The sequence below is a fragment of the Cryptomeria japonica genome, chromosome 6 (genome assembly GCF_030272615.1).
Source record: "Cryptomeria japonica chromosome 6, Sugi_1.0, whole genome shotgun sequence".
In the NCBI taxonomy this organism is placed as follows: Eukaryota; Viridiplantae; Streptophyta; class Pinopsida; order Cupressales; family Cupressaceae; genus Cryptomeria; species Cryptomeria japonica.
Genome location: NC_081410.1, coordinates 319514230 through 319658408, shown reverse-complemented (window position 1 = coordinate 319658408; position 144179 = coordinate 319514230). Strand labels below are relative to the sequence as shown.

Genomic DNA, 144179 nt, shown 5'->3' with positions numbered 1-144179 from the left:
ATTCTGAGAAGATGGACATTTTTGTCAATAACCCGGTCCCTGAATTGAAATACATTATCTAAATGCAAGTATACCCTTCATTCAACAAAATGGTAGATGGTGCCCTCAGAATGGAAGATGTGCTTATAAAGAAAGCAGATATATCATTTTGGAAAGAAACACAACAAGTCTCTAGTTCCAAAGAAAACAACAAATACTAGAAATATGGCAAAGATAACAACATAAATGTTGTTAATGATGGAGTGGTGGATAATATTAAACCAAAATAAAAACCCACCATATTTAATCTAGCTAGTGGCACACAAGCCCTCAAAGTAGCAGAAACTACAGTGGAAAACCCTCTGAAGAAATCAAAAGAGTGGTTTAAAGAGAAACCTTGACTTTCAAAGCCTAAACGCAATTTCACTCCTTTGGAAGAATCTAATGAATCAGCTCTTAAAACTTTATTGGCGAATAATCTGATCACATTGCCAGACAACTCTAGACCATATGATCCAGAAGTTAAACCCAAATGGTGGAGGGAAAATGAATACTATGAATATCATCGAAACAAAGGTCATATAACAAACAACTGCATGAAACTCAAACATGAGATTCAAGACCTCATCGATGCTAGAAAAATTGCTATTAGAAATCACACGACTAATGTTGATCAAAAAGATTTTAACGATCCCTTACCTGCTTATGAACAAGGTGATTCCTTAAAATCCAAGGGAGGTGCCAAAGTCAATTACACATAATGTGATCAACAAGATTGAATCTTCCTAATCTAAGTATTGCAACGTGATCATAATCAAAGATAAACAACATAAAATGCAAACTACAAATGTTGTAACTTGCGCTCAAAAGAAGGTTACTCTAAAAGGGGCTAGTTCCTCAACTCCTGATCAAACAATATCAAACCTACCGACTTCTTCAAACAGACAATCAAATATGATCATGACTAAATCTAAGCAATTGGCTTCATCATCCTCTCCTGGTTACAGCATTGTCAAAAAATTAAAATGAACCACCGCTCAAATCTCCATAATTGAACTGCTTAAGATCTCTTCTGCTCATAGAGAGATCTTGGACAAAGCTTTGCTTACTACTAATGTCCCCAAATATTTAGATGTAGATCGGTTTCCATCTATGGTGGGTCACCTGACTTCGCCTCATTACCTTACTTCTCTGAAGAAGATGACAGTTCACTGAATCATTCGCATAACTAGCCATTACACATTGAAACTATGATCCATAAACACCAAGTCAAACATGTTTTGATAGATGGTGGCGTTGGGTTGAATATATGTACCTACAGTTTACTGACACAGTTGGGATTTTCTGAACATGTCATTGATCCAACAAAGAAAATAACAATCAAAGCTTATGATGAAGAAGAAAGAACTTCTAAGGGTCTGGTAGTATTACCGATCAGGGTAGGACCTATGGAAAGAGATGTTATTTTCCAGGTGCTTGACCTTCCTCTTTCATACAACATCTTGTTGGGTAGGCCATGGATTCACGAAATGCAAGCAATACATCTACCTATCATCAATGCTTTAAATTTCCTTATAATAGAGTTGAAGTCAGTATTCCTGCTGATACAAGTTACACCTGTAGTGCATTAAAACAGTGTACTGATACCTTTGTTCCTCATAACAGAGCAGCCTCTGCAGCTGAAAGTTTAGAAACTTTAATAAAAGACTTAGAAAAGAAATTTAAAATCACAGATACTGGCATGGATGGATACAAGAAAGAACCTATACTTTGATTAATGTCTCTTCCTCCATCACCAAATAGTCTGGAAAACCATCAAAGGCTATGAAGCCACAAACTTCAACTCCAAATGTCATTTATGATGGTATTTTTGTATAGTCCTCTACTTCCCTTGCAGATGAAATAGAAGAGGAGGTTGTTCTCAAATGGCTTTTCAAAGAAGATAGTGAAAACAAAGAAGTACAACACTGTGAGATTTCCCATGAACAATATGGTCCAGGCTATAAGATGATTCAACACATGGGATATTTAGGTAGCAGTCCTCTGGGAAAGCGTCGAGAAGGTATTGTTGAACCTATTCAACTACAAACTAAGTCTACAAATGATAAAGTTGGACTTGGATACCATTTAGAGGAGTCATTAGATCAGAAACCTACTTATCATCATCAGTTTAAGTGGAGGAAAAAGATACTACCTTCAACATCATAAGAAATAAATACTTAGCAAACTCAGGAAGAGTATGAAAAAGAACAAGAAGAATTGGCAATCAAGAGAGAAGGAGCACCTTGTAATCAATTTTCATATGTATCAGTAGTGACACTGCAAGGAGTAGAAATCCTAGAAGATATGAGAGAAGAAATGGAAAGAATTAAAGAGTTGTTTGCACCACTGAACATTTTGGTCACATACACAGGAGGAATGCAAATAGATAATTCAGAAACTGACTCAAATGAGTATGAATGGGGTCCAGAACCTTTATCAAATGCATCTACTAAAAAAACTCCTGAAGAACCTAGTGATATCATAGATGAAGCACAAGAGATAGTGTGCTTAAAACTACAAAAGGAAATAGAGGAAATCAGACTAATAGACAAGAAGACTATGAACAACAGTTGAAAGAAGAAAGAGGACAAGAAAATTCTTCACCTACTATATCTCCCTCTAATGAGATAGTGACAATCAGGTATGGAACTACAAATGAAGAATTAGAGGCTATAGAAGTAGGGCCAGTCATTAGTCCAGAGGAAGCTAAATGGAAAAGAAGACAGAGACTAATAGAGTCATTAAGGTTATGTCAACAGGTATGTCTGTAGACACCTAAAATTAATATTTAATTAATTTAAGCCTGTCAATATTATTAATTGACTTAATTGTGTTGTCCTTATTCTTCTCAGTGTTAATTAAATATGATTTAATAAATCCTATCACTATTGTCCAATAATTAATTTATCAAATAAATTAATTATTCCCCTATTCTTCTAAAGTCCCCTCCAATGATTATTTCCTCTAAACCCACTCAGTTAATTAATTTTAATTAATTAACCTATTCATGTGATTCCTACAAATCACTTTTCCTAATCCCATTAGCCTAATTAATCCTTCTATAATCTCTCATAATCATGATTATCATTATCCCTCAATTTGTAATTCCCAGGCATGTCACATCAACATTGAGTCTCTCAAAGAAATTCAAATTTATTTGAATCCTTCAATGCATCCTTATTTTGGAATTTTTAATTCCTCATGTTTGAAATTCAAATTTTTCCCCCCTATTCCCAAGGAATATTATATTCTTGTTTATTTTCCCAAGGCACCCTTGATCCATGCCTTCTATGTCAACTCAATCTCAGCCCTCCATAAGGAAATCAATCTTGGCCCTTCCTTGGCCTTCTCCAATCTATAAGTTGGATGATCATTTCCTCACAAAGGCTCTTCCATTATTCTATCCTTATGCTGTCAAATTCTCCTCCTATCACATTCTCTTCATAATCCTCTATCAAATCCATCCATCCTTAATCTTTCAATCCAAACCCAATCCATCAATATATCTTGTTGAGCATAAATGATATCAATCTACATCCAAATCAATCAAAGGAGCACATCAAGTGGAGCATCATCAAGGGGCGCCTTCACTTCATCAAGCTCAATCTGGAGGAGATGATAGCTTACAAGGTATAAAATGGTTTTGTTTTCATTTTGAATGTTTCTTTAGATTTTTAACCATCTAGTCTCACCTTGCATGATTTTATCCTCTTCAATGTCAACTACAAGTGATCATTGAACCAAATCACCAAGGAACTTGCAGCATCAAAGATGTAGATATTGATACTATGCATGCTTTCACTAAACCACTTGAAGAAGAGTCAAAGGCTTCATCTTCTAACTCTGATCACTCTGAAATAAGATCTATTTATGACATTACCTATTCAACATCAAACTATGACTACTTCGTCATGAATGTCGAAACTTTATCTGTTGAACTTGTTACTGTCGAACCACGATATGTAGTCCAGACCGAAGTAGAAGATAGTGCTAGTGGTAGGTCTGTTGGGTTAGGTTCCCTAAATACCAATAGAAACTTTGATAATCATGTTCTAACTCTTCCTGGTCTCGAGACGCTTATGCAAGGTAGTCTTCTAGAACTTGACTTGTCGGTCTGAAGTTGTGATGACAATACCGTGAATTCCCTTGAACTTGTTAAATATTTATCCCTGGTACATCCTGAGCTTATTGACTATACTCTCCAAGGTCAACATTTGAATATACCTACCTTTTCCAATGACTATACATTAGCTTGGTATCTTAATGCAGTTGAACAAATGGACTCTTCCACCAGTGAACAAAGTGAGAACATGACACCAGCAGATGTCAAGTATCTTAGTCGCAAAAAAAACAAGAAAAAAAAAAAAAAAGTTCTGGCAAAAACCACATTGTGGCGGTGTCAGAATCAAAAATAGTAAAAATAAAGGATGTACCTAATAGTGAAAACCTCTCTGAGGCACCTGAAGGTGAGATAATTGACATTTTGCCTGATCACTTTCAAGATCAAACATTGGTGCTAATTGAACCTACACAGCCAATAAACATTGGTACAAAAGAAGCTCAACACACCATACATGTAGCTCAATCCTTGTCAACCGAAGAACTAAAAGAATTTGTTGATTTCTTCACAAAAAAGAAGATCAATTTTGCATGGACATATGATGATATGCTGGGTCTAGATCCTGACATCATAATGCGTCATCTTTCTATCACTCTTGGAGTTAGACCTGTTAAGCAAAAACTCTGAAAAATGCATCCTCATGTTGCATTACTTGTTAAGGCTAAGCTAGAAAAATTACTAAAAGTTGGATTCATCAAAGCAATTGATTATGCTGAATGAATATCTAATATTGTACTTGTTTCCAAACCTGACAAATCAATACGTGTTTCCATAGATTTCATAGATTTAAACAAAGATTGTCCAAAGGATGGTTTTCCACTGCCCAACATAGACATGATAGTAGACATGGCTGCTGGCTATGAAATGTACTCTTTAATGGATGGTTTTTCTAGATCCAATCAAATGAAAATTGTACCTAAGGATCAAGAGAAAACATCATTCACCTGTGCAAGGGGAACTTTCTACTGGAATGTAATGCCCTTCGGTTTAAATAATGCAGGCGCTACTCATCAAAGAGATGTAACAACAATTTTTCATGATATGATGCACAAAAACATGGAGGATTATGTTGATGATACTCTAGTTAAATTTATGAAAATATCAACACATCTATCATAACTAGGCCCAATATTAGATAGGATGGAAAAATTCAAACTCAGATTAAATCCCAAGAAATGTGCATTTGGGGTTACATCTGGTAAGCTCCTAGGATATATTGTTTCAGCAAAATGAATTGAAGTGGATCCAGAAAAAGTTAAGGCTATCATGGAAATGCCACCTCCAAAGAATGTCAGTCAAATGAGAAGTTTACAAGGGCGGTTCCAATCAATAAGACGCTTTATTTCTCAGCTACCATATAAGGCTCAACCATTCATAAAGGCATTATGGAAAGGAGTTACATACAACTGGGATAAAGATTGTGAACATCATCTAAAGGAAATCAAGGAATATCTTTCTAATCCACCTATATTGGTGCCACCAATTCAAGGCAAGCCCTTGATTCTCTACATATCAGCTACTGATACATCACTCAGGGCACTTTTGGCACAACGGGATGAGAATAAAAAGGAAAGAGCTATATATTATATCAACAGGACCTTAGTGTCCTATGACATGAACTATACTATCATAGAAAAAGCTTGTTTGGCATTATTCTTTGCATCATAGAAATTAAGACACTACATGCTAGCACATTCTATCAAGTTGGTGGCTAAGATTCATCTGCTCAAATCCCTTCTCAGCAAAGCAACGCTTACAGGGAGATTGGCTAAATGGGTCATGGTTCTTACAGAATTTGATATTGAATATATAGAACACAAAGCTATCAAAGGACAGGTCATTGCAGATCAACTTGTTGATGCTCCACTTGAAGACAATCAACCTTTGCACATAGAATTTCCAAATGAATCCATCATGTTCCTTACTCAGCGATCCTATAAAATGTTCTTTGATGGGTCTTTCACTCAACAAGGTTTTGGTGCTGGAATACTTTTTATCACTCCTCAAATATATTTAATCCCAAAGGCTTACAATATTATCTTTCCTTGCACAAACAATATTGCAGAATATGAAGCTTTGGTAAATGGAATCAAGCTAGCTATTGAATGGAAGGTTGTTGAGTTACACATCTATGGAGACTCTCAACTGATTATCAACAAAAAAAATGATATATATCAAACTCGGGATGAGAGATTGATGCCCTATAAAAGAATGGTTGATGACCTCAAGAAATACTTTACCTTTGTATCATTTCAGCAGATTCCTAGATTAGCAAACAGAGCAGCAGATGCTATGGCTACCTTGGTGTCTATACCACAACTACAAGAATCTAAGTTCCACTATGAATTCCTGGTGGAAGAGTTACATTATCCCGCATTTGATTCCCTTGACTCTCAGATGGTCTATTCTATTATTAGACATGATTCATCTCGCTATAGCCACATTTACTCTTACTTGTGTGACCAAATTATCCGTGCTTATCTTACTCGTAATGAGAAAAGAAACCTTATTCGACAATGCTTCACAGTATGTCATCATTGCTAACGATCTATTTAGGAGAGGTTTGGATAGTACTTTTCTTAGGTGTCTAGAAACTAAAGAGTCTCAACGTGCATTATCTAAAGTCCATGAAGGTATTTGCGGATCTCATTCAAACGATCTAACTTTAGCTTGAGAACTACTAAGGGTTGGCTACTATTGGCCAGATACGAAGAAATATGCTACAAAATTTTCTAAAACTTGTGAGAAGTGTCAGCTACATGGAAATCTCATATATGCTCTAGCAAGGGATCTAATACCTTTCATCACACATTGGCCTTTTCAACAATGGGCATTTGAACTCATTGGCCAAATCTATCTTGCATCATCTAATGGGCACAAGTTTATCATAATTGCTAGTGTGTACTTCACTAAGTGGGTTGAATCGGTTCCACTAATCAAAGCAACTGGTAAACAAGTGGCTTTGTTCATCCTTAAATATATCATTTGCAGGTATGGGATACCTTCTTCAATTATGACTGACAATGGAGGGCAGTTCAAAAACAAAGATCTAGATGAACTCTGTGAAAAGTTCAAAATAAAACAGCACTGGTCATCCATATACTACCCTCAAGGTAATGGAAAAATTGAAGCATCTAACAAAAATGTGTTGACTATCTTGCACAGAACGGTAAACAAATCTGGAAAGGATTGGCATCTGCAGCTCAATCCTGCACTATGGGCTTATAGAACAAGTATCAGAATGCCTACTGGGGCTACACATTTTTCTTTGGTGTATGGATCCGAAGCAATCTTGCCTATTGAGGTGGAAATACCTTCTTTGAGAGTTTCTTTGTAGGGTCTTGTTACTGATGAAGACTACATAATATCTAGATTGCAAGAACTCGAGTTGTTGGATGAACATTGGCAAGTGGCATTTGATCATCTAAGAGAATACCAAAAGAGAATTTCTAGAGGTTATAACAATAAATTTCAACAAAGAGAATTTCAGGTTAGTGACCTTGTTTTGAGAGAAAATCCTAAAAATCAACAGTTTCGAGACAATAAAGTGAAGTTTGAACACAACTGGTTGGGTCCCTACATTGTTACTGCAGTCTTTGGCTCTGGTGCCTATCAACTCTCAACATAGGAAGGAGAATAGCTCCATGAACTGATCAACACCATCCACTTGAAGAAATTCTTCACTTGGTATTCTCTGCTTCAACAAACTGTACAACTGAAAAAGTGATGAAAAAAAACCAAAATAAGAGGGAAAAAAAAAAAAAAGTGCCTTGGTGAAAACCTAGTAAACAGGCACCTTGGTAAAAAAAAGGGATCTTTGCCAAGCAGGTGAAAACCTGATAAATAGGCGCCTCTTGTACTCAAGCGCTCCATCTATCAATGCAAACTTGGCATTTCCCGTTTTCATTCCCATTTTCTTGCATCTTTTCTTTCACTTGTAAATATCTTTTAGTCACTTTTATGACATCTAGTTCTTTTGGAACCCTCATGGCTTGAAACCGATCAGTGTCCCAGTTTTAGGGTAATCGAGTGATAAATTTATGTATCCTAAGAAGTATCAACCGAGTCATCTTTCTATCGGTAGTATTAGGTCATCCGCTCTAAGTCAGTCACCTATCTCCAAACTACTGAAGAGTTTTATCACTGAATAAACAAGCAAAACAAGACTACTAAAAACAATCACTAAATTGTTTGAGATATGATTGAAATTTTCTTTGTGTGTTGTCTTTTACATTGGTTTCGATTATTATTCCCTCTAAGTAACTCGAGAAAGTCTATCTTGACTAAGAGGAGCAAGGATTAGGGGCATAATCTTTTCTTTGTTTTCTAGCTTGTAGGAATGATTCTGATGATTTGGAAACATCTAATCAGCTAGGTGTCTATGATAAATGCCTTCACATCAAGGTGAAACCACCACACATACCTCGACTCCGCTTATTTGTATGCTACAGGAAGGTTAGAGTTATTTCTTTGTCTGTTTTGAGGGAATTTCTTTAATGTGCAATCCAAATGCATGCATAATCTATCCAAGGATATGAACGATAAAAGGGTCATTGCGGACAAGATAATTAATATTGCATATGAAAAGAAAGGAACTCTATTTTGCCAGTTGTGTTTGTAAAATGCTCAGTGATGAAAATTAAGCATACCAAATCCAGTGACTAAGTTTAGGTTGCATTCATTCTAAATTTTATGCATTTTAAGTGATTTCGGCATGATAACAATGATCTCTTTATCTTTTAAATGAGAGTCTGAAGCAATCGTCATTTCTCAGCTAAGTAGTCTCTTTTTCATCATCGTTTCTACGATCGACTACTTGTGTATTGAGATGTTTGTTGCATACATGAGCATCTTATATAGATACATACATTTCATTATATCTTTATTTTCATTCATATTATTACATGAAAAATAAATATTTGCATTACTCGTTATTCATTTTCATCATTTATTGCATATGAAAAAAAACATCCATATTCATCTCCATTACATTCATCCATACTGAAAAGATATGCATACATATAGAATCATTCATATAGAAAGACATCTCATATTTAATCAACACAAGTACAATGAAATCAAATCAAGAGCTCATATATCTCGTCGTAATCTCAGTGTCTAAGAGTACAAATGATATCAACTGTCAAATACAATGTCTCACCGGAGCAAGAATCGTATAAGCTACAAAAATGGGGTATATAACAAAATCTAGGAGATATAACAAATCTAGCTCTCTACCTCTCCCTCATCGCTAGGTGGAGGAGGTGGTTCCTGCTGACCAACGTCCTGTCTGGGTGCCCTAGCTCCTTCAAATCGAGCCATATACTGAGAATATGGAATAACCTGTTGTGCTACTAGGACCACTACACTATAAGATGCAACGTAATAAGTTGCATGACTTGTCTGATGCAAAACCTCTCCCTCTGCTCTCACCTCTACAAGTTGTCGGTCTCACTCTGCAAGTTGCATCCATGCCATTGTCAATTGTGACTGCAAACCTATCAACTTCACCCTCAAAGACCATACTACGTCTGGTACTACCTTCTCTCTCCCAACAAACCCCCCTTCGCCTCCCTACTCATCTCTCCATTGCCTAACCTACCTAGGAGCCCCTCTCTCCTCCTCACCTCCAACCTCTGTTACCTTAGAACTTCCAGCCTCCACCCGAAAAGCTCCTAAGGATCCACCCTCCCCTCTCTGTCATTGTTGACCTCCCGCTGCTACTAGCACCAGGATCACCTCCTTTCCACCTAGGTACATCCGCTCTCTGTCCCTGTACCTTCCTTTTCCCTATACTTGACCTGGTACCTATGCTTGTGTTAGTGCATCATCCTCAACCTCCTCTATAAGAGGTGCATGCTCTTTGAGATCTATAAACTAAGGAAAAGGATGTCTCTGAAACTAATCTCTATACTGGGGTAATGCCCCTACATCTACTACATCCTCTAGATAATCCCATCTCTGTGGCTGTAAGCCCACTAACTCCTACATGCTCAGCGCATATGACAGTCTCAGTGCCCATCCTCGTCTCTCCTCCTCTCCATATCGAGCATAGGTTGTGAACTCCTGGGATATAATTTGTGGTCTCTCATACTGTCTCATCACCCTAGATACTACAAACCACTCAATAATAGACACCAATCTGCCAATGAGAGGTTGAGTCATAAACATGTCCTTCCTCTGCGCTCTCCAATCATCCCATAGCTCTAGGCCCCTATACGGCCTCCATACTACCGTGATCAATTCATCCAACTATCTCCTCCGAAAGTCAGTCTTGCCCAGGTGGGGCTGTGTAATATAACCTGAATAACAACATATAATAGGCTGGTGCACCTCCCATGAATCATCTATAATAGGTCTGCATACCAGGATATGCTCCCATGCCCATATCTGTAAAACTAAGACACCTGCTGCCATGCTCTTCCCCTCCTGATACACAATCTCATGCATCTCATGATACATATGAGCAAGTAAGCATGATCCCCACCCTAATCTCATTGGATGAGTCAATAACCTCTCAAGCATTCTGCCCCAACCACATAGAAATCCACCTTGTCCCCTATCAAGCATCACAAAACAACCGATCATACCAGCCAAAATGCAAGCCAGAGGGTACTGCGCACCATATCTTCTCATCAAATTATCCCACGTAATAGTGCAATCAATAATAGTCTCATCATGGAATATCTGTCTCAATGCCAAAATACCCAGTCGTGGAGTAGCATCATAATCCACCTTATCTCCAACAAACAGAATCCTCAAAATCTTGTATATATCCTCCAACGTGATGGTCATCTCTCCAACTGGTAAATGAAATGTGTTATGCTCCGAATGAAAACGTTCGACTAAAGCAGCCAACATATCGTGATTCACATGGATATCAGGCATCTGTAATAGGTATCTGAATCCACACAAACCAATATGACCTCTCTCTGCATCTGATAACTCATGAACCAACCTCATCGTTGATGGAAATGTACATCGAAACTGAATATCAGGAAACTGAATTTGCAAAATCAAACATACAAATCGTCAGTGTGTGACCCAATTTGTGCTAAGATTGTGATAAACATACTATAGAATCCAAATATACACCATTCAAAATCAAAAAATGTTGTTTACTCTCTCAAACTAATTGTTATTTTTTATACGAGTTTTCACAGACAAGCAGAAACTCGTACGAGCAAACATTACGAGTCGAACGACTAAACACTATCATACAACAAATAATAATATGTCGCACGACTTAGTATTTTTCCTTCCCCAATATAGTAATTTTTTTCTTTTGCTAATATCTCTTCCTAGCTTCTCATGAGACTTTTTTGCTTCTCATAGGTCGTCTGATCCATCCCTTCCTTCAATACTACCTCATTCAATTCCTCTAGATCTTCTTTGAATGTCCTTTTCAATTTGAAAATGTCTTTGAAGTGCTTTTTATTTCAATGCACGAGCTTCTACTTGACCAATTTAAGCTTAGTTGTAAAGAAACAAAACTTTGATTTGTCACATTCTTCTTCTATCCACCATGTCTCAATTAGATAAAAAAAGATGGATCCTTCATCCATATATTTTCAAATTTAAAGGGGCACCTCACTGGCTTTTTATCCCTTGAAATTTCTAGCTGAATAGGCTAATTATTGGATCCTAAACATGGAATGGTTATTCCTTCCAACCTAAAGGGAAAGGAAGCCCAGTCATCCCTAAAGAAAAACCTAGTACAGTTTCTCTACAATGTTATTGTTACCTATTTTCACCCTCAGGGTCAAAAATAGCATCCTTGTTATTTTAGTCAAATAATTTAGAAAGGATTTAAATAAGAGCCTTTGATTCAAATTGTTAAAATAAATAAAAGATAGTTTGTCTTTTATTTATTTGAAAAAAAAAGGGTTCTTAGAAAAGGAAAAGAATCTTCCAATGTCAAGAAGTCAAAAATTCAATTTTGGAGGGAATCAAATAAAGCCTTATTATGATTCTATTATACACGATTGAATCTTAACTCTACATGAGTTAGCTCATACTTAAAGATGAAAGAGTAAGTGCTATTTTAGCTTTGCCTTTACCTGCACATAAGAAGGGTCTTCAAAGTTTTATAGGTGGAATCAATTTTATAAGGAGATTCATCCCCAATATAGAAGTTCTTATGAAGCCTTTGACTAGCATGCTTAAAAAGAATATCACTTTAAGTTGGTCTAAAGAAGCTAAAAGTAATTTTGAAGAGATGAAGAGTGCCATAGCATCAGCTCCTACCTTGATAAATCCAGAATTTGCAAAATATTTTTTGTTATATGCTTTTGGTACTTTTGACACTATTTTAGCTATGTTGATACAACAGAATGATGAGGGATTGGAATAGCCAATATCTTTCTTTAGCCAAGGCCTAGAAGGGTATGAACAAAATTATTCTTTGTTGAGAAACATGCATTAGCAGTCATTAGGAGTCTAAATAAATTTAGACACATGATTTCAAATAACAAAATTCACCTAATGGTTGCAGCATCCTAGTATAAAAGAAATTTTGTTGAATAGAGATCTTAATGACAAAAGAGCTGGTTGGATCACGAAAGTGATGGAGTATGATGTTAATATCAAGGTGACCAAGCTGATTAGAGGTAAGGGACTATGTACAACTTGTTGGTCACACAGAAAACAACAAACAAGAAATGGAAGAAGTTGTCATAATACATGAAGATGAAGAACAAATTATTGTAGCATCACCTCCTACAAGTTGGGTGCATGAAATGATGAATTTTCTTCAAACTGGTGAGTGTCCTAAGGGTTTAAACAATGCTAAATGAAGGTACTTCAGACTTCAAGCTATCCTGTATGTCATTTTGGATGGAATTTTGTTTAGAAAATATTTTAATTGTGTATTCTTGAGATGCATAGATTTGTATCAGACTGATAGAATATTAGAAGAATTCCATGATGGACCAGCTGGTGGTCATTTTGCACCAAGGACTACAGCTCTAAAAATCATGAAAGTTGGGTACTTTTGGCCTAATTTACATAAAGATTCTTATGCTTGGGTAAAAAAGTGTAGAAAGTGTGCAATTTTTGCAGGCAAACAAAGATTAGCAGCTTACCCTTGCAACCTATTCAGGTGGAACAACCATTCATAAAGTGGGGCCTTGATTTTATTGGGGTCATCAATCCATCTTCAAGTTCAAGGCACAAATGGATTCTAACAGCCACTGATTACTTTACCAAGTGGACTGAAGGTGTGGCTTTGTAGGAGGCAAATGAAAATGCAGTCATAAGTTTCTATCAGGACTTGGTAGCAAGGTTTGGAGTTCCTAATTCTATTATCTCAGACAATGCATTAGCTTTTGTAGGTTTTAGAATAACTGAATGGGTTGTTAATAACAACATATTTTTAAATAATTCATCCAATTATTACCCTCAAGGTAATGGACAAGCTGAGTCCATTAACAAGAACTTGATTGGGATCATCAAGAGAATAGTGGAGGACAACCAGAGGACTTGGCACAATCAGCTAAAGCAAGCATTATGGGCTGATAGGATCACACCTAAGAGAGCTACAATCATTTCTCCCTATGTTCTTGTTTATGGTAAGGAAGCAAGGATTCCAATTTTAGTTGATTTACCAATGCTAAATCTGATTAAAGAGCTGGAAATGTTAGAAGGAGAACCCATGCAACTCAGATTTGCAGAACTTATGGAGTTGGAAGAGGTAAGAAAGAATGCATTGCAAACCATTGAAAATCACTAGACTCAAATTAGAAGAACATTTGACAAGGCGACAATCCTAAGAGTCTTCAATGAGGGTGATTTGATCCTTAAATGGGATGAGCTAAAGAGTAGGCCTAGAAAGCACACTAAGTTTGATCCTATGTGGAGTGGTCCTTACCTGATTGCAAAATGCAAGCCACACAATGCCTTTTAACTGTCCAACTTGGAGGAAGAAGAGCTTCCTATCCCAGTCAATGGGATACACCTCAAGTTTTGTTATTGAGGTGAATGTTTCATCTTGTACATATTAGAATAGATTTCAATTTTCAATAAGTGTTGATGCACCTTTCTTTTTTGAGTTTTTGTTTTCCTCTAAGTGCTTGTGCACATCTTTTAATTCAGTTGTTTCCTTTCCCTGAGTGTTGATGCATATTTTTCTAGCTAAAGAGGGGAAAAGCAAGCCAGGTGGACTCAGGTGGTTAGTGCACAAACAAAACACTAAAAGATATTAAAACATGAAACATGAATAAAACTACATAAAAACATGAAGATAATGCGTATACCTTGCAAACCTTTACATTCTCCCTCGGATTGAGCCTTCGGTGAAGTTGAATAGCGTCTCTCTTCAACTTGATTGGATGGGCTCCTTCTTGATGGATGTGGAATGCTCTCAAAATGCTCAACAAGGTAAGTGGATTTGATAGGATTGGATTTGAGTGATGGATTAAATATGGATGGATTTGGTAGAGGATTATAAAGAGAGGAGAAAAGAGCAGCATGACAATGCATGAGAAGTGGATAGGCTCCAATTTATAGATTGGAGAAGGCCAATGGAGGGCCAAGATTGATTTGGTTATGAAGGGTTGAGATTGATTTGACATAGAAGGCATGGATCAAGGGTGCTTTGGGAAAATAAATAGGAATATAAAATTCCTTGGGAAAAGGGGGGAGAAATTTGAATTTCAAATATGAGGAATTAAAAATTCCAAAATAAGGATGCATTGAGGGATTCAAAGAAATTTGAATTTCTTTGAGAGACTCAATGTTTATGTGACATGAGTGGGAATTAAAAAATTGAGGGATAATGATAATTATGATTATGATAGATTCTAGAAGGATTAATTAGGTTGAGTGGGATTAGGAAAAGTGATTTGTAGGAATCACATGACTAGGTTAATTAATTAGAATTAATTAACTGAGTGGGTTTAGAGGAAATAATTATTGGAGGGGACTTTAGAGGAATAGGGGAATAATTTATTTATTTGATAAATTAATATTTGGACAATAGTGGCAGCATTAATTAAATCAAATAAATTAATATTTGGACAATAGTGACAGGATTAATTAAATTAGATTTAATTGATTATGAGAGGAATAAGGATAACACAATTAAATTAATTAATTATGTTGATAGGCTTAAATTAATTAAATATTAATTTTAGGTGTCTACATTTTGCCCCTCTTTGATATAGCATCGTGAAATGATGTTATATCAAAGAAGAATAAAACATAGTGGAAGAGAAGGACAAGGACTAGTAGCATAATGCCTCAGTCATGAGATGAAGAAAATGATAAGGACTAGTAGCATGATGCCCCAATCATGAGATGAGGAATAATGAAAAGGAAGTAGTTGTATGCCCCATCGAGAGGACATGCGAGTTAGAAGACCACGGGTGTGCTCTCGAAAGGAATTAGAAGAATAAGTGATGAAAGGATGAAGATAATGAAAGAGGAAACTAAGATGGGTTGGAGTGTTGTGAATGAAATGAGACAAAGAAATGATAAATGGATTGGATTTCTTGTTGAGAAAGTATAAAGAGAAAACCTAGATTTGATATTGTCATGGGTAGTCTACACCACTTATTATAAGAAACATGATGATATGAAGATCCGAGGCATGGACTAACGCTCAGTCAAACAGGGATGCCTTGCACACAATCATGCAAGTGTTGATAAACACTAATGCAGGGTTGTCGATTCGAATAAGGAAGACCTTCAAACACACCATGCCATGAAAACTATGCTCCATTATACACCAGCCAAGACATACCAAGATATAGGATGATCAAGGCAGTCCTGAACAAGTATAGTCCAGAGACACAAGATGAAAACAAATCAAAAAGCTCAAGCATGAAAACAACATGCACATGACCAACTTACATCTCTTGCCAAGAGTAGGACATGGATTTGGATAAAAGTGTCGGACTAGGGAAGGAGACATCCCAATGGGCAGGTGATGGATTGATCGATGACAAAAGACAAGCTGGATGTGCAAGATCTGTACATGAGAGGATTGCCACTTGGATTTGATTAGCGTAGTATGGATGGGTGCTTAGATTAGGCACAAGTCAGTGCGAGCTCAGGTAGATGGGAAAAGGTTAGTTTGATGGATTGGATAAGATTGGAAGAAGGTTAAATGATTAGATAGGATGAGAAGGGGGATGGATGATTGAGTAGGATTGGATTGGGGATGGGATTAATGATTGAATTGGAAGAGGTGGAGAATATGATTGTATGAGATAGGATTGGATAGGATGAGGTGGATTGGTGGATAGGATTTGATTGAATGGAACTAATGACAAGGGAGAACCAATGGGTGGGTAAAATGATGGATGAATGGAAGAAGGGAGTTCTTGTTTAGATAGGAGACATATGGATGGAGTGGATGGATATGTATAGGATATGGAGGACTGGAGGATACCTGTGATGGAGACCCAAGGACTATGTTGCAAAGAAGTGCAATGCCCCACACTAGAGGTAGTGGAATTAAGGATGCAATGAGTGGTGGATAAAGATGTATGAGGTGGGAGGATAATGTGTAATGGATATGGATGGTAGAGGATTTAAGGCTTGTGTACTCCAAAGCATGCATGCATATACATTATTTTGCCTCTTATATGATCAAAATGAAAGATATGAATGAAGGATTTATTTTGATAGGATGAGGGATATGAGATGGAGAATATGGATAGGATAGTCAAGATCAAAGATAGGAAAGGAGAATGGACTTAGATATGATGTAGATGGATGGGAGGATTATGTGGATGAAGCTTTCCCCCAAGTGTAGAATGAAGAGGGGAAAAACCAACAAGGTGGATTGAGGTGGTTAGTATTCAAATGAAGCATTCAAACACATTAAAGACATGAAACATCAACAAACTATATGAAAAACCTAAACAAATTATACATTGCTATTTTTACCTCTCCCTCAGATTGAGCTTGATGAAGTGGATGATGAGGATGTGCCCTTGATGCTCCACTTGATGTGTTGCTTGCTCGATTTGGATGTGGATTGATCTCCTTTGCTCAACAAGAATAATAGATTGATATTTGGATTGGACTGTGATATATAGATGAGGATTTGGATTAGAAGAGGATTGGATAGAGGATCATGAAGACATTATGATGGCTATGAAGAAGATGATTTGGAACAAGGAGGAAAAGGGCAGCATGACAACGCATGAGAAGTGGATTATTTGTGAGGAGAATAGGCTCCAATTTATAGATTGGAGAAGGCCAATGGAGGGCCAAGATTGATTTGATTATGAAGGGTTGAGATTGATTTGAGATAGAAGGCATGGATCAAGGGTGCCTTGGGAAAAATAAAATAGGAATATAAAATTCCTTGGGAAAAGGGGGGAGAAATTTGAATTTCAAATATGAGGAATTAAAAATTCCAAAATAAGGATGCATTGAGGGATTCAAAGAAATTTTAATTTCTTTGAGAGACTCAATGTTGATGTGACATGAGTGGGAATTAAAAAATTGAGGGAATAATGATAAGAATGATTATGAGAGATTCTAGAAGGATCAATTAGCTTGAGTGGGATTAGGAAAAGTGATTTGCAGGAATCACATGACTAGGTTAATTAATTAGAATTAATCAACTAAGTGGGTTTAGAGGAAATAATTATTGGAGGGGACTTTAGAATAATAGGGGAATAATTTATTTATTTGATAAATTAATTATTGGACAATAGTGACAGGATTAATTAAATTAGATTTAATTGATTCTGAGAGGAATAAGGATAACACAATTAAATTAATTAATTATGTTGATAGGCTTAAATTAATTAAATATTAATTTTAGGTGTCTACACTAGCCTTGTTAGAAGGTTGTGTTGTTGTTGTTCAATATTTCTAACAGCTGACCTAAGGTTCGACAATGAGTTTTCCCAAAATAGTATGCTAACTCTAGGCCCAATGGATTTGAAGGCTAGTTGATCCAATGTGTTTAGCATGCAAATACCCCTGAGAGGTCGCCAAAATGTTACCTATTTTCACCCTCGAGGTCAAAAATAGAATCCTTGTTATTTTAGTCAAATAATTTAGAAAGGATTTAAATAAGAGCCTTTGATTCAAATTGTTAAAATAAATAAAAGATAGTTTGTCTTTTATTTTTTATTTTTTTAAAAAGGGGTTCTTAGAAAAGGAAAAGAATATTCCCATGTTAAGAAGTCAAAAATTTAGTTTTGGAGGGAATCAAATAAAGCCTTATTATCAGTCTATTATGCATGATTGAATCTTAACTCTACGTGAGTTAGCTCAAACTTAAAGATGAAAGGTTAGGTTATTGACCATAGCAAAGCCCTAGTTTCCACAGGTTGATTTGTTCATGCTATAATGGTGGCTAGAGCTATAATCAGTTTCCAATGAAAACTTTGAAAAATCTTCAAAATACTACACATTTTCTATGAGATCAAAGAGTCAGATACAGTTCCCATGTACAAAGAACACCATGTCTAAAGGAGGAAGCATAAGAAAGGATGCATAGAAGTCATAGCAAAATATAAAGATCAGCCACTTCTATCACCAAACATCAGTACAAAGAAGCAGAGATCCAAGATTTATGCATGAGGAAATCATGAGACTTTGCACAGTAGTGAGAAAGCAAGGAAATAAGGAGTATTTTTGAAGGACTCAAGAGGAGAGGTAGGGTCTCATCTAAACCCAATATCCTACAGTGCATATAAACAAATGCTTTGCATTCTTTTCACATTGTTTATCAAGGAGCATGTTATAATTATTAAGCAATACAAATACAGACCATTAGCATGCATCTGAAGGGTGTCTTTGTCCTATGTTTGAAGCAACATCATAGTGTAAGAGATTCTAATAAGAGAAAGCTTCATGCACACTATGAGCTTTCCCTTCAATCTTACACCTTTTCCTAAGTTCATTCATATGATGATATATTGCTAACTCAGTATTATTAGAAGAAATCCCTTTGAAGAGGCACAAGGGCTAGGCTTAAGATAGAGGATGATTTTCACTATTTTTATCAAGCTATTAGGCATGGATATACAACTTCGGTAAACACAAATGGAGTCTTAGGTCTACAAGAGACACAAAGCAGTCTAATAAGGGACAGATTGTAGAACTTCATTTTCAAAAGGGATCCCTATGGTTTGAGATAGAAAAAAATGTAATTGAGATAAAGTGTTCTTTTAGATCATTGTCAAGGACAATCCATATTCAAGGATTATAACAGTCATGGTTTGGTAGCACACAAAATTTACACCACTGTTGTGGTCAAGATTCTTCATCTCAAGCATATAGTAGAGTATATTGTCATGAGAGCAACCTTTTTGTGACAGAGATTCCAGATTTGATCATGACCATAGAGAAATCAATAAGGACATCAATGACAGTTCCTTTATAGGAATATAGTCCAATCACATCAAATAGAAGCCATATAGTCATAAAATCAAAGACATAGCCCGAGTAGAGACATTGTAGAAATTTACAGTCTGATGTCAAAGCCTGTCATCTCTTCAATGAAAACATGGTTAGCTGGAGAGTAGCAGTTTCAAGGATAGTATATGTGAAGAAACAACCCCAAATGAACAAAGAAAGTAGTCCTATGCTTAAATATTCTCGAGTTTGCAGTCAAAGATTAGTGATTGTCAGCATATGCAGGTAAATGATGAAAAGACAACCCTCATTCAAAATATTCATGTGCAACATAGAGCAGCATAGGAGCACACAATAAAAGACAATGTATGTCACGATCTAGTAGCTTTCTAAAGAATATGGCAGTCATATAGAAGGTTTAAGGCAAAAGAACTTTTTGATAGATCCATCAATATGAGTTGATGCAGTGCCAATAGAAAACACTTGTCAAGAGGCTAATAACAAAGATAAGATGTCATTTTAATGTCTTAAGATATCTTAAAACAAATGGAACCTATAAAGGTTTGATCTAATAGAATTGTCCATGTTCAATGATGCGAAGCAACAAATAGTGATGCTATGACACTCATTAACAATGTAAAAGATGTAGAGCCAAAGCCTTGAAAAGAACAGTGAAATATTTGTAGCATAGGGTTCAAGAAGTCATTATGAAAGCCATAAGACAATCTAAGGGGCATGATAGTCCTAATAAGACAATCATCAGAGCCATGGAGACAATTCATGAAAAGAGCTTCAAGGATAATGATGAGCCATGGGAGTACTACCTATCATGACAACAAAATGAGAATCACACAATCGTAGATTAAAAGGGCAGAGTTAAAGAATACTGTAATAACACATGAGAAAGATAATGAGCTGATTTTAAAGATACAAAGTTTGACAGTCCAAAAGGTAGCCACTGGGTCATTTCTTAGTCCCATCTTGTGCCTTGGAGCAAACTTAGGGGTCATGTAAGAAGACAATCATATGGTTCACTTTCAACATGAAAGAAAGCTAGCAGCATGTAAGACAGAGCAGTGATAGTCTAGCAGTCATGGTGACCACAATCACAAAGATCAAGGGCAAACAACACAAAGCTTTTATAGTCCTCTCCTAATTGTTCATAGTATTTTGATATTGGAGAATAAGGACAATATCTCTGTCAAGTTCAATCACGATGACAATAGTAGTCGCATTTTGAGTAAAAAATGCAGCCTATGAAACAAAGAGCGAAGAGCATCATATGAGGCTATGGGGCAAATAAGGACAATCACAAAAAAAAGAGCTTGGTATATATCAAAAGGTAATGATATAACCAAATAATAATGAAACTGAAATTAATACCAAGAAAGCCATTAATCATTGAGTATAAAAGTGATGAGACGATCATAAAATGAACAAAGATTTTGAACATTAGGGTAACAAAGACAACCTATATAGGAGACACTGTGAATATTGTGAGGCCCTACCCTGACCCATCCTAGTATTTCAGTGATTTTCATGTTGGAACTATTATGGATGCTCTATTTTATTTCATTATGGATGTAGGACTTTATATGATCACATGAATTTCATAACATTGATATATTGATGCTTCATTTCTATGCTTTGTGGATATAGAATTTTATATGATTCTAGAATAGGATAACATTGAGACATTGTATGTCATTATTTGATTTGCAGGACTTTATTATGATGCTACAAATATGGTTGCATATCTTATGAATGGATTTAATTATGAGGATTATGATGAATTGCTTATGTGAATTGCCTTGATATGTGGTAAATTGTATAGTATAATGTCAATTCTATGCAGAGTGATTGAATTGTATTCTTAATTATGTGGTTTAATATTATATGAGATTGTTGGAAAGTACTAATGTGTAATTGAGATGCGCAGGAAATTATCCATGTGACCATGGAAACATTATGGAGAATCAAGCCTAGTCCTATGTATGTTCGTAAAACCAAGGGTTGTCTATTTGGAGAGACAACACCCCGTATGTATCGTATTTTACAAATGTAATTGTTTGCATGTGTGTAAATTGTATTTATTAAATTGTTTAAATCATTCAAGGGACAATTGTCATGTGTGTAATTGTGATGTGGAATTATTTCTGTAGTGTCACTTGACACATATGTGGTATGTTGTGTTGGCAATTGTCATGTCACTTTTTGGAGGGATTTATTTTTGTTTAATTGTTATATCTCTTAATTATCCTTGAAGGTACCAAGAAATCTAGGATAGTGAGCCATAAGGAGGGTCAACTCAGAGTTGACCTGTAGGTTAACTTTAGGTGGACTTTCTAAGGGTTAAATCAACTCCTAGAGTCAGTTTTGAAGCATTTTTATTAGGCCTCATGGGGTACCTATGGGTGAAGGCCAAATTTGGCCATGTGTCTTTCCCCTAGGGCTTGTTTAACCACCCAAAAAAATGGTTTTCCCAAGATGGACGAATTCCATCTATAGGAGTGCCATCCTTGGTTAGAGAACCTTCTTGGTATGTCTCATTCCTCTTCCCCATTTCATTCCTCTTCTTGAGGTGCCTTGGTTAGGGAGTGTGTAAGACCTGGGGAAGACCAACCAATGGGAGTCCCTCACTCTATCCAAGAGGTTTGAAGGAGTGAGAGAAGCCTTCTTAGGATAGAGATTTAGGTTTAGTGAGCTAATCACCCACTCTCCATTTTTGGAGATCTTGCAAATTTGAAAAAAAAAAACATTTTGGAATAAGAATTCTTTGCTAAGTGTTGCAGAAAAGTTTTGTGGATTGGGCTACTCTTCTCCAACTATCCCTAGAAAACCCCTTGGCAGATTCAAGGTTGGTGCTTTTCTTACTTGTTGAAATGAAATCTGTTTATAGATATGCTTGAATGTAAATATTATAATTTTTCTTTGCATTGTATTTGTGAAAGTTTTTACGTGGTTCTTTCTTTTTCTTTGTTATGCATTTTATTATGCTTTAGGAGTATCCAAGGCCATCTTACCCTTGGGAGGGCAAAATGGTCTTGGGGGTGGAAGGAGTTTGATAGCCTTAGAGTGAGAGACTCTTATCATGAGAGTGATCTCAAGGGTTTGTCCATGTGACCCTTGCTGCATAGTTTTGTTTATGCATTCGGGGGTCATAAGGGGAGAAAAATGGCATGTTTGCCTTTGGGGGTCATAAGGATATGGGGGTTAAGAAGATTTTTGTTGTGTTATTGGATGTCATGAGTTGGCTGTGAGTTACTATCTAGCAAATCTCCTCAAAGGTACTTAGTCCACTTCCACCCTAGTAAAACATCACATGATGTGATGAAGTTTCAACTTGGGATGGGAATGTGTTTGTTGTGTTTGTCCCCTTGCTTGTTTGTGTTTGCTTGAGTGTAACCCGTCTAGGACTTGGTTCTCCAAGCTCGGGGGTGGCTTCTAGTAAGCCTAGGTTGGGAGGTGAGCACCCCATGGTCACAACCTTATGTTTTGTATGCAAGTTGCTTGGAAAGAGGAAAGAAAGCTAGGATGTTGCAGATTTGTTTTTAGTTGAATGAAGAAATAAGAATGTATTTGTTGTAATTATTTTAAAGAAAGAAATGTGTTATTTAGTTAAGTCCTCATTCATTAACAATGAGAGACTAATTGAGTATTTTACCCATTTGTAAAAGTTGACAACTTGTGTTCAAACCATTCATATAAGAAAACCATTTTTATTTAAATTCTGTAAAATATTATGCTGCTGTTATTCTTATTTAATTATGTCTTAAACTGAAATCTGTTGTTATTTATCTCTGCAATTTATATATAAAAAAAAAGATGCAGAAAAAGAAATGAAAATGTTTTAAGTATTTTCCTGCATATATTTAAATGTTGTTGTTTATTGTCATTTTATTTTACTTAGAACAAAAAAAGAAGAAGCTAAAGTAGAACCATGTAAATTTACTTTTCCTATGGATATCTAATTGAAGTTAAAAGTGCTCCTACAATCATATTTATTACTGTCATTTTTATTCATGTTTATTCATTGCAGAAAATTAATCTATAAACAAAATAGAAATAATAAATAGACCTATTTAAAGTTTTTAAAGCTTGTTGCTATCATTATTGAAAATGTATTGATGTTTAAAAAATAAATTAAAAAAATTGCAGATTTAGTCTTAGGCATGAGGATATAAGTTAATCTATTCATGTTAGATAAATCATTTCAAAAAAATTTATATAACTATATCAATCCTAAGGGTTGCCTGTACATTTCTAAACATTCCTGCATGTTAATGTCTAAATTTATTCTTTGGAAAAAAAAAGAAATCCTAACCCTAAGAGTTATATATATATATATATATATATATATATATATATATATATATATATATATATATATATATATATATATACATTTTAAATACTGTAAAAAAAAAATAAAACAAAAAAAAAAGGGGCATAGGGACGAACAACTGTGTTTACACACAGTGGACGACATGGGAGGTGCGACACAGTGGACGGCCTGGGCCGCCACTATGCTTACACCTAGTGGATGACATCGACCGCCACTATGTGTACGCACAGTGGACGGTACCGACCACCACTATGTGTACGCACAGTGGATGGCACCGCCCACCACTGTGTGTACGCACGGTGGCGTCCGAGGGAGCCCCTCATTGAGAACTCCCAACCTCCACTTGGCCTCCGCCCCTTCCTTCGGTTGCCGCCTTGCCTCAATTCAGTCGCCGCCTTATGGCCATCAAACCTGCGCAACACACACAGTTCACACACGCACACTCAAACTAAAATAAAATATAATAAACCCTAACCCATTTTGGGTTAGGGCAAAAACAAATAAAGAAAAGAAAGAAAAGAATGCTTGATATAAAAAAATGCAACCCTAACCCAATTTCAGGTTAGGGTTAGCATTTAAAATAATAGAGTGTAATAAAAATGCAACCCTAGCCCATATTCGGGTTAGGGTTTGCATGTAAAAATAATGGGAGGGAATTTGAAATAAGTTTTTAAATTACAACTTATAATTTAGGGTTATTAATAAGTTGCATTATAAAATTTAATGGGCATGGTTGGTTCTTTTAATTAAAGAAATTTACATATATAAATAGGTTTAAATATAAAGTTGTCACCCAAATTGTTTATATGTATATAATTTATATATATGCTATATTTTTACATATAGGTATATATACAATTAAATATACTTATTTGAGGTTAAGTTGAAAACCTATTTAATTTCATTTTATTAAATTTTCTATATTTATCACATCGCATTATTGACGTAATTTTATCAAGGAATTTTAACAAGGATATTTCTTAGATAATTTTTGTATTTAATTAAATATGGACGTCAAGTGGAAATTAATTTGGGGAGAATTTGTAAACGAGAATTTATTAATTAATTTAAACGAATTTTTAACCTATGAGGCCAATGTTGGCCAGATTATTTTATCATCAAAATTTGAAGGATATAGGGGGAAATTAAAATTGGCGATAGTATAAATTAGACTTATTGGCAAATAACATTATTAATTTTGAAACCTTATTGGCTAAATATAAATCAGGAATTTTGCATGCGCTTGATTAATTAAATTTTGGATTTAAGATATTTGCATCATTATTCTATTAGCCCTGAATAATTTAAATGCAATTTGGATATTTAATCTTCCCTCGACGTTAATTAGCGGCAATTTAATTAAGTTAATTAAGTTAACTCATTAAATTGCAAGGACCCTCTTAGGGAATAATTAGCCCTCATTTTTAATGTTGCCCTTTTTGAGTGAGTTAGCTAATCCAATGTTAATAAACAATTCCACTTACATCTTAGTTAAGACAAAACTCAATTGTTTTCTTTATAGTGTAGACTATTTTGAGAGTTTATGTGGTTCAAAAAAAAAAATTGTTGTTCTGTTTTTGCCCAAAAGTTTGGGCACGACAAATATGCATTATTATTTTCAAAGAAAATGATAATAACAGTCTTAGGCCTGCTTTTCTTCAATCCCCATTTTTAGAACACAATGCATGTAACACCAAAAGATCATAAGACAGTATAAGGGGTAGATGACAGTCTTTGAAGAATAGAGGGGATACATGGTCAAACATAGAGCAACATATAGTCTCACAGATGAAAAGCCAATAGTATGGAGCAGATTTGTGCTCTTGAGAATATAAAACCAAGTTAAAAATTAAGTATCAAAAGATAACAACACCAACATTTCATACACAGTAAAGATCACAGTAAGGAGCAAACAACTCAGTAACATTTGCAGCTCAAAAGGATGTAGTCATGGTATCCAAAAGATAGTTATCACAAACAATGTCAAGTGGTGGTCATGATATTAAGTCATAGTAGTGGTCATCATTACTCATAGCAGCCTCAATGCACAAAATGTAGGAAAAGGTCTCAGATAGAGGCTCAAGTGATTGTATTCATGATGCAAATTTGCTAAGAATGCCTTAAAAGCACTAATATCCAAGTATAGCAGACATCATCATCTAGAAGGTAAGATCTGAGAAAGATCAATACACAAAGGGTGAACTCACAAAGTTGGTTCCCACTTTTTGGTACATCCTGATTTTTGCTAAAATCATACATTTTAAAAAAAATATAATGATTTAAGCTTTAAGAGGTCCCATTTGAAGTAATTAATTGAAGAGAGTTAGATCAAAGTCTCTTAGATCAAAATTTCTTGGATAGAACCTCTCTACTTCTAAATCATACTTGCAATGGAGTCTCCTTTGCATCTATCAAATGCTGATAAAAAATCAATTTTACATTAGCTTTTGATGGGTCAAATGAATTCATTTCGAAGTTTTGTTTTCTTAAGTGTTTAGTCCTTATTATAAGCTTTCCAAATAGTATATTTTTAGTATATTTAATTTCATTAATATATTTTTATTTTATTTTTTATGAATGTAGGTTTTTCACCGAACATGAACTTCCTTGTTCAATGCATTGGGAAAAATAGTAAAATAATTCAAAAAAATTCTGAAAAATATCTATGCACTAGGTATTGATGTCTTCTTTCTAACAAAAAAAATAAAACTGAATTTTGATATATATAGAACAAGTTATGTGTTCAAACGTACAACTATATCTAAATTATAATTAGTCGGACTTCAAAACTTAATAAAATAAAAAATATTCAACATATCACTATCAAACCAACTGCATGCCCTGGGTATTGATGTTACAAACCAAATTTTAAAAGAGATAAGTTTTTATCATTTATAGAAAAAAATTTATACATTTCGGGATGCTCGTCACTCTTAAAAAATGTTGTTTGTTATAAAAACTACTTTTGAGGGAGATGAAAAAATCAATAAAATTTTATTCATAAAAAATTGAAAAAACTATATTTAGAATCTACGAAAAAGATGTTACAAATCACTAGTTTACATCGTCTTCAAATTATTAATGGTTTAAAAGTTATAGGTGTTGGAAAGTGAAGATTTTTTGCAAAATGTTCATCTGAGTGTCAAAGTTGGTCAAAAAGTGAGAACCAATATTGTGAGTTCACCCCAAAGCAATGATGACTTCAGAGCAGTCATATATAGCAAATGCATGCCACAATGACCCACAAAACAAGGATAGTAATGAAAGCATGATGCATACAATGTTTTGATGTTTTGACAGTCATTTGCTAAAGCTGGATACAAAAAAAGATAGACTTCCAGGAAATATCTGAGACAAAAGAACAGTGAATATCAACAAGGAAATCAACTCAATCCAATTCAATCCAATGCATCAGAGATCACAGAGCAATAATACAGTAGTATAAAGAAAAGATAAAAAGTCCATTACATTTTTACACCTGCAGACTTCTGGTTAAGATCCTAAAATATCAAGTTGACAAAAGTTGTGGACTCTTATCTACACAATATGAGCTAAATCCGACCTCATCTGCTTAGGAGATATCAAACAGCTCTTCAATCAATTAACCAAGCCTTTAATCATGCAATAAGTGGGCTTTCAGTTCGCACATCAGTTAACCCCAAAAATAAAGAATGATGAGGGAGTTTGTAGCAGTTCAAGCTCAGCTTAAGGCCTCATATGGGTTATACAACAATCAAGGAGCAATTTGAGGCCATCTACAACCATTTCAGTGTAGTTCCACCTCCTCTCTTGCATGCTTTCAGCTCAAATTCGACCAAAGAAGATATTTTATGTATAGTTGAAGGTGGAAGCAAGAAAAGAAGACTCCAAGTTAAAGCTAAGATCACTTTTGTAGCAACAATTCTTCTTTAATTTCTTCTAGACTTGTCTTCTATAAGGCTTTCTCTCCTCTCTTTTTCAAAGTTAGTTTTTTCTTCCTTGCATACACAACAAGAGATTGTGGCTCACATGTATTTTCATATACAAAATATTGTAGCAATAGATTTTATTATCATCAATAAAGATTATTGATTCCTTCATGGCATATTCTGATTTTGTTCATTGTCATTAAGTGATTTGATGAAAGTATTGTGGTTTTATTTTAAAAATCCTTTATTTTTGTCTCATGAATGCTTTGTCAAATAAGGAAATTTCATAGTTGAATTTGTTAGGATAACCGATGAACAACTGAGAGGGGCGGGGGGGGGGGGGGGGGTGGATCAGTTGTTGATAGATTATATTCAATTAATCCACTTAATAACCTTTAACCAGATCATATAAACATTAAGTATCAGAATAGTAGAAACAGATACCGAAAGCAATACAACTTAACAATAAAACAAATACTCAACACAATGCAACCATACCACATAACACCATGATTTGTACGTGGAAAACTTGGAAAGGGAAAAACCACAGTGGGAAGCCTACCCACAGTCAAATGATACTTCTGCATAAAGTATGTGATACAATGAGGGGCCTGCACATACAGGAGGGCACATTGCCTAGAGCATACTAGTCATTACAACAGAGTCTCACTGACTACAGAGAGGTTATAACCACCTCAAGATAAATGGACAACAATCCATAATAATGAACTGCCAGAGATAGCATCTACCATGCCTAATTATAGTCTCGGTTAAGCTCAATACCAGAGGCCTTTGACCTCTTCCTTAATCCCAATTTGATCACCTAAGATTGACCAAATCTCCTTCACATATGATATTACATTCCACGATCACGATGCATAATATACAATGAGATCTTACATCAATTTATACCAATCCTAAGGCCTAAACTAATTAGGTTGGCCACCTAAAATATTTTACAATAAGATCATTACATACATCCATATTACAATGATATGCCATGTCGGCTTAAGACCAAAACAACAATAACCAATCCATAAAGTATCTGGGTAATGTGTAGTGAACACGTTAACATGATACCGGTCCATAACCTAGATAGACACCAGACCTAATCTAGGTCCACCATGCCAAAGCGATGTCTTCACTCAGTTGAGGCACGATCAAAGAGCATCTTCAGCATCCTGAAATCCATCTAAAAGCCACACCAACACCACTTATGCATTCAGCCAAGATTTCTCAGTGAAAGCTCTGCCGGTTAAACCTTAAACCAATGTTGGTAAGGGTTTACAAGAGTGTGTGATAGCATCTGATTACCAAGTCAATACCAACTGACCAAAACATGCTCCATAAGCATGTAACACATAAAATCAATCATACTTCATTGATCCAAACATGCTGGAAGTGTCCAACATATAGTCTCTTCTGTCGGTAACACTAGATCTTCTACCGGTAACCAAAACCTATTTGCCGGTAACCAAAACCTGTCTGTTGGTAACCAACCATAACAACTAGTGCTGACATCAATGATAAAACATCAATGCAACACATAATCAATTCATCCATATTGCCAATAATCTCCCCCTTTGGCGTTGATGGCAACACTAGATGCGAAAAACATCTAAGTACCAAGAAATGCCAAACAAGTCTCCCCCTGTGGAAGACAACCAACAATCTCCTGAATATCAATAACTCTTCCCATGTGAATGATATCTCTGAATTTATTTTTCACATCACTATCTCTCCCCCTTTGACATCAATGTCAGGAATATGACAAAAATATCAAAGCAAGAATATAAACATCTGAATCTCAAAGTTGACTACTCCCCCTGAGTAGTAGCACCACTCATTAGAGTCGAAATGAATGATATCTCTGATAATGCATGCCATACTGATGACAAACTGCATCAATCAAGTCCTGTCAAAGGGGCAGAAACCCCTAACCTATCTCTCAAATACTCAAATGATTCCTTAGACAGTGGTTTAGTGAATATATCTACAATTTGTTCTTTAGTGTTCACATAAACCAATTTGACTTCCTTTCCTTCTACCTTGTCCTTCAGAAAGTTATACTTTATTGATATATGCTTAGTCTTAGAGGTGTTATATCGGATTCTTAGACATGTCAATAGCTGCAGAGTTATTATAGTAGATAACTACCGGTTCACTGTAATTTACCTTAATATCCTTCAACATTTGCTTCATCCACAAGACTTGAGTGCAATTAGTTGTTGCTGCAACATACCCAGCTTCTACAATAGATAAAGAAATGCATGACTATTTTTTGTTGATCCATGAAAACAATTTCTTTCCAAGAAAGAAAGCTCCACCAGAAGTGCTCTTCCTGTCATCTGAATCAGCTGCCCAATCTGAATCAGTATATGCACATAAAGTGAAATCATCATCTCTAGAATACCATAAGCCATATTTTGTTGTTCCTTGCAAATACTGGAATGTCCTCTTTACTGCACATTCATGATTTTCTTTAGGATTACTTTGATATCTTGAAACAATGCTTACTGCATTCATAATATCCAATCTAGTCTGAGTTAAATGTAACAAACCACCAATCATAGACTTGTACCTTGTCGAATTTACTGGTGTAGATGTATCCTTAATAGATAATTTTTCACTTGTCACCATAGGAGTACTTACCGGTTTGGAATTATCCATACCAAACTTTTTCAACCATTCCCTCGAATACTTAGTTTGATAGATAAAAATGCCTTTGTCAAATTTAAGTAATTTGCAAACCTAAGAAAAATCTCATCTCACCAATCATGGACATTTCAAATTCATTCTTCATATTATTAGAAAATTTCATGCACAATTTATCTTCTCCTCCAAAAATGATATCATCAACAAATACTTCAATAATCAGAATATCATCATCAATGATCTTATAATATAAATTACTATCAACACTGCCTTTAGTAAAACCAAGCTTCAAAAGATATTTATCCAACCTTGCATACGAAGCTCTAGGAGCTTGTTTCAATCCGTATAAAGCTTTCTTCAATTTACAAACCATATCTTTATCATTTGTTAGTGAAAATCCATCAGGTTGCTCAATGTATACTTCTTCCTCAAGTTCACCATTCAAAAATGCACATTTAACATCCATTTGAAAAACCTTATAGTTCTTATAAGTTGCATAGGCAAGAAATAGTCTAACAACTTCAATTCTAGCTACAGGTGTAAATGTCTCACCATAATAAATTCCTTCCATTTGAGAATATCCTTTACAAACCAATCTAGCCTTGTTTCTTACAACTTGACCATCCTCATTCAGTTTATTTCTATAAACCCATTTGGTTCCAATAACATTCTTATTTTTGGGAAGGGGAACTAAAGTCAAAGTCTCATTCTTCTCTATCTGATCTAATTCATCTTCCATAGCCTTTAACCAATGTTTATCTTTACAAGCTTCAATAACAGATGTCGGTTCAATTTGAGAAATAAGACATACCTCTTCATTTGCCAATCTTCTTCTTGACATAACTCCCTTGTTCCTATCTCCAATGATTTGATCTTCAGAATGATTTAATCTTACATACCTTGGTGTCTTCTGAACTTCAGGTTCACTGCTCTAATCATCAGTCACAGTTGAATTTTCTGATTGTACTGGTGTAACTATCTCACTTTCCTGTACCGGTTGAGGCATTGCTGGTTCAGTTATGATCATTTCCACTGTCGGTTCCCTATCATATGATATAGATTGATTTATGTATTGCTCATCCACTTTCACATTAGCGCTCTCCACAATTTTTTGCAATCTTTTGTTATAACATCTATATGCTTTGCTTTGAATTGAATAACCAAGAAATATCCCTTCATCACATCTAGGATCAAACTTCCCAATTGAATCATCCCTTTTGATATAACATTTACTTCCAAAAATTCTGAAATATTTAATAGTAAGTGTATGTCCAAACCATAATTCATAAGGGGTCTTACCGATTTCACCTTTGATGTGAACTCTATTGAATGTGTCGCCTGTTGTACTCACTGCTTCTCTCCAATAGATGTGAGGAAATTTGGCTTCCATCATCATAGATCCTATTGCATCCAAAATGGTTATGTTCTTTTTTTCCACTACTCCATTTTGTTGAGGAGTCCGAGGTGCAGATAATTGTCTCCTAATTCCATTTGTCTCACAAAAACTATTAAATTCATGAGAAGTGAACTCACCACCTTGATCAAATCTTAGACATTTGATTTTCAATCTAGTTTGTGTTTCAACCTTTGCTTTAAAGATCTTGAATTTCTCAAAGGCTTCAGACTTCTCCCTAAGAAAAGTCACCCACATCATTCTAGAATAGTCATCAATAATCAGCATGAAATACCTATCACCTTGAAAGCTTTTAGTCCTTGCTAGACCGCATAAGTCAGTGTGAATCAAATCAAGTACATCATTAGATTTATCATGTATGCTCTTAAAAGAAGTTCTAACTTGTTTTCCCAATTGACATTCCTTACATACCAGATTATGAGGCTTCATAATCTTAGGTATATCTCTAACTGCCTTAGTTGAACTGATATTAACAATACAATCAAAATTAACATGGCACAACCTTTTATGCCATAACCAACTCTCATCAATATGAGCAATCAAACATGTCTTATTACCAGTGTTCAAGTGAAAGATATTACCTCCAGTCTGAATACCGGTTGCAATCTCCAAACCAATCTTGTTAATGATTTTGTATTTTTTATCTTTAAACTGAAGTTGGAATCCCTTGTCCACCAATTGACCAACACTCAAAAGATTATTCTTTAAACCTTCTACATAATAGACAATATCAGTATTATGCTTGCCATCCAGAGAAATAATACCTCTACCTTTGATCATACATGCTTTGTCATCTCCAAATCTGACTTGACCACCATTGTATTCTTGCAGGGACAAAAAATTTCTTTTATCTCTAGTCATATGATGTGAGCATCCACTATCAATTACCCATTCATCCTTATCTTCAACTTTTGCTACCAGGGCCTTTTCTTCATTCATGATAGCCGGTTTCGGTTCATCTTCCTTTAAAGAATAGAACACCCATTCCTTTCCATTGCCGGATCCACTTGCAGAGTCTGTTGTCGGTTCATCCTTAGAGTCATCACTTACTCCTTCCTCATCTGCTATGTAGCATTGTTTACTTTTCTTGAATCTATATCTGTTCTGATTAGGCTTAAATGTTTTCTTAACTCTCTCTTCAAATCTTGCATTCCTTTCAGGACACCTAGATGCAAAATGACCAATCTTATTACATGCAAAACATTTAAAAGGTGATTTTCCTTCGTACTTCTTCCTGTCGGTCCTTTAGGTACTCTTCTAGCAAATAAGGCTTCAAGTTGCTCAAAATTTTCATCTTCTTTCCTCATATCTTCCAATTATTTTGCATATAAGGCTTTCCAATCACTTTTTCTAGTAGATGATGATGCATGAAAAGCAAGTTCAGACTTTACAACTCCAGAAGATCCAAATTCTTCAAGCTCAAAAGCAAATAATTTCCCAATCAGAATGTCTCTGTTAACTGAAGTGTTTTCCATTGTTCTCAACTCATTAATTGCAGTTGCTTTTATCTTGTAAGCCGGTGGAAGGGCTCTCAATACTTTGTAAACTATTTCATCTTCACTCAGAGATCCTCCACAACATTGAATTCCCATAACAATCTCATTTACTCTTTCTATAAACACAATAATTCTTTCATTATCTTCCATCTTCAAGTTTTCATATCTTACTCGGTAACCATCAAGTTTAGCATTTTTGACAGTAGGATCACCTTCATTCTGAGTTTGTAATTATTCTCACATAACCTTTTTCGATGATTTATCAGTCAATCCCATGATTCGTTGATCAGTAAGTGCACACAAGAGGGCTTCTCTAGCTCTGCAATCATTTTCAATATTCTTGTACAAGTCTGCAGGAGCAGGATTGCCAGATGTCGGATCATAAGGTGTGTATCCTTTCTCAGTGATCTCCCAAATATCCTTGCCAAGACATCTAAGATAAGTCTCCATTCAAATTTTCCATATCCCATAATTTGTTCCATCAAGCTTAGGGATTTCTCTTCTGAAAATAGTTGCCGGTGGATTAGAAGTGTTAGTTGCCATAGGAACTACCTCAAGCGGTTAAGCTTCTGCAAAAGAGGACCAAAGCTCTGATACCAATTGTTGGGATAAATGGTGAACATCTGAGAGGGGGGGGGGGGCTGAATTAGTTGTTGACAGATTATATCAATTAATCCACTTAATAACCTTTAATCAGATCATATAAACATTAAGTACTGGAATAGGAGAAATAAATACCGGTAAGCAATACAACTTAACAATAAAACAAATGATCAACACAATGCAACCATACCACATAACACCATGATTTATATGTGGAAAACCTAGAAAGGGAAAAACCATGGTGGGAAGCCTACCCACAGTCAGATGATACTTCTGCAGAAAGTATGTGATACAATGAGGGGTCTGCATATGCAGGAAGGCACATTGCCTAGAGCGTATTGCTCATTACAAAAGAGTCTCACTAACTACAAAGAGGTTATAACCACCTCAAGATAAATGGACAATAATCCAGAGTAATGAACTGCCAGAGATAGCATCTACCATGCCTGATTACAGTCTTGGTTAAGGTCAATACCGGAGACCTTTGACCTCTTCCTTAATCCCAATTCGATCACCTATGATCGACCAAATATCCTTCGCATATGATATTACATTCCACGACCACGATGCATAATCTACAATGAGATCTTACATCAATTTATACCCACCCTAAGGCCTAAACCAATTAGGTCGGCCACCTAAATTTTTTTACAATAAGATCATTACATACATCCATATTACAATGATATGCCATGTCGGCTTAAGACCAAAACAACAATAACCAATCCATAAATCATCTCGATAACATGTAGAGAACACATTAACATGATACCGGTCCATAACCTAGATAGGCACCAGACATAATCTGGGTCCACCACGCCTAATCTGGGTCCACCATGCCAAAGCAATGTCTTCACTCAGTTGAGGCATGATCAAAGAACATCTTCAACATCCTGAAATCCATCTAGAAGCCACACCAACACCACTTATGCATTCTGCCAATATTTCTCAGTGAAAGCTCTATCGGTTAAACCTTAAACCCATGCCGGTAAGGGTTTAAAAGAGTGTGTGATAGCATCCAATTACCAAGTCAATACCAACTAACCAAAACATGCTCTAGAAGCATGTAACACATAAAATCAATCATACTTCATTGATCCAAACATGTCGGAAGTGTCCAATAAATAGTCTCTTTTGTCGGTAACACTAGATCTTCTACCAATAACCAACCATAACAGCTAGTGTTAACATCAATGACAAAACATCAATGCAACACATAATCAATTCATCCATATTGCCAACAAAATTCAAGTTGTGAACTGTGTTTTATTAGATTTTCAGTAAGTTGTAGGCTATGAAAAATTATTTTCCTTCAACAACATTGAAAACTACAAACCTTCTCATAAAATATTTATGAATTTTATGATCTCAATCAAGTTGTGAATCACAATTTTATAGTCTTTTAAAGCTGATAGAAGTTTAGGACAACAAGTAATATCAAAACCATTAGTGCATCACCTCCTTATAGCAATAGATTTTTTTTATTTCCAAAAAGCTTTCTCCCTCTTTTCTCACTCAAGATTAGTTTTTCTAGGAGGTTTCACTAGGAGAACTAGCTCTCTCTGGAGGTTGATTTCCACCATAGGCAACCCACAGGCCTGGAAATCTTCCAATGTTTCACAAGATTGCTGAGCTTTCAGCTCAGCACAGTCGGGTGCAATCTTGGTGACAACAGTTACTAAAACGTAACTTTTTGTTGTTCCAAGTGTAAGACACATTTTGAAGCTCACATCTAGTAGATTATTCCTTGTTACCCAATCCATGAAGCCAATATATGATTGATTGAGTCTCTGAATGCCCTCCTTTTTTGTCTTTATGATGTAATACCACAGTAAAGTCTCCCCTTATGATGAAATTCATATGTTTATGAGCTTCAATAAAGCCTTCCACCTCAACCCATACCTCTTTCTTTTTGGAACAAGTTATTGGTCTATATATATTTATTAGAAGAAAGCATAGATTTGATAGGATGTTGTGCACCATACCGCCCATCCAATATTTTATTTTTATCAGTACCTCAAAATCTATTATGGTTAGATTCCATAGGGTAATAAAGCCTTCAGATGCCCTTCTAACTACACCCCCACTACATTCCAATACTTGATTTTCCTTGCAAACATCTCTATTTCTGTAATGGTCAATTTAGTTTCTTGAAGAAGCAAAATATCTACTCGTGAATGTCCTAACCTGTGCTTGACCAAGCATTACTTATTAGGGGCTTTAAGGGCCCTGACATTCCATGACATGAGCCTCATGGTCCCTAGGGAGAGGGAAGTCCTCTCCTTGATCTCAACATTATTGTAATTTTTAACAGATCCTCTGCTTCACCATCCAAACTTCTAATCTCTTGTAGTGATTTCCTTCCATTCTTTTTCTTGTGTACTTCTGCCATAGTTTGGTTTTGAGTTCTTTACCAGGGTTTATTTGATCCCTAGGTTCCCTTGTTCATGGTCTATCTCCCCTAATGTTTCATTGAGGCTTGTATCTCCAAATACCATTTCCTACTCTAACTCCTTGATTTCTCTTTCCTTTAGTGGTTCCTATGAAACTGCTTGTTTGCTGGGATCTAGTCCTCTATCTGCTCCATTATTTAGGCCCACATCCTCTTTTCATCATATTGTGATCCTAAGGATTTCACAAATTGTTTCTATTTTTGCTAGGTCTTCCTCCTGTATATCTACTTCAAGGGCGCTTCCTTTTTGCTATTCTCCTTTAGTGGATCAATGGGCTTTTCTAAATTAGGATTTGTTTCATCTGACTCTACCTAGTCCTTATTTATTTTCATTTGGCCTTATTGGCATGCTTCTTTACCTCTATCTATTATTGGTGTGATGGGGGTTTCCGCTTGAGTTGGGCTTTTTGGTGCACAATACATTTGATCTGATGAGTAGCTTTTTTTTCTCTTTTTGTTGAGATCCCTTGAACCTTCAATTGATGTGGGCATCTTTCCTTTGTTTGTCTTAGGCTCTCGATCTCCTTCTTGAGCCATAACCATTTTCTTATTATTTCCCTCTGCTTCTTTTGGTTCCTCTTAAGGGGACACTTTAACCTCCCCTTGCTTGGTCTTTGTCCCTTGGTCTGAGCTTTCAATTCCCATTCTATTTCTTAGGAGACATCGTCCTAGTTTTTTGCTCTTTACCCTACTCACCTTTTGGGTCCATCCCCCATAGACAATCAAGATCTCCATCTCATCCCACAATTACGCATCCATGTTTATCTTCAACAAAATGTTTATATTTGTTCCTAGTTTTCATTTAGAAAATCTTCTTCTACCCCTACAAACCCCTCCTAGGGCATCACCTATCCTGATTAGGGCTTCAAAATTCCAAAACTCTGCTAGAAGCCCAACAAGGTTGACCCAAGTCAAGATTTTTTTTATCTTATATTTTAATGCATTAGAATTGGGGATCCATTTTATGCAGAAGAAACTATTTCCTTCGAAAAAGAGGGGGTCTCCATGCAAAATTTCAGTTTTAAGATGTTCATTTATGCATTGGGCCAAGTAGAAGATGTTAAGGAGAGACCTTATACTTACCCTTCCTTTGAAGGTCTCTACCCACCATTTCATCACGTGATCACTCAAATCTCTTGCCTTGCACCATTTGATCAATAAAGCATGATCCTTGAATCGTTCTACCCATGGCTCAATGATTTTTGAAGGCAGGTTGAATATCTTACTATTTGGGGACTTCTGTTTATGCTGCCTTTTATTTTCCTTACATTGTCCATTCTTCTGTAACTCTGCTCCCCATTCCATCTACGTGCATTTAATGTCGTTGCCTTCAATTTCATCTAATCTTGTGATGGCTAATTGATGTCTTGATTTCCTCTCCATGTTACAAGTGGAACAAGATTTGCACCCATGGCAAATGATGGGATTACTATCTTGCTCCCCCATCCATCAATGTTTACATGCCCACCTGAAGTTTGCCTCAAAATCGTAGGAGCTTGCTTGTCTTGTTGATGTTGCCATTACTCACGGTTGTGCACCATGAGGTAGTATACAATATTGTATGTAATGTAAAAATCTAAAATCTAATATATAATATAAGATGTAAAATGTAACATTAAATGTCACACAAAAATGATCATAATAATGTTTGCTATTTTTATTGATCAATGATTACTTCAAGAAAAAGGGCAATAAATTTAAAACAAAAAATACTAAATATGAAATCTGAATTTTGATATAAAATATTAAATACAAATTTTTATATAACTTAAAAACATAAAACCCAATGTTAAATCTAGAATATAAAATTAAGACTTCAATTAAAATATAATATAATTCAAAATTGTATGGTATAATTAAAAAGAAGAAAATGTAAAATTTCAACAAGAATTTAATATAAATAAAAACAAGAACTTCACTCATTATTTTTTTAGTTAATTTTTTTAATTATTAAAATATAACATTATTGGCCTGCTAATGGGCTTTTGAGGGCTTATCCTCCTAGGGTTGGTGATAAAAGTCATGTGTGGATTCCGCCAGACAGGGGATGGATCAAGATCAACTTTGACAGGGCATCCAAGGGGAACCCCAGGATCTCCGGTGCAAGGGTCATAGCTCGAGATGAGAGAGGTAGTATTCTAGTACTTGGAGCAAAGAGATTGGTGGATGGAACTAATAATGAAGCTGAGTGTCAGGCGACAATTGAAGCAATTCTTATGGCGAAAAAATTGGAGGTGAAAAAACTACACCTTGAAGGGGACTCCCAGCTAGTGGTGACTGGCATTGCTAGGGGTAGGATGGCGGCTTGGCACTTGGATAAACATATCAGAAGAATGAATAACCTTCTGAATGGGTTCGAGGATTTTAAAGTATCGCATGTTCTAAGGGAAGTGAATGTTGAGGCCGATGTGCTCTTGAACGTAGGTGCAAATGGTCCCTTGGCTGAACATTTTAATTTCTTTAAAGACTTAAGGGATTTGGGTCCCTTATAATTTGGATGAAGGTGCTTTGAGTATGAAAGGGGAACCTGAGATGTTGTGATGAGCTATGCGTGAACCATTTTAGATATGCATGATTGAGGGGTGGGGATGGCTCATGTGGTTTGTGTTCATGGCAATGGCAACAAGTTGTGTAATGGCAACGAAGGTGCAATGATGACAGTGTATGGAACTTTGGATCGCTGGCGATGTGTGGTGTGAGGTGGTGCGTGCGATGAAATAAATGGGTGGGGTGGCTGCGGATGGTGTTATTTAGGTCCTCATTTTCATTTTGGTACTCCACAAAGGACTGCATTTACTCTTGCGAGCGCTGTGTTTTGGCTGTGTGATAGGGGAAGGATGAAAGCAAATTTTTCGCTGCTTACACTAGGCCAAATGCTTGCATTTTGAGGCACAATTTCAAGCAACTGCTTGAAGAATATTTTTAGGGTGGATGAGGAAGATTTCTGGAGGGTTGTTCGCCTGATGTTGGGGGAAGAATTTCTGGACACTGACTGCCGCCCACGAACAAATTTGGATGTTTCATCCCTGTTCGTGGCTCTGGCACTGATGGTGGGAAGTTCAAGGGAGGAGGTGTTGCGGGTGGCGTCTCTTGTGCTGATACCAAAATGGTCGAGCAACTTGGTGGAGGTGGTGGAACGCGCGAAGATTGGAGTGGGTTTAAGGATGGAGCAAGGGTCGTGGAGGCGCTTAGGCGGGCAAAATGATGCAATACAACCTCTAGTGGTGTGGTCAACCTCTTGCTCGGTGGAAACCCAGCTGGAGGATGCAAGGAATGGGTGGCGGGAACTGGTGGACTTTGTGCAGAAGATGGGACCAATGGAGCGAGCGAAACTGCATGGCAAGCAGACCCTGGTGAAGTCGTAGGCTCCGATTGGTAAGGATGGGCGGCCATTGGTGCATCACCAAATCCCGCGAAAGAAAGTGAAGATCGTGGATCGTAGCGTGTTGCGAGGTGGACGACCGGGAACCACGACAAGTGGTGGGATGGCGCTGCTCGACGCAGGCCCCAGTCTGGCCATCCCCAACTTCTCCAGGGAGGAGGCCCTTGGCTGGTTCCGGTAGGTTGGTTTCCTGTGTTGGTCGTCAAGTTTTTTGGGTGGGATGTCCTTGTTGTAAGGAATGTATCCTAAATGGTAGGCATAGTTGGTGTGGTTGCTGTCTCGGGGTTCATTTTGTTTTTGTAGGGGCGAGACCCCATGTAGTCTTTAGATAGTGGAACGCTGCAGAGTAGCTGAAGGCATGTACTTTTTCCTTTCAAGCAATATAAAACTTAAACCTGTTACTGAATAAAATATATATATATAATATTATTCAATTTAATTTAATAATTTTAATTTTAATACATGAGAGTTTTTGGTCAATGTACACCACTTTCTCAAAATTGACTTCATTATGTTGTAGTATTTTTATTTCCATTTCTATTCAATTAATGGTGGACTTACCAATTCATCTATCATTAACGAACTCTTTTACAGATCACTTTATTTGTTGGAGGTTGCAATGATTATACTAAATGTTAACCTTTGAGTTAGAAATTTTTAAGAAGAAAACTTAAATTTTTTTTTTATATAATACATAATTTAGAATATTGATAGAAAAAATTTATATTATTAAAAGTTGAAATATAATAAAAAGTTGCAAATCTATATTGTAAGACTTAGCTATTATTTTTTCCTTTATACTCATTCTATTATTGTAATACAAATTTTCTCTTACAACATTAGTTTATATAAAATATTACTTAATCTAATATTTGTGTCTTTTCAATTTTTTTCGATTTTTTTTTTTCACATGATAAAAAGGCATCCTCCATTAAATTAGTTATGTAGTCTTACATATACGATGTTTTGAAATTCTCATAGGATCGATTCTCTACTATTCAAAGAAACAAATGAAATATAATATAATGTAATTTTGCAGGAATATTCAAGCTCCCTAGACCATGGCTACATTAGTAATGGTAAATGCTATTAGACTTATGTATGATGGAAGTTTGAGCTTAGATCCTAACATCCAAACATGAGCTATCTCGATCTTTAGACATAAGCCTGAGTGGAATAATTGATATAGATATAGATGGAGTGCACAAAACATTTACAATTGGAACAATACTATACCTCCCAAAATATAAATAACACTCAAAATGCTATTTTGCAAGAATCAATACCAAATGATGACAATCTTCAAAAGGTAAATATAAAAAACAAAAAAGACATATCAATGATAAAAAAATCAAATCTATTCATTGTAATCTATTTTATAAATTAATTATTTTATTATATTATAAAAAAATACAATATATAATAAAGGATCTTAAAATACTTATGAAATCAACTTTAATGTTGATTTATACTTATGACATATTATAAATATTTTCACTATATTATTTAAGTATATTTGATATAACCATTACACTAGCTCTTATAATCTCAATAATTCTCTAACAAATAAGATTGCAAATTTAAGACTTTTTCTCCCTAAAGAATACAATGAGGAGTAGAACTTAAAAATTAATGAGACCAACCTAGGTAATTACAATACCAACCTAGGTAATTACAATAGAGTGGTAAGTTTCTTAGAAAAAGTTAAAGCTCCTCCACGAGACAATATTTTTAATTCCTATATGCGGCTCAATATGTTTGAAAATCTGATGTACTGTGTTTTTGATTCCGACTGCTAATTAATATATATTGTCACACTATTCTTTAAATCAAGCTGTAGGGTTTTGTTGTATTTTGTACTTCGGTCCGCTATTTGGGGGGAACAGATCTGCACGCAGGACGATCGGATTATTTCTCTTCGCTAAGAATTTCATCCATTTTGTAGAAATTGGTATATATATAATATCACAAAATCGTTAATCAATTCCTCATATCTTTGACGCGTTTAACTGAGCTCAGTTCAGGACAATTATGAATCTGGAACATCTTTGTTGTGTTTAATTGTATGTTGATCAGGTTTATGGGACGATGGACGTCGAGAAATCTTCCCTATGTAATTGTGTGGTGAATTTTTTATTGGAAGAGAATTATTTGCTGACTGCATTCGAATTGTTGCACGAGCTCCTGGAAGATGGTCGGGAGTCCCAAGCGATTAGGCTTAAGGATTTCTTTGCCGATACAAACAAGTTTCCCCCGGATCACATCTCTTCATTGCATAATTTGCGACGTATGTATTACCCATTTTCGGGTTGTCCTTTGTTTTCATTAAATTGGTTAAAGGGCTCTAGGAATGAATTTCCGCATCTGCGTTGCTTCGATCTACGAGTTTTGTTTCAATTTTCAATTTGTTCATAAAGATCATTAATGTAGGACCAGTTCCTCTGTCGGATCCAAAAAGAAGTTACATTCGAATGAGATACCTAGAGCCAAATCGGAGACCTATTGGAAAACAGTTTACTGCCACAGCTGCTAATGAGAAGTTCCGGGTCTCTCAAGGCGTCCACAATACCAGAAACAACAAAAGTACACATTAGCAACATTAGATTTTAACAATCCATTTATGCAGATTTTTCAAACTTTTCGCAAAAACTGTGTAGTAACTTTTGTATTACCCATTTTCGGGTTGTCCTTTGTTTTCATTAAATTGGTTAAAGGGCTCTAGGAATGAATTTCCGCATCTACGTTGCTTCGATCTACGAGTTTTGCTTCAATTTTCAAAATGTTGATAAAGATCATTAATGTAGGACCAGTTCCTCTGTCGGATCCAAAAAGAAGTTACATTCGAATGAGATACCTAGAGCCAAATCGGAGACCTATTGGAAAACAGGTTACTGCCACAGCTGCTAATGAGAAGTTCCGGGTCTCTCAAGGCGTCCACAATACCAGAAACAACAAAAGTACACATTAGTAACATTAGATTTTAACAATCCATTTATGCAGATTTTTCAAACTTTTCGCAAAAACTGTGTAATAACATTTGTATCAACGTTTCCTACCACACTCTACAATCCATTGTTATTTGGCTATGCTATCCTGATGAGGGATCACCAAGTTTAAATGTAAACGTTGACAGAATAAAACTGCAAAATTTTCTCCAGAAGCTTGCAAAACTACTCATTAATAATGATAGCCTTAAAACTGCTACTCATAAGAACATTGAAACCTAGAGATAATAAACCAAATCACACAACAACAGAATTAGTGCATTTGCGAAGGTAATGGAGGTTGACTTTAAACTAACGAGCTCCAGGGAAATTGCTAAAAGCAGAATCTTTAATTTATTTACCAAATACAGAGAAACTAAAAATGCATGACAATGCAGCAATAAGAAATCTCTGTAGGAAAAACACTTGTTGGTATCAATTGGAAATGGTTTATTGTAGAAATTCCCCCTTAACATGAATCGAAGGGTTCACAATCTCTTATTATATGGAGAATACATGTATCTTGAGTGTGCATTATGCTTTAGGATTTGGCTCCTTGCCTCTTTGCATGAAAAGATTTATTGGTAATTGAATTGTAATGAACTTTTGTTAAATAGCTTGGGCTAGTTGTTCTGCCAAATGTGTATTATAGCAAAAAAAATAGCAAACAGTGCCTTGCTATCAACAATTTATACAAAGTGGAAAGAATACAATGCAATATTTGTTTTTGTTGAACGGGGTAATTGCATTGTTTTTTCTGTTTAACAAATTATCTGAGGTACTGCGACGTGCTTTAGTCAAATTATCTCATCTTCTTATATTTTGCAGTTTTGGATCCACAAAGTTTGCTGGAGGAGAAGGAAGCAGCAGATGAAAAAGCTGCAATTACTCAATATGAACTGCGTTTAGCTCAAGAGGATATCATGAAACTGAAGATCGAGCTGGAGAAAAGGGTAGCAGCTTTCTCCACTGGAGATTTAGATGGTTAGGATTCTTAAACCGAGTATGGGTTTTAGTTAATAATATGTCATATTAAGCTATGTTTTAACTGTTCTGCACTAATCATTCACATTAAGTAATTGACCCTTGAAAACATGTATGTATCCAAAACTTTTTTTCTTATTTTTGGTAAAATCTAACAAGTTTTGAAGGGAAACATTATGGTTTGCAAAAGATGTGGTTGGTTTTATCCCTCAGACGTGTATATTATATTCCTTGGCCCTTTGCTGGTATTTCTGAACAGGAAAAATATTTTAGATACATTATTTTAGGCAGGTGGGACCACAAATCTATAGATAGTAAGATCATTGAGGAAAGTTTTGATAAAGGACACAGAAACCATCATGACAGAGAAAAAAGTGTAATAATCCCTATATTTATATGGTTATACCAACAACTGTATAAAAACTCTATGTATCGAGGATGTTGAATTTCACGAAGCCAAAATTTAAAATCATATGAGAAGCCCCTTGTAGAACTGCTATGTTTCTTCTACTTAAATAGAGTCTGCTGTAAGATATTTCTAAGGCATTATTGTGTATGTAAATTTAAATATCCAATTAGATGTCAGTGGCTGTTAAGTACAGAAGATGGCATTTATTTATAAACTGGCCATTGATTGGTCAAATGACGCATGCATTTATCTATCCATAGCAGTCTCTGTTGAAGATGGCAATTCTATAACGTTTCCGATTTGAGAGATTGATGCTGATAATTTATGGAACTTAAGAATTCCACAAGCATGCCGTGCTTGTTTAAAAGTAAAAATAAATTAAAGTACCTCTGATTATATATATGTTTTTGTAGCATACACCAGTCTCAGATGTTTTTTAAAATGGAGATGATTTGCTTGCATGATGATGCAGCCTTCTCAGATTTAAGGGGATGAAAACTTTTGAGATCTCTACCAAACTTGCAGGCTAATTAGTCTATAATAGATGGGTACCATTTGACATTCATCACAAATATTTAGTTGAGAAATAAGCTGATCCTGATTGATTGGCAATCTCGAGGACAAGGGAAAAGTTATGAGGCTAATGAAGGGTGCCTAGATTTGGAAGTAATCAAATTTTGTTATACTTTGTCAAACATCTTATTTCTAAATATCTTACAGGTACTTACGATATTCACTAATTACAAAAATGAAATCAATTTTTTTTCAGCTCTCCATTCCTTTAGAGAGTTTGCAATTTGCTCTGTCTAGGCCTACATTTTGTACAATCAGCCTTGGAAATGTTTCAGTAATTGTGTCATCGTTCCCAGCATATCCTCAACTTTAACTTCATTTGAACTGTTGTGAGCTTCTTTTTCCAAGGGTTGCGTCCTTTCATGATGCCTTAACAGTAAGTGTCAACTGCTCGATCGCACTCTCTATATTTACAATGCATTTCTTGTAAATATCGTACAAGATACCATCAGCTTTCTTTAATCTTCTGCATTCACTACACCTACTATTGGAAAGTGTTTTACACCTTGCAAAGCAATGTTGTTCATTCATGTGCCTCGCCTAGGGATTTGGGAGATCATAGTTGGTGTAACATGCCACTAATTCTATATTTAAAAGAAATTAAGGTAAAATTCTGAGCAATTCAAAAACTAACTTTAACTACTTCAGCTGAAAATGAAAACTAACTAACTAATTGCTCTTCAACAAATAAGAATCTGACTGATTCATCTGAAAGGAAGTTAATCTTTTATTGATAAAAAACATGGAACATATATCAATTTGCTATTCAATATGAAAAGGAAAACAATACAATAACTTTCATTTAAAGAAAGAGATAAAAGTTCAGAAATTACAATTCGTTTAGCTTCCGAACTGGAACTTTTTGTATCAAGCCTTGCCATGGTCTGGGTGAGGGAAAGCATTATCAAGGGCTTTTCCACCCAACCACAGACCTGGTAGTCTCCCACGCCCCTTCCTACTGGAAGTGGCCCGACCCTTCATGAGGGTGCAGACTAAGGGTTAGATCTAGTTGCCATCTTACCATCTGAGCTTGGTGTTTAGATCCTACACGTATCTAGCCAGTCACACACTATAGGTACCTCCTAACTAGCATGACCATTTTGACTAGAAGGTGTATCTGATTCATGTGGACTAACGGTCGCATGCTTAAAGCAGCACCACCTTGGCCAAGGTTTTAACATTGCAAGCATGTTTAATGCGTTGTTAGTATTCACCACCCTTGCTCAATTTGTACATTTTGGAGTTCAACTGACTCACCGAATACATAACATTTAGGTACAGCTGACCCACTGGTTTTTTTCCATTTAGTTACAAATTGTCTCTGTCTACTGACATTAACAGTCTACAACGAACTTCATAAGATAGTAACATTCACTCAAGCCCAATTGACTCATTGGTTTCTAACCTACTATACAACCAATTGCTCAATGTCTACTGACAATAACGGTTATGATTGACCATCATAGGATAATAACATACATTTGAACCCAACTGACTCACTACACACTCACACACACACACACTGTAATGTCCCCACTTTGGAATAGAATTTAATAATAAATAATAATAAAATTAAATAATAAAAATAAAAATAAAATAAAAATATAAAAGAAAATAACTAAATATAATTAAAATTTAATTAAGTTAATGAAGGGTCAAAAGGCATGGAATGAAAAGTTGTCTCCCTCAAACATGAGATTTAAAGGGAGAACATTACCTCATTTGAGAGAGGAGAAGTGTGGAATAAAAAGTGCAGATCAGATTTAATAAGAAGTGCATATCTGATTGTGAAAGGTTGTTTCCCTTTCAAAGGGCAGAAATAATGAAGAGTTGCACTCTTTCAAAGGGTGCTAATGGTGAAAGGGTGTGTCTCTTGCCAAAGGGCATACATGATGAAGAGGTGTGACCCCTCCCTCACATTGAGAGATATAAAGAAAAGAAATCAAAAGCATCTAGGGAGATCACCGTCGATTAGATCAGATCAGAATTGTTATTAAGTTACAGGCAGTAATATCCTTGTTCTTGGTGGTATGCGTGGGGACTGTCATGTCCCAGTCTTGATGCCATGTCACCCTCCATCAATGTAGAAGAAGTACAACAGCTTGGAATAAAGTAGCGATTCACTTTGAAAGACTAGTGACTTGTCAATGCAATGCTCAGGGATAACTTTAAGATAAAATAGCGATCCTAAGATGGCGATGATGATAAGAATTAATCAAGAATTAACAACTGGTTTAAGACACTTTATAAATAGGGGACATTAGAAATGGTATCAGAATATTGATCTTGCCATCTTGCTGGGTAAAGATGAATCAATAAATCAATCTAGTCAATGAGAAGGAATCTAACAATATGTGTATTTATGTGTATGCTCCGTGTTTGCATATATCCAACTGTATGCATCGTGTTTTCATGTGTATGCTTCGTGTTTGATAAGTTTCCAGCATGTTTATTCATATGTGTTTCCAAAGCCATTTCATATTGGGAATCATTTTGAACACTCCCAAGTGGGGCGGACTGTAATGTCCCCACTTTGGAATAGAATTTAATAATAAATAATAATAATAAAATTAAAAAATAAAAATATAAAAGAATATAACTAAATATAATTAAAATTTAATTAAGTTGATGAATGCTCAAAAGGCATGGAATGAAAAGTTGTGACTCCCTCAAACATGAGATATAAAGGGAGAAGATTACCTCATTTGAGAGAGGAGAAGTGTGGAATAAAAAGTGCAGATCAGATGTAATAAGAAGTGCAGATCTGATTGTGAAAGGTTGTGTCCCTTTCAAAGGGCAGAAATAATGAAGAGTTGCACTCTTTCAAAGGGTGCTAATGGTGAAAGAGTGTGTCTCTTGCCAAAGGGCATGCATGATGAAGAGGTGTGACCCCTCCCTCACGTTTAGCGATATAATGGAAAGGAATCAAAAGCATCTAGGGAGATCACCGTTGATTAGATCAGATCAGAACTGTTATTAAGTTACAGGCAGCAACATCCTTGTTCTTGATGGTATGCGTGGGCGTGGGGACTTGTTGTGACCATTTCACACATCGCCCCATTAGAATGGGGACCCCCTCTTTTTGCTTTATGTTTTGCTTTCCTTTTGCTTGTTTTTCTCTTTGCTTTTTAGGTTTTTGAGTGAGTGAGTGGTTTGCCTGAATTGGCTAGATTAGGGCTAATCCTTGGAAGCCTGTTTTAGGGTTTCTTTCAAGCTGAGTCTAGCCTAGTTTTTGGAAATTGTTGGTCGTCTGCCTGAAACCTTTAAGTCTGCCATAATGAAGCATGCCTTTCAGGAGAGTCAAGTGGGTTAGATCAAGGAACAGGGAGAATAGGTCTCAGGTTAGGTCTAGATTGAAAGAAGGTTTTCTTGTCAGGGTCCTGTTTGTTTCCCTGTCTAAGTCAGTTGAGCAGAGAAAGTGAAGAAAAGGAGTTGGTTTGATCAAGTTTGATGGAGGATGAAGCAAATCAAGGTAACATCTAGCTGGAAAATGTCAATTTCGCTCTTGACCCTTGCAGAGGGTCCAGGGCGAAAATCCTTGTAAACCTCTTTTTTCTTCTCATTTTTGACTGAATGATGCTTTCTAGGGCATGTTTGAGGGCAGATTGATATGTTCTTGCCTAGAGAGGGACTTGATTGATTTTTGAAGAGCAAGATTGATGCCTAAAGGAGATTTTCGCTCCTGACCCTTCCAAAGGGTCCAGAGCGAATTTCATCCTAAACCCTATTTCTTGCCTTGGATAGACTTGCAACCTTGTTCCTAGCTTGGAAAATGACCTAACTTTGCCTTGTGAGGTGATTTGAAACTTGAAAACTGAGCAATTTGGCCTGGAATGGAGATTTCGCTCCTGACCCTTCCAGAGGGTCCAGAGTGAAAATCTTATTAGAGCTTATTTCTTCCTAACTTTGGCTAAGTTTTGATGTGCAGGGTCTCTTGGAATGAAGATTGGACATTATTTGATACCTTTGAAGATTTGGAAGCATGTAAAAATGAAGAACTTTGGACAAAATGGTGAATTTCGCTCCTGACCCTTCCAAAGGGTCCAGAGCGAAATTCCCAAAAGCTCTTATTGTGCAGTGAAGAAGGTCAAGTTTTTGGCATGAATGAAACAAGAACAACTTGCTTTTGCCTCTTGAAGATGTTTTAACTTGGAAAAATGAAAGATTTTGCCCAAAAGGAGAATTTCGCTCCTGACCCTTCCAGAGGGTCCAGGGCGAAAATTCCTCAATCAACTATTTTTCTTGCAAAATCAAGTCAAGTTTTGGTTTTTATGGCTTGGATGAGAGAGGAGTAGTGTTTTCTTCCTTTGAGAGATGAATTCAACTTGAAATGACGATGGAATAGGCCTAAAACCTAAAATTCGCTCCTGACCCTTCCAAAGGGTCCAGAGCAAAATTCCTAAAAACACCTATTTTCTTTGCAAGGTCAAAACAACTTTTTGGTTTTTATGGCTTGAATGGGTGCGAGGAAGTGTGTTTTGCCTTTTGGAGATGATTGAGATTGTCAAGAGGAAGCAATTAAGCCTAGAACATGATTTTCGCTCCTGACCCTTCCAAAGGGTGCAGAGCGAAAATCCTCAAAACTATCCTTTCTTCCAAATTTTGGGCAAAACTAAACTTAGACAAGGGTGTGAGAGGACTTTTGAAATGCCTTAGTTGAATTGGATTGCCAAGAATGCAAGTTTTGATGCCAAGAGGGAAATTCGCTCCTGACCCTTCCAAAGGGTCCAGGGCAAAATTTCCAAATCCTCCTATTTTCCTTGCAGTTCAAATAAGATTTTGGTTTTCAGGACTCAAAGAGGAGTAACGCATGATGTTTTATGCCTTGGAAGTGATTTGAAGATGAATGGATTGGAAAATTGCCCTAAAACCTAATTTTTGCTCCTGACCCTTCCAAAGGGTCCAGAGCGAAAATCCTAAAACCAACATGTTCCTTTCAAGTTTGTGCTAAGACAAGACTAGACCAAGGTAAAAAAGGCCCTTGAGACCACCTTTGAGTGGATGTTTGTTTCAAAAAATGATGATTCTAGGTCAAAGAAGGATTTTCGCTCCTGACCCTTCCAAAGGGTCCAGGGCGAAAATCTCAAAATCCCCTATTTTGCCTTGCAAGAACAAACCAAGCTTGGGTGGAGTGAATGAAGAAGACCATGGCCTAGCCTTGAGGGGTGGATTGAAGTCAGAATGATGGAGGAGTAAGCCTAAGCAAGGAAAATTGCTCCTGACCCTTCCAAAGGGTCCAGGGTGAAAAACATCAAAGACACCTTTTCCTCCAAAATTCAAGTAAAACTAGGCCTGGACTACAGTAAAAGAAGCTATTTGGAATGCCTTGAAGAAATTTAGACCTTCAAAAAATGAGAATTTTGAGCTCAGGAGAGAATTTCGCTCCTGACCCTTCCAAAGGGTCCAGAGCAAAATTCCCAAAAGAGCAATATTTCCTTCAAAAAATTGATAAGCCAACTCAGTGATTGAGATAAATAGACCCTGGAGATTGCCTTGAAGGAGGTTAATGATCAAACTAAGGTGAGTTTTGACCTAAAAAATAAAAATCGTTCCTGACCCTTCTAAAGGGTCCAGGGCGAAATTCACATTATCACCTAATTTGCTCATGTGAAATGCTAAATTTCGAAATGCAAGACTTTGATTAGGTCAAAACAAACATGAGCTTGCCTTCCGGAAGATTTTGGAGTCAAGAAAATGAGATATTCAGGTCCAAATTTGAAAAATCGCTCCTGACCCTTCCAAAGGGTCTAGGGCGAAATCATCAAAAATCCTATCATTCAATCTTGTTTGGTTAAGCCAAAAGCAAATTGCAAGATTGTGAAGACAAGGACATTAAATTTGCAAAATTAAGTTGTGAAGTTTTTAACTCATGAAGTGAGTAAGTCTAGATGAGAGGTTCAAACAAGTCTTGAAATAATCTAGACCTTCATCACTTCAGACATTTCAATGCCTAAGGGAGAAAGGAAACTTTATTAAGCCTCAATCAAAACTTAATATTCCCAAATTTTCTCTAAATTTGCCAAATTCAAGAAGTTAAATGAAATTCGCATGAATTAAGGCATTTGCAATTGAATCAATTAGTTTTAAGCCTTAAAACAAATGAGAAAGAACACCTTTCAAGCCTTAAAATTAATTTTAAAAATAAAGGTGAGCGCTCAAATTCATTTATTTGCTTTTACAAGCAAGTCGGCCCCCTTTTAAAGGGGATTTTATTTGTTTTATTGCTAAAAAACTAGGTCGGCCTCATGGTTAATTAGGGTGAGCGCCCTATATAAGAGAGGAGTGTTGTAGCATTTTCAAATCATTCATTCATTATTCTTCTCATGCGAATTTCAAGAGCAGATTGGAGGAGCGAATTATACCAGATTGGAGGCGAATTTCTTGCTAAATTGGAGGCTAATTTCCAGAATTTGCTAAGTGGTTGGAGGCTAGTGGAAGGCGAAGTTCTTTTGAAGGTTAATTGAGGCATAATTCATCCAAAGGGAGACCAAAATTCAATCTTTATCCAGCAAAATCTGATCTTCTTCCTTCACTTTTCCAAGGTTCATAGTTAAGCTTTCAAGGAAGGAGGTATGAAGAATCATTTTTTTTGAAGTTCTTATTCAAGACTTATTTTGATTTCATAGCAATCTTTTAAAATTCAAGTCTTGTAAAATCTGATTTCAAGCTCATAATTAATTTGAAAGTTTATAATTCTTGGATTTATCATTTTCAAATTAATGTCCAAAATTATCCCCTTGAAAGGTCTTAGATCCTATGCTTTAAGATATTATACTCAAAGACTAACTTTAATCTTTTGTGTAGGCATCAAAGGACGACCTTCTCTAGTCCAGCATCAACAAGGACGACCTTCTCCAGTCCAGCATCATCAGGGATGACCTCTTCCAGTCCAGCATTCGAAGGAAAGGTACACCATTCATCCTGCACATCGAAGACAAAGGAAGTTAAAGCAAGGGTTCGTTGAAGAAGCAGACAGTTCCAGAAGAGTTAACTAAAGTTAGCTTCTCAGCATCACCAAATTGAACATCAACCAAGTGTCAGACAAGGTGGCATCCCAGTCATCACTCCTCCAGTCGGGTTGGTCCACCTCAGCGTGTCCAAATTCAATGTACCTGACTCATTGGAGATGGCACAAACTTCGATGTACCTACCCCAACTATCCATTGGTCGAATATTCCAGAGAAGACATGTGTCCAAATAATGCAATTATTTCATTGGTCAGAATTAAGTTTGTTGTAACAAACCCTAATTAGGGTTTCATTGTAAAATCTTGGCCATTGATCTCGAATTGATCCAAGCCATTCATTGTATTTGAGGATGCTATATATGCCCTCACTCATTTCATTTTAAAAAGTTAGAGAGAGTTTAGAGTAAAGAAAGTTAGAAAGTTGGAGAGAAATTAGTCATTGTTTGTAGCAAGATTGAGTAGTGAAGAAAGAATTTTGAACAATTGTTGTCCATTTGGCTATGAGATCAATAAAATATTGAAGTTATGGTGTTTTATTGCAATACTTGTGGCTATCTTCATGATTGTTTATCTTCTTGAATCACTCTCAGTTGAAATAGCATTTAAATTTTAAGTTTGAAGGACGAATTGTTGTGCCTGATCTTTGATAAGATTCACATTCCAAACCACTAGCTTCTTACTGATTGTGAGGACGCCTTGTGTGGTCAACTGGAAACATTAAGATTGATTAAGAATTCAATCATTATTGGAAGTATTGATATGTATCTCTATGATAGTATCTATATCCTTGATTATTTGAAAGCTATTGAATCCCCTTAGAAGATCGCATCAATTCCAGTAGAGTTGTAATTTCTTGGCGATATTGAAATTGGTAGAATCTTATCAAGTCTAGCCTTCATTGAGTCATTCTTAGGATCAGTTTAAGTCTCTATTCCCCGAAACCCTTATCTTTTGACATTTTTTTGAAAATCTGTTAGTGTTAGGAAAGTCCTGTTCCTTCATTTGGAAAGAAAGTAACACGGACAAGCTTTCTCTGAAAGTACGTAAGGCCCCTTGAAGAAATAGCAAACACAACGATCACTGGTGCTTATCCACACGTAGAGATCCTACAAAAAAGAACCTTGAAGTCATCCTGATTGATCCTTTTCGCGACATCTTCAGCATTCAGAGACGTTAATCAAGAGAGGATAAGATACCTCTGGGTATTTTATTCTGTGTTTGGTCGTGTACAAAATACACATTAACAGGACTCTCATGTCTATAATGCCCCCGAATTAGTTACGCTTTAATTTAACCTAAATTTGGCCAAATCTATAAATAAGTAATTAGGTTTTATAGTCGTACCTTTGTATACTGATTTCCTGCAACAAAATTAGAGAACATATATGAAATAATACTTAAAACTGAAATATGAATTATATTAAATGATATCAAATCTGCTATATTAATGACTATTAGAATTATAATTGTTGAATATAATCAGATTATTATTTTTTCTAGATGAGATTAGATTATTATATAAAGTCAGTTTGTAAGTCAGTTACTAATCAATTCCTTTAGTCCATTAGTTGGATAGGGTGTCCAAGAAACCATCCCTCCTAGGCTCAAGGGCAGATAACCATATCCCCCTTGGCTCCATATGGCAGGTGTTAGGCATTCATCATGGAGTGGTGTACCTAGCGAGGTGTTCTATCGCCGTTCCCCCTCATCACAACCCCATCCCTCCTAGGCCCAAGGGCAGAATACCATATCCCCCTTGGCTCCATATGGCAGGTGTTAGGCATCCATCATGGAGTGGTGTACCTAGCGAGGTGTTCTATCGCCGTTCCTCCTCATCACAACCACCTCCTCTCTTAAGCCCAAGAGCAGATGCTTCATCCCTCTTGGCTCCATGTGGCAGGGGTTAGGCATCCACTCTGGAGTGGTGTACCTAAGAGATGGCCCCTGTTATGCAATGAACCAATTATGATATTCTAATGAAGTCATATTTGTTATCCAGTTCAACTAATTATGATAGTCAATTGTATTTGACATAGTTATTATATTTCCATTATATCACATTGCCTTAGTGTCTTATATCAGTTTTGTTAACTGTTCTTTCTGTTAGTATTACTTTAAATCAGAATTATTCATTAATTGTCGATGCTGCATCTTATATTATTAGCATTGCACAGTATTATAGCAATTTATTACAAACTGAATTTGATTGCCTTATTCCTTTTGGATCCCATTAACAAATGTATATCTATATGTATTATGTTTAACAGTGCTGTTCTGTATAATCATTTCAATATTGTCTGAATAATTATATATAATTTGCTTCTCAACTTAATATCATATAAATGCTACCTTTTTTATTACAGCAGTTATATTTAATGACATACAAATAAGATTTTAATATATATAAATTGCTGACTGGTTATATTCTAAAATTAAATCAGAAGTCAGACTCATACATACCTGTTGCTTCTGGCTCTATTTCCTTATCCCTGTTGGCAGCCTTGAAGATTCCTTGCTTTTTCCTTTCCTTTCTAGCAGACCCCGATTTTCTGTTCTTTCTATCCTTGCTGGCAGTTTCTATATCTTCCTCAGCACGTATTCCCAAACCCTGGGACTGCTCACATCTCCCTTTATTTCCTCTTTCCTTACCTTCTAACCCACCTCCCAAGAAGTATCGGGCTTCTATTAAAAATGGTAAGAGGGTTTCCTTTTGGTAGGGACGGGGCTGTATTGAAAGTCACGTCCTCCCCCTTAATGGCTGCTTGTGAAATTTATTTGATTAATATTCATTTTGTTTTTGGCTAATATTGTTTATTAATTAACATGGGAGGCTCATATAAATATTAATTATTATTCTTAAATTAGTGTATGTAATCAGTAAATATAATCAAGATATTTCTTCATAAATAAATTATCAAGAGATATAACACAAAATAGGGATTATGACCAACATTTAATACATCAACATGAATGTATATGAAAAGAATTATGGATTAGAATTTGAACCATTGTATTACCATTTACAATTTATGATTTTTTTTAATTATATTTTAATTTAGTTTTTAATATTTTAATTTTATTATTATTATTCATGATCAAATTCTATTTCAAAGTGGGGACATTACAATGTCCCAGTCTTGATGCCATGTCACCCTCTATCAACGGAGAAGAAGTATGACAGCTTGGAATAAAGTAGCGATTCACTTTGGAAGACTAGTGACTTGTCAATACAATACTCAGGGATAACTTTAAGATAAAATAGTGATCCTAAGATGGCGATGATGATAAGAATTAATCAAGAATTAACAACTGGTTTAAGGCACTTTATAAATAGGGGACATTGCACACACATGTATAGCATTAAGGTTCAACCGACCCACCGAATCTTTAACCAACTGGTTTCATAACAGTTACTGACATTAATGGTCTACAATGACCTTCTAGAATTAATGATAATAACTAGTCACACTACAACTGTAGCCAATATATAACTGACCCAAAAGTGGACTCAACATTTCATTGTTTAACTCATGATCGACTGATCAATCTTAAACATGATTCCACAATCTTAACAATTCAGATATTATTACTTAGCTTTAAATTGTGTTTCTTTTTCTGCGTAGATGATGATACGATTTTATACAAGGATTCTGCATACTGTTGTTTTCTATATCTGTTTTCTTTGCTGGAAAATAAGATCAGAACTGACTGCCTGAATTGACTATTAATCTTTTATTGCTTGAGTAGCTGTTTTGTTTATATTTGTTAGATCAGATGAGCTTACTTTGTCTACTAAATAGTTTCACAGAAAGCTGCTCGACATACCATAGTACCGGTATGCAAGCAACCCTCTTATGCATTATGCAACAGCTATACCTCGGCTTCTCAAGACAGTAAGCACACGGCTACACATGACAGCGTATTCACAGTAATATATGATAGTATGATCATGGCTAACCAAGCAAAATCCTTTTATTTTCATTTTTTTCTGTTCTTTAAATGTGTAAACTCTACAATCAAAATATATGATCAACCTCTGCATTTACAATTGGATATGAAATTGATACATGCTTCTTAATAAATAAAAAATAAATGCATTTATTTTTTTCTGTTGATATGAAAGAATTGACAGATGCAAGCATGCCTGATCAATGGCAGATTATGACACAAAGTTCCATTGAAGCAATGTGGATACCGACAATGAGAGCTCAAGAATAAGATATATCTTTCTTTTCTTTTCCGATTTGGTTCATAGACTGAGAGCAGATTAAAAAAAATATAATAGAGAATGCCAATGTGAAGTTCGTTCTCCTACTGAGATGATGATGATGGAACGAAAGCAATGGAACCCTCTTTTGAAAGAATGAACTCTTATTAAAGATAATTATGCGGTGATTACCACTCCAAAAGATAATTATGCGGTGATTACCACTCCAAGAAGAGGGAGTTTCAATCAAAAGAAACTGAAACAAGAGACAGCTCGCACATGAAGTGGTGATGGGTGCAAACGCCTCACAAAGATTGAGTCAAAGCAAAAGCATCAGCTAGCATTGACGATTATGAAATTAATTCATTATTAAGACATTATCATTATCTCCTTTAATCAATATATATATATATATATATATATATATATATGTATGTATCCTCATTGCGAGCCATATTTCATACGTTTAACTATATGCATGTACATACATATATTCGTACATCTTCCGTTATTGGAAGCACATATACAAATATTCATTTATGTTGGTTGAAAACTATGTATGTATGTATGTATCCTCATTGCGAGCCATATTTCATACGTTTAACTATATGCATGTACATATGTATATGCGTACGTCTTCCATAATTGGAAGCACGTATACAAATATTCATTTATGTTGGTTGAAAATTTTGTACACCTGGGGGATGTGCAAAATTGTGGTTTCAGCCACAGTGTGTGAGTATGATACTCTCCTAATTTAGGGAAGGCTCCCCCTAGCTACAAACTAAACTAATCTAATATGGTGAGACAACAGTCTTTCTTCTTCTTTAAAAAAAATCTATACTCTTTTCTCTTCACAAAAAAGTAATAGCAATTGGAAATAAATAACAGCAAATACAGAAATGAGACTTTTTTGTAGGATTTGGTTAATAAAGGGAAGCAAAGTTTCCATGAAAGCACAAAGACCTCCGTCACTTCCCCGAGATGGGAAAACAGAAAGAAAGATCAAAGTCTTCAACTATCTATTCTCCTATCAACCTTTTTAGATGATTTTCTGGTAACCAAGTACAGTATGTAGCAGCTCAAAGTCTAATTACATGATGCACCTCTTATGCACAAACATAGAAAATAAAAACATCACAAAGTCTACAAGTTATCCCCTTTGCTTGAGCTTTCTACACTGGCTTCAAATGTGACAAACAGCTCAAAGTCTGCAGTATCAAATCTTAAAACCAATCTAAAACTCCAAGCACAATAAGCAGCTCAAAGTCGCAAGATGGCATTTAAATCCCTCTTGAACAATAGAACAAAGATCACAATCAAGTCCAGAAAATGTCGTCACATAACAAACTTGAATTGGCACAAAGTCTCAACACAACTTGCCTCTTTATTGAAAGCAATTTGATTTACATCTAAGCTCAAAGTCTTAGAGTGCATATACAAACTAACAGAATTTTGTTGCATTGCCAAAAGATATCCATTACAATAGACCCCCTCAAGTATTTATAGGAGAGGAGCCTTGAGAAAAAGGTGGGAGGATCCTAACTAACTTGAGAAATTCTCTCAACCACCATGACATATTCCAACTACAGTCCTAATTTACATGTAATTACTGTTGTCATTTTATGACACCCTTGGTCCATCAGCGAGAACCGATCAGAGATATGTTCTATGGACCAGCGCTGCCTCGATTGATCAAAGAGAAAACAATGGAATCATGAAGTGTGAAGTGTTGTCTTGTCAAAAGGAAGTCCTTGCCTTTCCCTTCTTCGAAATCTTGGAATCCGAAATCGCCAAGTCTTTGCTTTTCCCTTCTTCGGAATCCCGGAATCCCGAAATCGCCATGTCCTTGCCTTTCCCTTCTTTGGAATCCCGAAATCCCAAAGTTTAAGTCTTTCCAATTCTGGAAGCCCAAGTTTCCTGAGTATTCCGACTTCCTACGACTTGCAACACTTCCAAATGGCGTGATCAACACTCAAAGCTTTTAATGCTCCAACAACTCTTGCGACTTGTACACCTTCTTTCGTGGAGCTACAGGGGTGCATTTAATGATTTTTGCAGGATTTCCATCAGGTGGAGTACAAGGCCATGCTTATTTATGGTTACTTATGTCATGCCTGCATGCTCTGATTTTGGAATGTCAGGCAATCCACCTTCTAGAAGTCCCTTTCTTCTTGGGATTGCGTTGTCAGGGTATGGCCGGGTTGTTTGCATGTACACAATGTCAGGTGCATGCACTTCCCTGCATTCCCTTACTGACATTTCCCTGCACACACAAGGGTCAAGGTTTCTCTTCCTTGACCAATGGTCTCTCCTCTACGACCGGTTTTCTATATAAAGGCCGTTAAGCCTCATTGTAAAGGGTTCTTTCCCTTCTGGCTTGAGCTTTTTCTATGTATGCTCTTTCACTTCTCTTGAAGACTTGTATTTATCTTGCATTTCTGCAACTGTAAGTTTGGCCATTGGCCTTACAATGAATTGAAATCATCATTCTTGCCTTACTTCAACTTATGCATGTTGTGTATGTGTTCTTACCTTCATTGTAAGTGTATGTTTGTGGCTTTCTTTCACATATATGTTGTGTTAACCTGTTTTTGGGTGTGACTTGTGGGAAACTTTCTCCCCTCTTGACATTCAGTAAGTTCTAACCTCCATACATGCGTTGACGTCATTCATGCAACTGAAGTTTGTGCATCTTCTGGGCATTATTGATGTGTTTTTTAGGCACATGCAAACACAAAATAAAATACCCAAAAGTATCTTATCCTCTCTGGAACAAAGGTTCTCAAATGTTGAAGATTGGCTTCAGGATCACTTGAGACAACTCCAAGGTTCTTGTATGTCGGGTTACGACGTGTGGATAAGCACAGTTGGTTGATGTGATTGCTGGTATCACAAAGGGACTTATGTTGAATTGTCGAATGCTTGAATCACTAGAACTTGATAATCCGATGTTACAATCTTGTGATGCTTTCTTTCCTAAACTAACTTGAATTGAAAAAATGGCAAAAGAAAAGGGTTGAGAGAGTCTATTCTAATCCTAAGAATGCAAGAAAATGGATGAATGATTAGATGGAATCCTACTGGGCGAGGTCTCAGCATCAACTTGAACAATTTGACACAAGCTCAGTGCAATCTTCTAAGGACATTTCAAAGATGTTCAAATCATTACCATCAAACATTGCTGACCATTCAAGTTAATACATAAACAATGGACGCATAACAATTTGAAGTTAAGCTCATATCATTCCAGTTGACTACACAAGGCACACTTACAATCAGCAAGAGGCTAATGGAATGGACTAAACGGATTCCACACAAATACATTTAACAAATTCTTTCACTCAATCTAATCAACATGAAAGCAAATTAAGAAGTAAAGACCATGCGAGTTGTTGAAGTAACAAATCAAATTCACCATAACTTGAATGAAATCAATTGTTCTTTACAACAAGGCTTTGACAACAATATTTTCCTTCTCCTAATCTAACTTCTACTCTAATTGCTATTCTTCTAAGCTATCTATTATTTTATTCTATTCACTATTAGCCTTTACAAAATGAGGAGCTTGAGCTTTATAATGAGAGCTCATTACAATAAACAGTTAGGATCAAATCTCCATCAACGACCAAGATTTTACAATGAAAACCCTAATTAGGGTTTGTTACAACAAACTCAATTTTAGCCAATGAAACAATTACAACATTTTGAGACGTGTCACCTCCAGAATATTTGACCAATGGATAACAGAGGTAGGTGCCTTGAAGTTTATGCCTTCATGTATGAGTCGGGCACATTGCATCTAGACATGTTGATGTGGAACTTCTTTGATTGGTAGAGATAGTGACTGGGATGATGACTAGGACGCCACCTTTGACTTGCACTTTGTAGGCTTGATAGATCATCATGAAGGAATATTTCTTGATACTCAACATTGTCTAGCTTCCGCGATGATGATGATGTTCTAACTTTGATTAACTCTTTTGAAAATATACTTTTGAGGTTTTCAATAATGGAGGTGCAAGGTATAGATCTTAGTTTCAAAGTATTGAAGTTGCCTTAGAATGAACTTTTGATGTCACCACTGTCTCTCTCGTTCGGAATTACTTCTCTTGTGACTCCCTTCATGTCGTTGATGTTGTGGATCATGCCTTTGTGTAGATGAATGCATCTTGTGTAATCACCTTCTTGTATTTGTCCATGAAGTTCCCTTGAGGATATCTTCCTTGCATCCTAATCTTGATGTTGAAATTTGATCCTCGAGCGACTTGTTTTATTCCCCCTCCAATGCGATCTCCTTGATTTCTTTCTTCATCTCCTGCATAACAAACAAGCAAGCATCAGACACGTATGATATCCCTTCTATTATAACCTCCTAGTTTGATGTAATTATGTGATTTCATGTGATTTGCAGGTTTAACAAGGGCATCTATAGAGGAGGTCACTCCTTGGTTTGAGCAAATTTGTTGTCTCCTTGATGAATTCGCTTCTTCCTTTGTGAATTTTGCTGTCACTATTGATTGGAGTCGCTGCTTCTGGATCAGATTTGATGTCGATGCTTGACTGAATTCGCTGTAGATGATGATTGAACTCACTGCCTTGCTGATAAAATTCGCTAATCTGCTCCTGAAGTTTGCTGATTAGAAAGAGGAGTTGGATTTGATCGGTGTTTGAAATGATGGATTGAGCTTCCTCTTATAGGCGATTAGGGGAAGATTGTGTCATTTCCCATATAGGTCGACTTAGTGTAATGAAATAAAATTAGTAAATCCTTTCAAGCTGGCCGACTTACTATTAGACTATTGAGAGAATTCGCTCATCTATCTTAATCCCTGAAGTTCGCTCATCTAGCTTTAAACATGAGTTCGCTCGTGTATCAAATCTTGAAGTTCGCTCATCTAGTGGAGTCCATGAAGTTTGTTTCAAATTGAATCAACTCAAGGTAAATGTTTTCAAATCCCTTTCACTCCTCCACTATGAACTTTGCTTATCTACCCCAAATCATGAAGTTTGCTCATCTTGCTCCCAACATGAAGTTAACCTCTTACTTGCCTTTCATTCAAAATTATTCTCTCTTAGGCATGTTAAGGCATCAAATAAGCTCTAGGAAATGATCTATTTGTAGTTTTGTATCTTGTTTTGGGCAAATTCGCTCATCTATGCTGATCCTTGAAGTTCGCTCATGTAGTGGAGTTCATGAAGTTCAACATGAAATTTGCTCATGTATGCCAAAACATGAAGCTCACTGATGTAGTTCAATTCATGAAGTTTGCTCATGTCATTCAATCCCTAAAATTCGCTCATGTCATTGAGTTTGTGAAGTAGCCCTCTAACTTACCTTTCATCATTCAAATTCAAGTTGTTCTCTGTTAAGACATCAAATTGGCACAAGGAAATGATCTATTGGCTGTTTGGCATATATGAAACAAATTCACTCTTCTCCTTCAACTCCTGAAGTTCGCTCCTCTTCTCCAACTCATGAAGTTCGCTCCTCTTGTTGAGTTTGTGAAATTCGTTTCAAATCGAATCCATTCAAGGTAAATGCTATCAAATATCCTTCGCTCCTCTACTTCCGATTTCACTCATGTAGGCTTGAAGGTGAAGTTCGCTCATTTGTGCTCATTCTTGATGTTCGCTCCTCTCCTTCAACTCATGAAGTTCACTCATGTGTCTCAAGTCATGAAGTTTGTTTTGATCTTGAAATTGAATCTGCTTCAAGGCACATGAAAGGAATTCGCTCTTACTAGGGAATTCATGAAGTAAGAAATTCGCTCCACTTAGCAAGCTTATGAAATTCGCTCCTATCAGCCACCACATGAAGTTCGCTCTAGTTAACATGTTCATGAAATTCGCTCATCTCTTCCTATTTGTGAAGTGCGCTCATAGATGCTTGAACATGAAGTTTGTTTGAACTTCTACCTTTCATCTTCTTAACTTAAAATGACTCTTCCCAAACATTCAATCTGCTCAAGGTAGTGGTCTTGCAATCTTCTTCGCTCTCCTACTTCCACACATGAAGTTGAAATCCAAACTTGAAATTTAATACATTCTTCGCTCACTCCTTTCATTTCATCCATTCAAGTGCCTCAGATGCTGCTCAAGAAGTCCACATCGCTCCGAACTATGAGCAATGGAAGCAGATTTCACTCCAACCAGGGAGCGCTTGAAATTATCATGTACTTAATCAAAACCTGTCCTTTCAACCTGCCTCTCAATGTAAGTGTAATCAGATCACTTGAATGGTAGAGGAAGTCATTTCTGAATAGCTATCTTCCAGATTGATGTTGTCTTGAAATGTGAGTTGAATCTCAACGTGACTTGTCCTCCATGCTTCCTTGGGTACTCATCTTTATCTTTTCTTCTATCTTCATATCAAACCTGGAAAGCAAGAAATATTTTGCATTAAAACATTAAGAATGAAGACAATTTTCTGCAAATATCAAACTTCTACAACCCATTCAATTTTGAACATGGATTTCTAAGGCTGGACATGATGATACTGATTGAATCATAGATAGGATATATCTAAAAAAATTGCCAGAATCAGGTCTGATCTTAAAATCGGAATTAGGTCTGCTAAAATTGCTGATACTTTACATCAAATCAGAACCTTGGAAAATGATCTGGAATTCCTTCAAAATCTGCCTCTTTGCCTTCAAAAGACTGGATAACAATGTTCTTAAATCAAGCAGCATCTTGAAGAAGTATTTGATCAATGTGATGATCAAAATCTTGTTGCCAAAATCGCTGATCTCTATCACTAAAACTGCCTAAATGTCTGATCAGAATGCTGTTAAAATGATGCGAAATACTCCCTTTATATAGGCATTGGATGTTAAGGGTCTGTTTTACTCTGTTCTTGTTAAAGTGACACATCCTCATTCAAAGGCCAGCTCCCTATCTTTTTGATGCCACACCTTGCAAGGAAATGGCGAGGTGGATGTTTTCCTTCTTTAAAAAAAATTTGCCTTCAAACTTTTTCCTTCACCTTAGAGTTTGGTGGGGCCCAATCAAGGCTACGTGGTAAAGGAAGTCAAAGGAAATATTATGCCTTAAAACATGCTTTCCAAATCTCCATTTGAGATTTTGTGGGGCCCAATAGGCGAGTCCTTAAAAATCTTATTTAATTTTCCATTTTGAGTTTAAAGTGGGGCCCAACATGTGATGTGGTAAGGATGGATTAAGAAAGGTGAGGTGTTATGGGGAAGGGAAGAGTGGTAGGGGAAATGCCATGTGAGGAAGGGAAGGAGTGGATGTTTGGGAAAAGGGAGACATAACGGGTATGGATGATGAAGGTAGGAAATACGTGGGGTGAGGAGGTTTAGTATGTGGGATGTAAAAGGGGTTGGTGAAAGGAGTTAAGATATATGGGGAGTAAAATGGAACGGGAGGTATAAGGGGTAATAAAAAGGGTAAGGGGGTAAGGTGGTAGTTAAGGGAAAAGGTAGGAAATGGAAGGTGGGTTAGGACGGGGGGAAAGGGTAGGCTAAGGGAAGTAGAAGGGTAAGGGGTGTGAGATGGAGGGTAGAGGATGTAGGTGTGAGTGTAGGTGAAGGGTAGGGAGGTATAGGTAAGTGTAAATGTAGGCGAAGGGTAGTGAGTGAGTATGCTAGGATGGGAAGAGGGTTAGGCAGGTGAGGGTATAGGTGAAGGTAGGTAGGTGAATGAGATGGAAGGGGTAATGGAGGTAAAGGTAAAGGTAGTGGTAGGGGTAGGTTAAGGATGTGGGATGGAAGTAAGGAAATATAAGGTAGGTCATGCAGGTGAAGTGGGTTAGGATATGGGGATGGGTGGAAAGAAGGGTAGATGGAGTATAGAAAGGTAGGTGGGTAGAGGATATTGAGTGAAATGGAAGGCAGCTAGAAGAAGTGAAAATGGTAGTGGCGACGGTGAGGAATTGAAATGGGAGTGATCGCGTTTGGGCGCCCACTGATGGGACTAGGAGAAGTGGAAGGGATTATGCCTTTCTTGGGCAAAGGGAGTGTTGAACCTCACTTCATCAACTCTTGAGCAACTACAAACAAAAGGTTAATAGCAAAGACTCGACAACAAATAACAACTCTTGAGCAACTACAAACAAAAGGTTAATAGCAAAGCCTTGACAACAAATAACAACTAAGCTAAGACGACTAACCTAGAAAGCGAAAAAGTGGAGGTCCCCATTTGCAATGGGGCGACTAAGGGAGACTTGATCAACTCTTGAGCAACTACAAACAAAAGGTTAATAGCAAAGACTCAACAACAAATAACAACTAAGCTAAGACGACTAACCTAGAAAGCGAAAAAGTGGAGGTCCCCATTTGCAATGGGGCGATGTGTGAGTACCTCACAATAGGTATTTCAGTTGATTCTTTGTGCCATTTCGGGTGGGGAGAGAAACATCTCTTATCTTGGTGCATCACCTCCTTTCATTTTAAGCATTTCTCTCTTCGCTTTTCCTCTGCAAGCTGTTAGGATGGGTTTTGAAGTATAATTTGGAGTGTTGAGTTGGTTCAGCACCTGCACCTGGATTGAGAAGGAAGCCGACCTTCTCTAGAGATTCAACCCCCTTGCACAAGGTCTCACACTTCGGGTTTGTTTCCACGTTTCACAAGTTTGCTGAGTTGATAGCTCAACAAGGGTGCAAGCTTTTGTGATAACAATTACATTTTATAAAAATGCAAGTAAAAGTGACACTTGCAATTACAATTTTTGTTTTTACACGTAATTTGTCAAAACAAAATTACAAATACACAATTGAAACTATTCTATGTGTCCAAAGACACGACTCTAACTACATCATCCTCTGTTTTGAAAATCTTCATGTTGCTTTAGGATGCTAGAACTTGAAGTATTCAGGATTGGTGAAGACATCTCGAACCGGAATGGGAATTTGCATCCTTAATGATCTTTGTGTCTTTTGCCAACGAACTTCAATCTTATCTTCTTGCTTAGGGTGGTACAGAGCGGAACAGTATGAGTTGAGTATGTTGATATTTAGTGTTGCCATCAATGCCAAAGGGGGAGAATGTTGGCATGTTTGACATAACTGATACAGATGGAGAATGATGACTGAACCGGTATAAGACTGTTTGAGATGACATTGTGATGAAGAGATTGAGATTGCATGGTGGATGACTTTGTTCAGTGATTTGTGTTGTCATTGATGGCAACTAATGTTTATTCATGTCTACTGATGTTTACTTATGTTGTATTGTGTCATCTAAATCTTTTGGTCTACTGGAGAGAGTTTACCGGTAAAGAATCAAGAAACTGGGAATTAGGACCTTAACTGGTAAACGAGGAAATATTCTGATTGTACTTGGCGATTGGTGTTGATTGAGGCTTTGTGGTTTTGAATGTGAGTTTTTATCATTGTAACATGTATCTGACCGAAACCGCATCATGTTGTGACAACTGGAAGTTATGTTTATAATTTCTGTTGAGTTTTTGCCAGAGTTTAAGAAGGGTTTAAGGACCGGTGAAGAATTCTCTTAACCGGTAATGATTTTTGGTTTGGTGGTGATCTACATCAAATTCACATGTTGATGATAACGCGACACAAACCGCGTGAAGTGTTTGAAAGATGTTTTGGCGCGTTTGGAGAGCGAATTTCTTGGGAATGTGCATAGTGCTTAGCGGAATGTGCTAAGGGTTTGACTTTGTATCAGATTGACTTGCTGTGACGACTTATGATCATTCAATGGTTGATATTGATTTGTAATTGATTGTAATGATCCATATGATGATCAGTAATGAGTTGTAAAGATCTGTGATGATCTATGTTGTAAATCTTAGGGTTTTGATGCCGACCTAGTTGTAAAGGTTATTTATGTCGGTAAGGTTGATGTTTGTTGTGTTGGTGATTTTGAGAAGTGTGTGAAGCCGAACCAGGGTGTGAGAAGATCTGCCAGAGTGGTGCAGTCTTAGAACGTAATTGGATTTGATCAAGCAAGCAGTTGAGTGCTATACACAGATCGTTCATTGTTGTTCTCTAACAATTACAACAGCTAAAATCCCTTAACCAGGTAGGTTCTAACAAGCCTCACATTGTAAAATCCCCTAATAGGGTGACTCAATATCTGAGTTCTAAATCCTCTTGCGAGGTTGATCCTAACAGATCAAAGCTCCTAACAGGGCTGAGGTAAATCCCTTAACCGGGTGACTCCTAACAGGGTCTGCTCCTAAGAGGGCATCATTGTAAGCTTCTAATCGGGTTTGGCTCCTAACATGGCGCATTCCGAAAGAGTGCAAAATATTTGTGGGTACCAATTCCCACCGTGGTTTTTCCCTATTTGGGTTTCCATGTGAAAATCATGGTGTTCATTTGGTAAATGTTTTTGATGTGATGGTATGCTTTACTTTCAGTTTATGCATGGTTAATGAACACTTAATGTACAACATTGATATATCAGTTTAGTAGATGTTTACCAGCAAATACCGGTACTGGTAAATGACTCTAATGTTGGTGTATGTTTGATTTAGTGAAAGTTTTATGAGTCTAAGTTTCTGATTTCAAATTATTGTTAATACTAATTCACCCCCCCCTCTCAGTATTAACCGGATCCTCTAAGATTAACAATTGGTATCAGAGCATTGGTCCTCTGTGTACAGAAAGCTTAACAACTTGAGGGAAAGATCCTGTGAAAGATGATGAAGAAGGAGCGTCCCAAGTTTACCAAGGACAACTACCGGATATGGAGTGATCGGATGAAGATCTACATTAAAGGAATGGGTTCACAATATTGGAATCATGTGGTAACTAAGTATGTTGCTCCTACTACCAGCCCCTTGACACCGGATGAACGAAAAGAACAAGAAGAAAATATTTAGGCCCTTGAAGCAATTGTAAGTACTTTGTCTGACTCTGAGTATATAGATGTTCATGGATTAGAGATTGCAAATGAGGTATGGGAGAAATTAAAATTAATTTATGGAGGAGATGAACATGTAGAAAGGGCAAAGGAAGAAAGCTTAAGAGGCAAATTTGATGATATGAAAATGGTTGATGGTGAGAACATAGCACAATACAATCAAAGGTTTAAGGAAGTTGTAGGTGGTATAAAGAGTACTGGAGGTAAGATTGAAGATGATATTGTTGTTAGTAAAATGCTTAGAACTTGTTTACCACATTATTCTATCAGAGTTTTTGCTATTCAAGAACTGAGATCCATTTCAAAAGATAAAGTCACTGTTGATTCTCTTATTGGAAAGTTGACTGCATTTGAACTAAACAATTTTGATAATAGTATTTCTAAGCCTTTTGAATTTGCTTTTAAGGCTTCTGTAACCAGTACATTAGCAAGGAAAGGAAAATATGTTTGTCATAATCATGGTTGCAGGTCTAGTCATGGTGGTAGCAGAGGTGATGGTGATGATGAAGATCATCTGATGGAACTTGAGGCATTACTGGCTAAAAGATTCCCTAGAGGAACAGGTAAATATAAAGGTAAAATACCCTTGAAGTGTTTCTCTTGTAGTAAAATTGGACACATAGCTGCTAATTGCCCTAACACTAATAAGAAAGAGAAGTTTAGGAAATTCAAAGGAAAAGGCAAGAAACATTGTTATGTTGCAGTGGATGAAGGTGTGACCGATGATGAATCGAAAGAAGATGACAATGAGGAGATAGTATTTGTTGCCGTGAAGGAGGTTTTGATTGATGAGAAGGTATTGGTGTCTCACATGGATAACAATGATGAATGGATAATAGATAGTGGTTTGTCACACCACATGACCGGTGACAAAAGTAAGTTCTTATCCCTTGAAGAGTTTGATGGAGGTGTTGTAACGTTTGGTAATAACTCTCCCTGCATGGTTAAAGGTAAATGATCAATTTCATTAAATGGGAAGAGTAATGCAGATGATGTCTTTTGGGTTGATGGACTAAAACATAACCTCTCGAGTGTTGGACAGCTTAATGATAAGGGATATCTACTTGAATTCAAAAGTGGAGTGTGTAGGATTCTTGGAAACAATGGAGAATTGATTGCTACTGGAAAGAAGACTAGAGGTAATCTATTTCATTTGAATACTAATGTAAATGATTGTTTGGTGGTGAAGATTGAAGACAGCTGGTTGTGGCACGAGATTTTGTCATGTCAATTTTGACAATTTGATTAAAGTTAGTAAGTCAAGTATTATGAGAGGTTTGCCCCAGCTTGTGAAACTAGACAATGTGTTATGCAAGGACTGTTAGATGGGTAAGATGACCTTTGTATCTTTTAAGAGTAAGTCTATTCTCTTCAGAGAATAGTCTTGATTTGGTTCATACTGATCTTTGTGGTCCTACGAGGACTAAGAGCTATTTTAGTGATAAGTATTTTATGAACTTTACTGATGATTTTTCCAAAATGATGTGGGTAACTTTTCTGAGAGAAAAGTCCGAGACATTCAGTAAGTTTAAAGCATTTAAAGCTCTTGTTGAGAAAGATACCGGGAAGAATCTAAAATATTTGAGATCTGACCGGGGAGGTGAATTTACTTCTGATGAGTTTGTGAAGATTTGTTATGAATAGGGAATTCAGAGACATATGTCAGCTCCTAGAACTCCACAACAGAATGTGATAGTAGAGAGAATGAATATAACTGTTGTTGAAGCTGCTAGAACCATGATGATTCAAGGTGAAGTACCAAAGATGTTTTGGAGAGAAGCAGATAGCACTGCTGCTTATACTTTGAACCGGGTACTTGTCAAGAAAGGTAATAACAAAATACCTTATGAATTATGGCATGGAAAGACTCCTAGTGTAAGTTATTTCAAAATTTTTGGGAGTAAATGTTTTATTAAGAGAGATGATTACACTGAAAAGTTTGATGCTAAGTGTGATGAAGGCATTTTTCTTGGTTACTTTACAAAGAGTAAGGCATTTAAATGTTATAACAAGAGAACTAAGAAGATCGTTGAGAGTGCTAATGTGAAGATAGATGAACTCTGAGAAATCTGGATACACCAACAGATCTGAGCTTGAGAAAGATGAAGAAAGACTTGTGTTTATAGAACCGGAAGTGCAGAAGACTGATAAGCAAAATGCTACCGAAATAGGTGCTCAGCCGGTAAATGCAGAGAGCGATGAAGAAGACGAAGAACATGAAGCAGGAAGCTCAACACCAAAACCGGTTATTCCAAGGTATGTCAGGCTAAATCACTCAGAAGAACAAATAATCGGAGATAAAAATGCTGGAGTACAAACAAGGAGGAAAATTAGAGAAAATTCATGATTGATTTCTACTATTGAGCCGAAAACAGTAAGAGAGGCATTAAAGGATGATGATTGGATTAATGCAATGAATGAGGAGTTGGATCAGATAGAGAAGAACAAAACATGGACACTTGTTCCCAGACCGGAAGACAAGAATGTGATTGGAACTAAATGGGTCTTTAGAAACAAGTTAAATGAAGAAGGTAAGGTTGTGAGAAATAAAGCAAGATTGGTTTGCAAAGGCTATGCACAAGAAGGAGAAGATTATGGTGAAACGTTTGCACCTGTGGCAAGATTGGAAGGAGTAAGAATGCTACTTGCTTATGCTGCATTTAAAGGATTTAAAGTCTATCAGATGGATGTTAAATCAGCTTATCTTAATGGCATCCTTGAAGAAGAAGTGTACACAGAACAACCAGATGGATTTGCTTTGTCTGAAGACAAAGATATGGTTTGCAAACTACATAAGGTACTGTATGGATTGAAGCAGGCACCGAGAGCATGGTTTGAAAGGTTGCATGCACACCTGATCATGATAGGATTCCAGCGTACCAGTGAGGACAGTAACATATATCTTAAGACTGATGGAGACAAAGTATTGATAGCTGAAGTATTTGTGGATGACATAATTTTTGGTGGTAATGATGATTTATGCATGGATTTTGCTGAGGAGATGAAAAAGGAATTTGAGATGTCTCTTATTGGTGAAATTAAATTTTTCATTGGGTTGCAGGTCCAACAATTGGATGGTGGAATATTTATTTGTCAGAGTATGTTAAAGAGGTGTTGAAAACGTCTGGCATGGAGGATTGTAAACCGGTTGGTACTCCAATGGTGACAGGCTACAAGTCGTCTAAACAAGATGATTCACCATCTGTTGATGAGAAAGAATACAGGTCTATGATTGGTAAACTGCATTATGTTGTTCATAGCAAACCTGATATTGTGCATGTTGTTGGATTAGTTGCTAGATTTCAAAAGGATACCAAGGAGACTCACTTGGTAGCGGTGAAAAGGATATTCCGGTACCTGAAAGGCACAGTAGATTATGGTGTATGGTATCCTTATAAAGATTTTTTTTCTTTGAATGTGTTTACTGATGCACATTGGGTAGGCAATGTTTGGACCGAAAAAGCACTACCGGTGTAGCTTTTCTTCTTGGAGGAAGAATGGTTGCTTGGACAAGTAAGAAGCAAACTTATGTTTTTCAGTCAACATCAGAGGCCGAATATGTTGCAGCATCAATGAATTGCATGCAGGCAATCTGGATGAGACATGTGCTTGAACGATTCAAATTTGATATGTCCGAACCGGTAACTATTTATTGTGACAATACTAGTGCAATTAATATTTCAAAAAATCCTGTGTTACATGCAAGAACAAAGCACATAGAATTGAAATATCATTTTCTAAGGGAAAGAGTACAGGAAAAACAAGTTAGAATGGAGTATGTGACAAGCAAAGAGCAGCTAGCAGACATTTTCACTAAACCATTGCCGAAGACAACCTTTGAATATCTCAGAGGTAAATTAGGGGTTAGATCCCTACTCAAAAAGAACTAGGATGCAGGAGACGCATCAGTCCAATAGGCTTAATGACTATATTTTTCATCGTGGATTGATGCGATGCAGGCTACTTTGCAGGGGGAGCAACTTAGATGAGTTTACAGACATGTTGAAGACAACAACAACAAATTTGATGACTGGTGATGCTTATGCACCTTTGGCATTGCTGTCAAAGGGGGAGAAGAAATATGATTAGTCATGAGAGAAGAAATATGATAAGGAGGACAAGATGTGTAACAGAAAGGGGGAGAAGAAATGAAGATAAAGTGTAACTAGTAGATAAGGTGCAACACAGAAGAGAAGAGTGGTAGAGAAGATCCAGAACAGAGCAGAATAGTATGAGTTGAGTATGTTGATGTTTAGTGTTGCCATCAACGCCAAAGGGGGAGAATGTTGGTATGTTTGGCATAATTGATACAGATGGAGAATGATGACTGAACCGTTATAAGACTGTTTGAGCTGACATTGTGATGAAGAGATTGAGATTGCATGATGGATGACTTTGTTCATTGATTTGTGTTGTCATTGATGGCAACTAATGTTTATTCATGTCTACTGATGTTTACTTATGTTGTATTGTGTCATCTAAATCTTTTGGTCTACCGGAGAGAGCTTACCGGTAAAGAATCAAGAAACTGGGAATTAGGACCTTAACCGGTAAACGAGGAAATATTCTGATTGTATCTGGCGATTGGTGTTGATTGAGGCTTTGTGGTTTTGAATGTGAATTTTTATCATTGTAACATGTATCTGACCGAAACCGCGTCATGTTGTGACAACCAGAAGTTATGTTTATAATTTCTGTTGAGTTTTTGCTAGGGTTTAAGGACCGGTGAAGAATTCTCTTAACCGGTAATGATTTTTGGTTTGGCGGTGATCTACATCAAGTTCACATGTTGATGATAACGTGGCACAAACTGCGTGAAGTGTTTGAAAGATTTTTTGGCGCGTTTGGAGAGCAAATTTCTTGGGAATGTGCAAAGTGCTTAGCGAAATGTGCTAAGGGTTTGACTTTGCATCAGATCGACTTGCTGTGACGACTTATGATCATTCAACAGTTGATATTGAATTGTAATTGATTGTAATGATCCATATGATGATCTGTAATGAGTTGTAAAGATCTGTGATGATCTATGTTGTAAGTCTTAGGGTTTTGATGCCAACCTAGTTGTAAAGGTTATTTTTGTCGGTAAGGTTGATGTTTGTTGTGTCGGTGATTTTGAGAAGTGTGTGAAGCCGAACCAGGGCGTGAAAAGATCTGCCAAAGTGATGCAGACTTGGAACTTAATTGGATCTGATCAAGCAAGCAGTTGAGTGCTATACACAGATTGTTCACTGTTGTTCTCTAACAATTACATCAGCTAAAATCCCTTAACTGGGTAGGTCCTAATAGGCCTCACATTGTAAAATCCCCTAACAGGGTGACTCAATATCTGAGTTCTAAATCCTCTTGCGAGGTTGATCCTAATAGATCAAAGCTCCTAACAAGGTTGAGGTAAATCCCTTAACCGAGTGACTCCTAATAGGGTTTGCTCCTAACAGGGCATCATTGTAAGCTTCTAGCCGGGCTTGGCTCCTAATAGGGTGCATTCCAAAAGAGTGCAAAATATTTGTGGGTACCAATTCCCACCGTGGTTTTTCCCTATTTGGGTTTCCACGTGAAAATCATGGTGCTCATTTGGTAAATGTTTTTGATGTGATGGTATGCTTTACTTTTAGTTTATGCATGGTTAATGAACACTTAATGTGAACATTGATATATCAGTTTAGCAGATGTTTACCAACAGATACCGGTACTGGTAAATGACTCAAATGTTGGTCTATGTTTGATTTGGTGAAAGTTTTATGAGTAAGTTTTTGATTTCAAATTATTGTTAATACCCCTCTCAGTATTAACCGGATCCTCTAAGATTAACAAGAACATCCAACTACCAACTAATTGACAAGGTGAGACAACCACCCTAATTGCCAAGGTGACAACTAACTTCCTTACTGGCTTGACACTAGATTCACGGTTCGATGGCAAGTTCAATCTCCTCCAAAGTCTGCATTCCTTTCCTTGATGATACTCTCCCTTTCTTTGAGGGCGTTGTTAATCTTGCATCCACTTGGTAACATAAAAATGGTTAGACCATTCTTACCTTCATAATATTCATTAGAATACCATTATCGAATCAATCATTTCAAATCCATTATGCAACTCAATTAAGATACATATCCAATTATGCTATAATATAATATAAATGACATAACGATCACATTGCATTGTTAGGAAAAATCTTCATTTGAAAAGAGGGATGCAATAGTTGGTTAGGCAACATTGGAGCCTTACGAGAAATTGACCCTCATGTTGAGTAGGACTCCCATGTTTGAATAAGACAAGTTTTGGAATCATTAGCAGGTTGTATGACACATTGGGAGTTACATTAGAGGTTGCTAAAAGATATCTTGGCACATGTGGAATGTGGGTGCTACATCTCACATAGGACAACTTGGTCAAGTGGTCAAGCTGGGAGTTACAAGGAATTCACTTTTTTAGTGGGTTGTAAGATGTGTAAGTTATCTTGTAGGAAGCATCTTTGAATGTGTAAGGTATTTTAAGCCTATTTAATGAGGGCTTGGGATAGTAGTTTTATGGCTGATTTTGGGTGCAGTGACATGTTGAAATTTCTCTAGAATTGGATATGGTGTAAAATTAGTGTTTCTGATCTTCTCTTTGTATTTGTAAGCACATTTTTTTTTTGATGTTAATATAATGAGAGAACTGGTTTTATGGCCGAGTTTTATAATCTAAAATGTATTTCCAGGATACATACAGCGTTATAGTGTTTTATGTGCCCTTTATTTGCTAAAGTTTTCATTATGTATTTCTGTCATATTCTTGATTTATATTAGAGTTAGATCAACTTTTGAAATCTGTATAATCCTAATATAGGATAATTATCACTAATTTTTTCAACATTCGAAATCAAAGCTTTTGTTTGCTTGATTTGTGGAGGGGACGCTCTCCTTGAGTCATTTTCTTTGGTTGCAGCAGGAGCTGTGTAAAGCTTAAATCTGATTTTACAGGAATCATGGTAAGTACATCAATGGATGAAATTGAAAAGATCAATGGATAAAATATGAGTCATGCAAACTTAAAATTGAAGATCTCTTGGTTGAGAGAGATAATAGATGGTTGTGGCTGGTTGGCATGGATTCTGATGATTGGATGAAATCAAATAGGAAGGCAAGGAGCATTATTAGATTATGTTTGTTTGATTTTGTGTTATGGAATGCATCTGATGGGGACACTGCACAAAAACTGTGGAACAAAATAGGAGCATTGTACCAAAGTTCCAAACTAATCTCCTGTTAGTATACTGCAATGTCCTCTACAAATTTGTTTATAAATAACATACCACACAGAAGCTGCTGTGTTCTTATTGTCAAATATATTAGGTTACATTAATAGACAGCAGCATGCAACCACCTGCAAGTAACCTGCAACAATATGAAGTATCCTATGAGTAACTCCTCTGAAACTGATCTGATTGTCTGCTGTAGACTGCTGTTACAGTCAACAAAACAACTCCCCCAAAAGAAAGAGAATATCTTCAGCACAAATGCATTTCTGGGATGAGACTGACCCAGACAACCAAAGGAGGATTCTTCCTCTGATTTTTAGATTCATGCGATTTTGCACCGCAAATCAACAACTAAGCACTATGCTAGAAAAATACAGAAAAACCATTCTTCTAATGGCCATACACCTCAATTTATAGCACAAAGGAGTTCTCAAATCCCAACATCCCCTATAAACTGATTTCAGTCTCAGATAAGCAAATGCTATTCAATTCAAGATTCCTCCTATATTAAAATAATGTAATGTTCCTCTAATGGTCATCTTAGTTAGTTTAGGTAGTTTCTAATTCTGGCTTCTGTTTACGTTAGTTTCGTTTAGAAACATTGTATTGTAATTGCCTATATATGTAAACTCCGTTTTCATTATTCAATATACAATTACCATTACATGGTATCAGAGTGGGTCGATGGGGTTTTATAGAGTTTGGTGAAAAATTCAAGGCCTCCTTTTTGGAATTTTTTCCAGAATGATTTTTTCAATCGATTTAAATGAAAAAAGTGTTAGTGAAAATTTCGAGGGTTTTTGGAGGTTCGAGGGTTTTCGTGGCTGTTTCGTTTCTGGGCGCCGTTTTTGGAGATTCTTGTGTGTTTTGCTTGCACGTTTTGAATGCGTCGTTTTTGCAGCACACCCACAAAACTTTCAACTGCATTTTTGTTTGCATTTTGTTCCAGCTCGTGTGCATTCGTTCCGGCTCACGACCTCCTCAAGCTTATTTCTAAGATTTTTCTCTTGCCATGTGCACGTTTGTATTTCTTAGCGAAAACGCCCCCGTGCGATCTGGCCTTTGTGGGTTCTACATGTGTTCCTTCCTCCAGTGACTAGGGTTTTTTGGCCCACGCATTTTCTATACGCGATTTCTTTGCATATTCTGTGTTTTCCCCTACTATTTTTTCTGATCATGGCGGCTAGGGTTTCGGGTTTTTCTATGTTTCTTGGGTTTTTTGATTTTTTCCTAAAATACCATGGACGGGTTTTATAATTTTTCTCCTAAAAAATCGTGTTTGGGTTTTGTGCAATTTTCTCCTTAAAAATCGTTTTTGGGTTTTAATCAATTTTTCTTCTAAAAAATTGTGTCTGGTTATGTAATGCTTCTCTAATGGTCATCTTAGTTAGTTTAGGTAGTTTCTAATTCTGGCTTCTGTTTATGTTTGTTTCGTTTAGAAACATCGCAATGTAATTGCCTATATATGTAAACTCCGTTTTCATTATTGAATATACAATTACCATTATAGATTAGTGCCCTACTTTGTCAACATAAGATCCTCTTAAAAGTCAATTTGTAATTCCTGCATAATGCTCTATCAGAAAACTGACATAATCAAATGGAAAATGTTATAACACCTCTTTGTGGAAAATTGCATCCATATCCAGGGATGCTAAGAATTAATTATTATTTGACTGCCTTGATACACATATTTCTCTAATCCACTGTCAAATAAAGGAATGGGACGCATGACTAATTAATGAAAAGAGAACATTATATAAATTGCTCTTGAAAATAAATGATGGAGACTTTGTTGCTGGTCATCTTAATGACTTTAATGTCATTGTTAGTCATTTGCAATTTATTCGTGTGGAAATGGATGAGGAGGCTAAATGTATAGCTTTGGGTTGTTTTTCATTACCTGATTTATAGAACAATCTTGTAGTGTCTTTTAGTGGTACATCTTCTAAGTTAAAATTTGAAGAAGTTGTTGCCATCCTACTAAGTGAAGAATTGAGAAGTCCCTGAATGATTCCTCTAAAGATGCTCTTTTTGTGAGAGGTCAGTCGAAAGAGAGAGGGGGTAAGAAAGAGTCAGGAGATAGGAAGGAATTTAAATCAAAATGTAAGTCTGAGTCTTCTGGTAAATCAAAATTAAAGTGTTGGAGTTGTGGTAAAGTAGGATATATTAAGAAAGAGTTTTGACTTAAGAAGGGTAAAATTGATGATATCTCTTCAGAAATATCCTTAACAGAAGTAATTAGTGGTGATGTCTTTATAATATCTTCCAATGTGCATGCTAGTGATGATTCATCATTAAGACATTCAGGTGCCTGTTTCTATATGACTCTTCAAAAGGTGTGGTTTTTAGAGTACGAGAAATACAATGGCAGTGAGTTATTTTTTGGTGAAACATTTTTCATAAAATGTTTAGTCTTGGAAAGGTAAAGAGGTTATTCAGTGATTATAGGTTTAAGATTATTTCTAGTGTTTTTCATATTCTAGGATTGGCTAGAAATTTGTTTTCTGTTAGTAAAATGAATGATGTGGGTGTAATGTCATCTTTGATAAAGCATGTTGCAAAATGTTGAGAGGGGCTTTGGTGTTAGCAAGGGGGTTTGGCATGGAACCTTGTTTAAACTTGATCACGGTGTTGTGTGTAGTGGATGCAATTTTACCATGGCTCCTGAATCAGAAAATCAGAAATTACCAGCAAAATAAACAATGCTTTGGCACCAAAGAATGGGCCAAATAGGTGAGACACGTCTCAAAACATTGAAATCAAAAGGTATGGCTATGGGTCTTTTCAATTGTTATGTTGATTTGGACTTTTGTGAGCATTGTGTTTAAAACAAACACAATAGATTTAAATTTTCTTTTAGTAGCTATAGAGCATGTGGGATTTTAGATTTGATGCATAATGATGTTTTTGGTCCTATTGATGTACCTTCTCGTAGAAAATCCATATCCTATGTTTTTTGCATAGATGACTTCTCGAAGATGACATGGGCTAATTTCGTCAAGCACAAATCTGAAGTTTTTAAGTTAACAACAAGTATAAAGAGTTTAAATCTCTTGTTGAAAATCAGAAAGACTCACCTCCTTACCCATCACATTGACTTCTTAAAAAAATTAAAGTCTCATTACAAACTCTTAACCAAAATATATAAATACCCTCATATCCACACTCCACCTCTCTCACCTTTACCAAGGTCCATGAGGAGGCCATGTCTTGTCCCCTTAACTCATTAAGTGCACCAAAAACCCATCCAACCCATAATACTAAATCCTAGGACTATTTCCAGCTAGAAAAGAGAAGAAATACCAAATTTGGGGCATTTAAAATGGCTAAAATGAATCCATTTGGGTCATACAAGTGGGGATGGGTTGGTGGGTTCCTCACACCCACGACACATTCAAAATAGCATTAATTTATAATAAAAACATATAAAGGTGAAAGTGAAAGTCCATTTTACAAGACGTGAAGGGAGATAAGAAAAGGTGTATGGATTGAACCAATTAGTTGTTTAGGTCATGGTGATTTTAATCAAAACCAGGATCAACAGTTTGTGTAGTCACAAGCTTCTCTTGATAGATGGGACTAGTGTGGTTGGGCTCATGCTTTCTCCATTTGTGCTTGATCTGCACACTCCAACTAGCCATTAAATACATTCATAATAAGAGATAGCCTAAGTGACATTCAGTCAATAGACTCAATACAATACAACATCATTCATAAGACATGAAATAAACAAAAAACGGTCCAACATAATACTAGATAGATTGAACAACACATAATTTTCAACATCAACACACATTTATACTAATTATTTTCGACATTGTCAAATCTAAGATACTATAGGACTCAATAAAAGCATGGTTTAAAACTCAGTAATAATTATACATATGATCAACATGTCTAGTATGTTTATCAAATTAGTCTATCAATTGTAGAACTAATTGAATCATCCATCATTAATCAAGATAAGTGCATCAATATAACATATAAATACTGCTTATAAAAACTAACATGTCTACTGCATCAAGAAGGAACAAGCATGTAAAAATAGTATGATGCTTCTAGCATCCTGTGGGGCTCTGCCAAGGTCAAATAGCATGTCACAAAAGTATATATGATTATGATACAATGAGGCAACTCAAGTTGCAAAATATAATTGGGCTTTACATTGATGGTGCTTTTAGAGGCATCTGGGTAGGTATTGGAGCAAGATTAATTTTCAGAGATTCTACGGGACCTATTATAAAGTATAAACATATCCTGAGAGTGACTAATAATATGGCTGATCCCTAGCCCTTCTAATTGATTTGAAGCAGGCCTTTGAAAAGAAGTTCAATATCCTGGAAATGGAAGCAAACCATCTCATAGTTATTCAGACAATGAAGACAAGCTGGTTTCAAAATTGGAGGCTCAAGAAGTTTATTGGAAGAAGCGTTTCACATGCTTTAGTGATTAAAGTATAAGTGGATTAATAAGGCTAGTTTCACTACTGAGCTATTTCATGGGGTTGAGTTCTAGGAGCCAAAAATAATGGTTAATATAAAACGACAATGAAAATAAATTTCCTTTCAGGTCTTCTCAATGGGGTCTCATGCAACAAATGGTGTTTGGCTTGGCTTGACTTAAAATAACAAGCTCTACTTTTACTTCTACGTTGTTTCAGAGGGTAATCAGCCTAATGGATTACATTGACAACATCGGGGCAGATTGAATGTGGGACATCATCTTCTGTGGTGATGCATATATTTTGGATCGTCTAAATTTCCAGTGGAGCACTAGATAGGACATTGGCTCCTATCTCCTATCCATCCCTTTCACCTAATCTCTCAAAAATTTATTTAAGAGCATAGTAAATTTGATTGACCTTGCATTGATTATATTCTTCAGATTGTTCTTAAAGTACATTGATGAATCATTACAGATCTTGCCCATTGCTCTAATCCTAGACTGCTATTGATGAATGTGGTTTGAATCCCTTGGCAATGATGCATGGTGGTAGTAATAATACAAGGAAGATATCTGGCAATAGATCGAAGGAATTGATTGACACAAATTTTGAAGATAAACACTCTGACAGCATCCTCTGTTTATGTTTGATCTGTCAATTTCTTATGTTATTAATTTACATCAAAGATGTTTCGACTCAGGGAATTTCTAATCTAGGCGATGCAGTCAAGCGAACTGTCAAGGACATGAGAAGTGCCTTTAACTTCGAACCTGAAGCCAGGATGATGGAACTTGGAAAGATGTGAGTGAGAGTTCATCCTATTTTAAATTAAAAGTAAAAGAAAGGGTTCTTTGTGTTCAGTAGAAGATGCTTTGGATTGTTATTTGTCTGAAAAATTGGAAGTGCGATGCCTTTGCTGGAGGGAGCTCTTTAACTGGGTTGGTGCTCCAGTAAAGGAAACTAATGATGGCTTTGTGGGAGTGATGGAGGAGGAATCTAAGCCTTCCACTGCCTTATCTAAATGTTCCAAAGGGAAGTCATGTTGGTGGAGTTAACAGCTTTCATGTGATGCTAGATGGTGAAGAATTTTGGTTTTTAAGGGGTCTCATCAGCCTGTATCATCCAGAAAACAGGTAAGACAAGGTAAGAGTTGAAAACTAATTTCCTGTAGGTTGTTGGTCTGAGTACTTGTGTGAAGAACATTCTTAATTTGAGCTCAACTTTTTTTGCCAAAATGGCATCAACTGCCTTGTCCTTGTATCCTATTTATTTCAATGTTAGGCAGATTATTTTAGCAGGAGCTAAGATGGGTATGAGCACTCTGGAGCTGCACAAAAGATAGGCTTTCTGAAAGTTCCTTTTCCCAACAATGTGCTTTAATTTCTAGGGAGAAAGTTCAGATTCAACATGAAACCATTGGTGCCAATCGCAGATGAAGAAGGTGGCTGTTATAATTTTCATAATTGTAGCATAATGGCGGACCTGGAAGATGTGTAATAAAAACTCCTGGTGATCCTGTTCTCAGAAGTTGACTGGCAGTTGGAGGTCTGAGTGGTGGTCAATGGCTGAGTACTGGTGAAAAGAACATTATTGATTTGAGATCAGTATCCTTTTGCAAAATGGCATCCCGTGCCTGCCTTTTCTCAATTCCATTTCAATGCTAGCAGGCTGTTTTAGGAGGGGCTAAGATGGGTATCAGCACAAAAGAGCTGCACAAATGAAATGCTATCTGAATGTTCTTCTCCTCAATGATGTATTTTACTTTCCATGAAGGAAGCTGGGATTCAACATGAAAGCATTGTTGCCAATCCCAGATGAATAAGGTATCTTGTATATTGTTCTGGCATAATGGCAGATCGGGAAGATGCATATTGATTGTGCTCTCAGAAGCTGGCTGAGTTTTCTTCTTAGTTGATTGCTTAAAGCTACCTTTGTCATCAAATGGATAGCTTATATTTTTCTTCAGATGTCTAGGTCCTCAACATGAAATATTGTAGAGAGTTGCATTTTGCAAGGTTCATTTAATATCTGCTTTCCTTAGATGTTTTTGTAGCGATTGTATAGTAACTGTATGGTAGTTGCCAGATATCTTTCTTTCCTAGCTGGCTCTGTCTTTCAGGCGATTATGTATCAAAGATTTGAATTAATTTATCAATTTTTTCTGGCAAATTTGGCTGCAATTATAAAAAAACATTGCTCTAGAATTATATATCAATATCTAAGGGATTAGTAAAATTAGAAGTTTAGTCATACAATGCCTTTATAACTCATAACAATAATTAAAGAAATATTATTTGCACTGTCCAACACCTGTGGTACACTGCTCTTTCTTTGTGCTTTTCTTATGAAAGCAACTGCTTTGAACTTTAAACTATTAGTTGTGATGAGCAAGGTTATATGTTTCCAATTTGTGTTGATTGATATCGAGTTACACTTATAAGCAGGCCCAAAATACTAATTTTCTTCAGTTCTTTTGTATGGACAGTTTCAGGTGAATCTCATGGATTGCTTAGAACAGAAAGATTATCCTGTCAGCAATTAGAACAAAAGAACAACTTTTCAAATTTGGGTCCTCTTAAGGACAATGAAAGACGAGATCTAAACTGTGCTGTCAAGGAATACTTGCTCTCTGCAGGTTACAAACTTACTACGATGACTTTCTATGAAGAGGTAATTGCTTTACAGAAAAAAAATGAAAATTTAAAGGATCTGGTGAAGGGTGTTGTGGTTTTGATTATTGCATTTGTAACTTTCTAATGTGAAGATATTAATAATAGAGATTGCGCCATTTAAATCATGAAATACCCATCTTGAAATTTTTGTAAGATGCTGGAAAATGGACAATCATTTGATTTCCTGTTGTTAATATGTATTAAAATAAACAAGTAATTATCGCCCATTTGTCTTCCAAGGTTGGGTTGAGACAACTGAAGTCATCAAAGATGGGCCTCAAGAATTTCACTGATTGGGAGGATTGGCTTGTTGGAGCAAATATCTTTGTGCATGCTCTTTATTTCTGAATCTCCTCAGCTACTGTATTACAAATATTAAGGGTTAGGAACTGAGGAACTATGATGTGAACATATGGCATGGATTGAAGAATGAATTGACAGAGCTGTTGGTAAATATTCTCTGGATACAATGCTGCAAGGCTTGGTTGTGTAACACGGGGATCTTCTTGGCTCTTAGGGGCTGATCTTGACTAGGAATGGTCATTAAATAATAGGAAGAAAGAAGAAGAAGAAAATGAGACATCCTTAGCCAACTCAATCATTGAACATGCTAGAACGTATAGGCTAGAGAGAAGCAACATAAAACTGGTAGTCACTTGTGCTCAAAGTAGTGTGTGCCTTTAAGAATTTAATCTGAGTACACAAAAAGAAAATTTAATCTAATGAAGCATTAAAGGAAAATGCTGCAACATTCAAAGACAAACAAACCAACTAATAATTGAAATCTCCATCTTTTAAGTTAAATAACAAAATGGAAATAGGAGAAGTGTGAGATGAAATTAACAGTAGGTTCTTTCAAACAAGACACATAAAGCCTGATTCTATTGGACAAAGAGGATTAATAGCATATTCCTACTCATTTTATTTTATGATTTTTACATAGCAAATGTCAATCGTAAGTGTTGTAAGTTAGCTAAGAAAACTCTTTAACCATCAAAGTTATCTCTATGTTTGAATAAAGGTTTTAGAAAGACACTACGAGAGATAAAATACTTTCGAAGGTAAAAAATAAAATATATAATGGAATATTGTCAGATATTATTAGACAATGCTAGATTGTTGCTATGAGGTTGTACTAGTACTGCAACCAATGAGCTATATTAGGAGTTTGTTGAAATTCATGTTTATAACTTTATTATAGAATCTATTTGCTTGACTATAAATTTGGACATTCTTGTAAATTGAAACAAGGCCTATAAGTTAAATTGCATATGGTATTAGAGCCTCTATGAGACCTTAGATCATAATGGTCGATGATTGTGACTAAAATGTCCTTGGTTGTAAGGGCACATCCACTTTGTGAATGGTTTTGAAAACCTCAGGTTTCCCCTGAATATGAAATTTTCTTTGAAAATCCAATTCAGAGGAATTGTACGATTTGGTGTAATTTCATGCAAGCAGTGTTAATTTGGAAATGAAAATGCAGCGGTTAGATTATTTCTCAAGGTCATAGCTCTGCTGTTATGGTAGTATCCTGTTGGAGGCAGTAGGCAGACTAGCTGCAAAGGAGATGGGAACTCTTTTTCGTTAATTTAGAATAGTGTCAATGCAAGTGGTGCTACTTCACAACAACAAAGCTCTCTCTTGGAATTTTTGTCATTGATGTCAAAGTTAATGTTGAAGTTTATTTGAGCAGTTTGCCTTCTTGTGTGCTTGAGCTGCTTGTGTGTTTGCTTGAGCAGGTTGTGTGCTTGCTTGTCCTTTTTGTCAGTAGCTGGATCAGAAATTTTTGCCACATTCTTTTTGTTGTGCCAAGTCACCTAATTTGCCATGTCATAAGTTGAATTCTCCTTGGGGCCCACTTCATGTCTTGGTCAGACTACGCCTTCTTGGCTGGGTCAAAGGAATCGTATTTGTGCCTTAACGCATGGGGTCTTTATTAAAATGTTTTTGTGCTAATTCATCGTGGTGCTGCTGTGTGTTACTTACCTGAAGTCAAATGGTCTTCTGTTCAGTGCACATGGTGGGAAATCTTAATTTAATAAGAAAACTGGAAATCGTTTTTTAATGCTGAGTCACTTTTGTTTGGGGCCACGACTTTTTTTGAATAAATATCGTGGGCCATCGATATGTTTTGGTGCCCTCTTTAAAGTTTTTATGTTTCCTTTTGCTGCGGAAGGTAGTGGAAACATTTTGATAGTAAAAAATAGTTTGTGCTGGAGAATTTTCGTGAAAAGTGCTATTGTGGAGTGCATTGAATTTTTTGAACAAAAACTGTGTTCTGGCTGTGCGTGGATTTTACCATCATGGACAATTTATTCTGCCATTTTCTAAAGAGTCGAACGGCTGTGCGTTTTTATTTTGGCATGAAGAACAGGGGTCGTGTTTTTCAATTACTATGGCTATTTGCTTTACCTGACCGAATTAAAGGACAAATTCAATGAGGTCGATAGTGGTGCTGTGTATTGGACTGTTTTTTGGATTTCTTGTCTGGAAGTTCAATATTTTTTTTGAAAGCATTGACTTTCTTCATAGTCGTGGCTGAAAAAATATAATATACGAATTCTGGAAGATGCGAGGAGTTAGCGTTTGTTTTGTAAAATGGTGGTAGCGCTAAAAATGCGGTGATTTTATGTAGACATTGGTGTGGATGTATCCTGTGTGGTCTTATTGGGCAGAATATATTGTTGGTGCTGAATCTATAAGGAACTGCTTTTAAAAAAATTCTGTGTAGTGATATTTACATGTGTGCTGCGATTGAAAGATATGTGGAGCTTATTTTGTATTAGAGGTGGAGACGGCAGTTTGGGACACAATATAGTTCAAGCCTTTGTCTGAGAAATGGTATTGCAGTTGCGAAGTTTCTGAGATTTGAGAAGTCGAGGCTGTTCTTTTTGGAGCAGTACTAATTTCTTAACATATGTAGAGACGTGGTGTATAAAAAGGGGTTGAGAATACTGCATGCTGTTTGTAGTTTCTTTCTCAGAATTGTACTTAATTATATTGCAGATTCTTATATTGATGGGAGCTGAGTTCATACTCTGAATTGAGCAATACGGTTGAGTAAAGGTTGAAAAGTATTGAGTAATGCTGAGTGATTTTTTTTTTGAGTGAAGAAGTTGAAGTTGGTGCTTCATTCAAATCAAGAGCTGTTTTTTTGGGTTGGTGTTTCAGTTGTTCTCAGTTGGTGCTGAGAAGAGAGTTGGTGCTCTCTCAGAGATTTAATAAGAGTTTGGTTTGCCGTGGTTGTTTACCTGAAAGGGTTTTCCACGAAGAAAATATTTGTGTTCTTGTTCTGTGATTCACCCCCCCGCCCTCTCAGTGTTTCCTTGTAAGATTCTCAATTGGTATTAGAGCAGGCACCTTTTATTTAAACTTAAAAGCTTGAGGGTTGATCCTGTTAGCACACAAAGATGAATGCTCTGGAAGGTCTTGCAACGAATAGAGCTCCATTATTCGATGGATCAAACTATGCCTTTTGGTGTGTTAGAATGCGAGCTTAATTAATGTCACTTGGTTTTGATGTCTGGAATTTTGTTTCATCTGGCTATACAACCCCTCAAAATCTTCCTCCTATTGCTGATGAAAACAGGGCCTTTGAAAGCAATGCAAAGGCTATGGATGTTATCTTGTGTGTTTTGTCAAAATCTAAGTTTGTGAAAGTCATGCACTGTGACAGTGCTCAAGCCATGTGGGATAAGCTTAAAAATGCCTACGAAGGAGATGAAAAGGTGAAAAAGGCCAAGCTTTAGACTCATAGAATGCAGTTTGAAAGCTTGAAAATGAAAGAAGATGAGAATGTTGTAGCATGGTTTCTAAGGGTCGATAAAGTGTTTAATTCTCTCAAAGGTTTAGGAGAAACAGTTGATGATAAAGTTGTTATATAGAAAAGTTTAAGGTCTCTACCTTTAAGGTTTGATGCAAAGATTTCTGCAGTTGAAGAGATTGCTGATCTTGATCAAATGACCATTGACAAGCTCCATGGTATACTGACCGCATATGAAATGAGAACAAATCTTGAACCTTCAAAAAGAGAGACAACCTTCAAAGTTTCGAAGAAAGGCAAACAAGTGGAGCAAGCCTCAAGTGATAGTTTAGAGGATGATGCTGATTCAAAAGAAGCTATGTTCACTAGAAGATCAAAGAAGGACTTTAGCAAAAACAAGAAGAAGACCTCTCTCAGATGTTTTAACTGTGGCAAATCTGGACATTTTGTGGCCAAATGTCCATACAAGGACAATGATGACAGCAACAATGAAAAAAAAGCCAAAGTTTAATAAAAAGAAGTGTAGAGGAAAAGACAAGAAGACTTGGAAGTCTAAGAAGAGTCTATATTCAAAGAAAGAAAGTGATTCATCTGAAGGAAGTGGTGAAGAATCCTTGAGTGATGAGATCCTGTTTATGGCTCTAGAAGAATCTCAAGTTGAAAATCAAGAAGATGAATATGTCCTTGATGAAGAAGATGGAGAAGTGGACCTTGAACAAGAGTTGATAAGTGCTCTTAGTGAAATCAAAATTCTTAAGAAGAAAAACCTAAACCTAAAGTTGTTACTCAAAGAAGAAACTGAAGAAAAAGTTAGAAAGTCACAAGCTTTTGAGGATGCAGAGAAACAAATAAATGATCTGAAATTTCAGATTGACGAGGCTAAGAAACTTGAAGAGGAATTGAAAAATCAAATAAAAGTCAAGGCTGAAAGTTGTGAAAAACTTGAAGCTGAGATTGTTTCTCTTAGGAAGATAGAGAAATCATCTACACTGTTGAACCAAGAAGAGATAAATCATAAAGGTTCACTTTCGTTGGACAATCTATTAGGCTCTCAAAAACAATCCTTAGACAAGGGTGGAGTTGGTCTTGAAGAAGGTCAAAGCTCGAAGGTAGAACAACAGACTTCTAATAGTGAAAGCTCAAGGTTTTCATCTTCAAGAACCAAAAATAATGCATTCAGGCAACCTTTCAATGCTAGACAAGCACACTTAACTAGGTTTAATTATTCATTCTTTCATGGTTACCGTTTTGCTTGTAACTATTTTGGACACAAGGCAGCAAATTGTAGAATGTCTTTTAGAAATAATTTCAGTTTTGCAACAAGAACTCTTTTACTCCTCTGAGAGATTATAATTATGTTTGCTATAGATGTAATAACATTGGACATAGTGCAAGATTTTGTAAGAATGACAGGGCAGATATCTCAAAGAAGGATGTTAAGAACAATGCAAAAGAAACCAAAGTTTGGAGGAAGAAAGAGAAAGAGGCTAAAACTAAGTCTTTGATTGTGCAAACAGATCTTCTTGCACATAATGAGAGAGATATTTGGTATGTGGATAGTGGCTGCTCCAGACACATTGCCGGAGATGAGAGTAAGTTCTTAACTCTCAAGAAATCCAATGGTGGTAAGGTTAGATTTGGTGGAAACTCAGCTGCTAGAGATGCTGGTAAAAGTACACTCATGTTAAGTGATGGTAAGACTAAAGTTGAGAATGTGTTGTTTGTTGAATTCAGGCTTGAAACATAATCTACTTACTATCAGTCAGTTATGTGATCAAGGTCATAGTCTAACTTTCAGTTTTGACTGCTGTAAGATCAGTAAAGTGGTACTCATATTGCTGAAGCAACTAGGGCAGCGAATAACTTGTATATTCTTGATGATGCTAAAAGTGAAACTTGTTTTTTGAGTGTACTTGATGAATGTTGGTTGTGGCACATGAGACTTGGTCATATAAACTTTGACAGTCTTGTTCAAATCAACAAGAAGGAAGTGGTGAGAGACTTGCCAAAGCTCACTAAATCATCCGACACAATGTGTAAACATTGTCAATTGGGCAAACAAACTCGTAGGAGTTTTGAAGAAAAAGAGTACTCAAGCACAATGCCTTTAGAGTTGGCTCATACTGATTTGTGCAAACCAACAAGAACTGCAAGCATGCAAGGTGAGAGATACTTTATGTTATTAATTGATGACTACTCACGTATGACTTGGGTGGCCTTTTTGAAGGAAACATCCGAAGCCTTGGAGAAGTTCAAAGCTTTCAAAGCTTTGGTTGAAAATGAGAAGGGATTGAAAATCAAATGCCTACGATCAGACAATGGAGGTGAGTTTACCTCTAATGAGTTCGTGGTTTTTGTGAGAAGTATGGGATTAAGAGACAATTTTCAGCTGCTCGGACACCTCAACAAAATGGGGTTGTTGAGAGAAAAAACAGATCAGTTCAGGAGATGGCTAGAAGCATGATGAATGAATCTAAGGTAAGTGATTGCTTTTGGAAGGAAGCAGTCCATACAATTGTCTACATTTAGAACAAAAGTTTGGTAAGCGCAAAGAACAACAAGTCACCATATGAATTATGGAATGGTAGGGCAAAAACTGTTAAGTATTTAAATTTTTTTGGCAGCCCATGTTATATTAGGAGAGATGAAGATAATTTAGGCAAATTTGATCCTAGAGTAGATGAAGGTATTTTTCTAGGATATTCATGAAAAAGTAAAGCATATAAGTGTTTTAATAAGAGGTTGCATAAGATAGTTGAAAGCACTAATGTGAAAATTCATGAGATTGCTGATTCTTCTAAGAGATTGCAAAGTTGTGATGATAGCTTGCAAGGTGATGAAGCTGAAAATGTTGGCTAGCCAATTCCTACCAATCTATAAGTTGGGACAGCAAGCAACAATGTTGGAAATACACCTAATAACAATCAAAATGAAGGTGTTGGTTCACATTTTAAGGGTGGAACAACAGATAATCAGTCTAGTACAGCAAATGCATCAGCTGGCCCTACAACTTCACATGACAGAAACACAACTGCAATCATAACTTCTCTCAAGTCCACATCAAGATTTGTTGAGAAGAACCATCCTATTAATCAGATTATGCAAGATGACAGACCTAGATCATCAAGAAGAAAAGTAAATTACTATGAGAATGATGCTATTTCATTGCTGTCCATGATTGAACCAAAGACTTTTGAAGAGGCAGCAGAGGATAAATCTTGGGTTGCAGCTATGAAAGAAGAGTTAGATCAAATCCATAAGGGTGAAACTTGGGAAGTTGGCCCAAGGCCTAAGGACAAGAACGTGATTGGCACAAAGTGGGGTTTCAGGAACAAATTGAATGAGGATGGCCAAGTGGTGAGAAATAAGGCAAGGTTGGTGTGTAAGGGTTATGCTCAGTTTGAAGGTATAGATTTCGATGAAACCTTTGCACCAGTTGCTAGATTAGAGGTTGTTAGAATGTTCTTAGCTTTTGCCTCTTTTAAGGGTTTTAAAGTTTTTTAAATGGATGTTAAATTTGCCTTTTTGAATAGTGATTTAAATGAAGAAGTATATGTGGAATAGCTTGATGGTTTTATTTTGTCAAAGAATCAAGATTATGTGTGCAAGTTGAAAAAGGCACTTTATGGCCTCAAACAAGCACCTCGTGCTTGGAATGAGATATTGAATAGCTATTTGCTTCAGCAAGGGTTTAGAAGAGGCATTGTAGACATCAATTTATATATCAAAGAGGAAGGTAAACCTGTGCTGATTGTGATTGTTTATGTAGATGATTTAATCTTTGGGAGTGATTGTGTGCAGATGTGTGAAGTTTTTGCAAATAATTTGAAAGAGTTTGAAATGTCAATGTTGGGAGAGCTGTCATATTTTCTTGGGCTGCAAATTCATCAATCTAAAGAAGGTATATTTATTTTTCAGACTAAATATATTAGAGAAATGTTGAAGAGGTTAAAAATGGAAGATTGTACCCCTGTTAGTACTCCTATGGTGACTAGTTGTAAACTCAGTAAGGATGATGAATCACCAGATGCTCATCAAAGTCTCTACAAGTCTATGATAGGTAGTTTGTTGTATGTTACAACCACTAGACCCGATATTATACAGGTTGTAGGATATGTTGCAAGGTTTCAGGCTGCCCCTAAGGAGACACATGTTCATGCAATCAAAAGAATATTCAAGTACCTTAAAGGTACTATGGAGTATGGCCTTTGGAGTCCAAGTGGAAATGACTTTTTACTTATAGCATACACAGATGTAGATTGGGGTGGCTCAGTTGATGACCGGAAGAGCTCAAGTGGAGGTGCTTTCTTTCTTGGTAAGTGTTTGGTTTCATGGCACAGTAAAAAGCAAGCTTATGTTTCTCTTTCAATTGCTGAAGCGGAATATATAGCAGCAGTGTCCTATTGCACACAGGTTCTTTGGATGAAGCAAACGTTGAGAGATTTCAAGGTAAACTTTAGTCATGCCATTTCTATTTTATGTGATAACACAAGTGCTATTAACATATCTAAAAATCCTGTCTTGCACTGTAGAACTAAACACATTCCGATCAAGTATTATTTTTCGCGTGAACAAGTCAGTGATCATTAGGTAAAGCTTGAATATGTTTCTACTAAGGATCAACTTGCAGATGTTTTTACTAAGCCTTTGCCCAAAGATACTTTTGAAAGGTTAAGACAGCAATTAGGAGTGATTTCACTCCCTCATTGAAGGGTTGTATTTCTCAGGGGGAGTATTCATTGTATTATTTTATGCCCCTGTTCAGTGTTTGTAGGTTTGATTATGAATTTGTTTCAGTATTTGGTTGATTGCAGATTGATATTAGTCATTGATGTCAAAGGGGAAGTAGGATTTTAGGGTGAAGTTATGTTTTCATGGTTTAAGGATACTGTAGTTGGAAATGGAGTTGCCATCAATGACAAAGGGGGAGTTTGTTGGAATTTTTTTCATTGATGTCAAAGTTAATGTTGAAGTTTATTTGAGTTGATTGCCTTCTTGTGTGCTTGAGCTACTTGACCTGCTTATGTGTTTGCTTGAGCAGGTTGTGTGCTTGCTTGTCCTTTTTGTCAGCAGCTGGATCAGAAATTTTTGCCACATTCTTTTTCTTGTGCCAAGTCAGCTAATCTGCCATGTCATAAGTTGAATTTTCCTTGGGGTTCACTTCATGTCTTGGTTATACTACGCATTCTTGGCTGGGTCAGAGGAAATGTATTTGTGCCTTTATGCATGGGGTCTTTATTAAAATGTTTTTGTGCTAATTCATCGTGGTGCTGCTGTGCGTTACTTTTTTGAAGTCAAATGGTCTTTTGTTCAACACACATGGTGGGAAATCTTAATTTAATAAGAAAATTGGAAATTGTTTTTTTAATGCTTAGTCATTTTTTTTTTGGGGCCACGACTTTCTTTGAATAAATATCGTGGGCCATGGATATGTTTCGGTGCCACCTTTAAAGTTTTTATGTTTCCTTTTGCTGCGGAAGGTAGTGGAAACATTTTGATAGTCAAAAATAGTTTGTGTTGGAGAATTTTCGTGAACGTGCTATTGTGGAGTGCATTGAATTTTTTGAACAAAAATTGTGTTCTGGCTGTGCGTGGATTTTTATCATGATGGACAATTTATTCTGCTATTTTCTGAAGAGTCAAACGGCTGTGTTTTTTTATTTTGGCGTGAAGAACAGGGCTCGTGTTTTTCGATTACTATGGCTATTTGCTTTGCCTGACTGAATTAAAGGACGAATTCAATGAGGTCATTAGTGGTGCTGTGTATTGGAGTGTTTTTTGGATTTCTTGTTTGGAAGTTCGATTTTTTTTTTTGAAAGAATTGACTTTCTTCATAGTTATGGCTGAAAAAATATAATATATGAATTCTGGAAGATGCGAGGTGATAGTGTTTTTTTGTGAAATGGTGGTAGCGCTAAAAATGCAGTGATTTAATGGAGACATTGGTGTGCATGTATCGCATGTGGTCTTACTGGGCAGACTATATTGTTGGTGCTGAATCTATGAGGAACTGCTTTTTAAAAAAAATTCTGTGCAGTGATATTTACGTGTGTTGCGATTGAAAGATATGTGGAGCTTATTTTGTATTAGAGGTGGAGACGGCAGTTTGGGACACAATATAGCCTGAGCCTTTGTCTGAGAAATGGTATTGCAGTTGTGAAGTTTCTGAGATTTGAGAAGTCGAGGCTGTTCTTTTTGGAGCAGTACTAATTTCTGAACATATGCAGAGACGTGGTGTATAAAAAGAGGTTGAGAAATCTGCATGCTGTTTGTAGTGTCTTTCTCAGAATTGTACTTAGTTATATTGCAGATTCTTATATTGATGGGAGCTGAGTTCATACTTTGAATTGAGCAGTACGGTTGAGTAAAGGTTGAAAAGTATTTAGTAATGCTGAGTGAATTTTTTTTTTTGAGTGAAGAAGTTGAAGTTGGTGCTTCATTTAAATCAAGAGCTGTTTTTTTGGGTTGGCGTTTCAGTTGTTCTCAGTTGGTGCTGAGAAGAGAGTTGGTGCTCTCTTTTGGTGCCCTCACAGAGATTTAATAAGAGTTTGGTTTGCCGTGGTTTTTTACCTGAAAGGGTTTTCCATGAAGAAAATATTTGTGTTCTTGTTCTGTGTTCTTGCATTCTCATATCTTGTGATTAAATGATTTCTTAAGTTTGTTGATGTATTAAAAAATTTAAAACACTGATTCAGCCCCCTCCCCCCTCCCCACCCTCTCAGTGTTTCCTTGTAAGATTCTCACTCTCATCTATAACAAAACTGATAAAACTGCATCCAACATTACTCATTGGACTATCCTGCAATAACCAGCCCCACCTCAGTCAAATACTATATTGCCACTAATATATTCAGGCCTCTCCACCTTGTTAATGAAATTTGTGCCTTGTGAGTTAGCTCGTAATGATGCCTCACCTTTTAGAAAAAGCATGACACTTGATGAAATTGATCATGTAATTTATTGCCTTGAGTATGAAATGTTTACTACTTTTGATGGGTTTTCTATGGAATTCAATAAATTTATTAACAAGTGGATTGCTGATGAACTCCTTTTAGTACATAGGGAAAGACAACAATAGAGGAGTCATAAAACGCAAGGATGGAGATTGAATTTCTTAATGTGTCCATATATTATTGCAGCCAACTCGGCCTTAGAAGGGTGAAATCCCAAACAAGAACTCAGAACTTGAACTTTGTTGATACACCTGTTGACGTGTTTTTTATGACAGCGTCGAACACAGAATAAAGTTGCCTAACGGTCACTTCACTCTCTCTTGATCAAAGTACGATTGCATGCTAAGATTGCAAGAAGTTCAAACAATCGACTCCAAGGTTCCTTCGATGTGTGGACGTGACTCAGTTGGTTGATGTGATTGCTAGTAATCCAAGGGGCCTTACGTTTTCATCATTCTTTCACTTCTTTGTTGTGGCTGGAACTCCATCATGGGTTATGACAATTCTGCGATGCTGCTGCTTCGAACAGACTAAAATGAACTGAAAGTAAAAGGGAAAGGGTTTAGAAGGATCTAAATCTACCCCTAAGAGCAGTGGTAACAATGAATAGTGCTCTGGTGGACAAATTCCAAATAAACCAAGCTCTGCTTCGCCAAGATCAACTACAACTCTGCAAGAACTGGTGCAATCTTCTGGGGATGCTAGAGAATTTTCAAATTGAGAAAGTACATTTGAATACCCAAAAACGACGCAATCCAAACGACCATCTACAATCGAACTTAGCACAAATTTAGGGGGTTCAGGCTAACTTTACACTGCAACTTACAATCAGCAAGATGCAAAAAGTATGAACCATGGAAATTCATCAAACACCATTACATTCTCCATTGAAATCAAAGCACTTTACTACTTCTAATCTAAGTGAGGAAGGTGAAACCATGCAAGCTTTGAAAAAATAACTTAAGTGGACACCATCAGAGAACAATGTTTCACTGTTATTATCTCAAAACTTATCGCAACAATTTCATACAAGGCTCCCTCCCTTACAAATGAGGGGGGTCACCCCTTATATAGGCTTCAAGCCCTGGCTACATGCAAAACCCTAATTAGGGTTTGCCCAAAAGATTCTCCACACATGATGCAACAAGGTGGGAATCTCCAATTAATAACCCATCATGCCCATATACAATTAATTCAAAAGTACCCAAAATAGCATCCATTGCGCATTAAATGCACCACCTCCTTCAAATTCGCCCAACATGCGTGAATATTCATCCATGCAAAAATCACCCCATTATGTCATAAATGCTCCATCATTTCCACATGCGTCAGCTGCATGCAAAAGGAATCTGCCATAAATTCAACATGCAATGACCAGGTTGCCATTTTGGTCAAATATTTCGGCAATGAATGCGCCACCATACTGCCATGCGTTCAATAGATCCTCGCCATGCAAATGGACTCTGTCGTCGTATATCCGCTCCTGCACATGTGGAATTGTTGGAGAGGGAAAATTTGATTCAAGAAGAATTTTCTTGAAGTCTCCTCAACTTTCCTTGCTTGAAGAAGGAATTTTCATGCCTCTTCTCCACATCCCTATTTTTTAGGGAACTTCCTAAATTTTAGGAGTTAGGTTCATTGGACGGGGAATTTCGTCCCGATTCTGAATCTATAAAAATTTCCATATTTGGCCAGGATTTGATGTCTAAAAATAGCATAACTGAAAATTCCCCCGAGGGGAATTCTGCTTTTTATTCCTCCTTGACTCCTTGGATTCCGTGCCTTAGGCGAAATTCCAATTCTTTTAGCTCAGGTGAAATTTTCATTACGCCCATGGATTCATGGATTTTCTTCCTGTGAATGCCTTCCTGGTTTCAGCGCTCCAGCCCAGATCTGGGCGCATTTTCAGCATGTCCATGGAGAGGTGGATTTTTCCACTTGTGAATTCATTCTTGGTTTTAGCGCCCCAGCCCTGACTTGGGCGCATTTTCAACATGTCCATGGAGAGGTGGATTTTTCCACTTGTGAATTCATTCTTGGTTTTAGCGCCCCAGCCCTGACTTGGGCGCATTTTCAACATGTCCATGGAGAGGTGGATTTTTTCACTTGTGAATTCATTCTTGGTTTTAGCACCCCAGCCCTGACTTGGGCGCATTTTGGCTTTGTCCATGGATACATGGATTTTTTTCACAAGTTCCAGGCTCTTCGTCAGGATATAGATATGAAATATAACATTTAAGTATAAGTGGTATCTTCAATATGTCTTTTTCCTTTCTTATACTTTAAGTTATATTTCATATATATTGTCAAGATGTTTGAGAGTGGTTTCAGGGCCATAGGAATCATAATGCAAATTCTGGATTTTGGAAGATCTTCCAAATTTCCAGACAGTCAAATTTCAGGCCATTTTCGGATCAGGATGACATTGGTGGATTGATGTGAATTTCTGGACTTGGATGATTTTGCATGCTTTCCTCTTCTGGAATAGGAGTTCCAAACTTAACCATTTTTTTTGACCCAAATTGTCTGCCTTTTGACTCTTTCGGATTTAGAAATGGTCTTCAGGAATGTTCAGTCTTCAGCGTCTTCAGAGATATTCAGCTTTCAGTGTTTTCTTGTGAAGATCCTGCCAAAAATAGATTTTCCCAAATAGTAAGTGTTTCAAAATGTCAAGGTTTGGGCAAAATAGGTCAGAAAAGCACTTACTAAAAATAGAAATTCACTAAAAATAGTAAATTTGATTTTTTGGCAGAATTAGACCAATCCGGGACTCAATAAAATCCCTAAAAAATAGGAACGTTCTAAAAATAGAAAGTTGCTCCGTTTTGGCTCAAATTTTATTGGGAGGTTCCTTGAAGGGTCCTGATTCCAGTTGTATGTTCATCTTTCTCGAAACCCTAACAGAAACCCCTAAAATCTAGGACAGAAGGCAAAAAACCTTAAAATTCACAAAACGAGTCCTAGACTTAGCCGAATTCGCTCAAACAAAAAGCAGATTTAATCAAATGACCCTCGAACACCTGCAAAGCAGAGAGACTGACAAGACTGCTGCGAAAAGACCCCAAAAACGCAAGCCAAAAGACCGGGAGGGCCTAAAAAGTAGGGGGTCCCCATTTGCAATGGGGCGATGTGTGAAAATGTCACAACAACACCCTTAGATGATATTTGTCAAAAATTGAGTCTAGGGGTGAGCAAGCTCCTTTTGTCTTTCAGTATCAATCAAATTGACCATAAATGAAGATGAGTTTTTGTACAGGCATTTGTATTGGTGGTCATTTGATGACACAGTATTTAAGGTTTTATAATGCATGAATGTTACCTTTTTGGCTGAAATTGTAGGTTGGTGGTTGCCATTGGAGCCTGATTAACCAAATAGTGTCTCTTCTGTAAAATTTAAGTCTTCATGCATTAATCAGATGACTAGCATAAACAATTCAATGGAGAGTATACTAGGAACATAAGGAACTCAGTTTCTTGGAGAAATCATTGAGAGTTATAATTTTCTTTTTATTGGAGAGAGTCTACACCTGATCATGTCCATTGTTTTTTTAATATACACATATAGGGTGGTTATATAAAGGTATTCCACGGCCATTGATTTTGGATATTGTTTTTTATGTGCTTTTATTTGCTGATAACATGCACTTTATAGATTTTTTTCAATGTGACTAGGTCCTGCTCTCTTGTATCAGTTTAGTAGAGCAAGGTGTATTTGGAAATCTTAAGGTAATTTCAGATTGAGCATGTTGGATGCCATCTACACACATTAATATTATTATTATCCATACGTAAGTTTCCAACACAAACATCATTTCTAAGTCTTCATGTCTTGATAAGCTGTTTCTAGTTTTTATTATCTAACCATGATGCCATTCCTTGAAAACAAGGGTACCTTTTGTTTCCTCTTAAATTTGCCATGGCAAAATTGGTTAGATACAATGTGCAGGATCCAAGTCCCTCCTCTATTTGTAGGGGAAGTGCCCTTTAACAACCCTTGAAAAATGTACAGTGGCGACATTTACAGATTTTATACATATTTACATGAAAAAAAGATTTGATAATTTTAATCAGTTAAAACATAAAATTCATATAACAAGAAACCAATAATTTTAAAGCAATAGCAAGAGAGTTCCACACCAACCTTTGAAAAATGTATAGTGGTGACATTTACACATTTTATACATATTTACACGGAAAAATGATTCGATCATTTTAATCTTAGAACTTAAAATTAGTGTAAGAACTAAGAAGAAACCAATACTTTCAAAGCAATAGCAATAGAGTTCCACACCAATTGATTTTGCGTGCAATGACATTTCACACAAGATAGTATAGAGGATCACGGATGAATGCATCCTTTAGACTAATGAACAGATATTCAAGTTGATGTAATTGAGATAACATAGATAATGTGCAAGTCCAATGTGAAAGAAACAAATCCTTAAAGGCCTTAAAACTTTCAAGGTTCTCTTATTTATTTCCCAAACAATTTGTCTATAATGTTAGGTGAGAGTTAGAGGAGAGATTGTTTGCTTCCCTTACAAACAATTTGTCTATAATGTAGTTGGGAGTACGAGATGCAAACCTTTCATGTGATTGAGAATCCAAGATCTTTCTTTATGCATTTTGCATATGGCACCATGATCCCTAGGTTGTGAGAAAATCTTTATTCATAGATGCCCTTATCCTTGTACGTTCCTATAAGAGATTGCACTACATCCCACATTGAGTATTGTATTTCTTGAGCATGCTGGAAACTATTTATTAGAAAAACTTCCTTTGAAGTTAGTCACACATGCTTTCCATTCACTTACTTGAGTAAGCATACCACTTTGCTCATTAGATCCTTCTTTCGGCATTTGAATGACAATGCATGTTTAGATGCTTACTTGGGAAGCACTTATTTGGCCCACATATTCAACCAGAGCTCCCTTTTTGGCTTCGAGACGAACTACTACTTCCAACAATCTTTTGAGATGTGTGTTTCCAAATTCAATTGCTTGTGCAACTATTTCTATATCATGATGATCAATTTGAGGGAAGTGTGTTGGTGGAGTTCAATTTCTACTTGTTCTTCCTCAAGGCACTCCTTGCTCTTAGAAATAATAATATTGATCACAATTTCACCCATGGGGAAATCAAATTTAATCTTCGTTATCAATATATGCCTTTGGTGGTTCTTGGCTGATATGCATTTCATTAGTTAGGTCTAGAGTAAATTTTGGGAAACTTTTTCTCCTTTGCTAAGATGCTTGTTCCATTGATGGGATTGGGGTTGTAATGTCCCCTACTAGGTCTAGCCTTGTTTTCCCCATAATTTAATCCATCTCAACATACTTATGACTTAAACTAAATAGATTAGGAGACAAACTATTTTAAATATCGCATTTTCCAACTTCTTAGATACCGACAGTCATAACAGAGAAATATAATCTTCTTTCTAATATTGAATTAATAATTCAATTTGGTTTATAATCTTATATTTACTTGTTCATTCAAATTACTATTTGTATTTATTGTTAGATAATATTATAATATACATTTTAGTACAAAGCAGTTCTTCTAAAATATTATAATAATTATAATCATTATAATATATTATTTTCTATTATTATATTATTATTAAGTTGTTTCTGATTATACCATTTAATATCGTTATTGGGCTGATCAACCCATATATATATATATTAATAAATAAAATCAAATTATATTATCTACAATATATTATTAGCACTGCCAATTGCTAAATCTTTAATTATTAGTTATCTAGTAGCTGCAACAGCAGACAGATCTGACATGCATCAGATCTGGTCTGCCACTGTGAATGTGACCAAGTATGACTGCCTTATGTATTATAGTGTATAACTTACTTTACTGTTAATTAATATAGAACATTTCCAATGGTTTAATTTAGATTGTATATTCACTCTATTAGTAATTAACCAGTTTATACCTTACGTCTTACTTGTGGATTATTTGTTATTATTATAGCAATGCCATAATATTGCTCTAATATGACACTGCCGGTTTTGGATTGTGGTTCATATCGCAGTTAAGTTACATATGTGCTGATGTATTGAAGTAATGCTGAATATTATAATGCAGATTATTCACTGACACAGTAACAAATAATTAATGCGTAATTTGTGATGAGGCTGTTGTATTATTAATACCAATTTATACAATAATTATCATGAACCTTTTGAGGCATTAGGCACTTACCTGGAACGAATTCCTTCTTAAAAATTACCCCACAATGCCACTGCAGACGATGCCCCTTTAATATCATATGGGAAGAATAGAAGGATGGCAACTCTTCATTGCATCCGGAATATAAAACTCTTCACCGCATCTCCTTGGATAACTAATCGATGATTAGTTAGCAGCCTATTATACTGTCCTTTTGGCGGCGATAATGGTATTTGTTGGGTTAGTTTGATACAATGATGAATGGTAGTTGAGTTGTTTGCTGAGTCCCCCATTACTTAGTCACCACGATAGCCAATAATCACTATATATTGGCGCACCTTAGAATCCCCACAACAAAATTGTCATACAAACTATATCGTCGATACCCTTCAATGTTTTATTTGCTATTAACAATACTCATTAAGCGTATTTGCCAATGATAATCATCTGACTTGTAATTGGTCTAAGAATATTTATGTCCCATGTTAATTCCTTTTCAGTGTCTTCCAAATAAATATTTTTCTGTAGCCGAAGACTATCTAGTTCAATATACTTCTCTCACGATAGTTCCTATAACAAACATTATAATTCTCTATATGAGTAAGACGATTTCCTCTATGAGGTCTTTGTCCTTTAGTCTTATTGATATAATATGTAAATTATGTTTATAGTTTATAACATATAAATTATATTTATAATATAATATTAATTATTTTGATTTGAATATTTCAAGAATATTATTAGTAATAAATATTAATTAAATATTAATATTTAATAAATAATTAAATTTCAAATAGTTGCTTAGTGATAAATATTATATTAATTAATGATAATAATAATTGATATATATATAAGGATCAAGGAGGAGACATGACGGGTTGATCTTAGAAATAACTTACACGTCTTGCTCTTCCCATCTAACTTTTTGAGGGGCTCTTAGAGGACTAAGCAGTTTGTCTTTTTTTTTTCCATTTGTTTGGATCTTGGTCATTGCTGTATCACTTGCCCTCTTGCCCCTTCTAGTAGGTAACTTCTTCAAAACTATGCAATTAGATTATGAAGAACATACTTGATCCCTCTTATTGCTCAAAATTTTTAGTAGTACATCTTCCATTTCCATTGATGAGCTCAACAATTGGAATATTGTAGATCCATAGTGATATGTGTATCTTGCGATTTGTGACAATCTAAACTTGGATCTCTTTCAATCAACAATATGTTAAATAAATCTTCGGGTTTTTTTAGATAAACCAACATTATTAGCCATATTTGCTTTCCTATTCTAATTCCTTCGCCATTTATGTCCTCCAATATCTCATAGGTCTCTCTCTCTCTCTCTCTCTCTCTCTCTCTCTCTCTCTACCTAGGATTATCATAGCCTTTTAATAAAAATGAAATTTCTTTCTCCTAGTTAATTCTTGTTGCTCATCTCACACCAACTATTCAAGTCCATCTTGTAATTAATTTCTTTGTGGCTTATATGCCTTGACAAGATTCCCACTCTTTTGCTAGCTTTAGTGACACTTGCCAACCTTTATTGACAAAGCTGATCCATGAGAGATCATGTTTGCTAGACAGTTCTCTGCCAATGCATATATTCTGTCCTTGTTTGATGGTTCCTTGTGTTGATCTGTCTGTGTGCAATCCTTCTTGACCGCACTCTTCACATGTTCTCTTAGATGTGCATGCCTCTACACATTTGCACATTTAGCTTTGCATGTCTTCTCTTTTCTCCTCCTCACTCTCCTTGCATGTGCTTCACCCGTGGTGCTTTGTACACAACTCCTTGTGCCTTAATTTTCTCTTACATGCTTATCTCTTTTTCAAGTGTGACGCTCCTCTCAAGCCCTAAAACAATTTCTCATCTCCAGCTATACTTGGGATGCTAACTTGGGATGCCCCTACGTACCTTGGCTAGTGGGGATAGTCATGACAATGAAATTTTGTAAGTGTCTAGGCATTTGAAACAAAATGGTGTTTTGATTTCTCCAATCAAGATATGGATTGCAAATGTTCTTATTTATTTCTGTTTTGTTAGAATTCATGATTGTGCACATGTTTGAAGCTTTCTCTAAGGAATTGGAATATGGCTTCGTTCATCTTTCTCCTAGGATTGAAGTGATTCTATTGTTTTCAATACAAAAATCATAGTGGAGGAATTCCATGCTTAAATATTGTAAGGGCATCTAGGCATATAAGAATAATCTTAGAAGTCTTGGAGTTCTGTTCATAAGTCTCCAAGTGCATGACAAATAGTGACATCTAGGCATACAAGTGGAATCCTACAAGTCGTGGAGTTTTGGTGCACAAGTTTGGGTGTGCACAACAAATTGTGGGTTGTGTGGAGGCACAAGTGTACGAGTAGCAGCTAGGAAAGCATGTGTGACATGGATTGTATAGTTTTGATTGTGGGTATTTGCAGTGATGTCCATGTGGTGGAACTATGCAATGGTAGTTGATGATTGGATTACATGTTAACATTGTTAGAATGAATGGCTCTGGACATTCAATCTAGATTAATTATTAGATTTTCCTGGGTCAACAATAATTTCTGTCTTTAATTGATATGGTTGAGTCGGTAAAATTTCAATGTCGGCACAGGGTCCATTAGTGGTAGCTAGTGGATTTTTGGCTATTGAAGCCTCTTGTAAATTGTACAAATACCAGTTTTGTGTACATAGTTGGGACCTTTTTGTGGTGAGGTTGAGAGTTTGTATATGTATTAAATATTGTAATTTCTACATTAAATATTAATAAAATCATTGTTTTTGCTATCTCTTTTGTGTTCTCCTTTGTGTAAGTATTTATGTTTATGCTATGCTTTTAAGTTCCACAATAGGATCTTCCTTAACTAGAATCTTGCATCATGATTGCTATCATTAAATTATTGTCCCTAGATTTGGCTCTACAAATGAAGTACTCAATCTTGACGGGAAATCTTATGGGAAAGGACCATTCACACAAAGGAGCAAACTGGAGCATGTTTGAGGCTTGAAAAACTATCTTCAAGTTCTTTAAATTCAGTACTTTGTATGTGTTGTAAGTTTATTGTAAGCATTCTTTCCATATGGTGAGTTTTTGGCGAGCTCTGAGTTTGCCAAGCTTTTACCTGGACCAAATTTTTGAACCATGGCTAAGATATTTGTTTTCTTCAATTATTAGTTGGTTTTTTAGCTTACCATAACTCAGATTATGTTCTGATGCTCTTGTAATATTTGGGTGGTAGTCAGCGTACTGAACATGATTAGTAAGACCTTATTCTGTGTGCTCCATACAATTCTAGACCACAGGCCATATTTGTCTACCATAACTGGAAAATCATATCAATATTTATGGAACTTTAAAAAAAAAATATAGTGTGTTGTATAGGCATATTCTTTTTTCTCCTGTGTTTGTAATTGTTCTCTTTATTTTCATTCTAGGTTTAAAAATTAATGGTTGGAACCTTTCAAAGGTAATTTTTTTCACACCGTGAATCATCCAGATATATGATTTTATTCACATATGGTTTAGGTAACAGATCAGGACCTTAATGTCTGGGGCAGTGGAGCAGGCTCTGTGCCAGATGCATTGCGCCGATATTACCTTCAATATATGTCATCAAGTGCAGATGCAGGAGAGGTAATTGTTTTAGTGTATGAATCAGCTACCTACTTTTCTTTTCAAAGGGACAACATAATTTATTTTATGATTATTCAGAGTACAGAGTGATTCACACCAAGCATAGAGGAAGTATCTTATATAACAGTATGGGATACTTATCTACAAGTATAGACATTTTACAGATTGGAAATTCAGAAATACAAATGCTTTTGTTTGGTGGCATGCGGGGTACGATTTTCTTCAGATTATGGAGAGAACCTATTCAATACTAATTAGCCGTAACATCTACCTAAATAATCACTAATAAGTATGTAAATTAGTGGGGAAAAAAAACATGATAATGTAGAACTAATGGCATGCGGAGTACGTTTTTCTTCAGATTAGGGAGAGAACCTGTTCAATACTAATAAGCCGTAACATCTACCTAAATAATCACTAATAAGTATGTAAATTAGTGGGGAAAAAAAACATGATAATGTAGAACTAATCTAGGAGTGAAACATTTGACTTAAAATTTTATTCTCTCAAACATATATAAATGATTCTAACAGTCTTTGCAATTTGTACATGTCTACTTACCACACTTATAGAATGCAAAGTAACCAATCTAATTATTTCAGTCACACACTTCATAAAAATTCAAGGCTGTGATATAATAAATGGCAAATATGAGCAATTAAGATAGATTTACCTGCTCATCTCAATTAGTAGGACATAGATACACTATATATATTATATTTATATTTTTTTTGATCAGTAATTGTTGCTTATTTCTATCAAAATATCAGGATTTAAGCAAGGCCCAAACCAAGTGAGGCTACAAGAAGGGAGCCCTCTCCCCAGACCAACCATGCACCATAGTGCAAGACCCTTTAACAAGTCAAAACATTACATACTAGTGTTGGCCCCGCCCTTATCATTAGAGCGGAGAAGCATATTGAAAGAAGCCTCCTCCTTAATCCTCTTGTCTCTCTTCCTCTTCACTTCTGTCCACCCTTCCTCCTGGTCCCTAGCTTCTTGCATCTCTGTCTTGGAGTCACCAAGAATCCTCCTATCCTTTGAGCGTCTTGCACAATCTTGACTTCCATTCTTCTTTGCACCATCACAACCCCCTGCCTTTGGACAAGTAACAACCATCAATCCTTGGTGATTGCCCTTCCCAGATTTGACATTTTTAGAACTAGTATCAACACTGGCATTATCCAAAATCTCAGTACCTGCAACAGGTTCAAGTGGAGTTTCTTCACTCTGGGATGTGTCACGTGCAACACCCATCTCCTTTGAGGCGTGAGGGGAATCCTTTTAACTATCATTTTCCACCACATAGTGGGAATTAGAAACATCTTTCCACCACGTGTTGTGACGTTTTCACACATCGCCCCATTGCAAATGGGGACCCCCTACTTTTTAGGCCCTCCCGGTCTTTTGGCTTGCGTTTTTGGGGTCTTTTCGCAGTAGTCTTGTCAGTCTCCCTGCTTTGCAAGTGTTTGGGGGTCATATTGGTCAAGTCTGCTTTTCGTTTGAGTGAGTTTGGTGAAGTCTAGGGCCTGTTTTGTCTTTTTTGGGGTTTATGCCTTTTGTCCTAGATTTTAGGGGTTTCTGTTAGGGTTTTGAAGAAACTGAACATACGATTGGAATTAGGACCCTTCAAGGAACCTCCCAGTAAAATTTTAGCCAAAACGGAGTCCCAGATTGGTCCAATTTTGCCAAAAATCAAACTTACTATTTTTTTAAGTTCTTTTCTGACCTATTTTGCCCAAACCTTGACATTTTGAAACACTTAACTATTTGGGAAAATCTATTTTTGGCAGGATCTTCACAAGAAAACACTGAAAGCTGAATATCTCTGAAGACGCTGAAGATTGAACATTTCTGAAGACCATTTCTAAATCCGGAAGAGTCAGAAGGCAGATAAGTTGGATCAAAAAATGGTTAAGTTGGAACTCCTATTCCAGAAGAGGAAAGCATGCAAAATCATCCAAGTCTAGAAATTCACATCAATCCACCAATGTCATCCTGATCCGAAAATGGCCTGAAATTTGACTAAGTCCGAAAACTCTAAAGATCTTCTAAAATCCAGAATTTGCATTATGATTCCTACGGACCTGAAACCACTCTCAAACATCCTGACAATATATATGAAATATAACTTAAAGTATAAGAATTCAATATGTCTTTTTCCTTTCTTATACTTAAATGTTATATTTCATGTATATATCCTGACTAAGAGCCTGGAACTTGTGAAAAAATTCCATGAATCCTTCACATAGTGAAAATTCCGCCCCAGGATGCAGTTGGGCGCCAAATTGAGGGAGGGAGACTTGTATGAAATTGTTGCGATAAGTTTTGAGATAATAAACGTGAAACATTGTTCTCTGATGGTGTCCACTTAAGTTATTTTTTCAAGACTTGCATGGTTTCACCTTCCTCACTTAGAGTAGAAGTAGTATAGTGCTTTGATTTCAATGGAGAATGTAATGGTGTTTTGATGAATTTCCATGGTTCATACTTTTTGCATCTTGCTGATTGTAAGTTGCAGTGTAAAGTTAGCCTGAACCCCCTAAATCTGTGCTAAGTTCGATTGTGGATGGTCGGATTGCGCCGTTTTTGGGTATTCAAATGTACTTTCTTGATTTGAAAATCCTCTAGCATCCCCAGAAGATTGCACTGGTTCTTGCGGGGTTGTGGTTGATCTTGGCGAAGCAGAGCTTGGTTTATTTGGAATTTGTCCACCAGAGCACTATTCATTGTTATCACTGCCCTTAGGAGTAGATTTAGATCCTTCTAAACCCTTTCCCTTTTACTTTTAGTTCATTTTAGTCCGTTCGAAGCAGAAGCATCACAAAATTGCCATATCTGATGATGGAGTTCCAGCCACAACAAAGAAGTGAAAGAATGATGCAAATGCAAGGCCCCTTGGATTACCAACAATCACATTAGCCAATTGAATCACGTCCGTAGCATAAAGGAACCTTGGAGTCGATTGTTTGATCTTCCTGCAATCTTAGCACACAATCGTACTTTGATCAAGAGAGAATGAAGTGACCATTAGGTAACTTTATTCTGTGTTAGACGCTGTCATAAAAAACACGTCAACACCACGTACCCTACTTTTTTGATTTTTTCGGCTCACAGCTTGTAGCTCTGTGACCCAATTGGAAGCATTGACGACATCGAAAGGGTATGCCCTCGTAATCCACTGGTTGCAGCCAATTTTCTTCTCTAGATTTCAGACATAAATCCGCAAGAAAGCCCTTTTTTAAATCCATCTCAACCAGGATATGGGCGAAGGTTGGGACCTTTCATCCACTCCCAGAAATTTGCCCAATGAGTCACCAATAGCCTCAAAACACTCCTCAAACCAGAATTGCAAAGGTAGGTAAGGAAGTCTTACCCACATTGGTATTTTGTCGAAAGATTCCGTGGTGGGATTGAAGGACGGATACCACAATTTCAGAAGTAGCATAAACTTGTCCTCCCAACTCCATTGGTACTCACATAGGACCTTCTTCTGATCCAGTTCATTGTCAGAAAAAACCACAAAGTGCCATCTTGCCCCCGAGAAAATTTGGATATCCCCCTCAAGAATGGGTTTCCAGAATGTTGTGATCCATTTGTGGAGTTCACTCAAACTTGGCCAAAACCCTTTGAATCTCGCGATCAGACCTCGCTCAGAAAAATATTTTTCATTTTCTCTACCTTCATTAGCAATCTCAGCCCCTAGATGCACTGTCCTCCTTTCGGCTGCCGTGATACTTTGATAGTTATCTCTACTCTTCTCATTTCTCCTGTCACCCACTGAGCCCCCTCCTCCAACTCTTTCCTCAGTCGAAGCCTCCTTCACTCTACCCTCCACTCATTGATTCACATATCTATGGAATCCCTTTCTGTTGGCGTTGCCGGGCCCATCACTTATGGCGCAATCATTTGAAAGGACCTTTGCAAATGTCATGTTCCACTAATATCGTCTGTTTCCCTTCGTTCCATTGGAAGAGAAAGAGCTGCCGCCGCATCCTTCCCTGCGCTCATACTCAGAGAGAAAAACCCTAGAGGAGCAACGCAGCGCCATCACAACCAATTTTCCTATATATATATATATACTATATTTTCTTTACAAGACTTTTGCCATTTTCGTTTATGTGACTTGAAGTGAGAGAGAGAGAATCATCAAGGTGATATCCACCCTACCACAAAGCATTAGCTTCCCCGCACTACTCCACTGGAGAAGCTCAACCCATCCCAAAAGATCTAGCAGTGTGTGGTCAACAAGCATGGTGGAATCTAATTCACTATGTGAATTTTTGGCAAGATAGCATACCTATATGCTTAATAATCGTGCATCAAATGCGCATTCCAATTGATAACGTATTATGAAAGAGTATGCAAATCAACCCAATCTATTCACTCATGAACTTTATTCAATGATAATTAATACGTATAGCATGGAAAGTTTTGATCATCTCACTATGATCAAGATGATATAAACTATATCGAGAAGACATCTATTCTAACATTAGTTCCCAATAATATATTTCCAACGTATTAGTATTTGTACATATGAGAATACCCATTAAACTCATATATTTCAACATATATTCATTTATCAGTTTCTAATTTGCTGATTGCAGCAAAACAGGACTGCATTAAAATGGGCATAACGTTTCCATCACTTGGCCAAATTTAGAACTTCAATATGTTCTGGAAAGGTGTTAGAGCAAAGAAAAAGACCCAGAAATGGTTGTTAAAGAATCCCAAACATTTAGGAGCAGTTTTATCTGCATTATAGGTCATTGGATTCCTATCAGAGTAACAATTTGGGCAAAAGACAGTCCTATTTTTCCATGTTTTAAAAAAAATCTCCGCCTGATCAATGAGGGAGGTTGATCAAGATAATCCTCATAATATATCAAGATTTTCAAGGTTATAATTTTCATCTCAAGACTACAAGGTCCCTTACAGTTATGAAACTTTGACCACTGCACTAGCGATTGTGCATAATCAATCTACAATCTAGAATAAGTGTAATGCCCTTGTCACCTCTTACTTCCAGATTTGCTAGACTAAGATAATCTATATTATATAGTCATATCTTTTGTATGAGTCTTCTAACGAATTGTTTACTAATCAAATGCAACAAATATCAAACTTTCAGTAAGCCTCCCAAATTGAGGAATAAGGTTCTAGGCCTACTAACAGAAGGTTAGAATTGTGTGGAAAATTTATGCTCTTTAACCATTTATTATATTTAGTATCATATAAATTAAGTTAAAAAAAATAACATAAATGACCTTTCCTAATGGAAAAAGAATACTTTTTCTCATATTATCATTTAATTGATGACATACTGCAAGAGGCTTATTGGGTAAGCCATCATACAACTTCCAAAGTTGTCATTACAACAACCGTACAAAATATTGCTTATGTTTAATGTTCTCTATTCAAGCTTTGTTTTATTATCAGGATCTATGAATCCAAGCAAGATGATTCTTAAACTATTATGGAAGATGGCATGTCAATTAACAATGACTCTCTACAACATTGTCATTGCCACTTCCACAGTGCACTTCAAGTAGGTATTCGGTTCAAGATTTCAGAGTTGATACGAATCCCTATCTGCTACATCCAATCATGAAATAGATTTAAATCTGGAATAATTATGTATATTATAAGATATTGGTAAAATAGGTTTAGATTTGGGTATGAATATAGTACTTTGATAGCTAATTTCCATCTGTGGGAGGTGGATTATTTCTTTCTTTTCCAGCATTGCCTCATTTCCCACCATTCCCATTGTCTCTTTGCAAGAGAAATTCCCCTAATCCCCTTTTCTGTTATACACCATTATCTAAATAGCTGTAAGTTTGAGCATATCCATAAATTATGCTAGATTTTAAAGACTTTTGTTTCTGAGTTGCAGCAGCAAGATGTGCATCATAGAAATATTTGGCTACATGATGTGCATAAGCTACTTTGCTGCTCTCTAGTTTAGGTGAAATACTTAACAGATAAACTTCAAAACCTTCTAACTTAATTAGCCTTTGATCACTATCAAATTATAATTATAGGGTTTTATAAAATTGAACATTGTTTGGTCATAGAGACATATATCACAAATAGTGCAAGGGAGAATTTATAAATAATGATTTAGAATGATTACTTCTAAAATAATTATTTCCTTATTGCAACCAACGAATTTGACACTAAATCTCAACTGCCATTTGGATTTAATTTTTATCTTTAAATTTTGAAGATTCATTCTTAACTATGTTACAACTCCTGGAAACCATTCTCTAATTCCCCTAGTACTTCGCAATCTCATGTTCATAAATTTGTGTAGTAAACATAATTTTGTTCTATTTTATCTGTTCAAATGGATGGTTTCATTCAACATATTGATTCATATAAGAAAATTCTCACTGTATAACTATGTGCCTTAGCAGTTGTCCATTTTAGGAGTCTTGGGCTCTTTGGTGATTTCCTTGAATAACAAAGCAGTACTATCATTCCATTTCTTTTGTTGTCTATCATCATCAAGGTCCACCTGCACTTCCATCTGGTAGCAGAGTTCAAATGCATAACTTTGCAGCATGTCATAGCCATCAGCCATATATTTTCTCCAATAAGCAGTTCCAACATATTGAATTATCCCCGGTTTCCACTATTTTCTTAATTTGTTCTACCTCTTTTCTTTTTTTCCCCTTTCTCAAATCCTCCTCCATCCATAAGAAAGTTCATCCCAAAATTAGTTCTTAGAAGGTGTTTAATAAAAAAATGCACCTGCCAAGTGTAAGGCCAAATTCTATATCTTTCTCCAGCATGCTGCCATGATAGGAACAAATTATGGTGGCAATGGTTAGATACGTGGGGAACTTTTATTTTTATTTTATTTTTGGATACTTTCATTTTCTTATTTGATTTAACTTTAAATAATTATAATCCTTCTTTTTCTCAAATAAACAAAATTATAATATATAATGCCCATATTAAAATATAATTCTATTTAAGGTTAATACAAATTATTATTTTTCTGTTGATATAAAAATGTAATGATATTTATTTAATATTAATAATTCAATAAATAAATTAAAAATACTAATTCTCATTTAGTTTCACGTCCATTTTGGCAAAATTCTTAAATATAAGTATATATTGCACCAGTAGGACGATCTTGTGCTAAGTTGGCTCAAGAACCAATAGAAATACAAGCTCTACAGTTATTAAATTTAGACTAAATTTATATAAGGAGGTTTTACTTCCACGCAATTCAATTATCACCCTTGCTTGAGGTTTTGATGATTTGGACATGAAACCTTAATCATAGCATTAATGATGTTTTCTTGTGCAACCTAGCCACATGATTCTAAGTGTGCATACATGATTCCATCATGACAAGTTACCTCTATCAGCTAAACCTCCTTCTCGATGATACTCTCTCTGACTTAAGGGAATGTCATTGGTTCCTTTTACACTAACAAACATAATCAGTCATCATAATGATCATATTAATTCTTTAGACAAGATTAATATAATCAAACCATCTTGTCTAATTATGTGCTATTAAACAATTATTGCAATAATTCAATAATAAAGCTAGGCTAATTAAATGGGATGTGACATCAGCAAAGTGCATATAGAAAGAGTCATGATAGATGCACTTGTTATATGTAGCCAGAGGACAAAAAAATTGGAGAGGCCTATGTTTGTTACATTTTATTTATACCTTTCATTCAACCTTGTAATTTAATTTCTAATCATGACTTGTAGACAACTTAATATTGCTAATTCTTTCCCCCACTAGACTAGTCTGTGTCCTTTCTGGAACCAGTGAGACATCAATGCAGAGTTTATGTGTTGAAGTAGAATCAGTATGTGACTGGTGGTAATAAAGTCTGGGTATGTAATGTAGTGGAAGTTACACGTTTAAGCTGCAAGGATGATGAAGGATTTTTTGGGGAATGAGATGTAGACCCTATGTGTCTCTCTCTGAAGTAGAGGGTGACCCAGTCACTACTGGACACATTCTTTTGGTCTTCTGCATCTATATATCTTCTCACCAAAGTGTCTTGGAAGTGTAGAACACAATTCTTCTACTGAGGTGGGGGGTGGGGGGTTGAATCAGTAGAAGAGCTAATTTCCAGATTCTTGAGAAATTAAACTATTTCTGATAAACTGGTAAGCGTAAAAACAGAATTGACAAGAAATCAATCTCACTTTTAGAAGGCATAACATGTGAAATATGTGGAAAACCCAGAATGGATGAAAAACCACAGTGAGAAATGCTGCTAGGATCTACTGTCCTAATCCAGCCTCACAAAGAAACTCGAATACAATTTTTAAGGGCACCGACCTGTTGTGCGTTGCACACGCTCCCTGTCGGCGACAGGGTCCCCTTTCCTGTTTTAAGCTTTCGATCGTTGTCCTGAGGTTCCAAGCAGAGTTTCTCATGTCTCTTCGAGCGAGTTCGTGACCAATCCGTAAATTGATTGACGTTGAAGTAATGAGGCGATGAGTCCTCCTGACTAGTCTGGCTCTCGGGCGTGAGCGCCAAGAGCTTTGTTCCAGTTTTTTGAAGATTGCCTTGGATAGGTATAGGATGGTAGGAATTGACGGATCCCGCCAAGCCAAGTGCCTTAGTATTCTGATGCCTCCCAAATCCAGATTTGTGGAGCCTGGCGAAGCTGGTGGGAGGTCCAACGTTCTGTGCAAGTTTCCAAAATTGTCTAAAAGGCCAAATTTCGGGCCCTGGAGCGAAAATTTCAAAGCAGATGCTCCCTGCTCGGTTCGAAAGCAATCCGAAGTTCTTTTAAGATGTTGCGAAGATAGCACTTCAAACCCAGAAAATCACTCAATCTTTATTTTCGGACCCCTGTTCCGAAATTTTAGAGGTGTCTCGACTTCGCTAAAGCAGACCTGTGGTCCGAGGTTTTCTTAATATTGGAGAAGTGTTTCAAGGTCTGAAACTTCGGATGGGGGCTCGTAAATCTTCTTTTCGGACCCCTGGGGTAAGAGACGTCAAAAGGAAAACACGGAAAAGAAGAGAAGCGAAGTAGTTTAAATGGACGCATTAAGTCCGAAAGTCCGAAAATCACTTAAGTGCGATTTTCGGACCCCAGGTCCGAAGCTTAAATCGTGAAATCTTTTAAACGCGCCAAAACCTCCGAAGTTTAAAACTCAAAATCTTTATTTTCGGACCCTGCGAAGAAAGCTTAAACAGAAGGCGAAAAGCAAAAAAGGACGCATTAGGTCCGAAAGTCCGAAAAGGCGCTTAGGTGTTATTTTCGGACCCTGGTCCGAAGTTAATACGACATCTTTTAAAAGCGCCCCCAGGTCCGAAGTTTATATCGCGAAGAGCCTATTTTCGAACCCCTGGGAAAGTGAAATGCGAAGTTTAAAGAAAGCTCTCCTCGCGAAGAAAGCGCCTCCAACACCCGAAATCACTTAAGAAGCTTATTTTTCGGACCCCAGGTCCGAAGTTTAAAAACGCAAAGCTTATTTTCGGACCCCAGGTCCGAAGTTTAATATCACGAAGTGCTATTTTCGGACCCTAGGTCCGAAATCGCGAAGTCGAAGTGCGAGAGGCTTTAAAAACCAAAACCTCCGAAGTTTGAACGGGCACCCAACGTAGGCGGCAAGTCCTCCGAGTTTTCCAACTCGCCGAAGTTCAAGTGGGCGCTCAGGTCCAAGGTTTGCCGAGGTTTGCAATCCGCGTTCCCAGCTCCGAAGTTCCAAAGTTGCTGGAGCATGCAAAGTGGGCGCTCAGGTCCAAGGTTTTTTGAAGAACTTCGAAAGCGTTTCCAGCTCCGAAAGCATTTCCAGCTCCGAAAGCGTCTCCAGCTCGCCTAAACCCCAAGGACTTCCGAAATTCGCCAGCGGGTTGAGATCTCCAAGGTTGCAAATAATGTCCAAGTTCCGAATTTCGTGCAGGCCGAGTGAAGCCAAGTTTAAATTTCGAAACCTCCAAATTCGTCAAAATCCAAAGTTGAAGAGAGAATGCAATTCAAAATTTGAAAGAACTCTCCAAGATCCGAAAACAAGAAGGTAAGACGCTGCATCAACCCCCCCCCCTCGACCATTTAAATTCAGATTGCCAAGGATAAAACCATTTAAAATTGATAAATTCCCTTTCATCCGCCAAACCGCGAAAAATTAAATCAAAGGGATAACCGTTGGGATTCAAACTTTGCAGGATCGTCCGTTCACTTCACGCGACGAGGTCGGGTAATCTCTCGCCATCTGCTCCCATCAGGTAAGTACGCTTTATCGCGTATGGTCATTTGAAATTGTGTAAATCAAGTAGGCAAATGCGCGAAATTTGATCGCAATGCTTGAATTCTTGAAGTCTACATCTCTTTTTCATAAAGCGTTGTTCGAAACATTCGAAATTTAGAATTCACTCCCGAGGTTTAGCCAGAAACTGCATCTCTTTTCAAATTCAAGAAAATTCTCATGTTTTGCCTCTGTTGAAAATTAATCCAAAATCCGAAAGTGATAATGCGTAGTCACAAATCTTCAAGAATATGATGCTGTTAAAGTTAATCAAGTTGTTAGCTAAAATGATATTGCTCCATGTCCGGACTAACTCTAAACTAATCCCGGCCTACTGGAGCACTTCTTTTGTTATCTAACCCGCATTATCGTTCTTGTATCACCTTGTAATCCGCGTCCGGCTGTGCAGGATAGATGCCTAAATCGGCGGTGGAATCATCAAAAACACCCGCTGCAGCCGAAACCTCACGAGCATCCAAATCGGACATCCCGCAGAAGGTTGAAAGAATGAAGTATCAATATCAGAGGGGAGGATTAAGGGAGTCGAAGGTCCAGAGCGTCTGGGACAACATTGGTGACACCGACCTTGGCCACATTGATATTCAGGACTTCAGGAATCAGGTCTTCTCACCCAACACATATGGCAGGCCTAGGCAGATGGTGGAAAGTGGCATCGCCCAAGCGGCAGGTTTTCCTCCAGCAATCCAGAACTATGAATTAGTAGTAGAGGCTGCTCGGCATTACGAACCAAAGTCCAGATTAGTGCTTCTGGAAAATATGACTATCGCCGACTTCTCCCCTGAGGCTATCGGTGATGCATTTGATATCCCCTTTCCAAATAATCCCACAGCTACAACCATAGACGAAGCACAAGGGGCATATGATATGAATCCAGCCCGATGCAGGGCATTGATTAACGAAGAATGGTTCAAGGAGAAAAGGCCTCCGAACACCAGGATTGTGAAAAAGACCCCCAGAAGTGATTTTCATAATGAACATGGGGATATGGTCACCTTACTCAGCCGAGTCATGGGACTTCCTAAGTCCAGCTACTTTGAAGAGTGGATGTTCTATTTTACAGAGCAGGTCTTTGCCGGAAAGTCTAAGTTTGACTGGGCCCAGATCATAAGCGATAACATCCATGCTCAGCTGATTGAGCTCGAAACAAAGAAGTACTTCACCATGACCTCCTATTTGGTCTATATGTTCGCAAAGAACCAGCCACTGCTAGGATTAATAATGAAAGGTGAGATTGGGAATGGGCCTGGTCAGGTGAAGGTCTATGATTGCTACCCGCAGCTGCATTACCAGGATATAGCTCAAAGGGAAAAGAACAGCCCGGCTTACGCGGTTGGTCAGTATGAACGCGTCAATAACGCCTTCACAATGCGCCTAGTCAGGCTAATGCAGGGAGGGTTACACATAAGGCTCTCGGAGCAAGCTACCACTTTAGTGCAGAGGTATGGAGCTTGGTTCATTCAGTTCCCAAGGTTTTCCTACATCCGAATAGCTGGCTTCGATGGTGCCCCCCTTCGACTTCCACGGTACCCAACCGATAAAGTAATCCTCATGGAGGTGGCAAGGCAATCACGCCCCACCGACATATTACTTCGAGAGAGCAAGCAGGTTGGATTCACATTTCCTATGATCATAGGCAGCCATGATGTCCAATTGAGAACCCCCACCCTAGCAGAGGAGTCCCTTGCAGAGCTAGCCTCTTATGGCCTCCAGGACCATTTCCCAAGAAAATACTTCGATCATGATAATCTGGCAAAAAGGGCCTATGGTTGAAGATACAGAGCAAAGGAGTCAGTTGAAGACTATTGGAAAAATTGCTCCGATGACGACGAAGTCAGGCGACGGGAATATTCTAGGTTGAGTGTGCAGCAGATGCGACTCTTTGAATACCGTTAGGTCCCAGATCAGCTCACGGACTCAGGGAATTGCCTCCAAGTCCGAGAATTCGAAGCAGTAAGACCTCTTGCCAGGCGTTGATTGGTCTCAGGACCCAATCACGGATTTCGAAGCAGTTATGGTAGCCCCAGCAAGATACACAGATCAGTGGTTACATCATCAGATCGAGAGGCTAGTCCATGAGGGGGTCCAGTTCACTTACCATTTGATGGGCAGTCTTGACTCTCAGTCTTCCGAAGACGAAGGGACATCAACTGAGAAACCAGAGAAAAGAAAGAAAGCTAAGGCTTGCAGAGGGACTCGGACGTCCAAAAGAACAAGAAGGGAGAAGATTCCCATAAGGAGGCCAGAGGCCACTTCATCTTCAAAGGACCCCAGTTCGTCCGACGATGCCATAGAGTTGGATTGCGTACCTGCTCTGCCTTCCCAGAGCGACATCGATGCATTCGAGGCCAATGATCCTCCTGCACCTGATATACCGGACACCAAGCCAAAAGGCCCCAAGTTGACCAAATAAAGGAAGGAGAAATCCCATCCACCCAGGGGGTCGAAGTGCATGAACCTACCCAGCAGAGCCGTCATGAATTGCTACTCCTCAATACAGCCAAGGACGACTCGACCATTGAAGGAGAACAAAGGATAGACGAAATTTATGAGCCCGAGAGAACCGAGGAGTAGCCTTCACAGGAGGATGTCAGACAATTGTTCAGCGAAATAGGGGAAAACTCAGCTACAAGCAAGGAGCTTCCTCCCTTTCACCCCTCCGATGGCGGGGCAGCTGCTAATTTGTGGTCAGCCGGTTGAGAGCATAGGAGAACAGGGTGCTAACTTGACCCTATCATTAACCCAGACAGTGCCTCAAGAGTGGCTGATCGCCAGAGCTCAGCGCAGGGCCGCTACCAAAGCACCCATCGATCTAGAGGATATCTTCTCACGAATGGATCAAGCAAAAACTAAAGGGAAGAAGAAACCAAGGGCATATTCTAAGGTAACCAGGGATGAGCAAAGGAACCGCACTCTTCATATTGCCACCCCGCCCGTATACAAGCCAGCAGATCAAATAACACTGGCAGATTATAGCATTACGACTGTCCCCATCGGACGAGCTACAAAAGAGCAGGAAAAGGAGGAATTTAAGGATTCAGTGCAGAACATACTCAGACAGCTCGAGGAGATCACTGCGGAAAAGGATATGTATCGGGCCCGTGCTGAACAAGCCGAGGGATACATCGATAAGCTCCTACGGCCATTACACAACCCCTCCGAATCCCATATTCCCCCAATGGCATTGGCACAAAGGACCACAACTGAATTTGAAGGAATTCGGGATACTGCAAAGGCCGTCAAGGAATGGATGCAGGACATCAAGAAAAAGGGAGAACAGATCCTTAGGGAGGTGAAGGAAATGGCTCTCCATTGAGAGCTCACTCTAGTCAGGCTGTTGGAGGTAAAGAGGGAATCCCTTCACATGCACGAAGTAGCGGCCTCTACCCTTCCCCTCATGAGAGCTCTTTTTTGGACACATACGTAGATTCCCACACTGTTTGACATCCTAGATCCCCATGGCATCAGTGTTCTCAAGGAATGGTATTGGACCGTCACCATGAAGAACAACGCCCAGGAAATTATTGACAAAGAAAATGACACGTGAGGTAATTCTGGGGAACATGCAAGAACTAGGTAAGACCATCCTCCGATCAATGGTTTCAGGATGGATAAATGACCTATCCGATAGTGTAATCCGGCCAGACTGGGAAGAAAGGTTGGGGGGAGATAGGGTTTCTTATTCCGTTGGAGACTTGAGTTTTGCTGGTCAGTTCCATTCAGACATATTGTGCTTCGAGCGTAATCGCTCCAGCTGGAAGGAGGGTTTAAGGCACTATTGACGTGTATTTTGTACACAATCATACACAGAATAAAATACCAATAGGTATCTTATCCTCTCTTGAGAAAATAGTCTCTAACTGCTGAAGATTCGCGTAAAGGATCAGTTAGGTAGACTCCAAGGTTCTTTTAGTGGGGTCTCGACGTGTGGACAAGCTCCAGTGGTATGATGTGATTTGCTGGAATCACAAGGGGACTTACATTGAACTTCCGATCTGCTTTGCTGGACACAGGCTCTTACTAACTTAGATTTGAAAAAAATGGAAAAAGGATAAGGGCGAAGAGAGGATCTAATCCTAATACTAAGAATGTAGGAGCAATGATTTGATTTTTGACAAAACTCTAACTAGATCTTGTTTTGACATCAATGGAACATCTACACAAGACTAGTGCGATCTTCTAAGGGAGCTTTATGATGTTCAAATCATCACCGCAGGCATAGATACCATCCAAGTTGATGCATATCAATGAAGAGGCGACAAATTGAAATTGAGCTTAAGCTGAATGATTCCAGTTGACTACGCAAGGCAAGTCTGCAATCAACAAACTGCTAGTAGTATGGATGTACGAATTCCACCATCAATCAATCACATTTCCTCCATTCATCTAATTATCTACCATCTAAGATTGAAGACTTCAACAAGAAACCATGCGAATTGCAAGAAAACGACATATTTCACCATTACTTCAATGAAAATGGAGTTTGTTTACAATCAATGGCAACAATTTCTTGCCTTGTCCTCCTATTCTACTCTAATTGCTATTCTATCAACTATATTCTAACTCTTCCAACTATTTACAACTCTCTAATCATCTAAAATTCACCCTTACAAAATGAAATGCCTGGGCTTATATAGTGCCCACAATACAATTTGATGGCTTAGATCAATTCAAGATCAATGGCCAAGATTTTACAATGAAAACCCTAATTAGGGTTTGTTACAACCATTACATAACATTTAATGCTTGACCAATGATAAAATTGTATTGCTTGGACACATGTCCCTTTTAGAAAAATCGACCAATGGATAGCCGGGGTAGGTACATCGGAGTTTGTGCCACCTTCCATGAGTTAAGTACATTGAATCTGGACATGTTGAGATGGACTTCACTGATTGGAGAAATGATGACTAGGACGCCACCTCATCTGACACTTGAAGCTTGCTAGATATTCAATTTGATGTCGTTGAGAGGCTATCTTTAATTAACTCTTGTTCTAACTCCTTTTGTCCTTGATGTGCAGGATGACGATGTACCTCGCCTTGGAACGCTGGATTGAAAGAGGTCGCCCATGTCCTGGCGAAGACCGTCCTGGCGAAGACCGTCCTGGCGAAGACCGTCCTTGATCCGGCTTGATTTTCCTTGAAGAGACCTCCATTTGATGCCTACACAACATTTCAAAATTAGTAACATGATTTTGCAATACATAACATAAATTAGAGAGCAATTTTTTAGGAAACTTAATGATAAGTCCTTTATTAATCATTTCCTAAAAACGACTCTTGAGCTAGGAATTCAAAATTTCAAAATTTCAAAATCTAAGCTATGACGATTAACAATCAAAATCAAAACAATAAATCCATATCGCCATACCTCACTAGAGAGCTAACTCTAGAATGCAAAATGAGGAATTTGCCTAGGCAAAAATCAAAATTCGATAGTCTTGATGTGATCTTCAAAAGAACGTTCCTCTTATCAACTTCGCCACCCTTCAAGTCTTGGACGTGATCTCCTCTTCAAGTTAGCAATTTCGCCATCTTTGATATGTTCTTGACGTGATCTCCAATGCCTTGGACAAGTTCGCACTTCTTTGGATAGTACTAACGCCTTCCTTTGGATATAAATTCGCACCTCCTTGAACACAACTTCGCACTTCTCCCTTTGTCTTCCTTAAATCGCACTTGAGATGATAAAAAATGATAATGTGAAAATAAAAATCTTTCACCTCCCTTATATAAGCGCCTCTCATCATCCACCCTAAGGCCGACTTTTGTGAAATAAAGCAATTTTTAAACGATTTTAATTAAATAATAAAGGCCGACCTCCCTATCTAAGCGCTCCTCTTGATTTTTATTAATTAATAAATAATTAATTAAATGCCTTTATCATTTAAATTGACAAATTCGATTTTTACAAGGCAAAATAATTAATTAACATTAAGCGCAATATTTAAATGCTATTTTTAATAAAATATCGATTTTGTTAGCATTTAAATAAATTTAAAAAATGTGTTTTAAGCGCCAAAATGAAAAAGTGAGAAGATACGTACCTCATCGCCCTGGTCCCTGACTGAGGGACAGGAGCGATCCATCAATTTGGTCATGATTCTTGCAATTTTTACGTCCAAGGTCTTCATCCTTACGTCCAAATCGCCATTTTAGCTGGGTCCTTTGAGTTAGATTGACTTGCATGTGTGAATGAGTGCCTTTGGATGTAATATCGCCCTGGTCCCTTCCTGAGGGACAGGAGCGATCCTAGTGTCCTGGCTCAAATTTGCAAACTTTTGATCTTTGTTCTTCATTCATTGTCTTCCAAAGGACGTCCTTGACCATGCCTATCTTTTCCTTGTCTTGGTTTTGACGGAACATGAGTGTTTTAGTAAAAATCGCTTTGGTCCTTGTCCAAAGGATAGGAGCGATATAGGCTCTTTGTGCAAATTGGTAGCATTTTAACGTTCAACACTTTGGTATATCACCTTCAAAAGACGCCTTAGACCTTTTACCATCTTGCAAAACCTTGGCTTGACGTAAATTTTGAGAGACTTGGCCAATATAATCAATATCGCTCTGGTCCCTTCCTGAGGGACAGGAGCGAACTTCAAGTTTTTAAGCTTGTCCTTGCGTTCTTCAACTTGCCATTACCTTCAATGCGTGAAATGACGTCCCTTGATTCCTCTTGGTGGCTTGATACTTGTTAAACTTTCAAAATTTTGGTCTTTATGGAAATTTCGCTCTGGTCCCTTCCTGAGGGACAGGAGCGAATTAGGATATTTTAGAGCAAATCCCTCAATGTGGCGATCCTTGTAACTTTGTGCTCGATGGAGATGCTTCGAAACGTCCTTGGTACCTTGTTCTTTGCCTTGGAGTGTCCTGATCTTGGAGGGACGGCAATATAATCATCATATCGCCCTGGTCCCTTGGAGAGGGACAGGAGCGATCTTGGCTTTGTATGCTTCACTTCACTTTGCTAGCTTCCAGATTTATATTCAATGGGTTCATAATGCGTCCTTCCATTCATCCATGCCTTGGAATCGGTCGTAACTTGGCGAGAAAATCATCTATAACAAAAATCGCTCTGGTCCCTTCCTGAGGGACAGGAGCGAACTTAAGCATTTTGGTCCTTTGTTGACGTTTGATAATCTTCAATTTGTCTTCAACGGGTTCGATTGACCTCCTTTCTTGCCTTTGAACATAAAATTTGCTTGGTCTTTGTTCAGGACGTACCTTATGAATAACTTCGCTCTGGTCCTTCAGTGAGGGACAGGAGCGAATTTGTCCCTCTAGGCAAAAACTTCATCATTTCATTGTTTTTGATCAAGTCTGGATGCTCTATCATGCTCATTTCGTCCTTCACCATGCCTTTGATGTCTCGATTCGTCCGAACAAGGTCAGGAATGGCTCAACTAATCATTTTCGCTCTGGTCCCTTGGTGAGGGACACGAGCGATTCGCCTTGGTCCCTTGGAGAGGGACAGGAGCGCTTTTTCGCTGTGGACCCTTGGAGAAGGACACGAGCGAAATTTGACTTTTCGCACTCTCAATCAGGACAATTTTAATGGAATATAACATTTAAGTATAAGTGACATTTCCTTCTATGTTTCTTCTTTCTTATACTTTAAGTTATATTCCATATATACTTTAAGTTATAAGAAAGAAGAAACATAGAAGGAAATGTCACTTATACTTTAAGTTATATTCCATATATACTTTCAGGATGTTTGAGAGTGGTTTCAGACCTCCAGGAGTTATATTGCAAAATCTAGTTTTTGGAGGTTTTTTCAGTTTCCAGACTTAGTCAAATTCAGGATCAGGGCATCACTCAAGCCGGACTTGCTATCCTATGTGATCCCCTGGGCGACGCTTCAAGTTATATTCATTTGATAAAATGCACCTCTCTGGACCTTTTCACATCGTCAAGACGTTAAAATCTTGCAAGGACAAAGCAAAATTGGATTTGTAGCTCCGGTCCTTCACTGAGGGACAGGAGCGATTTTTCCCCTGGAGGCATTTCTGTGTTCATGAAAATCTTCAATTTATATTCAATGGAAAGATCTCGCCTTTCTCCATCACTTCCAATTCGTAATTCATCTTGACCCTGCAAGAATAGTAAGATATTTGAAAACGAGCTCCCGTCCTTCACTGAGGGACAGGAGCGATTTTGCTCCTACAGGCCAAAATATCATGATTTTACACATTTTATCACTTCACAAGGCGAAAACAAATCATTTGAAATGCCTAGGATCAAAATTCAAAAAAGTCAAAATTTGGTCAAAAATATTCAATTGGACAAAAAATCACATTTCATCTTCAACACTTAGACAAATTTAAGCTCTGCATCAACATTCCAATTGAAAATTAGACCATTCTGGCGAATTCATTGCATTCAAAATTTGCATTCTAGAAAAGGAAACTCAAAAGGCTCCCAAAACCAACTGGATTTTGGTCCGAAAAGACGGTAATTAGAACCCTAAGGCTTGACCCTAAATCCAGACAACTAACAGACTAACAAAACCCTAGAAAAAGCAAAGCGAAAACGAGCAAAACGAGCAAAAAAACATGGGTCCCCATTTGCAATGGGGCGATGTGTGAAAACGTCACAACAGGCACGTAGACCAGTATCTCGAGGGCATGCAGTACAAAATTCGCCACCCTCCCATGCCACCTTTCAGTCTCCTCTTCCAGTTATGTATCAAATTTCAGGAATACGTTCGCAAGGAACGAGCGGCAGGTCGTGATTTATGGCGGGAATACCTGCATGACGAGGACCAGTTTCTAAAGAAAGAGTGTGAAACCAAAATAGAGAAAGTAGTTTCTCAAAAGTGCTTTTTTCCCTCCAAATCTTTAAAGTGCACTTTTGTCCCAAAAGGGTGACAGTTGACTTCTAGTCAACAAATTGTAAAGCTTTTTATACACCTTTTTTTGGATTATTCCAATTGTTGTAATTATCCCTTTTTGGGTAGTTATTGCCCATTTTGGGGTAGTTGTTGATACTTGCCTCCCATTTATGGGTATGGGCAGCCCTGCTTTATGGTGAATCTGGGCCACTTATTTAGATTTAATCCAGGCCATTCATCCCTTTTTGAGGCCTATTTAAGGGACTGGTTTTCCCTCATTTTGTAAGAAGTTCTTGGATTGTTGCGAAAGCTCTGAAGGAATTTGCAGGAATTAATACAATGGATTAAGACTATTTTCAAGTTTCCTTGTGAGTGCATGGTCTCCTTCTTCACTTAATTTAGAAAGCTTTTAATTATGTCTATTCATTTTGCATAGCAGTTTTTTTTAATCAAGCATCTGATAGAGCCTTCACAGTCCATACCATTAGAGGATAGCTGATTGCTTTTCCTTTCCGCATGGTTAATCTGGACCATTTTATGCTCAGTTCGATTATCAAATATATATACCATGAATGTAGAAGTTCTAATATCGTATTTGGTAATATGAAAATCTGGTTTCTCCTTTGAAGATTGCACTAAGTTTATGCAAGCATTGCATCTGAATGACTGATGATGCCTAATCTAGTTTCCTGGAGGTGTCTGTCTGCTTAATTGAATCTGCTGTCCTAGTTAGAATTTACAGTTCATGTCTCTCTCTCTCTCTATCCTTTCTTCCCTTTTCCCCTTTTTTATCTATTCGGAAAATCTGCAGTCTTGCTAAAACAGCTTCAAATTAGCCAATATCACCTGATGGAAAGACTGTAAAAGGTTCTGAGGAACTTATTCATAGAACTGCCAATTAAACGTAAGTCCCCTTGTGTTTCCAGCATAAACACATCAAGCCACTGAGAGATCCCGCAGTCAAGACCTGACAAAAGAAACCTTGAGGTAGTCTCCTTTGATCAAACTTAGAAAACAGCATTAGAGACTTCCTTATCTCAAGAGAGATTAGGATAATCAGTCGGCTATTCTATTCTGTGTTGGCCGTATGGAGTTTGCAGCGATGCGATTTCATCCATGTCAACACGACCCTAAGGAGTCACCAAACCCCTATTTTAAGAGCACCAACTCTCCTTGATCTGAGCATGTTGAAATAATAGCTATGGTCGGATCCTTCAGGTTGACATAGCAAATTACAAATGTGTGAATGGCCTTTGGCTTTACACATTTATATAACGATTTATAAGGAATCGTATTCATGTTATTTGTTCTAACTATTTGTTATTGGTTAACAAATTGTATTAAGTGGTTAATACAAAACAATTATTTCATAAACCCGCCACCCCTTAGAAAGGTCACGATGAAGGATCACAACCGACATTGTCACGAAGACGTGTCATTTGATGTATCCCACGAATGGATACAAATAGTGCGCCTTTCCTCTCACAAATATAAGGGGGAAGCAATATACACAGATCAGAAGACATACATGCAGATCAGGTCTTCACTACAGCAAGACACATAAGCATATCAAAATATCTTCAGCATTGTGGATATTATCTTCTGCTCAGGTTTTCACCTTCTCCAACAACTAATCAATGAACATGAGCTTGTTCAGTGATCCTGCAGCATACGGATTTGTGAATACGGCGGATGCATGTTGCGGACAAGGAAGCTACAATGGTGTCGGCCTTTGCACTACGGATTTGTAAAGACCCGATATTATCTAGAACACTATCGTGCTGTATGCACTGTTCATATATATATATATATTGGAGATATAATTTGCGTGCTCGGGGGAGACGATAACATTATATCGTCTATGGTTGGGAGGGCAACAATAATGTGAATCATTGCTCGTGGTTAATTGAGCACACCCTATGGTTAGTGTGCATGGTCATCTTCTTGTGTTCCTAGGATTGTAAGAAACTCAACCCCCTCTATCTTGAGGAGGAACTTGAGCTTAAGAGTAAAAGGATATTACAGGGGATAGAGATCATTTTTAGATTGAGTAGAGAGAGATTCTTGGTTACAGGTTATAATTGAGGAAAATGCCAAAAATAATGAGAAGGAAGTTGGGGCCACTTCCTTCCAGCTAGACTTTGATGATTCTCTTCATAGAAGTGACATTTCTATCTTCAGCCTTGGAAACTCTGCAAATTTGTATCTGTCTAGGGCAACTGAGGTATGAGATCGGGACCTTCATTGGATGAAAGGACCAAACTGATCAGATAAGTCTTCACCCTACTACCACATTTATTTGATAGTATATGGTGCATTGCTTATGCTTATGTTATTTGTCTATTGTATGTATTGAACTAATGGTTGCCTTCCTGTTCATGAAACTAGAACTGCCCATGTGTAAGGTTGAGTTCTGTAGCCCTTAGCTATGATTACATACAATTTAAGGCATCTAATTTATCATTATCAATTTTTGAGCTATGTTTAACAGCAGATTATTACAAGTGTATGTGCAAGTGCATGTGTGATTGCAGGGGACACTTGAAGACCTTAGTGGTTAAGGCTTGACTGCTGTTATACTACTTGCAAGGGTTGCAAGTTTATCCAAAGCCAGATGGAGTTTGGATAATGAGATAAGTATTTTTTGGTTATTATCTCTTGAGTATTACTTTTATTTGCTTGTCATAGTCAGCCTCTTATCAGTATTCCTATATGTACTATAAAAGTTGCTCTTGTTCTTTTCTTTGGCCCTTGGGGATGGGTTTTGCAGAAAAAGAAGAACGATACATAAGGAATGTTGCTGAGGCATTTGTACGGGTAATGGCAACATCAAGGATTACAAAGCAAAGTCGAGACAAGAGGGCTCTCCTAGTAAGAGGGAGCAAACTTCTAAGGGTATGCTTCTGTGATAGAGGGAGCAGCTAGAGGTTCTTCTTCAATTGACTTTCAAGGATCTTGGTCATATTTGTAAGAGGGAGTGGACCATGTCGAGATGGTTTCTCTAGTGATCAGCAGTCGGAGGACTCTATGATTCATGAATGGAGTTCCATGTGTGTAGGTTGGAAGGTTTTTATGCTATCACCTAGGTCGTGATATTCTTGGATAGATGGATACTTGGTGAACTTGGGATTCACCAAGAGTGATGCAGACTCCAACTGTTACATAAAGGTTGTTAATGGTGAGGCATTGATTTTGGTCCTTTATGTTGATGACTTATTTCTCACTGTGGCATAGAAGCTCATCATTCAGTGTCAAAGGGAGTTAGCCTCTGAATTTGAGATGAAGGATCTTGGCCTTATGTACTACTTCCTGGACTGAAAGTTTGGCAGAAGACCGCATGAGATCTTCTTGAGTCAGGGGAAGTACACTATAGACATCCTGAAGAGATTTGGCATGATGGACTGTAAGTCCATGTCTACGATGATGGATATAATTCTGGAGAAGTTGAGCGATTCAGCATCCAATTCAGATCTAATAGATTCCTCTATGTATTGTCAGTTGATTAGATCATTGATGTATTTGGTCAACACCGGACCATATATCTGCTTTGCAGTGAGTTCTCTTAGTCAGTTCATGTGTGAACCAAGATAGATTCATTGTGTTGCAGCATGTGTGGTAGTTCGTGAAGCAGTGTGGCTTCAAAAGCTCTTTGCAGGATTGTTTGTACAATCATTGGAGCCTACAATTATTCATTGTGATAACCAGAGTTGTGTGAAAGCTTTCTGTCAATCCTGTGTGTCATGACAAAATGAAGCATGTGAAGATCAAGTATCACTATGTTAGAGACGTGGTGGAAAGGAATGCTATTCAATTAAGATATATTAGTACTGATGAGTAAACGACAAACATTCTCACCAAGCCTCTCTCCAGAATAAAGTTTGTGTACTTTCAAGGTAAGCTTAGTATGGTAGAAAATGTAGCCTTAGCTGAGATTGAGTCTCAACAACATTGATCTGTTTTAAATAGTACTAATGTATTCTCTAAGATGTTTAAAGTGTAAACTCTTATTATGCAATCTTATTAATCTGATATGGTTCATGATTAGTGTCATGTGTGTGACTCCATGACAACATTGGTTCAATGCTTGATGAGCCCCTGTGAACATTATTGTGAGGTGACGATCTCTCAATAGTGAACACTTGTACGTCTGATCATTATCGTAAGGTGACGATCTTATGATATTGATTGATCATACCATTATGATGGATATCATGGGACTTGATATCTATGAATGCCATAGTGGTCTATATCTCTAGAAGTAATATCTATAAATATACCATAATGGTGGATATCATGAGACGTGATATCCGTGGATAAGCCATGATGGTGGATGTTACATAAAGAGATATTCATGGTGGATATTATGTGACGTAATATCCGTGGACATGCCATGAAGTAATATCCTTGAAAATGCCATAATGGTGGATATCATGAGACGTGATATTCATGGACAAGCCATAATGGTGGATATTACATAAAGAGATATTCATGGTGGATTTCATGTGACGTGAAATGTGAAATCCGTGGACATGCCATGTAGTAATATCTATGGATAAGCCATGATGGTTGATATCACGGTGAGGTGATATCTATTATTACACCATCCATGGAGAAGCCATGATGGTTGATATCACAAAGAGGTGATATCAACCCCTTCCACATATGAGTGTAGCCATTGTGGTAAAACATCATGATGAGGTGATTAGCTTCCTTTACTCACATGAGTATAGTCATCACGATGAGGAAATGTGACTCAGTTTTTCAAGAAGGATTCCTCCCTAGCTAAGAGGGAGTGTTGAAATAATAGCTATGGTCGGATCCTTCAGGCCGGCATAGCAAATTACAAATTTGTGAATGGCCTTTGGCTTTACACATTTATATAATGATTTATAAGGAATCGTATTCATGTTATTTGTTCTATCTATTTGTTATTGGTTAACAAATTGTATTAAGTGGTTAATACAAAACAATTATTTCATAAACCCGCCACCCCTTAGAAAGGTCATGATGAAGGATCACAACTGACATTGTCATGAAGACGTGTCATTTGATGTATCCCACGAATGGATACAAATAGTGCGCCTTTCCTCTCACAAAAATAAGGGGAAGCAATATACACAGATCAGAAGACATACATGCAGATCGGGTCTTCACTACAGCAAGACACATAAGCATATCAATATTATCTTCAGCATTGTGGATATTATCTTCTGCTCAGGTTTTCACCTTCTCCAACAAGTACTCAATGAACATGAGCTTGTTCAGTGATCCTGCAGCATACGGATTTGTGAATACGGCGGATGCATGTTGCGGACAAGGAAGCTACAATGGTGTCGGCCTTTGCACTACGGATTTGTAAAGACCCAATAATATCTACAGCACTATCGTGCTGTATGCATTGTTCATATTGGATATATATATATATATATATTGGAGATATAATTTGCATGCTCGGGGGAGACGATAACAGTATATCGTCTATGGTTGGGAGGGCAACAATAATGTGAATCATTGCTCGTGGTTAATCGAGCACACCCTATGGTTACTGTGCATGGTCATCTTCTTGTGTTCCTAGTATTGTAAGAAACTCAACAAAGCACCCTCTCAGTATTCAAAAAGCACCAACTTTAAGAATATACAGATTCTTTTCAATAAACATTACAGACTTGCTCTCTCACACTCCATATATTACTATTGCTCTCTTTCATCAAAACTGCTTTCTAACATATACTGTACTCCTTTGTTTATTGTGATGCCTACACAAACATAATCGACCCATCCAAAGATATATCTCTGTTATCAAAATCTTCAATCCCTTCAATATTGATCCTCATTCAGCACTTCTTCATTGGGCTTGTAATCTGTATAATATATCTCTACCAACGATACATGCTCACCCTTCTTATTCTTCACTTTGGCGATCACACACACCAACATTTCAGTTGGGATTTTCAAGCCTTTTTAAATAGACAACTGTATAGTTTGAACAGTTATAAGGAAGGTCAAACCGCTGACAAATGCCAACTCAGTTACAACCAAATCAATTGACCCTACAGGTATGTTTGCCGTACACAATTTAAGATATACAAATAGTTTTCTAAATAATAAAAGATGATATGTACAGGTGGCTATTGTCAGTTGTAACCAAATCACCAAGAAGTGACCAACTTGATACATACAGATCGATCTGAATGAAATACTTGATCATAAAAATTATACGAGTCACCATGATGACCCAACAGATGTATGCAGCATAATTATGAACAAAGGTATCACAGAACCAAATATGTTTGTAGAAGTCTTTGACCTTTCATACCATAACTGTCGGTCAATATTCTGCCCGATATGTCCAATACCATCATTGCATCTTCTAAGAAAAATACAATCAGAAAAAATTGACGGTAAAGAAAAATATTGTTTTTGCTGTATATCTAATGTTTGTTCTGTTATAATTCATCATTATCATTGGTCTGAAAAATGCAGGTACTTGTTAGACTGCAAATCAAGGAAATATTCAGAAATCTCAAACCTGATGTACGTGTTTGTCCTTCATGACCAACCTGATCAGTCTAGGGTTTCTACAGATTTCATTTAACTTCTGCATCGTATTAGATTTTCTATTGCTGTACTTGACATCAATGACAAATTTTCTAAGAGTAAGATCTTCTAATCCACACAATAGCCCCAACTATATTTGGTTCTTCATAATTTGTTTTGTGGATAAACTTTTTCTTGTCCATTGCTCTAAACTCTAAAGTTTTCAGAATTATGGTTCCATTATTTTATCTTTATGGTTTTCAAGTTCATCTCAATGTATAAGACCTTTGTTTCCATTCACTTGTTTTTGTTTCATATTCAATTAGCTGTCTAGTAAATTTAGCCTCATGCTTCAGTGCCTCACTTGTCTTTTCCTGTAGCTTATATATTTTAAGCTGTAGCTTCTTCCCTCTAGCATGTGCTTTTCATAACAGAAATCCCTCCGAATCTTCAATAATTTGTCTTGCCTGCAGACCTCACAAATTACAAATCTTCAATCAATAAATCCCTGCGTGAAACTTGAGCGATTCCACCTGCAATCAGCTAGGGAAAATGTTTCACCACCAAAACTGATTTCCCTTAGGGTTTTCCTCTTAGGGTTTTGCTCCAATAAGAAGCTCGAAATCCACAATAGAGAAAATAAGCAAACATTGCAAATGATTTCCCAAATCCTCTTTTTTATAATTCCCTTAGAACATTCCCGAAGGGCTTTTTGTATTCCCGCATAAATAATTCATTAAAGTACATTAGTATACTAACTTAGAATATTTCCTTTTAAATTTCACTCAAATCACCTTACTAAATCAATTGAAGTAAAGCTATTCGTAGAATTTACTTTATTGGACAGCTTTAATTAATTAATTTAATTTATTGCCTGATATCTTGAAAGTAGCCTTCTGGAATTAAATAGGCTAATATTAATTTACTCCTATTGTAGATTTGGAAAAATTTGGAATACTCTCAGTTTGGTCGCAAGATCAAAACACGAAGGTACAAAGTGTGAACATTACTTCACATTAATGTAATGGAAGTATCTTGTGGGCTTGTACCAGCTAGGTGCCAAATGGCAAATTGTCATTTGGTTTGGCTGTGACCTGAAAAACAGCCATATCTGTTGTTTATGAGATCTATATGTTTTGTAATGATTGCCAAGGGTTAAAATATCACTGTAATTTTTAAAAATGCCTGGTTTTGGGACACCCCTTCAGCTGCCAAACTTGTTTTACTCACGTGTGATCTCATCTGCTTTAGCTTTTTCTTCATGTCTATATCTGATATGTGAAACGGGAGTGGAGATGGAGGTTGATCAGGAGTGGTGATTTTGGTAGTTTCATTAGTCATGATACTTAGATTTCTAATAGTCTGGTATCTCTCTTCCAATATTTTTCTTTAGTTTGGTTTGTCCAAATGCGGGGAAGCAGGTAATTTATGTCTCATCTTTTCTTACATATGCTTTGTATCCTAACTCGAGAAAGACTTACATATGCTTTGCTTCCAATCTCTCGGGCAGGGACTGAGCTTTGTTTTGAAAACTTAAAAACTCATCTTTTAACAAGTTTCAAATTAAGTTGTATTTTTTGCACCCCTTAAAGTTTGAGATCCTTTTAATTCTATCTGTGTGCCTTTTTGTTCAAAAGTTCTTTTGAGAAGAAAAAGTCTTTCCTTGCCCATCTTTTACAGCTTTGCCAGGAAGAAAGTCATGTTGATAGTGCAAGAAGGAAAGTTCCAAATTGGCCAACGTAAATTTGGTGCATCTCTTGGCCCTTCTAATTCAAGCAAAGAGACTCTGTTACCATTTGCGTGACCGTATACATTCTGTTGAGGGATGCTGATCCTGAGAATTTGAATGCCTTTTCATTTCCGAAAGTATCTCTTAGTTTGAATGGGCCTCTGATTCCTTGAGTTTGTTGAGCTGTTTTTATTCATTTTCAGATCACAGATAGCCATTGAATTTCCACTACTATTGTCTTGCCAGCCACTTTCATACAAGAATTGTACCTTGTGTTCTAATCCCTTTGATGCCTATATCTATTTTATCACCTAGGAGAGGGCTAATGTCTTAAACCATTGGAGGAAATATTTTCAACCCTCCCTGTGTTTCTCAGCGATGGTTGTGAAACAATCTATCAGGTCTTCGTGAGTAAAGTCGAGTAGAGTAAAAAGTGTGTCCCAGTGGTAGGGTCTTTGTAGAATTTTGTTTTTTTTGTAGTTAACAGGAATTAATGATGTTTCAATGCTTGGATCTTCTTTACAAACCCATTCATTTTCCACCTCCATTTTTTAATGTCTTCAAATTGGGATTAACCTGTTTGTGCCCAAAATTGACAATTCCAACAATATAATTTATTCTTAACAATAACATACTAAAGTAAATTCATTTAATCATTAATAAACTTAAGAAACAATGAACACTTAATGGATTAGTGACAACTATATTATATAGAATGATAAATATTATTACTAGCTAACTACCCCATAACCAATCATAGTTTAGTTCGATAGGAAAACCTCGAAAGGGTGCCAGTAAACTGCTCAGCCCAACTAAGCCCAAGAGCACACAGCGTCCCACTAAGACAACTTGCCCCTTGGCTCACAATCGGTAGGAATGTCCCACTAAGACAATTCCATCCCTTGGGGTGGCCTACTTAGCTTGGGGGAACTGGTAAACTGCATCTCCCTCGCTTATTTCCATCAACTTCACATATAATTGATTACGGGAGACATACACACACACACATTTAAAGGAATATGATGCCATATTAATCTTATTAGGATCATTGTGAAAAAGATACCCATATAATAATTAATGCTTACTGTACTATATCTCATACCAAATTACTTGTATTTTTGCTTAATTGGCTGTATGGCCTGAATCCCTGTAACTCCGATCAGATCTTCCTGATTTTATATCCTATTGAATGGTCAGTATGCCTCTTATATATCCCTCCATTGGCTGGAAGGGCATGTCTCTTCTCATGGACACCCTCCTTGTAACGTGGTGACTCAATCATATGACCTTTGTCGCTAATCAATAATTGTTATTCTGATTGCTTCTCTTCAAGGATTAGTAATACTTGTCAATGTAAACATAATTTTCATCCTCCTTAATCCATTCGCTATCGTGCTGATTTGTATGTGGATCGCTGCCTCATACCAATTGACTCCGTACCTCTTCACCTTATGTGGCCTTTGGGAATCCATCTTGTTAGTGACTAGTTTATCTCATGAACGGCCGATTAGGGAGAAGACTTTAATGAGTAGTAATCGGTTTAGAAAGATATAAAATGGCAAAGTCATACTAGTAAGGTCATTTTCTGATTGTTGACGTATGGCAATATGTTTGTTTGTTTGTTTCTTTTAGGTGCAATGGAGATACATCAGGGTGGGGGCATGACACATTTCTACAATAAAACTCTTAATACCAAATTTTGTTATGCAGTCCTTCTAATGTGTGCAGTTGTCTTTATAGTTTTCCATTTCATGCTCATCCAATTAGGTGGTACCTATTGCACTATAAAGAAGGCCTCCATTTTCTCCTACGCATTGAACTAGATACTTCAACAAAGATGTGCAAAAAGAACAGGATTCGTTTAGCAGAAATTTGAGAGAACACACAAATCGAAGTTAAGTATCTCATTGAAAGTCTTTTGGTAAGAAGATTCCTTGAATCAGCAACATCTAATTAACAACCCAGTACACACATGACAATTATCTAAATGTAGTGTTTTGTCATCTCTTCTTTTTGAATTATCAAAATAATTTAGTAGTTTAATGTTCAGTTGCTTGAAATAACTTTACTTTATAAATAAAGTGCAACTAATTTTTTTAATCCAATTAAGAAGTTTCTCAAGCTGATATTTAATATTTTTCAAAGTGGCAACTAAAGTGCAAAAATAATTATTAAAATAAAGAAAAAGGAAAATTATTTCAGTTGCCCTAAAAGTGCCTTTAAAAGGAGTTTTGGGAAGAGATGCTATCCTTGTCATGTTATTCTAAATAACCCTAGTTTGGAGAGATTGAACTTGGTTTAGTCTGTTGTTGAAAGATGAAAACCCACCTAGCTGATTCTTGATGACTTCACACGAGTTTCACTTGTGAGTAGAATCATTGAAATTCTTCTTTCGTTTGTTCAGGTATTTCAGATGAGGGAGTCTGAATGGTGTATGTTTGCAAATTTTAAAAATCTATAAGTGAAGATTAGTACTCTTGGTATGGAACTCTCAATATAAATATATTATGGAGATTGAATTTTGTGTTCAACATAGAAGTATTCCATGCAACTAATTTATGTTATAGATGGAGGGCCTAACCCAACTGCATCACACAAAGGAAGGCAACGACTAAGTTAAATTTATTCTTAGTTGATAGAATAAGGGTGGCATATGTGGTGTGGACTATTACTCAGGTGGGAAGGAGGGTTGAAAAGCAGTTCATGGAGGGTAGAGTTTGGTTGCTGCACACTCATTTTTGGGTGTGATTTATCATAGCCACCTGGCCGCACCTTGTTCCATCATAAGAGGAAGTTTTATTAGCGTACAAAGGGAGCGTGGGACTTTTTAAGGGTTATTGCTGGCTATTTGAAAGAGATTGAATGATATTAGAACTCTAAATTATGCCATCACCCAAAATTTGACAAATCAAAGTTGTTGAGGTTGGAATGGCCATTATGAAAAGTGTTGTGGAAGACATTCTTACCTTGTTGCAGCTTTTTGAATGCATGTGGCAATAAGGTCCAAAAGTAAGGCAGCTTCTTTGTGGAATGGCCATTATTAAAGGTTTTGTGGAAGACATTCTTACCTTGTTGCAGCTTTTGAAATCTATGTGACAATAAGGTCCAAAAGGATAGTGTAGGAAATTTAACTAGGAAGTCTTGAGGGGAGATGTGGGAGATTTTAAGAGATGTGGAGTCCTAATTTCCTGCGGCCGCCAGTGTTTAAAGCATCTTTTTCCTGTCACAACTTTTATTGAGGTTTGATAACCCAACAATTGATCAATTTGCCACTTGCAGATTTGATGTCGAGTTGAGTAGTCCACAGCAGGGAGTTGAAAAGGGATTTGAGCTATTGATACAGTAATTTCTTGCCTTAATGAAATCACAAGGATTGTAGCACCCAAGACTCCCTACAATGATGACATAATGAAGGAGGTATTCCAGTTGATAGTGGAAAGTTTCCAAGGTTTGGATGATTGTAGAGATCCTTCTTTTGCTAAGAGGGTAACAATACGAGAAACTTTTGCAAAAATCAGATCTTGTAACATCATGTTAGATATTGGCTGTTAAGAAATAAGTTTTGTAATGCTTAACATATTTTGGACTTTTATTAATGAGGCTTATATAAAGCATGTCATAACTTCCATGCAATTTCGTCTCTAATTTTGGATGAGGATGATGATATATCTCAATTGTTGTTAGTTAACTTGTTAGCTGTTTGAAGGAAGGAGCAAGATGTTTCACCAGTTGCACATGAGAAATTGAAAAAAAGCAATTGACAGAAGAGGAATCGCTTTCTTGTGGTCTACAAATTATAGATCCTTAAATGAACAAGAATCAATTGAGGAGAGAGCAATGTTGTTTCATATGCCAGGAGTTCTGGACACCTAGTCACACATGTGGAAACAATAAAGAAAATGAATTAGTGACTTCCATCCCATGCCTATTCTAGCAGAGTAGTGATGATGACAAAGAAGAAATTGAGACAAGAGCTTGAGGAAGAAAAGGGATCAGAAATCTCTGTTATGGGAAAACTTGGGAGGGAGTTTCAAAACGATCCAGTTGAAAGGCATGTAGATGTTACAAATTTCGAAGTCACCAATAATGATGTTGGATTTGCTGCAAATTCCCAATTAACGGATAATGATGAGCACTTATATCAAGCTAGTGGATAATTTCTAGAAATTGGAGAGGCACGTTAGACCTATGGCTCCAATGGTGACTCCATTTAAGGTACGAAGAAAATGCTGATTTTTGTATGCTTATTAACAACAGTTCATTATCTTTGCATGGTTTTGACATTCATAAAGAAGATTGGAAGAAATAGATGTTGGTGACAGAGGAGAATGAAGTACAAACCTTATCAAGATTGGATAATACTAAAAGAGTCATTGATGAATTAATGCAAAAGGCGCAGAAAGGTCAGCTTAAGCAATCTATCACCATTACAGACTTACAAGCAGTAAGGGGTGCAATGGAAATAATGAGATCTGAATACTTGTACCTATTTAAGGGACCGTGCCATCAAAATTGCAGAAGACATCCTTAGTGCATTCAAAGAAGATGAGAAAGAGGTTGATGAACACAACCTAGAGGCAAGTTTAGCTCACTTCTCACTCTACAAAATTTAAAATCAATCATTTGTTGCAGCCATGCACAAGGAGCAAGAAGCTGACAGTAGAGCTATGCAGATCAAACAAATTATTGAAGAAATTGATGAGCTCGAAAATAACAATAATTTGTAGCCAAGTTATCCTTGGGATCTTGAAGAATTCAAGGATGATGAAAGATTGTACATTGACTTAAGCATTCTTAGTGCCATGGAGACTCAACATGTCGATAGCATATGGGAAGAGCATCAAGAGTGTAATATCATGGAGCTAGAGCAACAATTTTCTTACGATGTTATGTCTAATACCTTGGATTTGAATGACAAGGTGATGGGCTTTGCATTTTCAGGATGATCATAGAGTGATGGAAATTATGATGAGTTAGAGATAGGGTGTGTGGGAAGAATTCTTCTTAGTGAAGAAATCTCAAGCACAATTCTTTAGATGAAGTTCACATGAATACTAGAGTAGCACAACATAGCTCAAATCCCTTTGCAACTCCCTACTATGAACTACTCAACTCGGCATCAAATTTGTAGGTGGCCTAGGGCAACTTATTAGAATTTCCCTCTCCTTGTATTGTGCAATGCTTGACTATGTTCTCATGTCACTTCGAATGATTGGTCAATGTGTTATCAAACCTCAATAAAAGTCACGATGAAAAAAAATGATTTAAACACTAGTGGTGGCAAGAGATTAAGCTTCTATTGTCTCTTGAAATCTCCCACATCTCCCCTCAACACTTCTTATAGTTTCCTTCAGGACCTTATTGCCACGTAGATTTGAAAAATTGTGACTAGGTAAGAATATCTTCCATGACCCCTTTTATTGTCACCATTCCACAAACAAGTTGCAACGATAGTTTGAAATTTGATTTGTCAATGTTGTCATTTTATGACACCCTTGGTCCATCAGTAAGAACCAATCAGAGATATGTTCCATGGACCAGCGCTGCCCCAATTGATCAAAGAGAAAAGCAGTGGAATTAGGAAGTGTGAAGTGTTGTCTTGTCTGGAGGAAGTTGTTTCCTTAGCTTCTCTTTCCTCTTCCCCGGAACTCCGGAACCTCAAGGTTCCAAAGTTCCGAAGTTCCATCGCTTTGCCTTCTCTCTTCTTTTCCCGGAACCCTGGAACCCCGAGGTGCCGAAGTTCTTTCCATAGCTTCTCTTTCCTCTCCCCCGAAACTTCGGAACCTCGAGGTTCCGAAGTTCCATCCCTTTGCCTTCTCTCTTCTGTTCCCCGGAACTTTGGAACCCCGAGGTTCCAAAATTCCTTTCCTTTGTCGCTTTATTCTCTTCCCTGGAACTCCAGAACCCCGAGGTTCCGGAGTTCTTTCCTTTGCTTCCTTTTCCCTCTTACTCGGAACTTCAGAACCCCGAGGTTCCGAAGTTCCTTCCTTAGCCCCTTTTTCCAGTTCCTCGGAACTCCGGAACCTCGAGGTTCCGAAGTTCCCTTCCCTTTCCCTTTTCTTTTCCCAGAGCTTCGGAACCCCTAGGTTTAGAAGTCCCTTGCTGCCTCTCGTTTCTCCTTCCCGGAACTTCGGAACTTCCTTCCTTGTCCCCCCAACTTCGGCAGCCTGAGCTTCCAAAGTCTTCCCAACTTCCTTTCGGCTTGCAACACTTCTAGATGGTGTGATCGACACTCAAGGTTTTTAATGCTCCAACAACTCTTGCAACCAATTTTTCTATATAAGGTTGTTATGCCTCATTGTAAAGGGTTCTCTCCCTGCTGGCTTGAGCTATTCTATGCTCTAAAACTTCTCTTAACGAATTGTATATCTTTGCATTTCTGCAACTATAAGTTTGGCCATTGGCCTTTGAATGAATTAAAAGTATCATTCTTGCCTTCCTTCAACTTATGCATGCTGTGTATATTTCCTTACCTTCATCATAGGTGTATGTTTTGTGGCTCTTCTCTCATATATGCTGTGTTAATTTATTTCTGAGTGTGACTTGTGGGAAACCTTCTCCCCTCTTGACATTCAACAAGTTCTAACCTCCATACGTGCGTTGAGGTCATTCATGCAATTGAAGTTTGTGCATCTCCTGGGTATTTCAGTTGATTCTTTATGCCATTTCGGGTGGGGAGAGAAACATGTCTTATCTTGGTGCATCACCTCCTTTCATTTTAAGCATTTTTCTCTTTCCTTTTCTTTTGCAAGCTGTTAGGATAGGCTTAGGAGTAAGTTTTGAAGTGTTGAGTTGGTTCAACACTTGCACTTGGATTGAGAAAGAAGCCGGCCTTCTCGAGAGATTCAACCCCCTTGCGCAAGGTCCCACACTTCGGGGTTGTTTCCATGTTTCACGAGGTTGTTGAGTTGATAGCTCAGCAAGGGTGCAAGCTTTTGTGACAACAGTTTTTGGCACGCTCAGTGGGACTTAGTTTCGATGCACATGCTAAGGATTCAGTGTTGTTCTTAGTGTCTCGGCCTTTAGAGGCAGTCATCTTTCAAGCACTTGGCGACTCTACTCACAAGTCTAGTTCTTGTTCATGCCAAGTTCCTAGCTCGTGAACCCTGGAACCCCCAGGTTCCCAAGTCATTAACTCCGGAAGTTCGGAACCCCCAGGTGTTCTGAAGTGCCTAACTCCGGAAGTCCGGAACCCCTAGGTTCCGAAGTGCCTAGGTCCTCAACTCCAGAACCCCGAGGTTCCGAAGTCTCTGCTCACAAGTCCGCCCTTGTTCATGACTTGTTGCAACTCTGGATTTCATGTCCAGACTTCATACAAGGGCGTCTTCTAGGGGTAGTTTTCAGTTTGAAGAACTCTTATCTTCAGGCTTTAGAAGGCGGAGAGGTAGACTTTCATTGTCACTAGTTAGGGGGGTCAAGGTTGTAAACACTCCATCTCCCAGGTCTCGTTCTACCCCTCCATTTACAAGACCATTAATGTCAAGGGCTCTCAACACTCATATCAATAGACCATTGTTTCACATGGCCAGAAATCAGGTTTTTGTTAGCTTCAATGGGGGGAGTCCTCTTATTTTGACTCAGTGGAATGATATACCCGTGGCTGTGTTAAAAAGTATACCATACTTCACTGGTGAAACAACTACTACCCCCATTGAGCACATTCAAGACATTGCGAACATCTGCTCCGTCCATAATGTCACTCAGGATGATGTTGCTGTCAGACTCTTAGCCACATTTTTGAAAGGAAAAGCTTTGCAGTGGTATAGAGGGTTGCCGTCTAGCTCCATTCACAATTGGGATGAATTGGGGGAGAGGTTGTGCAACCATTTCGAAGACAAAAGTGATCATCTATCACTTGTGCAGCAGTTGACTACGATCAAGAGGGCACCTCATGAGTTCATGGGAGATTTCAATTTCAGATTCCGTAAGACATGGAACAAAATTCCTGCTCTAGTGAAGCCATCTCCAAATCATGCCTTCTTGTATTATCTTAGGGCTTTCAACAGCGATATAGCTGTCATGATATAATCAATGGGTGGAGCCTCTCTACCGGGTGCATATGACATAGCCATAAGGGCAGAAAATTGTTTGATACAGGTTGGGAAGATAGCTCCAAGGCCTCCAATGCCCCTCTTCCCAAAGGCTCCTACTCAACAACCCACCTTGGCTCCTATCCCCATGGCGCCCGCAGGTCAACCATCCACATCCTCTACATCCTCTAATGAGCTCCATGAAGTCAAGACTCTATTGCAAAACTTTAGCAATGAGTTGGTGACACTAAAGAGGCAACAAGCCCAGCATAGCAAACCTTATCAAGCACAAAATCAGAACTATTAGCAAAATAGGCCACCCTTTCAAGGGCAAAACCAATGGAGCAATGCCGGGCCTTTGAATAGTGTGAACCCCACAGCTGCAAGCAACTCAAGAGCAATGATTCCAATGCAAAACAACCTCGCCCAAGAGAAAGATTGGTGTCAACCTGTTGACGTGTATTTTGTACACTGCCTAACACAGAATAAAATACCCAAGGGTACCTTATCCTCTCTTGAATAAAGTCTCCGAATGCTGAAGATGTCGCGAAAAGGATCAATCGGGATGACTTCAAGGTTCCTGTATGTAGGGTCTCTACGTGTGGATAAGCTCTTTGTGGTATGATGTGATTTGCTGGAATCACAAGGGGACTTACATTTGATGATTGAACTTCCGATCTGCTTTGCTGGAACACAGGCTCTTACTGGCTTAGATTTAAAAAATGGAAAAAGGATGAGGGCGAAGAGAAGATCTAATCCTAATACTAAGAATGTAGGGGCAATGATTTGATTTTTGATGAAACTCTAACTAGGTCTTGTTTTGACATCAATGGACCATCTCCACAAGGCTAGTGCGATCTTCTAAGGGAAGCTTTATGATGTTCAAATCATCACCGCAGGCATAGACACCATCAAGTTGATGCATATCAATGAAGAAGCGACAAATTGAAATTGAGCTTAAGCTGAATGATTCCAGTTGACTACACAAGGCAAGTCTGTAATCAACAAACTGCTAGTAGTATGGATATACGAATTCCACCATCAATCAATCACATTTCCTCCATTCATCTAATCATCTACCATCTAGGATTGAAGACTCAACAAGAAACCATGCAAATTGCAAGAAACGACACACTTCACCATTACTTCAATGAAAATGGAGTTTGTTTACAATCAATGGCAACAATTTCTTGCCTTGTCCTCCTATTCTACTCTAATTGCTATTCTATCAATTTCTAACTACTCTTTATCTACTAACTGCTTTCAACTATTTCTAACTCTTTCTAATTAGCCTTTACAAAATGAAATGCCAGGGCTTATATAGTGCCCTCAATACAATTCGATGGCTTAGATCCATTCGAGATCAATGGCCAAGATTTTACAATGAAAACCCTAATTACGGTTTGTTACAACCATTACATAACATTTAATGCTTGACCAATGATAAAATTGTATTGCTTGGACACATGTCCCCTCTAGAAAAATCGACCAATGGATAGCCGAGGTAGGTACATCGGAGTTTGTGCCACCTTCCATGAGTTAAGTACATTGAATCTGGACATGCTGAGGTGGACCTCACTGATTGGAGAAATGATGACTAGGACGCCACCTCATTTGACACTTGTAACTTGGTAGATATTCAACTTGATGTTGTTGAGAAGCTTGCTTTAATTAATTCATCTGGAACTATTTACTTCTTCAACGAGCCCTTGTTCTAACTCCTTGTGTCCTTGATGTGCAGGATGATGATGTACCTCGCCTTGGAACGCTGGATTGAAAGAGGTCGCCCCTGTCCTGGCTTGATCGTCCCGGCGAAGATCGTCCTTGATTCGGCTTGATTTTCCTTGATGAGATCTCCATTTGATGCCTACACAACATTTCAAAATTAGAAACATGATTTTGCAATATATAACATAGATTAGATTAATTTTTAGGAAACTTCATAATAAATCCTTGAGTTATTATTTCCTAAAAAACGATTGGGCTACTGGAATTCAAAATTTCAAAATTGAAGGCTATGACGATCAACGTTCAAAATCAAAACAATAAATCCATATCGCCATACCTCACTTGAGAGCTAACTCTAGAATGCAAAATGAGGAATTTGCCTAGGCAAAATTAATGTTTGAAGCCTTTCCCACGTGATCTTCAAGCGAACGTCCTTCCTATCAACTTCGTCACCCTTGGGGTCTTTGATGTGATCTTCAATATTTTTGGCAAGTTCGCCTTAACTCTAACTTCAAGCTCGCACTCCCCTTTGAAGATGTTTCGCACCACCTTAAAACACAACTCGCACTCTTCCTTTTGTCTTCCTCAAATCGCACTTGAAGGATAAAATGGTAATGTGAAAATAACAATCTTCACCACCCTTTATAAGCGCTCATATCACCAATTCACTTAGGCCGACTTTGTAAAAAATAAGGCAATTAAAACGATTTTTTAAATAAAAATAAAAGGCCGACCTCCATAAACCAAGCGCTTCATTTAATTTTTTTAATTGATTAATAATTAATTATTAAATGCCTTTATTATTTAAATTGTCAAATTCGATTTTTACAAAGGCAAAAATAATTAATAAATATCAAACGCAATATTTAAATGCTAATTAATTGAATCTTTTAATTTATCGAATTTTAGCATTTAAAATAGATTCAAAAATATTTGTTTAAGCGCCAAATTTTGAAGATGAACAATACATACCTCATCGCCCTGGTCCCTGACTGAGGGACAGGAGCGATCCATTAACTTTGTCTTGATCCTTGCATTTTTGACGTTCAAAGTCTTCATCTCCACGTTGAATTTGCCATTTTCGTTGGGTTCTTCGAGCTTGATTGATTTGCTTGTGTGAACGAGTGCCCTTTATGACCATTATCGCCCTGGTCCCTTGATGAGGGACAGGAGCGATATAGCCTCCTTGTTCAAATTGATAGTCTTTTGACGTTTGAAACCTTTGCATATCATCATCTTAAGACGCCTTAGACCCTGTGCAACCATGTACAATCTTGACTTGGCATGAATTTTGAATGAATTGGCAAATATGGTGGATATCGCCCTGGTCCCTGACTGAGGGACAGGAGCGAACTTCAATGTCCTGGGCTCATGCTTGCTTTCATCAACTTGCCATTGCTTTCATCGTGTAAAATGAAGTCCCTTGGTCCCCTTTGGACACTTGAAACGTGATCAACATTCAAAATCTAAGCTTTCATGAAGATTTCGCTCTGGTCCCTGCCTAAGGGACAGGAGCGAATTTGTACTTTCAAGCTCAACTACACTTTGCCAACTTCCAAATTTATCTTCAACGGTCTAGTTTCACCCCATCTTATTCATCTTTGGCTTGGAGATCATTCAAACTTGGCAAGAAATTCATCTAAGACAAAAATCGCTCTGGTCCTTCAGTGAGGGACAGGAGCGCCCAGGCCAATATAGGTCTCATTTGGTGTCCTTCAATCTTCAATTTTGTCTTCAAGGAATCCGTTACATCGTCCTTGCTTGCCTCAAACTTTAAACTTGCTCGCTTTTTGCCCAAAACATGCCTCATGAAGAATTTCGCTCTGGTCCCTGGGAGAGGGACGGGAGCTATCACTGAACTTCGCCCTGGTCCCTGGCAGAGGGACAGGAGCGATTTTGCTTCTAGGGTCAATTTTCCTCATGATTGTGCTTTCAAATTATATTCAACTGATAAAATGTATCTCCTTTGATCTTCTCAATTCGCGAAATCGTTCAAATCTTTCAAGGACAAGGCAATTTTGGATTTCAAGCTCCGGTCCTTCAGTGAGGGACAGGAGCGATTTTTGTCCTCCAGGCCCAAATGCTTCACTTTTCACCATGAAATGTCCTTGCTAGGGAAGATATCATCCTGCTTCATGTTATGAATAAAAGTTAATGTCCAAACAAGGTCTAAAAATATGCATATGAATAAAATCGCTCTGGTCCTTCAGTGAGGGACAGGAGCGAATTTGACCTTCTAGGCAAAAACTTCATCACTTCATTGTTTTTGATCAAGTCTGGATGCTCTATCATGCTCATTTCGTCCTTCACCATGCCTTTGATGTCTCAATTCGTCCAAACAAGGTCAGGAATGGCCCAAATAAGTATTATCGCTCTGGACCCTTGGTGAGGGACAGGAGCGCTTCGCCTTTGTCGTCCTGGGAGGGACATGAGCGGTTTTCGCTCTGGACCCTCAGTGAAGGTCAGGAGCGAAATTTGAGTTTTCGAACTCTCTATCAGGACAATTTTAATGGAATATAACATTTAAGTATATAGAAGGAAATGTCACTTATACTTTAAGTTATGTTCCATATATACTTTCAGGATGTTTGAGAGTGGTTTCTGTAGACACTCAAAATTGTCATGTCTAATTAAATAAATATTTTATTTATTTAATTATCTAAGCCTAATTCTTCTATTAATTAAATAAATTTTTATTTATTTAATTAATTCATTTATCCTCTTCTAGCCTTATTTCTCATTTAAATAAATACATTTATTTATTTAAATTATCCCTTTCCTAAATTAAATAAATATTTTATTTATTTAATTATCCTACTTCTTCTATTAATTAAATAAATCTTTATTTATTTAATTAATTCATTATCCTTTTCTACACATGACACATGTCATTCATCTCTTAACTCATACACTACCTACCTCTTTCATTATTTTACTATTTCCTCTACCTACCCTCTAATCCTAGCCGACCTCTCTTTTTACACCTCTCAATCTTAACCCTCCATTTCTTATTGTGTCTTCTATTTAAGGAGATGCTTTCTTCATTGTCAAACCCTAACTACTGGATCAATTGGCGACACTACAATTTCACTTGCAACCACATTCCGTTCTTTGTTGAGCTCTTGTGCATACAAAAATCTGAGAGCAAGTATATCAAGCAAGATCAATGGAGATGGGAAGAATGGAGATCAAAACCCTATTGGACATGTGATGGTATAATCTTTATGATTTTGAGTTATTTTGCATTGTCTTAGGTTATCTTCATATGTTATGGTGGATCTTTGTTCATTGTTAGGCTAGGGTTTGGTGGTTGAATCCATTTTAGTCTTTCAATATTGTTGTTATTTGTTATCCATTTTCACCATATACATTTTGGCACGCCCGGTGGGACTTTTGTCCCTTTGCATTTAACATTTTTGTTGCAGATTTTGCATTTTTGAAGTTGCAGATCGGACGATTTCGACGACATTTTAGGTTTTTTCCGCGTTTGCGAGTGTTCGGATCGCGTTTTTGTGTTTCAGAAGCGTCTGTGATATCGTTAATCGCGCCTGTGTTTTTGCCAATTTTTATTTTTGCAGGTTTCTGGAATCGCGTCTGAGAATTTTAACCGCGTCTGTGCCGGACCTCATCGCGTCTGAGTTCTTGAGTCGCGTCTGTGACCTTTAATCGCGTCTGTGAACTACAGAACCGCGTCTGTGTAGTTCAGACGCGTCTGTGTTTGGTATAAAGGCGTCTGTGCTTTCCGTTTTGCAAATTTTTCAAGTTTCTTTGATTCGGGTTTTCGGATTTTGTACTTAGGGTTTCAGATCTGGTTTATTTTCGGCTAACCTTTGCAGATCTAGCTAACCTGGTTTGTGCAGCTTGCTTTGGAGGCAAATACGTTTTTGTTGAAGGCCCCTTTTCACAAAGTCTTTTGGGTTTTTCTAAAATTTACCTAACTTGTGTGCTTGTAGGAAGGGGTTATCATTTGAAACAACCCAAACTACTAACAATTTTGTTGCAGGGCCTTAGCTAGGGTTTTGTAATTTTTTATTGTGTGCCTTGTTTTCATAGACTAGCAAACACTTCAATTGGTGCACTAAAATTGAATCATTGTCTTTTGTGTCTTGAGCAATAGGCTCTTTTTGTTTAATCTTTAGAGGGCCTGTCTTCCCGTGTGGTCATTAGGACTACTAGTGAGAAGAGAACGACCCAAGTGGTAGCGAGGAAAACCCACCTCATCCAAACCACTATAATCAAATGTATTCATGGTGAAAACTATGGATAACGTGTGCTGATTAGTTCATACCGACACTATGTCTCCCCATAAACCCGTTTGATCAAATTTATTTGATCATTTGTAGGGCGTAACCCCTACCGGCTGGGAGCCTTCTGTATTTACAGAGCTGAAAGTGCCGCATGTATGGCCACACGAGCGGATGCCCTTACTAGCACCTCTTTGTTTTAGATGCCCAAATCCTTCTAGTTGTTGAGGCAGGAGGTCGGACCTCTGGTAGCGGCCCACACACATACGGTTCTTAGTAGAGATACAAAGTTCGCCATGGGGAGTTTTCATGGGGACTGATGCTTGGCTGACCCGAGAAGTGAGTGCCGAGGGTGGAGCCAGTGAGGTCAAGCATCTAAGTATCCGCTCTGAATAGCGTAGCCTCAGGGGTAAAACCCCATGTGGGATCAACAACTATTGTCTTGGCCAGCCCTAAGATTTGTGCTTGTCTTATGATAAACACTCAAACATTCAAGACAAAACAGCAAAACATTGTGTCTTTTGTGTCTTCAAGTGTATGCAAAAAAACTTTTTACATCAAACAACACACTTTTTGGAGTCTAAACAATCTGCAAACATTGAGTCATCAACACTGTGTCCTCTTGTCACGAAAAACAGTCGAAAAATCAGATTTGGTCACAACAAAACAACTTCACAGATAGGAAAGATCGCACTAAGGTTACAGAAACGCGTCTGTGTCTGTTCAAACCGCGTCTGTGTCGGATAAACGCGTCTGTGAAGTACAGAATAGTGTCTGTGTTTTTTATCAGCGTCTGTGTCGAACAGAGACACGTCTGTGTCTGGGAACTGCGTCTGTGAAGTATACAGGCGCGACTGTGTCCGCAATTGCAAAAAAAAAAAACTGTTACAGTCCCAGCAAACATCAACAGGAAAATCTCAGAATCACGTCTGCGTCAAACAGAGTAGCGTCTGTGTCTTAAAACCGCGTTTGTGAAGTATACAGAGGCGTCTGTGTCAGGATTTGAAAACTTTAACAGTCAAGCAAACAAAGAAAATCAGTTTCGGCATACTTGAGCTTCCTAGGTTGTCTCTTCAGGTTTAATCTAGCATTCAGCGTGTTCTAAGGTCTTACATAGTCCATCATTGCTTCATACCTCATTTTACATTCATACTTGTCTAAACTTGAGTCAAAAGGTCACTTGCTTGTCCTCATCATACTTTGTCAACACACTACATACTACTACACT

The 144179-nt window shown here is 37.2% G+C and overlaps 1 protein-coding gene across 5 annotated transcripts; it reads left to right on the top strand.

Annotated features, from left to right (window-relative positions):
- The first annotated feature begins 41465 nt into the window (after nt 1-41465).
- LOC131856088 (uncharacterized) lies at nt 41466-127293 on the top strand. 5 transcript variants are annotated; one of them, XM_059207348.1, is made up of 7 exons: nt 41466-41671; nt 41797-42007; nt 43533-43688; nt 55438-55578; nt 80870-81054; nt 101485-101585; nt 127167-127293. In XM_059207348.1, exons 2-7 carry the CDS (start codon nt 41809-41811, stop codon nt 127276-127278), a joined length of 894 nt encoding a protein of 297 aa, XP_059063331.1. In that variant the 5' UTR covers nt 41466-41671; nt 41797-41808; the 3' UTR covers nt 127279-127293. The 5 variants fall into 5 exon arrangements, with proteins under 5 accessions (XP_059063331.1, XP_059063333.1, XP_059063332.1 ...); XM_059207350.1 differs by having other exon boundaries at nt 41467-41671; nt 55438-55530; XM_059207349.1 differs by having other exon boundaries at nt 41472-41671; nt 101478-101585; nt 127167-127253.
- Nucleotides 127294-144179: the final 16886 nt, after the last annotated feature.

Excerpts from the sequence above, each read along its gene's own strand:
- LOC131856088 (XM_059207348.1), top strand. The coding sequence starts at position 41,809 with ATGGACGTCGAGAAATCTTCCCTATGTAATTGTGTGGTGAATTTTTTA. Across the intron at positions 43,689-55,437 it reads CTCCACTGGAGATTTAGATG|TTTCACAGAAAGCTGCTCGA; the intron begins GTTAGGATTCTT and ends TCTACTAAATAG. Across the intron at positions 101,586-127,166 it reads CAAGTGCAGATGCAGGAGAG|GTACTTGTTAGACTGCAAAT; the intron begins GTAATTGTTTTA and ends TGAAAAATGCAG.